Genomic DNA, 144,179 nt, shown 5'->3' on the forward strand with positions numbered 1-144,179 from the left:
CAGTGGACACTTAGGTTGTTTGCATGTCTTGGTGACTGTAAATGATGCTGCTATGAATGTGGGTGTACAGGTAGTTTTTTGAGTTAGTGTTTTTTGTTTCCTTTGGACAAATAGAAGTGGAATTGTTGGATCATATGGTAGTTCTATTTTTAATTTTTTGAGATTCTCCATGCTGTTTTACACAGTGGCTGTACCAGTTTACAATCCCACCCACAGTGCACAAGTGTTTCCTTTTCTCCACATCCTCGCCAGCATTTATTTTCTCTTGTCTTTTTGATGTTGGCCATTCTATCAAGCGTGGGGTAATAGATGATGTAAAATCTTATCTCCCGTTTGGACAAGGGTCCTCTTTGGTGGAGCACTTCTTCTGCCTGCCTCTCTAGTTCACCTGTCATTCTCTTTTATTGAAGTATAGAACCACAGAATGTCAGAACTGGAAGGGGACACTGAGGCCCCACAGTTGGAGTGACTTGTCCAAGGCTACATGGCAAGGATAAGAGCCAAGGCCAGGGCACTTTAGGACAGTGTCTTCCCACTTGACGCTCTCTCTCTGCTCCCTCTTTGCATCACCTTCAACCAGCTGTCACCCTAATGGGAGACATTGGAAGGAAAAGTGTCAGAGAGTGAAAGGAAATCCATGGGCCATGGGGTCCATCAAGTGTGTATGTAAGTGTGTGTGTGTGTGTGTGTGTGTTTTGTGTGTTTGCCTCCTTTCTACACTATATACAGCCCTCTGTGTGGCTACACTGGGCTCCTGGAAATGAGCAGAGAAGTCTCTGATCTTGTCAGGATCTGTGAGGAGAGAAGTCATCACTCCTGGCTCTTCCCAAGTCACTCACCTTCTAGAAGATGCCCAAAGCCCACCCAACCTGGGCTATGGCATACTTTACCACACCAGGGTCAGAGGTGAGCCCTGAACGGAGAACCGAACAGCCTTGAAATGTCACTGTTACCCAGAACCCAGATCCCTAAACATCATTCAAATTGATGAACATATGTCCCATCTCACTCCGTCACCTTGGCAAACAGCAACCCAAAGACAGCCTCTGACCTCTGTCCTGCTCTGGCCACCGTGGCCCAGACACAGAACAAAGAATAGCTCAAAGGGATGTCAAGTTCTAGCATCCTCCAGTATCAAATTTAAACAACTGCATTACCATCAATAGATGTGGTTTTATTGTAATTGCTTGGAATTTGAATAGCATGCTATAACCAGCCCCATAAATTGGACTTCTTTAGATTTATTCAGCTATTTACTGAATGGTGGGTAATAAACATTCAGGATTAACAGCTCTGCAACTGCTCCAAGACAGTTACATAGAGAGTTGCTAAAATCCCGTGAAATAATTATGAATGAGTTAGCATGCTGACAAACCATAATTGTCAAAAGTTTCAGTGCAGACTTGGGGGCCTTATTTAACAGTTTGTTCTTGTTTGCGGCTTTGAAGTTCCTCTTCCTCTCTCCCGACATCCCCTTTCTTTCCTCTCTTTTTCTACTTTCTTCCCGTTCTCTCTGTCTTATTCTCCTCTCCCACCGTTCTTCTTCCTTTCTTTCACTTATAATATATGGGAGAAGTAGCATGGTGTGAAGAAAAGAGCAGAGATGTGGAATCGGTGACATCTGAGCTCAAGACAGGGATCTGCCACCTGCTACCTCTGGGACCCTGGGCAAGTCTCTCTTAGGCTTTATCTCCTCATCCATCCGTAGGGAGGCACACGCAGAGCATCCAGGATATAACAGGCTTTTGATGACTTTTGGCTTCCTTCTCCTCCCCTGCCCCTCCTGCTTAGTTCATCCTGAGACTGACTGGTTCTCCTGCAGTCCCATTCTCTCTGTGTCTCTTTCCCATAGCTCCTCTTATGTCACAGCTCAGCTGGGCTGTCAAGGCCCTGGTCCACCATTTGGCCCACTGCCTTTCAGCTTTGTCACCAACTTTATCACTTTATCTAGGACCTAGCATTATCTGGATTTTAATTCAAATCAGATGAAAATAAACTTTTTGAAGTCATGGTAAAATATACATCACATGAAATTTACCACTTTAACTTTTTTTAAGTGTACAATTCAGTGATGTTAAGTACATTCACATGTACCATCATGTCCCATGGTACATCATGGGACCATCACCACCATCCAACTCCAGAACTCTTTGAATCTTGCAAAACTGAAACTCTGTGCCCATTAAACAGTGACTCCCCATTGCCCTCTCCCCTCTTCCCCGTTAATCACCATTCTAATTTCTGTCTCTGTGAATTTGACTAATCCAGTTTCCTCATATCAGTGGAAACATACAGTATTTGTCCTTCTGTGACTGGTTTATTTCACCTAGCATAATGTCTTCAAGGTTCATTCATGTTGTAACATGTGGCAGATTTCCTTCCTTTTAAGGCCGAATAGTATTCAGTGTATGTTTACACTACATTCTGTTTATCCATTCATCCATCAATAGATACTTGGGTTGCTTCCACTTTTGACTATTGTCAAATAATGCTATGAATATGGGGGTGATAACATCTGTTTGAGTCCTTGCTTTCAATTCTTTTGGGCATGCACCTAGAATTAAATTACTGAATCATATGGTAATTTTATATTTAAGTTTTTGAGGAAGTACCATGCTGTTTTTCATAGTGGCAAAAATAGTTTTAATATATTTTCCTTCATTTTAAGGATAATATACATGCTTTATGAACAATTTGGAAAATATGGAAATGACTGTAAAAGAAAAGAAAATTTACTCATAATACCATCATTCAGAGATAAACTTTGCTAACATTTTGAAATGTTTCTGTCCAATCTTTGTTCTCTGTAACTTTACCCTTATGGGCTTCAGATGATTTTATTTGTGTTTTTCAAGCAGAATTATTTAGATAGTACTATCTATACAATTATGATTTTTTTCTTTTATTCCATATTATATTGTGAGCATTTCCAAGTGTTGATAAATGTGTGTGTATGTGCGTGAATGGCTATACAGTATCACACTGCATAAATGTTTCATTATTTATAGGACATAGCTAAATGAGATCAATAAAAGTATCTATTAAAATTATTCTTGTATAAAATTCTTTTCCTTTTTATTCCAGCTTTATTGAGATATAATTGATACATAAAATTGTGTAAATTTAAGATGTACATGTTGATATGATACACTTACATATTGTGAAATGGTTACCACTGTAGTGTTAACTAATACTTCCATCAACTCACATAATTATCATTTATTTTTGTGATGAGAATATTTAAGATCTACTCTCTTAGCATCTTTCAAGTATATAATATAATGTTGTTAATTATAATCACTGTATTGTATATTAGATCCCCCAAACTTATTCAACTTGTAACTGAAAGTTTGTATACTTTGCCCAACATTTCCCTGTTTCTTCCAGCCCCCAGCCCCTGGTAATCGCCATTATACCCTCTGCTACTGTGAACTTGTCTATTTTAGATTCCAAACATAAGTGATATCATACAGTATTTGTCTCTCTCTAACTTATTTTACTTTGCATAATGCCCTCAAGGTCCATCCATGTTGTCACAATGGCAGAATTTCCTTCTTTATCATTGCTGAATAATATTCCACTGTGGAGTGTGTGTGTGTGTGTGTGTGTGTGTGTGTGTGTGTGTGTGTATGGCAACTTGCATTGCTTACACTCTTTGACTACTGAATATATATCTCTCACATCTTCTTTATCCATTCATCCCTTAATGGACATTTAAGTTGTTTCCACATCTTGGCTATTGTGAATAAACCTGCAATGAGCATAGAAATGCAGATATCTCTTCAAGATCCCAATTTCATTTCTTTGGATACATACCCAGAGGTAGGATTCCTGGATCATACGGTAGTTCTGTTTTCAATTTTGGGGAGAACCTCCATACTGTCTTCCATAGTGGCTGTACCAATTTACATTCCCACCAACGTGCACAAGTGTTTCTTTCTCTACACAAACTCACCAACACTTGCCTCTAGTCTTTTTCTTTTTGCAGTATGTGGGCCTCTCACTGTTGTGGCCTCTCCTGTTGCGGAGCACAGGCTCCGGACGCGCAGGCTCAGCGGCCATGGCTCACAGGCCCAGCCGCTCCGCGACATGTGGGATCTTCCCGGACCGGGGCACAAACCCGTGTCCCCTGCATCGGCAGGCGGACTCTAAACCACTGCACCACCAGGGAAGCCCTGCCTCTAGTCTTCTTGATGATAGCCATTCTAACAGATGTGAAGTGATATCTCATTGTGGTTTTGAATTCCATTTCCCCAATGACTAGTGATGTCAATAATCTTTTCATATATCTGTGGGCCATTTGGATGTCTTCTTTGGAAAAATGTCTATTCAGTTCCTCTGCTCATTTTGTTTATTTTTATTCTCTATTTTTATTTTTGGCTGCGTTGGGCCTTCGTTGCTGTGCACGGGCTTTCTCTAGTTGCAGCGAGTGGGGGCAACTCTTCGTTGTGGTGCATGGGCTTCTCATTGCAGTGGCTTCTCTTGTTGCGGAGCATGGGCTCTAGGCACATGGACTTCAGTAGTTGTGGCACGTGGACTCAGTAGTTGTGGCTCACGGGCTCTAGAGTGCAAGCTCAGTAGCTGTGGTGCACGGGCTTAGTTGCTCTGCAGCACGTGGGCTCTTCCCAGCCCAGGGCTCAAACCGGTGCCCCTGCATTGGCAGGCAGATTCTTAACCACTGCACCACCAGGAAAACCTGTCTGCTCATTTTTTAACTGGATTGTTTGGGGGGGGTTGCTATTGGTTTGTATGAATCCTTTATATAGTAACCGTTTATCAGATACATGGTTTGCAAATATTTTTCCTATTTCATAGGTTGCCCTTTCATTTCATTGACTGTTTATTTTGCTGTATAGAAGCTTTTTGTTGCTTGTGCTTTTGGTACTGTATACAAAAAATTATTGGCAGCTCCAATGTCAAAGGAACTTTCCCCATGTTTTCTTTTAGGAGTTTTATGGTATTAGTTCTTACATTTAAGTCTTTAATCCACTTCGAGTTCATTTTTGTAAATGGTGTAAGACAGGGATCCAATTTCATTCTCCTGCATGTAGTTATCCAGTTTTCCCAGCACCGTTTATTGAAGAGACTATCTTTTCCCCATTAAGTATTCTTGGCTCCCTTATCTAGTATTAGTTGACCATATTTGTATGGGTTTATTTCTGGGCTCTCTATTTTGTTCCATTGGTCAATGTGTCTATTATGTCAGTTCCATACTGTTTTGAATACTATATCTTTGTAGTATAATTTGAAATCAATAAGTGTGATACCTTCAGATTTGTTCTTCTTTTTCAGGATTCCTTTCACTATGAGGGGTCTTTGTGGTTCCACACAAATTTGGGGGTTATTTTATATTGATATGAAAAATGCCATTGGAATTTTCATAGAGATTGCATTGAATATATAGGTGGCTTTGGTTTTTGGTTTTGATGAATCATCATTTTGATGATTTTGTATTTAAGTAGTTAATTTAAGTAATTATACTTTAAGTGACCATATGAACATTTAACTGTGAGTTACGTGATTTCCCCTTTGTATATTTTTTATTCCTTTATCAAAAATTAATTTACCATATAACATGGGTTTATTTCTGGGCCCTCTTTACTGTTCCACTGATCTATATGTCTATATTTTTGCCATTACCATATTGTTTTGATTACTATACATTTGTCCTGTAGTTTGAAATCAGGACTATGATTCCTCCAATTTTATTCTTTCTCAAGATTGTCTTTTGTGGTTCCATACAAATTTTAGGATCTTTTTTCTATTTCAATGAAAAATATAATTAGAATTTTGATAGCGATTGCACTGAATCTGTAAATAACTTTGGGTAATATGGGCATTTTAGCATGGAACACCTTTCCATTTACTTGTGTCTTTCTCAATGTATTTTACCAATGTCTTTTAGTTTTCATATGGCCTTTCACCTTCTTAAATTTATTCCTAAGTATTTATTCCTTTTGGTACTTTTACAATCCTATGTAAATGGGATTGCTTTCTTAATTTCTTTTTCTAATACTTCATTGTTAGTGTATAGAAATGCAACTGATTTTTGTATATTGATTTTGTATCCTGTAGCTTTACTGAAATCATTTATTAGTGCTAACAGTTTTTTGGTGGGGCCTTTAAGATTTTCTACATATAATATCATGTCATCTGCAAAAAGAGTCAGTTTTACTCCTTCCTTTCCAATTTGGATGCCATTTATTTACTTTTCTTGCCTAATTGCTTGGGCTAGGACTTCCAGTACTATGTTGATTAAAAGTAGCAAGAGTGGGCATCCCTGTCTTTTTCCTGATCTTTGAGGAAAAGATTTAAGCTTTTTACCATTAAGTTTGATGTAAGTTTTCAGCTTGTCATATATGGCATTTGTTATACTGAAGGACATTTCCCCCGTTGCCAGGTTTTTGAGAGATATTTTTCTTTTTTAATTTTATTTAATTTATTTTTTTATACAGCAGGTTCTTATTAGTCATCAATTTTATATACATCAGTGTATACATGTCAATCCCAATCTCCCAATTCATCCACTCCCACCACCCCATGGCTTTCCCCTCTTGGTGTCTGTACGTTTGTTCTCTACATCTGTGTCTCAATTTCTGCCCTGCAAACCAGTTCATCTGTACCATTTTTCTAGATTCCACATATATACGTTAATATACGATATTTGTTTTTCTCTTTCTGACTTACTTCACTCTATATAACATCTCTAGAACCATCCAAATCTCAACAAATGACCCAAATTCGTTCCTTTTTATGGCTGAGTAATATTCCATTGTATATATGTACCATATCTTCTTTATCCATTCATCTGGCATTTAGGTTGCTTCCATGACCTGGCCATTGTAAATAGTGCTGCAATGAACATTGGGGTGCATGTGTCTTTTTGAATTATGGTTTTCTCTGCGTATATGCCCAGTACTGGGATTGCTGGGTCATGTGGTAGTTCTATTTTTAGTTTTTTAAGGAACCTCCATACTGTTTTCCATAGTGGCTGTATCAATTTACATTCCCACCAAAATTGCAAGAGGGTTCTCTTTTTTCCACAGCCTCTCCAACATTTGTTGTTTGTAGATTTTCTGAGGGATGCCCATTCTAAATGGTGTGAGGTGATACCTCACTGTAGTTTTGATTTGCATTTCTCTAATAATTAATGATGTTGAACAGCTTTTTATGTGCTTCTTGGCCATCTGTATGTCTTCTTTGGAGAAATGTCTATTTAGGTCTTCTGCCCATTTTTGGACTGGGTTGTTTGTTTTTTTAATATTGAGCTGCATGAGCTGTTTATATGTTTTGGAGATTAAGCCTTTTTCTGTTGAATCATTTGCAAATATTTTCTCCCATTCTGAGGGTTGTCTTTTCGTCTTGTTTATGGTTTCCTTTGCTGTGCAAAAACTTTGAAGTTTCATTAGGTCCCATTTGTTTATTTTTGTGTTTTTTTCCATTACTCTAGGAGGTGGATCAAAAAAGATCTTGCTGTGATTTATGTCAAAGAGTTTCTTCCTATGTTTTCCTCTAAGAGTTTTATAGTGTCCGGTCTTACGTTTAGCTCTCTAATCCATTTTGAGTTTATTTTTGTGTATGGTGTTAGGGAGTGTTCTAATTTCATTCTTTTACATATAGCTGTCCAGTTTTCCCAGCACCACTTATTGAAGAGACTGTCTTTTCTCCATTGTATATCCTTGCCTCCTCTGTCATAGATTAGTTGACCATAGGTGCGTGGGTTTATCTCTGGGAGTTCTATCTTGTTTCATTGATCTATGTTTCTGTTTTTGTGCCAGTCTCGTATTGTCTTGATTACTGTAGCTTTGTAGTGTAGTCTGAAGTCAGGGAGTCTGATTCTTCCAGCTCCCGTTTTTTCCATCAAGACTGCTTTGGCTATTTGGGGTCTTTTGTGTCTCCATAAAAATTTTAAGATTTTTTATTCTAGTTCCGTAAAAAATGCCATTGGTAATTTGATAGGGATTGCATTAAAGCTGTAGATTGCTTTGGGTAGTATAGTCATTTTCACAATATTGATTCTTCCAATCCAAGAACATGGTATATCTCTCCATCTGTTGGTTTCATCTTTAATTTCTTTCATCAGTGTCTTACAGTTTTCTGCATACAGGTCTTTTGCCTCCCTAGGTAGGTTTATTCCTAGGTATTTCATTCTTTTTGTTGCAATGGTAAATGGGAGTGTTTCCTTAACTTCTCTTTCAGATTTTTCATCATTAGTGTATAGGAATGCAAGAGATTTGTGTGCATTAATTTTGTATCCTGCAACTTTACCAAATTCATTGATTAGCTCTGTGGTTTTCTGGTGGCATCTTTAGGAATCTCTAAGTATACTATCATGTCATCTGCAAACAGTGACAGTTTTACTTCTTCTTTTCCAATTTGTATTCCTTTTATTTCTTTTTCTTCTCTGATTGCCATGGCTAGGCCTTCCAAAACTATGTTGAATAATAGTGGTGAGAGTGGACATCCTTGTCTTGTTCCTGATCTTAGAGGAAATGCTTTCAGTTTTTCACCATTGAGAATGATATTTCCTGTGGGTGTGTCATATATGGCCTTTATTATGTTGCAGTAGGTTCCCTCTGTGCCCACTTTCTGGAGAGTTTTTCATAAATGGGTGTTGAATTTTGTTAAAAACTTTTTTGTGCCTATTGAGATGATCATATGGGTTTTTTTTGTTTTTTGTTTTGTTTTGTTTTGTATTGTTTTGTTTGCGGTACGCGGGCCTCTCACTGTTGTGGCCTCTTCTGTTGCGGAACACAGGATCCGGACGCGCAGGCTCAGCAGCCATGGCTCACGGGCCCAGCCGCTCCACGGCATGTGGGATCTTCCCGACCGGGGCACGAACCCGTGTCCCCTGCATCGGAAGGCAGACTCTCAACCACTGCACCACCAGGGAAGCCCGATCATATGGTTTTTATTCTTCAATTTGTTAATATGGTGTATCACATTGATTGATTTGCATATATTGAAGAATCGTTGCATCCCTGGGATAAATCCCACTTGATCATAGTGTATGACCCTTTTAATGTGTTGTTGGATTCTGTTTGCTATATTTTGTTAAGGATTTTTGCATCTATATTCATTAGTGATATTGGTCTGTAATCTTCTTTTCTTGTAGTATCTTTGTCTGGTTTTGGTATCAGGGTAATGGTGGCATCATAGAATGAGTTTGGGAGTGTTCCTTCCTCCACAATTTTTTGGAAGAGTTTGAAAAGGATGGGTGATAGCTCTTCTTTAAATATTTGATACAATTCACCTCTAAAGCCATCTGGTCTTGGACTTTTGTTTGTTGGAAGATTTTTAATCACAGTTTCAATTTCATTACTTGTGTTTGGTCTGTTCATATTTTCTGTTTCTTCCTGGTTCAGTCTTGGAAGGTTATACCTTTCTAAGAATTTGTCCATTTCTTCCAGGTTGTCCATTTTATTGGAATAGAGTTGCTTGTAGTAATCTCTTAGGATGCTTTGTATTTCTGCAGTGTCTGTTGTAACTTCTCCTTTTCATTTGTAATTTTATTGATTTGAGTCCTCTCCCTCTTTTTCTTGATGAGTCTGGCTAATGGTTTATCAATTTTGTTTATCTTCTCAAAGAACCAGCTTTTAGTTTTATTGATCTATGCTACTGTTTTCTTTGTTTCTATTTCATTTATTTCTGCTCTGATCTTTATTTCTTTCCTTCTGCTAACTTTGGGTTTTGTTTGTTCTTCTTTCTCTAGTTCCTTTAGGTGTAAAGTTAGATTGTTTATTTGAGATTTTTCTTGTTTCTTGAGGTATGCTTGTATAGCTCTAAACTTCCCTCTTAGAACTGCTTTTGCTGCATCCCATAGGTTTTGGATCGTCATGTTTTCATTGTCATGTGACTCTAGGTATTTTTTGATTTCCTCTTTAATTTCTTCAGTGATCTCTTGGTTATTTAGTAACATATTGTTTAGCCTCCATGTGTTTGTGATTTTTACGGGGTTTTTTTCCCTGTAATTCATTTCTAATCTCATAGCATTGTGGTCAGAAAAGATGCTTAATATGATTTCAATTTTCTTAAATTTACTGAGACTTGATTTGTGACCCATGATGTGATCTATCCTGGAAAATGTTCCATGTGCACTTGAGAAGGAAGTTTAATCTGCTGTTTTTGGATGGAATGTCCTATAAATAGGAATTAAATCTAACTGGTCTGTTGTGTCATTTAAAGCTTCTGTTTCCTTATTTATCTTCATTTTTGATGATCTGTCCATTGGTGTAAGTGAGGTGTTAAAGTCCCCCACTATTATTATGTTACTGTCGATTTCCTCTTTTATAGCTGTTAGCAGTTGCCTTATATATTGAGGTGCTCCTATGTTGAGTGCATATATATTTATAATTGTTATATCTTCTTCTTGGACTGATCCCTTGATCATTATGTAGTGTCCTTCCTTTTCTCTTGTAACATTCTTTATTTTAATGTCTATTTTATCTGATACGAGTATTGCTGCTCCAGCTTTCTTTTGATTTCTATTTGCTTGGAATATCTTTTTCCATCCCCTCTCTTTCAGTCTGTTTGTGTCCCTAGGTCTGAAGTGGGTCTCTTGTAGACAGCATATATGTGGGTCTAGTTTTTGTATCCATTCAGCCAGCCTGTATCTTTTGGTTGGAATATTTAATCAATTCACTTTTGAGGTAATTATCGATATGTATGTTCCTATGACCATTTTCTTAATTGCTTTGGGTTTGTTTTTGTAGGTCCTTTTCTTCTCTTGTGTTTCCCACTTAGAGAAGTTCCTTTAGCATTTGTTGTAGACCTGGTTTGGTGGCGCTGAACTCTCTTAGCTTTTGCTTGTCTGTAAAGCTTTTGATTTCTCCATCAAATCTGAATGAGATTCTTGCCGGCTAGAGTAATCTTGGTTGTAGGTTCTTCCCTTTCATTACTTTAAGTATATCATGCCACTCCCTTCTAGCTTGTAGAGTTTCTGCTGAGAAATCAGCTGTTAACCTTATGGGAGTTCCCTTTATGTTATTTGTTGTTTTTCCCTCACTGCTTTCAATAATTTTTCTTTATCTTTAATTTTTGCCAATGTGATTACTATGTGTCTCGGCGTGTTTCTCCTTGGGTTTATCCTGTATGGGACTCTCTGTGCTTCCTGAACTTGGGTGGCTATTTCCTTTCCCATGTTAGGGAAGTTTTCGACTATAATCTCTTTAAGTAGTTTCTCTGGTCCTTTCCCTCTCTCTTCTCCTTCTGGGACCCTGATAATGCGAATGTGGTTGCGTGTAATGTTGTCCCAGAGGTCTCTTAGGCTGTCTTCATTTCTTTTCATTCTTTTTTCTTTATTCTGTTCTGCAGCATTGAATCCCACCATTCTGTCTTCCAGGTCACTTATCAGTTCTTCTGACTCAGTTATCCTGCTATTGATTCCTTCTAGTGTAGTTTTCTTTTCGGTTATTGTATTGTTCAGCTCTGTTTGTTTGGTCTTTAATTCATCTAGGTCTTTGTTAAATGTTTCTTGCATCTTCTCGATCTTTGCTTCCATTCTTTTTCCAAGGTCCTGCACATCTTCACTATCATTATTCTGAATTCTTTTTCTGGAAGGTTGCCTATCTCCACTTCATTTAGTTGTTTTTCTGGGGTTTTATCTTGTTCTTTCATCTGATACATAGCCCTCTGCCTTTTCATCTTGTCTTTCTGTGAATGTGGTTTTTGTTCCACAGGCTGCTGGATTGTAATTCTTCTTGCTTTGCTGTCTGCCCTCTGGTCCTTGAGAGATTTTTTATCATGAAAGTATGTTGAATTGTGTCAACTGCTTTTTCTGTTTCTGTTGAGATGATCACATGATTCTTCTCCTTCATTTTGTTAACATGATGTATCACATTGATTGATTTGTGAATGTTGAACCATCATTCTTTTCCTGGAATAAATCCCACTTGATCATGTTGTATAATCCTTTTCATGTGTTTGGTTTGCTAACATTTTGTTGAGGATTTTTGCATTTTTGTTCATCAGGAACATTGGCCTATAATTTTCTTTTCTTGTAGTTTACTTGTCTGGCTGTTGTACTGGGGTAATGCTGGCCTTGTAAAATGAGTTTGGAAATGTTCCTTTCTCTTCTGTTTTTTGAAAGATTGTGAGAACAGTTGGTACTCTTTAAATGTTTGGTAGAATTCACCAGTGAAGCCATCTGGTCCTAGACTTTTGTTTGTTGGGATGTTTTGATTACTGTTTCAATCTCCTTGCTAGTAATTGATCTGTTGTTCAGATTTTCTGTTTATTCATGATTAAATCTTAGCAGGTTGTATGTTTTTGGGAATTATCCATTTCTCCTAGGCTTTCCAATTTATTGGCATATTGTTATTCATAGTACTCTCTTATCATCCTTTGTATTTCTGTGGTATCAATTGTAATGTCTTCTCTTCCATTTAAAAGTTTATTCAGTTGAATCTTCTCTTTTTTTCTTGTTATGTGTACATAAAGTTTTGTCAATTTTATTTATCTTTTCAAAACAACAGATCTTGTTTTCATTAATGTTTTCTATTGTCTTTTTACTGTCTATCTGATTTATTTCCACTCTGGTCTTTTTTATTTCCTTCCTTCTCCTAACTTTAGGCTTACTTTGTTCTTCCTTTTCTAGTTCCTTGAGGTATAAACTTAGCTTACATATTTGAGATCTTTTTTTTCTTTCTTAATGTAGGTATTTATCACTGTATACTTTCCTTTTAGAACTGCTCTTGCTGCATATCACTACTTTTGGTATGTTGTGTTTGCATTTTAATTTGTCTTACAGTATTTTTTCATTTTTTTCAGTTTTATTGAGAAATAATTGATATACATCACTGTATAAGTTTAAGACATACAGCATAATGGTTTGATTTACATATATCATGAAATGATTATCACACATCAAGATTTTTTATTTCTCTTTTGTTTTCATCTTTGATGCATTTGTTGTTCAGGAGCATGTTGTTTAATCTCCACATATTTGTGAATTTTTCAGTTTTGTTCTTGTAATTGATTTCTCATTTTATACCATCATGGTCAGAAAAGATGCTTTATATGATTTCAATCTTCTTAAATTTATTAAGCCTTGTTTTGTGGCCTAATACGTGATCTATCCTGGAGAATGTTCCTTGTGTGCCTGAGAAGAATGTGCATTCTGTTGCTGTTGGATGGGATGTCCTGTAAATATTTATTAGGTTCGTCTGATCTAACATGTTGTTTAAGTCCTATATTTCCTTATTAATTTTCTGTCTAGGTGGTCTACTCATTGACGAAATTGAGGTATTGAAGTTTCCTACTATTATTTTATTTCTGTCTATTTCTCTCTTTAAATCTTTTAATATTTCTTTTATATATGTATGTAAGTACTCCTCTGTTGGATGCATAAACATTTACTAATGTTATAACTTCTTGGTGAATTAACCCCTTTATTATTATATGATGGACTTCTTTATTTCTCGTTACTGTCCTTGGCTTAAAGTCTGTTTTGTCTAATATAAGTGTAGCTACTTCTGCTGTCTTTTGGTTTCCATTTGCATGGAATATCTTTTTCACTTTCATTCCATTGTGTCCTTTAAGCTAAAGTGAGTCTCTTGTAAGCAAAATATATTTGGGTCTTATTATTTTCTCCTTTTGGCCACTCTATGTTTTGATTGGAGAATTTAGTCTATTTACATTTAAAATAGTTATTGATAGGTATTGACTTACTATTGCCATTTTGTTAATTGCTTTTTGGTGTTCTGTAATTCTTTTGTTCCTTTTTTCCTCCTTTCTTTCTCTTATTTTGTGAATTGATGATTTTCTGTTGTAGTATGCTTTGATTCCTCTCTACTTTTTGTGTATCCTACATGAGTTTTTGCTTTGTGGTTACAATGAGTCTTACATAAAACATCTTGTATTTATAACAGTCTATTTTAAGCTGATAATAACTTAACTCCTAACACATATAAAAGCTCTACATTTTTAACCCTCCCCCATTCTATGTTTTTGATGTCACAACTTACATCTTATCTTGTGTATTCATTAACAAATTATTGTAGTAATAGTTATATTAACACTTTTGCATTTTAGTCTTCATACTAGAGTTATAAGTGATTAACCCACCACCATTACAACATTAGAGTATTCTAAATTTAACTATATATTTTCTTTTACCCCAGTGAGTTTTATACTTTCATCTGTTTTCATGTTACTAACTAGTGCCCTTTTATTTCAGCTTGAAAAACTCCCTTTAACATTTCTTGTAAGAGTGGTCTGGTGGTGATCGACAGCCTCAGCTTTTTTTGGTCTGGAAAATTCTTATCTTGCCTTCAATTCTGAAGGACAACTTTGCCGGGTAGAATATTCTTGGTTAGCAGGATTTGTTTGTTCTATCAGCACTTTGAATATATCAAACCATTACCTTCTGTCCTACAAAGTTTCTGCTAAAAAATCTGCTGTTAGTTTTATGGTGATAATGTAACTTGGTGCGGGTCTCTTTGGGTTCATCATTTTTCATACTTTATGGTATTCCTGGGTCTTGATGTCTCTTTCTTTCCCCAGATTAAGGAAGTTTTCAGTCACTGTTTCTTTAAATAAGCTTTCTGCCCCTTTCTCTCTCTCTTCTCCTTCTGGGACCTCTATAATATGTAAATTGTATGCAGGCTGATAAGAAGTTAGATCCTCAGGCAGCAGCTGGGAAAGTATGTACTTAAGCCCCTTCCAGGGATAAACTGGAAGATAGGTAGTTTTGTCTGCTCCCTCTGGACTGAGCCCATGTGTATAGCTGTGGTGCAGGTGTTCCTGCACCCATTAAGAACTGCTTCTTTGATTGCTACAGCCCTATGGGACTCATGAATGGAAGTCTCTTTGGCTGTTGGGGTCATGGGATCCAGGAACCCATCCCTGTGTGGCAGCTGCAAAAAAGTAGAGCATGGAGGTGTGTGTAAGCTCTTCTCAGGTAGATACTGGCAGTTTGGATCAGAGTATAGGAAGATAGCAGTGGCGGTGTCCGCCAGTTTCCCTGGTCCTTAGGGAGGATGCAAGCCAGCCCCTAGATATATGATAAATTAGAAGGCTGACACTTTGGCAGCAGCTCTTCAAGTATGAGATGAAGTCTTTTCAGGAGAAGACTGGGAGATGAGCATTTTGTCTGTCCCCTCTGTGTTGAGTCAGTTAAAAACTCCTTCTTTGATTTGTATAGTCCTGTGGAATTCATAAATGGAAGCCCCATTGGCAATGAGACCCAGGCAACTGGGGGACATGTACCTTGGGCAACAGCTACAAAAGCTTTGGTGCAGATGTGTGCCCAAACTTCTTTCTGGGAGAAACAGGTGACTTGGAGCAAGTTATAAGGAGACAATGGGGGAGGTGTCTGCCAGCTATCCAGGCCCTGGGGAAGATCATAGCAGCTCCTGGATGTGTTCTAAATTAGAAACCTGACCCTCAGGCAGCAGCTTTGAAAGTTTTCAGATGAACCGCTTTCAAGGAGAGACTGGGACATGGCCGGTTTTCTCTGCTCCCTCTGTACTGATCCTAGAGAGTGCCTGTATGCCCATTAACAGCTGCTCCTTTGTTATAGTCTTGTGAGTCTCCTGGATACAAGCCTCCTTGGCTTTCAGAGTCAGATGTTTTGGGGGTCTGTTGCTCAGGTGGCAGTTTTAAAAGTTGGAGCGGTAAAATGTGGGGTCCCAACCCTTCACACCTCACAGAAAAGCTGGGAGTTAGGAGTTCCCTCCCAGTTGTATGATGTTACGCCAGGCATGGGGTTTATGACGAGCGTGTGTCTCAGCCTTTCCTATCCATTTCTATGTGAGTATTATGTCAATCACCTTATGTGTAGAAGTTGCTCAGCTAGTTTCTGAATTTCTTTCGGAGGTCATTGTTCTGTGTGTAGCTGTACATTCACTGTGTAGGTAGGAGGAGGGGAGTCCAAGAACTTCTATGTTACCATCTTGGTTGACCTCCCAGTGTTCATGATTTTAGACAAGGCCCTTTATTCCTGCTGCATTTAGACCCTGTTTGATTCAAACAAATCAACTTTCTACCTACCATCCATGGGCTTCCCTCTTTTCTAGAAAGTCCTCCCCTTTTCTTCCCTGTTGAACCATGTGACTCTTCTCCTGAAGTCACTGCTCACATGTTTTGCCTCCTCCTGGAAGCTTTCCCTGACTGATCCCACTTGACATGATCCACCTAAATACTTTCTGATCCAGTTAGCATTTAAATACACACACAAACACTGAGAGCCAATGATAAACAGAGAGAAATAAATTTCCAGATATATTTTACAAATAATACCGAGTCTACCTTCCTGAATTACAAACTCTCTTCAAATTAGTGTTCTCCAAAACAAAGTGATCTTTGATTGCCCATGTAAGGGATTATATGTGTGGACAACCCGAAACACATGGAATCATCACAAAAGCAGATAGTCTGACGTTTAGAAGGAGATTGCCTGCATGTCAACCAGTGCTATATCTTACTGTCTGCATATCATTCTCCCAAGGAACCAACTAGATTAAAAACACATTTTAAAACAAGTTTCAGAAATGAACTATTGCCCATAGGGAAATCTGCCTACTACTATATCCCTATCATAACAGGCAGGATTCCAAGTCATATCCAAATTCAACCTAGCAAAATCTTACTTAATCTTTTCAAATAAAATAAAATACCAAGGTAAAATAAAATAAAATAAGCTTCCTTCAGAAGGGTTTAGATCACAGCTCTTTAAAAAATCCTTGATATGAAATCTTCTAGAAGGTACAGTCTCACATAAAAATTTGAAACTAAGACAAATTCCCTTGGTCCCATATCACAGCCAATTGTATCTCAGGTTCAGCCAGGAACCTGAGATCAAACTGTTGGCAGGTCCCGCTGTGATCAATATGGTTATCTGAGGAGTGAACATTTATCTAAATAGTGAACCAGACTCAAAGTATATACACACCTCTATTAATACATAAGAATTTCTCAGGAACAGGGTGTGTCTGCTTTATTTTTATATTTATTTTTTTCTTAAGATTTTTTTTAATGTGGACCACTTTTAAAGTATTAAATTTGTTACAATATTGCTTCTGTTTTATGTTTGGTTTTTTGGCCCTGAGGCATGTGGGATCTTAATTCCCCGACCAGAGATTAAACACATACCCCTACATTGGAAGGCTAAGTCTCAACCACTGGACCACCAGTGAAGTCCCTAGGGTGTGTCTGCTTTCAAATCTTAAACTGTTTTCTTAGTAAGAATAGTCTTGTGATAGACTTTTCCCCTTAGACAGTGAATTTCTTAAGAATGGGTATATTATCTCTTTGTAATTCTTTGATAATTATTTGAAGAAACAGTACCACTGATTCTTTTAAGAAAAATATACTTTCAAAATGGCTAATCTCTTTCATCTCCCATTTTCTAGGCCAGGGTTCTTTCAGAGTTTTGCATTGCCTTATACACAGTTGCATCCTCAGGCAGTTACACCTTCAAGTTCCAAGTTTCTTTTAATTATTAGAGATAAATCTTTCACCATAATGATGGTATGGCATTTTTCCAGCCAAATCAGTGTACTTGACAAGGTGTCGACAGATTAGAATTTCACGCCACATTCCTAGAAACAGAGATATCTGAGAAAAAGGTAATTTCTAATCCAGGGGCCCCTCACTGCTTTGTGAGCTCCAATGCAACGTACAAGGTGAAGAAAGAAAGGAGAGAAAGCACTCTTGGTCTGACCCCCTTGTTTCCAAGACTGGTCCTGGCCAGACAGCATCTCTGACAGCCATGCGTCCCTACACCTCCCTTCTTACTGAAAAAAAAAAAGAATTCAGGGGCTTCCCTGGTGGCGCAGTGGTTGAGAGTCCGCTTGCTGATTCAGGGTACACGGGTTCGTGCTCCAGTCCGGGAAGATCCCACATGCCGCGGAGCGGCTGGGCCCGTGAACCATGGCCGCTGAGCCTGCGCGTCCGGAGCCTGTGCTCCGCAACGGGAGAGGCCACAACAGTGAGAGGCCCGCGTACCGCAAAAAAAAAAAAAAGAATTCAGGTGCTGAACTGAAAGGATTCAAGGAAAACTTTGATTAACAATGGGAAAGGAACGATATTTCTTGCATTTTATTCATCACCTGCCTCTTTTTTTTTAATAGATCTTTATTGGAGTATAATTGCTTCACCATACTGTGTTAGTTTCTGTTGTACACCAAAGTGAATATGTCCCCATATCCCCTCCCTCTTGAGCCTCCCTCCCATCCTCCCTATCCCACCCCTCTAGGTCATCGCAAAGCACCGAGCTGATCTCCCTGTGCTATGCGGCTGCTTCCCACTAGCTATCTATTTTACATTTGGTAGTGTATATATGTCCATGCTACTCTCGCTTCACCCCAGCTTCCCCCTCCCACCCCGTGTCCTCAAGTCCATTCTCTATGTCTACATCTTTATTCCTGCCGTTCAACTAGATTCATCAGTACCATTTTTTTTTTTTAGATTCCATATATATGCATTAGCATACGGTATTTGTTTTTCTCCTTCTGACTTACTTCACTCTGTATGACAGACTCTAGGTCCATCCACCTCACTACAAATAACTCAATTTCGTTTCTTTTTATGGCTGAGTAATATTCCATTGTATATATGTGCCACATCTTCTTTATCCATTCATCTGTTGATGGACACTTAGGTTGCTTCCATGTCCTGGCTATTGTAAATAGTGCTGCAATGGACATTGTGGTACATGTCTCTTTTTGAATTATGGTTTTCTCAGGGTATATGCCCCATAGTGGGATTGTTGGGTCATATGGTAGTTCTATTTTTAGTTTTTTAAGGAAACTCTATACTGTTTTCCATAGTGGTTGTATCAATTTACATTCCCAGCAACAGTGCAGGAGGGTTCCCTTTTCACCACACCCTTTCCAGCATTTATTTTTTATAGATTTTTGGATAATGGCCATTCTGACTGGCGTGAGGTGATACCTCATTGTAGTTTTGATTTGCATTTGTCCAATAATTAGTGATGTTGAGCATCTTTTCATGTGCCTCTTGGCCATCTGTATGTCTTCCTTGGTGAAATGTCTATTTAGGTCTTCCATCCATGTTTTAATTGGATTGTTTTTTTGATATTGAGCTGCGTGAGCTGTTTGTATAGTTTGGAGGTTAATCCTTTGTCTGTTGTTTCATTTGCAAAGATTTTCTCCCATTCTGAGGGTTGTCTTTTTGTCTTGTTTATGGTTTCCTTTGCTGTGCAAAAGCTTCTAAGTTTAATTAAGTCCCATTTGTTTATTTATTTTTTTATTTCCATTACTCTCGGAGGTGGGTCAAAAAGGATCTTGCTGTGGTTTATGTCAAAGTGTGTTAAGCCCGTCTCCAGGCTTTCATGCTCGTCATTGGGTCAAGCCAATATAGCTTGATTCCTTAGTTAACGGCACTTGGGAGCTTATCGGGTCTGTGACTGATGCTTCCCTTTGAAATTGAAGAAGGAACAGAAGCAAGTCCAAATATTTTATTTCATGACCCAGACCTGAGCTCTCCTGTTCTGATCCAGAGTCAGGCACCTTCTGTGGAGCCAGGGCAATCTCTTGATGGACGTGTTGTGTGTGGCTGTACCAAACCACAGACAGTATTTAGTTTCTTAGGTCCTTGAGCGATCAGCGGAGTTTCCAACTTTGCAGCAAATAATCTAGCTTGTCTGTGAGTTTCCAGTCTCACTGTTAACGGTCATGAGGTACAGGGTTGGCATAGATGACTGAATTCATAGATTTTCCTCTTCTATCCAATAGGGCTAATGTTGTAAGTCCTTCTTCCGCCAAACCTTCTGTATTAATTTGCCAGGATTTGCTGTAATAAAAGTATCACAAACTGAGTGGCTTAAACATCAGAAATATATTTCCTCACTGTTCTGAAGACTAGAAGTCAGAGATCAAGGTGTGAACAGGGCCGTGTTCCCTCTGAAGGTACTCAGGAAGATCTATTCCAGGCCTCTTTCTTTGAGATAAAATTGATATATAATATTATATTAGTTTTGCAGGGGTACAACATAATGATTCAATATTCATATATATTGCAAAATAATCACCACAGTAAGTCCAGTTAACATCCATCACCGCACATATTTACAATTTTTTTCCTTATGATGAGACCTTTTCAGATCTACTCTCTCAGCAACTTTCAAATATACAATGCAGTATTACTAACTATTGTCACCATGCTGTACCTTATATCCCCAGGGCTTTTTTTTTTAATTAAACAAAAGATTCTTTAAATTCTACAGTGCTTTATGAGTTTCAAAAGTTTCACAAACATGATTTCATATAATCCCATTATAACCCTTTCTTTTAATCCCCTACCCCTGTATTTCCCCTCCCCGTTCTCTCTCCCCACTGGTAACCATTAGTTTGTTCTCTATATCTGTGAGTCTGCTTCTTGTTATACAGTATTCACTAGTTTGTCATATTTTTTAGATTCCACATGTAAGTGATATCATATGGTACTTGTCTTTCTCTGTCTGACTTATTTCACTTAGCATAATGCCCTCCAATTCCATACATGTTGCTGCAAATGCAAAACTTCGTTCTTTTTTTATGGCTGAGTAGTATTCCATTGTGTGTGTGTGTGTGTGTGTGTGTGTACATATATATCATATTTTCTTTATCCATTTATCTGTTGATAGACGCTGAGGTTGCTTCCATACCTTGGCAATTGTAAATAACACTGCTATGAACATTGGGGTGCATGTATCTTTTTGAATTAGTGTTTTTGTTTTTTTAGGACATATGCCCAGTAGTGGAATTGTTGGGTCCTATGGTAGTTCTATTTTAGTTTTTTGAGAAATATCCACACTGTTTTCCACAGTGGCTGCTCCAATTTATCATTACATTTCACCAGCAGTGTAGGAAGTTTCCCTTTTCTCCACATTCTTGCCAACATTTATTATTTGTGTTCTTTTTGATGATAGACATTCTGACAGGTGTGAGGCAATATCTCATTGTGGGTTTGATTTGCATTTCCCTGATGATGAGCCATGTTGAGCATCTTTTCATGTGCCTGTTGGCCATCTGCATTTCCTCTTTGGAGAAGAATTCAGGCCTGAGTCATAAAATAAAATCAGGTTTGGACTTACTTCTGTTCCTTCTTGAATTTTAAAGGCAGGTGTCATTCACAGACCCCAAGAAGCTCCCAAGTGCTTAACTAAGGAATCAAGCTCAACTGGCTTGCCCCAAAGGTCCCACGGCAAGGCTTATAAGAACTGGATGAGCAGTGGACTATCAGAGACTAACTAACCCATGTCCCCTGCATCGGCAGGCGGACTCTCAACCACTGCGCCACCAGGGACGCCCGGAGTGTATGTTTTGAAGACAGATGGGACTTACCAGGATCCATCAAAGCTTGCTCCCACCAAATGCTCCCTCCAAATGCCCTTCAGTTCTACTTACAGCGTCCAATTCCCTCAGACATCTGGTATACCAGCCTTCTCACACTTCCACCTCGGCCCTAATACCTGAGCTGCAGTCTCCCTCTCTATCCCACAAAGAGAGCTGCTCATGCAGAACTACAAATGTTGTCCTTGGTGACAAAATTATCCTGTGAGGGCTGGGAAACCCACCCCACACAGCAGGCAGCCTGCAGCTAAGCATGAGGTACCCCAAAAACATTCAGCAGCCAAACTCCAAGCACGTATTACCACAAGTTTCTGCCTTGCTAACATCTCCTCATACAGACATCTGAGCCTGTGAAAGTAAGATGGACATCCAGCTTTGCACGCCCCTTGCAGGCCCGTTGTCACCCGTGGGGGAAACCAGTGGGAAACGTCGGCATGTGCGTTCCCCTGGTGGGAGTGCATTTTCAGTTTTCTTTCCCTACCCCCTGCTTGTTGTGGAAAAGATTAAAACTATAGAAACATGTAAAGACGGCATGAAAGCAATCAGCCACGATCTTGCCGTACAGAGGCAGTTATGTGACATCTTGGCATTCTTGCTACCAGAATTTTCCTGAACCATTGTTTAACATAGTTGAAATCTTATTGAATATATTATTTTGAGCCTCACTTTTTTTTTCCATTTGATAGTCTCATAGCATTTTGCTAAGGCTGGTTGCTAATCAACTTCATAATGAATATTATCTGGGAGACTGGCAACCCATTGATGAAGCAGAAATCCAGTTTGAGTCAATTCTTCGGCTCCACTGGTGGTTGTCCTCCACACTGACTTTGGGATTTCTTCAGGTCCGGGAGGGTTGGGGGGTCTTCTTTACTATTCTAACTCTCTTCGCAAATTGTAAGCCCCCTCTTGCCAGGCCACCGGTTAAAGGAAAATTAGTCAACGTACTGCTTGGTACTCCAGTGAGATAAGTGGGGATCTGAGAATCAAGGAGGTCTAGGACCAAACATGGGGCAACAGTCCCTCCAGGGACATTACCAGTGTTCTCTCAGCATCTCAGCCACCAGGACTGGCAGCATGAACTGGAGACAAGTGGCTCCTAAGTCTTGTCCTAAATGTCCTGTGGGGTCAGAGATGGGGAGAGAGAGCCCAGGTGGGCAAGGCTCAGTTCACACATACTCCATTGCCCCAGATACTTGCCCACCTATTACACTTCTTTCTTGCTTGCTTGCTTTCTAAATTTTTATTGGCGTATAGTTGATTTACAATGTTATATTAGTTTCAGGTGTACAGCAAAGTGAACCAGTTATACATATACATATATCCTCTCTTTTTTAGATTCTTTTCCCACATAGGTCCTTATAGAGTATTGAGTAGAGTTCCCTGTGCTATATTGTAGGTCCTTATTAGTTATCAGTTTTATAAATAGTAGTTTATATATGTCAATCCCAGTCTCCCAATTTATCCTTCCCCCACCACCCATTACATTTAATCTCAGAGACTCCACAAGGTACTCATTCATCAGCCCCACTTTAAAGACAAATGAATGCAGACCTAGAGATTTTAGGTGTTGCCCGAGATAAGAAAGGGGCCATGCTGAGATTCCAATCCAAATTCAAAGTTTTTATACCACACTCAAGTTGCCTCTCAAGGTCACTGAGAAGCCTCCCTTCCTTGAGGAAACTAACTAGTAATCTCTTATATTGGCAGCCTTCTCTCAAAAAATAAAGACCCTGGGTATGGTTGGTATAGTGGATGATGTGGTGTGGCAGGTAGACCCTGGTTCAGGACTGAGACATTTGGTCCTGAATGTCATTCCCCTCCTTCTGGGCATGTTAACAATTGATGGTTCTCAACTGAGTCCCTCTCCAGACATTTCCCTGAATTGCCCTTGACTGAAGAGAATCACCTCATCCGAGGTCATGCCTCCCCAAAGGCAGCCTGCATCCCATTACTGGTCCACCTGGGGGATTTAAAGGACTTGCCCTCTTGCCAGTAAAGTAGGATAATTCTGAAGGGCCATCCAGAGTCTAGACCTGCCAGTGGGGTCAGCTGAGACCTTTGCTGCAATGGCCTCTATCCATTTACTTCTATCCATAACCTCCCTCTATCCGTACTTCTTCCTTCATTCCCTTACCTGGCAAGCAGTGATCCCAGCAACAGTCCCCAGTGATCCCAGCAACAGTCCCCAGTAAACCTTGTGTACATAAATCTCTTAGAGTCTGTTTCTCTGGAACTTGCCCTGAGACCGTTAAACCATTAGTCACTGATACACTGTGAACGAAGGGGATATCGAAATGCACATCTACCCTCTAGGACTCCTGAAGCCTGGCTACTCCCCCAGCACCGGGAAGAGAGGAGTGTGCTTAGGGGATGCACAGGGGCTCTGAGAAAGGGCAGGCCTGGATGGGGTGGCAGAACAGGGGCCTTTAGGCAGCCAGAGGGTGTGGTCTGAGCGCTGAACTGTTAGAAGTGCCCCAACCCACAAGGGAGACAGAAGAGAAGGGACCCAGGAGGTAAGAAAGAGACTAAACCCGTGGTTCTCAATCCTGGCTGCATACTAGACTCACCTGAGGATCTTTTCAAATATATCATTGCCAGGAGCACCCTTACTCAAGACTGTGACTTGACTGATCGGGGTAGGGCCCAGGCTTAAGCATTTTTTCAATCTTCCCAGGTGATTCTAATGCATGGGCAGGATGGAGGATCATTTGGCTAACAGAGGTGGGCAGGCAGGGAAGGCTAATGACGTCCCCTAAAATCTACTCTGCAAGTTTACTTTGCCCCCTGCTCAACGAACCCCGACTCACCACTTCCTGGGCCCCAGGCTGAGCTCACAGAGGGGAGCCCCACCTCCTGACCCTGTGACGGCTGGAAGGCCCCTCTGACAGCACCAATGTCTCAGCAGGGCCCATGCGTGCATGGGATGAGGGGGTTGCTTTTTCTAAGCAGGGGACCAGCTCCAGCCAGGCTACTACAGGGATTTACTCTCAATGCCCGATCCTAATCCAAACCCTGAGATGCTCGTCAAACCTGTGGCTTCTCTGGCCCTACCCCAAACCACTAAATAGGAATCTCTGGAGTGAGGCCTGGAAACCCACATTTTAAACACACCCCACCCCCTCCAGCGAATCTCGTGCAACTGAGGTTGAGAACTGCTCCTGAGAGCTCACTTTCAGGGAACTTTCTCTTATGCACCAGTTTGCTGATATGAAAGCTTTGCTTTCTCTGCAGCAAAGGAGTGCTGGCCTGCTGCTGGTTTTCTAACGCACACTGGAGTAGGCAGTCAGGTTCCTGGAGGACAAGATCGGCCTGCCAGTGACGATCTGAGCAGAGCCTGAGAATCCTCTTCAGCAAATTCTTTCTAGTTTTTTTTTATCCTTTTAGCGACTATGGTAAACATGGCTTGTGAGTTGTCCCAAATATTTTTTTTTGGCATTCTGCAACTGAATCGACAGTTCTGCATAATAAACGGTTAACATGATGAGCAAACGAGAAATGAATAAAGCTTGATTGTCCGGAGGCAGATTCGCCACTGAGCACCCTGTACTTCTCTGCAGGCTCGGCCGCTGTCTAATGAGTGCCCTCAAGATTAAGTGTGGCCCTGAGGTGGATAAAAATAGATACTCATAGGCTTGTACGCACCACACCCCCCAGCAGCATCTTCTCATCAAAGAGGCACAACTGGGCTTCCCTGGTGGCGCAGTGGTTGAGAGTCCGCCTGCCAGTGCAGGGGACACGCGTTCGTGCACCGGTCCGGGAGGATCCCACGTGCCACGGAGCGGCTGGGCCCGTGAACCATGGCCGCTGAGCCTGCGCGTCCGGAGCCTGTGCTCCGCAACGGGAGAGGCCCCAACAGTGAGCGGCCCGCGTACCACAAAAAAAAAAAAAGAGGCACAACTATTTCTTTGACCTCCCATCTTGGCTTTCGGGAGTCAAAACTGGTATATCTGAGCTTGACTGAAGTCCAATCCTTATGAGGCACTTCTGTGTACTCCTTACACACGGTTCCGGGCAGTTTAACGTCCTCATTTAGTTACTTTGTGAGGGTGCCACATCCATAATAATGAAATTATTTTGATTATCTTTCATAGAGAGTGTGTCAGTGGACAGTTTGCAGCCCCAGAAGGAGCACAATGCAGATTTTCTGCTGGCCCAGACCCAGGGTTTCCCCTTTCTTTTTTCTCCAAGGCTCCCCCTTGCTCTCTCTTCTTTTCTCATGGGAATTCATTTATCTGCTCTGTCGTAGTTCCTTTTGTCACCCCAAGACTGGCTTAGATGGAGACAGCCTCTTCATCCCTTTCTTTCTGTCTCCACAATGAGCATAGGCATCCTTTTTAATTAGCTTTCTTGTCCATTACATTGGGAGACAGATGGGGAAGCCTAGAAATCCATAGGCAGAAGCTGCACTGGCTTAACCAGGCTCTGCAGGATCGTTTTCTTAGAGGTTCCCTGATGCTCTCTGCCATCAGGACTGAGACCCTCTTTCCAGGCAAATGACTCAAAATTAAGCAAGCCCGCCGCAGCCCCACGTGAGTTTGGGTTGACGCTGCCACCAGGTTCGTAGGATTCCCAGTCCCTGAAAGAACCTGCTTGTCATCCTTTGTCCTGGGCACACTGCCTCTTCCTCCCTGAGGTCTGCTCACCTCCAAGGTCAGTCACGGACCTTTCTGGGCAAGTGCAGTGTTTCCCAATGCCCTTCGTCTCAAGCCACTCTGCACCAACTTTGAACCCTTCTTATCTGTACTCGTTCCTACTCCACCCCATTTGTCACCTTTCAGGAAGAAGGGAGAGTTTTCCACAGTCCCCTGGGGTAGCTCAGGAATGAAAGCAGGGAGTAAGCTGACTCTAATCCTCCCGAATCCACCCACGTGTGTTGGTTGACCTAGGCCTTCTTGCCTCCAGTTTCTGAGGACTTCTTTACTGGGGATGTAACCCAAGAAGGAAGCAGCAATAACAGTCCTCTATCCTGTCCCCTCACCCATAGCGTAGTCTCAGGACAGTTCTGGTCCATGTGTCCTCCTCAGGCTGCAATGACAGTGACCACCCTTAGACTGTGTTTTTCTGGAACTGGGCGTCCAACAACGGAGCTTACCCTGAGGGATGCTGGAACGTTGAGAGGGCCGGAGCAGCGCCCAGGGACCCTGCCCCGACACAGACACACGTCTCTCGGGGTGCTGGCTTCCTGCTCCTTCCACACAAGCAAGATGTGGGTTTCCCCAGTTTTCCTTCACCATGGCCACCACATCAGAAGGCAGGGAAAAGGGTCCATCTCCTTTCAGCCCCCTCATTACGAAGGTTTCCACTTTGGTAGCAGAGCTCCTTTCTACTTAGCCCGATGCCTCTGTCTTTCTCAGGTCAGCAACATGTGGCAACACCAGAAACAAACACATCATGCCGGTCTCTGTGGGTTTCTTCAGGCCATACTTATGTGGATTTACTTGGTTTGGGTTTGTTTATTTTTCGTTTGTTTGTTTTTAAATTTTTATTGGAATATAGTTGATTTACAATGTTAGTTTCTGCAGTGCAGCAAAGTGAATCAATTATACATATATCCACTCTTCTTTAGATTCTTTTCCTGTATAGGCCATTACAGAGTACTGAGTAGAGTTCCCTGTGCTATACAGTAGGCCCTTATTAGTTATCAGTGTTATATATAGTAGTGTGTATATGTCAATCCCAATCGTCTGATTTATCCCTCCCCTACCCTTACCCCTGGTAACCGTAAGTTTGTTTTCTACATCAGTGACTCGACTTCTGTTTCGTAAATAAGTTTGTTTGTACCCTTTTTTTAGATTTTATATATAAGGGGATATCGTATGATATTTGTCTCTCTGTCTGACTTCACACAGTATGACAATCTCTAGGTCCATCCATGTTGCTGCAAATGGCATTATTTCATTCTTTTTTATGGCTGTAAAAAAGCCATATGTTGTATATATGTACCACATCTTCTTTATCCGTTCCTCTGTTGATGGACAATTAGGTTAGATTTACTTGTTACTGAAACAGAATTTTAAGAAGTGAATGAAGACAAGTTTCATTTCCCTTTCCAGACTTTCTCTCCAACAGTGTAAGGCTCTACTTCCCTAGCCTGAGACATCACCTTTATCCTTCCCAAAAGAGTCCATGGTTTCCACCTTAGAAGTCCCAGCCTCTCTGACGTAGTTCTCCTAAACTCCACCAGCCAAGTACTGTCTGGCTTTACTAAATAATAGCCGCCCTTTGTTGCATCATTACTATGTGTCAGACTTAATAGTAAGCAATTCACCTGCCTTTGCTTTTTTTTTTATTATTCTCATAATGGCTGATGAGTTAGATTCAGTTATCATCGCTATTTTGGAGTTAAGGAAACAGGCTTAGCGTTAAGTTGCTTGTCCAAAATTCCACGATAAGTAAGTGGTAGCGCCGGGACATTTTGGTTTGAAAACTTGAGTGTTTCTAATGCTTCTCTTGAAGATACTGTTAGATTTGTCACCTACTGCTCTGAGTCTAAGAACATGACTTGCCTAATTCATCCAGAATGCAGCCCACAGCACAGCACCGAAGCGGCGTGAGCCTGCACTTCACACTGCTTGGCACTAAAAAAAATCATCTCACTTTGTTGACGACTTTTTCCACCCAGAAAGGAATGTAAAAACACGTGAAATCTGTTAGATGAGACATTTGATTACATGGCAAATACTCTATACACCTGTTTGTCTCCTTTGTCATATTTTGCAGGGACATTTGATTTAATCCCCTAAATCAACAATGAATGTTTTCTTTTTTTTTTCCTTTTTTTGGTTTTTTCCTTTTGGTTTTCTTTCTCAGCTTTATTGGGGAATAATGGACAAAACACTGAATCTGTTTTCTTAAAAATGAGGAAGAGGATGGAGCTTATCAAAATGCACTGCGGGGGGCTGGGGATAGTTTGCCTTGGGGCTATCCTGGAGGATAGTGATGGGAAGGGGGGTCCCAAGTGGGCTTTGGGGTACTGGTAATGTTGTCTCTTTATCTGGGTGCTGGTGATTTGGGTCTCACTTCATGCAAATTCCTCAAGCTGTCCACTTGGCATTTGTACTTTCTCACTGTGCTCACCCTTGCCTGGACTACATCACCAACCCCTTCTCTTGGCAGGCTCCCCACTCTCCATCACTCCCCTGACTCATGGGTAGAGATGAGGTTTCCCTCTTTTAGGCTGTGAATGAAAAATGTTGCCTGCCATATCAGCAGACAACGGATGTTGCAATCATCAGCTCCTAAAGCAGCCCCCGCTGGTGAGCCCTGAGGGAACTCAGGATGGAGACAAACAGCGCTGCCCACTGCCAAGCCCTCAGGCACTGTAGCACGCCCACCCCCCAGGGGACTCAGGATGGGAAAGCACAGGATACTGGCTGTAGATAGCTAAGGTGCATATCAAAGGAATGATTTCAGTGAGTCCAGGCTCTTGCATCTTCCCATACACAGAAAAGTGCTAAATTCCTTAACTTGAGATGTCTGCTTTTCTTTAATTAACAGTAACCTTTTGATGTTCCAACTACCTGGTGTTTGTTGCAAAAACTCCTGTGTATCGTGGCTCCTCCGTTAGCTCTTCAGAGCCCTTCCTCAGAGCTATGTGAGAGGCTGCCTCCTGGGCTTGAAGTCCTAATAATTCTCAGCTTTTAGGTTGCGCATTTTTTTTCAGTCAACACCTGTTGCGTAGGGTGAGCCATGCTATTGGGAGTCTGGAGTCAGGAAGCGCCTGCTTTACCCACCTCATCCCTTTCTCCTTGATCCGTTAAGCAGGGACGATGCGGAGACCTTCCCCGGGGCTCTCCATGGCCAAGGGTTCATGGGGTCTGCCATTTATATTTGTGGAAAGATCGTCCTGCAGAAAGCCCAGGTGGTGTGATTTACGTTGAGCATCTGCTCTTGACGTGCAACACCTGGCGAAGGCACTTCCGGTGTGGGAATGAGGCGCCAAGGAAGGACACTTCCCTGTCTCAGCACTTCCTCTGGAGGAGAAGTTGCTGAAGTAAAAAACAAAGCGGACGACCACAACTCAGGCAGCCGAGAAGTCGAAAGCTCGGGGCTCCAGGAAGTGAGGTGGAATCAGGTGGAGAGAGGCTTAGGGTGGAGCATCTTTGGGGAAGTTTTGCAATTAAATCCAATATCCTCTCTCCGGGAGGGAGGCACCAGGCACCAGCCTGGAGTCATTGTTTAACTATGGTGGGGAGGTAACTGCTGTGCCTGTATGAGGAAGAGCCTGAGGGGACGAAGCAAGCAGACGCCGTGGGGCTCTCAGCCTGCCTTTTCTCCAGAGGGACTGCCGCTGTCCTCCACCACCAGTCTCCTATGCCACTGTCCATCCCGCCGCAGAGCTGCTGCTGCTCCCCACAGGAATCCTGCTGACTAGGCTCCATCAAACCACCTGCCTCTGAAACAGGTAGGATGTGAGTGGTGGCCTCCCAGGGCTTCGGACCAAGACAGTGCTCCAAACTTTAGTGAGCACATAAATGTTTCAGGGACAGTCTTAATTCTGTAGATCTAAATCTCCACCCCCAGAGATATGGATTCAGTAGCTCTGAAAAGTGGGTGTTTCTGATTGCAAAGGGCCCAAGTACAAGTTTTAAAAAAAACTAGGGCAAAGGGTGGGTTGACTCCCTAAGAGAAGATAACCTAAACTTTGCACACTTCATACAGTGAGAGGATCTCTTAGTCACTGCGTCACCTTGGCCTTCTGCTCATTTAGTTACAACCTGGAGGGCTACATTGTCATAAGGGATACCCTGATGGCAGGAACCATGTCTTTGTTCACCATTGTATAGTTTCTGACACATAGTCGGTGTTTAATGTTTGCTGGAGGAACGGGGCCCAGGGCTTGCCTTTTGTTTCCTAATGATCTAGATTAATAATTATACCAAGTTGAAAAACCTGTGTTAATCCCCAAAGGCTGGTCAACACCACTGCAGAGATTCAGGTGGTTCCTACACCCCTAGAGCTGCTTCCTGGTCAATGTGCCTCCATGGCTACAAATGTTGTGGAATCTGAGATGTGATTCTGTACTTGGGGAGACAGAGCCACAGCTATTTTGTTTGAACCCAAGCTGACCAGATTAGAATGAGTGCAGACATTTTTCCTCTGCAGTTACAGTTAAGTTATGACCTGCCAACTACCCTGTTTGTCCTGGGACAGAAACAGAACTTTGATGACCCCCAGATGGCATTACCTGAATATTCAGTCAGCAATTCTCTTGAATTGGCCCACTTGTACCCAACGGGACCTAATTTTTGTTCTTGTGGGTGATAGCTGCAGGAGGACTCTAGTTAGTACATTGGTTGTTGAGAATATAAGAATCTACCAATTGTGTGATAAGCAAGAGTTATATGTAACATAAACTTATTATTCCCAATTTGTAGATGGAATAAGAAAGGTACCTGGTGAGCCACTTGCTACTAAGCAAGATGCAAATGACTAAGAGTTATATTATTCCTGGCAAGCTGTTTGTTTCTAGAAACTTGTCCATTTCTTCTAGGTTGTCCACTTTGATGGCATATAGAACAGTATTTCATAGTTCATAGTATTTTCTTATGACTTCTTGTATTTCTCCAGTATCAGTTATTAATTCTCCTCTTTCATTTCTTATTTTGTTTATTTGGGTCCTGTCTTTTCTAATTAGTGAGCCTGGCTAAAGGTTTATCAATTTTGTTTATCTTTTTAAAAAACCCAGCTCTTGGTTTCATTGATCTTTTCTATTGTCTTTTTGATCTGTTTTATTTATTTCCTCTCTGATCTTTATTATTTCCTTCCTTCTGCTGACTTTGGGCTTTGTTCTTTCTCTAATTCTTTTAGATGGTAAGTTATCAATAGGTTGTTTGCGATATTCTTGTTTCTTGAGAAAGGCCTGTATCGCTATGAACCTCGCTCTTAGAACTGCTTTTGCTGCATCCCATAGATTTTTGGAGTGTCGTGCTTCCATTTTCCTTTGGTCTTGACATATTTTCTGATTTCCTCTTTGATTTCTTGACTGGTAGTATTTAGTGAGTGATTTCACTGGAAAGAATGCCTTAGAAGAAAAGGTGCTGGTGAGAAATATACAAATTAATGATCCACCTACTGACCCTGAGGGCTTACTCTATGTCTAGCACTGCACTGGATGCTACCATGTGCGCTGTCTGATACTATCATCTGGGCATGTTACATAACCTCTCTGAGTCCCAGTTTCCTCATCACTAGAATGTAACAATAAATTAGATTCAATGAGATAATATATGTAAAGTACTTAGCAGTGCCTGGCACATGGTAGGTGTTCAAAACATTTTAGTAGTTACTATTGACATTATTTGAGCCTGGCTTCTCTACAAAACAAAGCTTGAGGCAAAGCTTAAGTGCTAATGCCTCCCTGGGAGTTGCAGTACCAGGGCAGTGAGAGTGAGGGAAATGAGAAATGGGGAGAGAAGGATGGGAAGCAATATAAGATGATGTGTCACCCACCTCTCTTCACATAGAGATATAGCCAGCTACTTGGCTAAAGCAGGACACCTGTGGACTAGCTTTGCAGAAATGCTGTGTCTTGGAAGAGTCCACACGAGAGAGGCTGGAGAGGAAATTTACATGTGGGCTCCCTCCTGTCTCCCATCTCTCATTGCTCAAAGTTTGCCCCGTGGGGAATTCGTGCTTCTGAACCTCTGGCTTGTGCCATGTGGCCCCTCGGCAGCCACTGGGAAATCCAGATCCTTCTCCTTGTGGCTCGGCACCTCATCTGAGTCCAGAAGTGGTGAGAAGAGCCACTTCTTTTCCTGGGGTCAAAGAAAACCCCCCAAAGAGGGGTAAGAGACCCAGAGACAGGTGAGACCAAGAGGACCTGAGACAGCACATGAGATTAGTCCGATACGGATCAAATTATCATTGTTATTTGCAGGACACTGTGCAAGGCACTAATGTTTCCTGATCTTAGGGAATCACCTCTCCCTTTCTCCCATGAGACAACCATGAAAGCGTCCTCAGGTCTATCCCATCTCTCCTCAGTGTTTGGAAGAGGTCAGCCTGAGTACCTCCTCCACTTTCCCAAACCTTTATAAGGCAGAGCATCCTTTGATAGTAAGAAAGGCTACAGCTGTGCAAAAGAGCAGAGCAGAATCGAGAGCAGAATGTTGATTTTTTTTTTTTCTGCTACCTTTGGGGACTCTATCTCTTGGACAAGCAGGATACATGGAACACTACTTCTAGGAACTGTTGCTCGGAGCTCCTTGATATAAAGTTTCTGTGATCAAACATGGGGGTGAATGTTGCCTCCTACCTTCCCCTCTTTGGAGAGTCATGGCTCAGATATACATAAAAGGCTCTGAGAAGGCAAAAAAAGAAACTGGTTGAACCGAATGCATCAGCAATTCCCATACTCAACACCGGTCGGGAGCACTGCTTGGGACCCTAGTGACCCTGGGTTCGATCTCTCTCTGTCTCTATCCCTGAATTCTCAGAAAGCTCTTCTCTACCATGCGTGCCCACTAGTCTGCAAAGCTGGTTCTCCCAATAAAAAAGCAGGAAATCTCGGCCAAACACAATTTCCTCATCTTAATTATTAAGGTAGTTGAATAAGGTGATCCCTAAGGAGCCTTCCAAACCATTGTAATCTGTGAGGATCATGTTGAAAGGCAGCTGAAGGTCATCTCCTCCAGCTCCTGAGCTGCCTCAGAGATGACCTATTCAGCTAATAAACAAATGCAAATTTTGAAGCGATGATGTGGAAGTGAAGACTTGCCCCACTGCCGCCCCCTCTGGTAGAGTTTTTCTAAGATGAGAGAAGTACTGTGTACTAAGGGTAATGACCCTGCTGATGGACTGCCTCTGAGTCCCTGGGCTGGTAGAGAGCTGCAGCAGTGGGGTTAACGTTCTCACTGTGCCACATCGGCCACAAGGGACCTTTAAAACTGCAAGTGGCCAAGAACTTTGACTTCTCTCTGGAAGAGTGGTCCCTTGGGCAGTACTCTGCCCTCTGATCACTGGCTAGGTCCGCCCTGCCATGCCTGTGGATCCAGCCTGACCAAGAATTCCCACACAGCTCAGAGAATTGAGCCAGACGCCATCACAGCCTGGGGACTAGAGACCCTGGGGGCTTGTCTCCATCCGGACAGACCGCACATCTGCCCTCTGGAGGTACAGCGACGACTCACATCTGGATCCAATTGGTTCTCAAGTGCCTGAGGTAGGAGAGGTCACAGGACTCGTTCCCTGGGTCTCTTAGCCAAACGTCCTGTTTTCTCCCCAGTCTAATCCTTAACGAGAAGAGGCTGCCAACCAGCTGAGCTACATCATAACGCTCCATGTCTGAAATGTTCGGCTTCTCTTCAGGAACCAAAGTGAAGAAACGTTCACATGGCGTTGCTGGGGGGAGAACTTCAGGCCAGAGGCGTTCAGGATGGGCCAGCTGCTAGGACGCGGGCACATGCCTCGGAGTCTGTCCCGATCCAGACGCCGTCTCCCTCTGATGCTGTTTGAGGACCCTGGCTACCTCCTCAACTGGGTCACTTCCTCCAGATGGGCACAGGACTCACCTGCCCCCCTCACCTGTTCTGGCCCGCAGCCCAGGCAGCAGAAGGGAGGCCGAGGTTTCCTGTGGCAGCGTCTGCATTCCGTCTTCCGCTGGAGGGATGGAGGCGTGGTCCCTCTCCCACCTGGCCTGTCCTTCCCACCACCTCCCCTCTGGCCCCGCCTGCAAGCAGCGGCTCCTAGACCATTTCTGCTCCTCTCTCTTCCTACTGTCTCTGCTTCTTAAGAATGAAGAAAAGAGCATGGGAGTCCTGAGAGGCTTAAAACCCCCCTCAACCTGCTTTTCAAAACTGCTTCACTCACCCGCTTATACACATGTTTATACGCATGCTCACACACAGGATCGTGTTCTAAGTTCATTCTCTTCTGTGATGCTCTTCAACATAATTAATTCAGAAAGCTTTTTTTTTTTAATTTTTAAAATATTTATTTATTTATTTGGCTGCCTTGGGTCTTCGTTGCTGTGCACAGGCTTTCTCTAGCTGCGGCGAGCGGGGGCTGCTCTTCGTTGCGGTGCGCGGGCTTCTCATTGCGGTGGCTTCACTTGCTGCGGAGCACGGGCTCTAGGCGCGCGGGCTCAGTAGTTGTGGCTCTAGAGCGCAGGCTCAGTAGTTATGGCGCACGGGCTTCGTTGCTCCGTGGCATGTGGGATCTTCTCGGACCAGGGCTCGAACCCGTGTCCCCTGCATTGGCAGGCGGATTCTTAACCACTGCACCACCAGGGAAGTCCCTCAGAAAACTCTTATTTTCAAAAAGACTTCTCCCCTCTTGCTGACCCGTGCCCTGTCCCCAACCCCACAAGCATGACTCCATCCACTTGGATGGAAGCCTGCTTTCAGAAAAGTCTCAGACCAAGTAGCTTGGCCTGGGCCTTTGGGGACATACCATCATCTTATGTCCCTGAGCTGGTCAGAAAAGCGAGTCTCTCCCTTACAGTGCTTGGGTGCTGGTGCGAGTGTACCTCTCTCCCCACCCGCATCCTCACACCACAGTGAGGACTGGACACTGGCAGAGCCAGAAGCAGGCTCCAGTCCAAGGCTCTGCACACTCACCTCTGTGGCCTCCACAGGCCTGAGATTGCCCAGAGGTGGCCCGGTACAGACCGGGATGCCCGAGGTAACCTGGCCAGAGGTCCAACTGCTGGTGTCCGTCTTTTTCTCTCCCCTGGGTGATCCCCTGGATCTCCACATGTGGCTCTGTCACAGCAGGAGGGAACTTCGGAGAGCTCCACCAGGGGGTCTCAGCCGTTGCACAGCTGTTTTCCAGGTGTGCCTCAGGTGCTCACGTCTGAGGGGTGAGAAGGCCTGGAGATGTTTGCATGTGATTTCAGCGCAGTCGCATGCTGGCATTGCACACGGGTGCACATGGTTGCTTTCTATTAGTGGACTTGTCCTTCTCCATATCTTGGGCCTCTTGTTCCTCCCACTCTCTTCATCACCGTCTCCGTCTCCGCTGGCTGGCTGGCTCTGTCTTTGTCTCTCTGCCCCCATCTCTCTGGGTCTTTGTCCCTGTCTCTCTGTTTTATCCATTTTCTTTCTCTTTGTCTCATTCCATTGAAAGCCTAAGAAGATAGGCCAAGAGGAAATCGTTTAAGAATACACTGATTGTCTAAATGCGGTATCGCCTTCCAAAGAAATTAGTTAAAAGGCCCTCAACTCAGTGGGCGCAGTGCTTGCCCAGGCCTCTCTGGTTCCTGCCGCTGGGAAGTGAGCCGTCTGGAGCGATCTGGGGAGGATGGCTTGGAAATAGTAGCTCTTAAGACCAGATTATCATTTGATACATGACAGGCCCCAACTTCCTAAATCCCCCTACTTTGCTTAAGAGGGAGCTTGAATTAGCTAAATGGGAAGTATATCCTCTCTTTATAGATGGGGGGAAAAATATGCCCAGAAATCCAAGATCATACCGAATATTACACGGTGTTTCTGGGACACATGTAATTATAGAACCCAGAAAGAACGCTCTGCCTTGTCCTCAGAATACATTGACTGTCTACTCAGGAACTCTCTAGGCCTCTTCTGTAATTGAATGACACATACCAAAGCACTTTGGGGTTGGTAAGGAGCATCATTTCATGCCAAGACGTTTTGATTTTTCGTGTTTGCACATGGCGAACCTAACTGAAAGGAATACTATATTTCTGCTTCACTGCCTGCTCAACAATATCACGTAGGGTGCGTAAGACCTCACGTTCTCAGTTCCAGAAACACAGAGCATTACAGCTGAAAAGCACTTGGAAGAGTAAATCCAACTTGCTCAGTGTTCCAAACGGGGAACCTGAGGCCCAAGGAGAGGCGCAGCTCACAAATTTAGTGGAGCAGAGCAGACTCCTTTCTGCCAGGCAGGCGTTCTCTTTGTTACTCCACAGGGTGCCTGGGAGGGACCCATCAGCTGAGATCTCTGAGCTCCCTTAGGCCGTGAGTCCCCAAAGAGGCTGGGTGCACATGGCCAGGCCAGCAGAGAGAGCAGTGTAGGGTTGCATCATCTGTGGCCCATGCAAAGCGGTTTCTGCTTTTTGCCTCTCTCTTTCCAGGCTGTTCATCTCCTTGGCAGTCGGCCCGGCCCTGAACCCAGAGTCACTGGCAGGCCATGGATAGTTCTGTTCTGAGCACTCACTTCTCTGGCGCCTGTTCCCCATCGGGGGCGCTGCGGCACTCTGTATCTGAAGCCACGTGAGAGACTTCTCTCATTACTCCCTTTCCTGTGGCCCTTGGATCAGAGATCCTCTCAGACCCCTCTCAGCCCTAATGAAACAGAAGGTAAGGTGCCCCTTGGCAGAGATAGGACAAGCTTTGCGTCCAGGCCAGGGCATCAGCCTTGAAGCTGGGGGCTGGACAGCTGTCCACGCCAAGCACTGTCCAAACGCCTCTTGTTTGATCTTAAGCCTCAGTTTCCCCTTCTGCAAAGAGAGCCCTGGGTAGGCTTCCTCTGAGGACTGCCTTTTGGGGGGCCACAAACCTCACTCGTGGCTTTCAGGCCACCAAGGCAGGGAACCTCACTGAGATGATTCTGAAGTGGGAGAGTAACCCAGGGAAAGCACTGGTCTAGGTGTTAAGTTCCATTTTAAAACCTAAAGTGTGTGTTCATTCTCACCTTTACACCACCGCATACCAGCTCTCCTTGAGAAATAGTCATGTGAACTCCCAACTCAGTAGATTTGCACATGCACAAAATTCCCTCTCTCCCTCCCTCTCCCCTCTCTTTGTCTCTCCTTACCTTCCCTCCCTCTCCCTCTCTCTCTCCGCCCCCAAAGCCCTGAGGTGTGCGAGGTATCACACAGCTGAGAGTGGTTTGCACGGGGCTTTTTTCCTCCAGAGAGAAGTTAAGTGCCTTATTTTCTCCACTCGGGTGGCTAAATTATTCTCAATGCGTTAAACAGTGTAATTAAACACATACGCCTGAAATGCGCCGGTCCCCTCCCCCCACCCTTCCTCGCTCCTTGTCGGCAGAGAGCACATTAGCCCCAGCCTTCAAGCTCTGTTAGTTTTAATTTGAGTTGTGGAATTAGTAATGGGTTTTGCTGGAACACTGTTGTGGGAAATAGATCACTCCTCGTGCAGGGTGTGGGCACCATTTCAAACGAGTATTTGTTAAGGGGAAAACTGTCCCTTGTCGTGTTCTGCTACATTACATCAGATTTATTTCCATTGTTCTGGAAAACACCAGCCAGGAGAGTGCGGTGTGCATCACTCCCTGGCAGGGAACAGTTGAACGCTGCTTCCTGTTTCTTAGCGGATTGAAAACAAAATGCAAAGAGAATCCCTCTTTTTGGCTGGGATGTTCTAAGCTCAGCCTGGAGGCCGGGTCACCAGGGCAAGCCTTGCATCTGTCACTGTGAGGTCTGTCCTATCGTGTCACTGACAGAAAGCAACTGGGTGGTTTGGTGGCAAAAATATCATGTTGAAGAAAAGCAGTTGAGTGCAGAGAACCCCAGCAGGTCAAAGTGAAAGGATCTAACTCAGGGATACTTCTGCACCCCCCCTTTAATAATCATCCAACCTCAGCTTGACTATCTCCACTGAAGGGTGCTCAGGGCCCTCCTGGTTCTGTGGTCATTGCTGCCATTAGCAGCTCTTACTCTCGGCTCTGTCCAATAAGGTGGCCGCTAGCCATGTATGGGTATTTAAATTTAAATGTAAATTAATTAAAATTAAATAAAACTTAAAATTCAGTTCCTTAGTTGCATTTACCGTATTTTAAGTGGCTACTCTATTGGACTCAACTTTGGGGACCTGAGGAGACCTACTGTTGGAAGTCCAGGAGTAACTGGCCAGTGCCTGGAGTGCCCCACCTGTCACAGGGACAGGGCAGTGGGCACCTGGGGAGATGCTGACAGGGTGATGGTCACGAGACCTACCTACCTAGACTTCGTTATGTTCCATGCCAAGCTCTTTACAAGAAGCTTCTCCTTTAATACCCACCTAGTGCTAAAAGGCTGGTTTTATTACCACCACCTCCATTGCATTTTATACGTAAGAAAAGGAGGCTCAGGGCTTCCCTGGTGGCGGAGTGGTTGAGAGTCCGCCTGCCGATGCAGGGGACACGGGTTCGTGCCCTGGTCCAGGAAGATCCCACGGAGCCGTGGAGCGGCTGGGCCCGTGAGCCATGGCCACTGAGCCTGCGCGTCCGGAGCCTGTGCTCCGCAACGGGAGAGGCCACGGCAGTGAGAGGCCCGTGTACCGCAAAAAAAAAAAAAAGAAAGAAAAGAAAAGGAAAGAAAAGGAGGCTCAGAGATATTAAGGGCTTGGCATTGCTCAGTCAGTCAGTCACTAAGCCACATCTGGATTTGAACAAAAGTTCCAGCCTGATTCCACATGCTCTTGACCACCTTTCCAGGATGTCTTTTTTTTTTTAAGAGACAAGGCAAAGCCCAGTTTTCCGAAAGGCAGTATTACCTTGGGGGTTAGAGAAACAGCAAGGAGGAGCCCAACTGTGGGACCAGAGGTGCTTAAATCCATGCTGTCTCAGACGGGGATTATTGTAGCGGGCTGGGGATCAGGACTACGGGACTGGCTCTGACAGTCATCGTAAGTCTTTCAGTCTGTCTTTCTCCCTATAAACGTTTCTAGATTTCCAATTTCCCAGGAAGTAATCTCTAGGTTCCTTGCATGCTTAGCTGATGGCATGTTTGTGCCAATTAGAAAAAGTCATCACGTTTTCCCGGTGGCTGTAACCGTGTGTCAGTAAACCATCCTTGCAAGCAGCCCTATGCTACTCTAATACCGTCTCTGGGCACCACTGAGGTTGTTGATGTACCTCTTGAAATGTGGCCCCTAGAACTGAACAGGGTGGGTTAAACGTCCGTGTGGTGTCAAGAGCAGCTTTGTACAGGGGGCTGGAGCTATCCTGTCTAGAGCAGCCCCTTACTACTGTGATAGCAGTTCAGATTGTGTCAAGTCTTTCACCACATTGCCTCATTTAAAACAGGAAGTCAAGTAAGCCACACAAAATATTTCTGAAATGAAATTTAGCCAAGGCAGAACCCACTCACTATTCACTTGCACAGTTAACTTTTAAATGTGAAGACAGATTTGCAGTTCCTTTGGTTAAATTCCATCTTGCTGGTTTTGAGGTCCTTTAGAATTTGGATTTTGCCATCTGCATGGTTAATTGTTCTTGTTTTCTTTCTATCATTAAAAATGATGGGGCTTCCCTGGTGGCGCAGTGGTTGAGAGTCCGCCTGCCGATGCAGTGGACGCGGGTTCACGCCCCGGTCCGGGAAGATCCCACATGCTGCGGAGTGGCTGGGCCCGTGAGCCGTGGCCGCTGAGCCTGCGCGTCCGGAGCCTTTGCTCCGCAACAGGAGAGGCCACAACAGTGAGAGGCCCGCGTACTGGAAAAAAAAAAAAATGATGAAAGCGTTGAAAAGTAACTTCATTTTCATTTCAACATCTTCATCCAGGACCAAGATTAAAAATGTTAGTGCAAAGGACAGAGTTCTGTGGCTATTACAGTATGATGATTCCAAGGTAATCCAGAATCATTCATCTATGATCTCTGGTTCAAACTGTGAATTATATTTACTATATTTTACTTTACTCTGCTACTCTACACTGTACTTATGTAAAATACCGTAGGATATAACCTACCCAGTCTAGTGGTCTTGTTTGGTTTTACCATCTTATATGTAAGGAATAAAGGGTGATTTTATCAAACACTTTTTAAAAATCAAGATATTTTATCTATCTGTATTTATGTAAATCAATACATATGACCATATATATGGCATTCTCCTGTTCATCTGGAGTTGGAACTCTATTTTTAGAATCAGGAAAAAAAAGAGCAGGAAAGTTAAGTAACTGATTTTGGTAAGGCTATATTTGCTTCTAGAAATACACACATCATTTCCTAAGTACTCAGTGTTTCTTTGCAAGTCCATTTCAGAATTTTGCTATGAATATTATACTTCTTAAAAATATTATTATAGAGCTATAAAAAATTTTAACCAATGCTTTGGGGGAATGAATGTGTAAATTACAAATAAGCCTTCTGTTTATAAAAAGAGAATCACAAAGTTTCTTACATTAAGTTCCCATAAAAATTAACATTTGGCTCAATTTATAAAAATGAAACTTCTAAGAAAAGATTCATAGCACATTTATATTTGTATAAAGTGAAGAATATCTGTTCATCCAAAGACATTGTAAAGGAAGTAAAAAGATAAGCCACAGACTGGGAGAAGCTGCTTAGGACACATACGACCAACAAAATATGAATATCCAGAGTAAATAAAGAATTCCTACAAGTCCATAAGGAAAAGATAACATAGACAAATGGCCATAAGATATGAATATTCATTTCATACAAGGGGGAATGTGAATGAAGACTATACATATTGAAAGATGCTCAGTCTTACCAGTAATTTCAAGGAGACATAAATGAAGACTGCAAGGAGTTACCACTTTACACCCACCAGATGCATACAAATAAGAATCCTGCCAATACCAAATGTTAGCGAGGAGATAGAGCAGTGGGAACTCTTTTACATTGCTGGCGAGATTATAAATTGATACAATCTTGGAAAATACTGTGGCATATTTAGTGAAGCCCTGTTCCACTTCTTAAGTCGTCAGTGAAATGGAAATTAACACCACAATGAGATACCACCACACAGGCAGTAAAAAAAACTACAATTAAAAATACTGACTACAGGCTTCCCTGGTGGCGCAGTGGTTGAGAGTCCGCCTGCCGATGCAGGGGACACGGGTTCGTGCCCCGGTCCGGGAAGATCCCACATGCCGCGGAGCGGCTGGGCCCGTGAGCCATGGCCGCTGAGCCTGCGCGTCCGGAGCCTGTGCTCCACAACGGGAGAGGCCACGGCAGTGAGAGGCCCGCGTACCGCAAAAAAAAAAAAAAAAAAAAAAAAAAGTGGAACCTTTTTTCATGTTGGTTATTGCCTATTTTTATATATTTCTTGGTAAAATGCTCAAATCTTTTGACCATTTTGAATCAGTGGTCTTCCTCTTATTATTGATTTATAGGAGTTCTTTATATATTCTGGATACAAGTCCTTTGCCTAATTCATGTGCTACGTATGAATATTTTCTCCTGGTCCATGGTTTGCTTTTTTGTTAATGGTGTCTTTCACACTTTTCATGAAGTTTAATTTATCCATTTTTTTTCTTTTAAGGCTCATTTTTGTGTTCTATCAAAGACACATTTACCTACCCCAAGATCTCAAATATTTTCTATGTTTTCTTCTAAAAGTGCTATAATTTTAAGTTTTATCTTTAGGTTTGTGATCATTTTGACTGGATTTTTGTGTATGGTATGGAGTAAGCGTTCGTGTTTATCTTTTTTCCACATGGATGTCCTGTTGCTCCAGCATCAGTTTTTGAAAGACCTTTCTGTCCCCATTGAATTGCCTTGGAACCTTGTCAAAAATTAACTTACCATATATGTTTGGGTCTATTTCTGGATTCTCTACTCTGCTCCATTGATCTATTCATCCATCTTTTTGCCAATACTATAGCTTTATAACAGGTATTGAAGTCAGGTTGGCTAAGTCCTCCAATTTTTTCTTTTTCTAAAATTCTTTGCTTATTCTAGGTCTTTTGAATTTAGATTTAAATTTTAGAAACAGCTTGTCAATTTCTAAAAGACGAGAATGCTAGAATTTTGGTTGGGATTGTATTGAATCCATAGATTAATTTGGAGAGAATTGCAATACTGAGCAATGAACTTGATCTCTCTCTCCATTTATTTCGGTCTTTCATTTCTCACAGCAATGTTTTGTAGTTTTTGATATAGAGACCTTGGATGTCTTTAGTTAGATTTTGCCGCAAGCATTTTTAATAGAATGCTACTGTTTTCCTATTGTTTGCTGCTTGTATCTTGTGACCTTGCTACATTCAATTATTAATTCTAGTAGTTCATTTCTACAATCCAAATACCAAATAGGGACCATTGTTTTCTTCTTTCACATCTTTTTACTCTTTATTTTCTTATTGAACTGGCAAGGACCTCTAGTACAATGTGAAATAGAAGTGGGGGCAGCAGGCATTCTTGCCTTAATTATGATCATAAGCGGAAAAAATATATATTCTTCCATCATTAAATATGATTTTAGCTGTAGATTTTTCATAGATGTCCTTCATCAGTTTGAGAATATTACCTACTCTTTCAGGTAACTCTCCTCCGAAAGTTTCTATCGTAAGTATGTGTTGAATTTTGTCAAATAATCCTAATTCAATTATTGGTTTTCTTTTTAGCCTTTTAATATGGCTAATTACACTGATTTTTTTTTTTGTAGGATTAAACCAAACTTACATTCCTGAAATAAAACCAGCTTAGTCTTGACGTATTATCCTTGTTTTTTTTCTTTTTTACATTTGGTTTCCTAAAATTTTGTTAAGGACCTTTGCCATCTCTGCTCACATGGGACTCTGATTCATAATTATCTTGGGGGGCAGTGTGGGGGTGGATTCCTTTATAAGGCTTCGTTGTTAGTGTTATGCTGACCTGATAAAATACCTCTAATTTCTGAAGAAGTGCGTGTAAGATTAGTGCTATTTTTCCATTGAAGGTATAATAGAATTCACTAGTAAAACCACCTGAGTCTGGGGGTTTCTTTTTGGAAAGCTTTGTGTTTTTTTTTTTTTTAGATTTTTTTTGGCTGCGTTGGGTCTTCATTGTTGCGTGCGGGCTTTCTCTAGTTGTGGCAAGTGGGGGCCACTCTTCGTTTTGGTGCGCGGACTTCTCATTGCAGTGGCTTCTCTTGTTGCGGAGCACAGGCTCTAGGTGTGCGGGCTTCAGTAGTTGTGGCACATGGACTCAGTAGTTGTGGCTCACGGGGTCTAGAGCACAGGCTCAGTAGTTGTGGTGCATGGGCTTAGTTGCTCCACGGCATGTGAGATCTTCCCGGACCAGGGCCTGAACCTGTGTCCCCTGCATTGGCAGGCAGATTCTTAACCACTGTGCCACCAGGGAAGTCCCTGGAAAGCTTTTAATAACAAATTCAATTTCTTGATCAAATATAGGGTTATTCAGATTCTTCTCGGGTCAACTTTGGTAAGTTTATATTTTTCAAGAAATTTATCCATGTCATATAACTTACAAAATTTGTTGGCATTAACTTGTTCATAGTAGTCTCTTATTAGATCTCTAATGTTTATAAAATATGTGGTGATAACTCTTTTATCAGTGATGATATTGGTGATTTGTGTTCTCACTCTTTTCTCCTTGCCTAGTTTGACTCTGGGTTTGTCAATTTTGTTGATCTTTTCAAAGAAAGAGTTTTTGCTTTGTTAATTTTCTCTACTGTTTTTCTCCTTTATTAATTTCTGCTCTTTATTTACTTCTGCTTGTTTCAGGTTTTCTTATTTCCCTTATGATATCACCTTTGACGCATGATTATTTAGAAGTGTGTTTAATTCTGGATACTGGGGGTTTTCTTAAATATTGTTATTGATTTCTAATTTTATTTCTATTGCGGTTAGAGCATACCCTATGTGATTCAATCCTTGGAAATAATATTGTTTTATGGCCCAGCATATTGCCTATTTTGATGAATGTGTATCATACATCTGAAAAGAAAGTATACACTGCAGTTTATAGATGTAGTGTAGTATCAATATATGTGTCAATTAGATTGAGGTGATGGGTAGTGTTATTCAGATATTCTATGTTCTCACTAACTTTTTTTTGTCTAGTTTGTCTATTAATTAATGAAAAATGCATGCTGAAATCTCTCAGTACAATTGTGGGATTGTTCCTTTCTTCCTTTAATTCTCTTAAGTTTTGGTTCATATATTTTCAGGTTCTATTATTAGGTGCCTACACATTTATGATTTTATTTCTTCCTGATGTATTTTTACCAGTATTAAATGCCCCACTTTATCCCTGGTAACACTCTTTGTTATGAAGTCTGACTAATCAATCTACTAACGTTCATCCCAACCTTCTTATGCTTACTGTTTGTATGGTATATTTCTTTTTTTTTTTTTTTGCAGTATGCGGGCCTCTCACTGCTGTGGCCTCTCCCGTTGCGGAGCACAGGCTCTGGACGCGCAGGCTCAGCGGCCATGGCTCACGGGCCCAGCCGCTCCGCCGCATGTGGGATTTTCCCAGACCGGGGCACGAACCCGTGTCCCCTGCATTGGCAGGCGGACTCTCAACCACTGCACCACCAGGGAAGCCCTGGTATATTTCTTTTTATCTATTTGTTTTCAAATTATTTGTGCCTTTGTATTTTTTTAAAACAGCTGTTTATTTTATTTTATTTTATTTTTAAAATTTTCTTCGCTGCACCGTGCAGCATGTAGGATCTTAGTTCCCTGATCAGGGATAGAAACTGCACACCTTGCATTGGAAACACGAAGTCTTAACCGCTGGACTGCCAGGGAGGCCCCTATGCCTTTGTATTTAAAGCATGTCTTTCATAGGCAGCATATAGTTGAGTCTTGCTTTTTTATCAGTTTTGTCAATCTCTGCCTTTTATTGGAATTAAATTAACATTTAACTGTTAATATGCTTGGATTTAGGTCCATTTTGTTTGTTTTATCCACTATTCCGCCTTAATTGATTTCTGTTGATTATTTGAATATGTGTTCGTATTCCATTTTAACTTACCTATTTTGTTAGTGGTTGTCTAGGAATTATAATGCACATACCTCACCTTTCACATTCTATTGTACCACTTCATTGTAAAATACAGAAAATTTGCAACCATATAGGTCCCTTTAATTCCCTCCTACTCTTCCTTACATTACAGTTGTCATATGAATTATATCTGCATACATTTGAAACCTCTGCTGACAATGTTATAATTTTTGCTTTAAACACATGTGTGTATTTTAAAGAATTTAAGAGGAAAGATAGTCTTATGTGTTTATTCAGGTATTTACTATATGCCATTTCCAAAAATTCAGTTTTCCATTTCATTGCCCTTCAAATTAAAGAACTTCCACATAGGAAGAACACTATGACATAAATCACAGCAAGATGCTTTGGAAACCATAAACAAGACAAAGGACAGCGAAGGAAACCATAAACAAGACAAAAAAACAACCCTCAGAATGGGAGAAAATAATTGCAAATGAAGCAATGGACAAGGATTAATCTCCAAAATATACAAGCACCTCATGCAGCTCAATATCAGTAAAACAAACAACCCAATCCAAAAATGGGCAGAAGACCTAAATAGACATTTCTCCTAAGAAGACATACAGATTGCCAACAAATACATGAAAGGATGCTCAACATTACTAATCATTAGAGAAATGCAAATCAAAACTACAATGAGGTATCAACTCACACCGGTCAGAATGGCCATCATCAAAAAATCTACAAACAATAAATGCTGGAGAGGGTGTGGAGAAAAGGGAACCCTCTTACACTGTTGGTGGGAATGTAAATTGATACAGCCACTGTGGAGAACAGTATGGAAGTTCCTTAAAAAGCTACAAATAGAACTACCATATGACCCAGCAATCCCACTACTGGGCATATACCCTGAGAAAACCATAATTCAAAAAGAGTCATGTACCAAAATGTTCATTGCAGCTCTATTTACAATAGCCCGGAGATGGAAACAACCTAAGTGTCCATCATCGGATGAATGGATAAAGAAGATGTGGCACATATATACAATGGAATATTACTCAGCCATAAAAAGAGACGAAATTGAGCTATTTGTAATGAGGTGGATAGACCTCGAGTCTGTCATACAGAGTGAAGTAAGTCAGAAAGAGAGAGACAAATACCGTATGCTAACACATATATATGGAATTTAAAAAAAAAATGTCATGAAAAACCTAGGGGTGAAACAGGAATAAAGACACAGACTTACTAGAGAATGGACTTGAGGTTATGGGGAGGGGGAAGGGTAAACGGTGACAAAGCGATAAAGAGGCATGGACATATATACACTACCAAACGTAAGGTAAATAGCTAGTGGGAAGCAGCCGCATAGCACAGGGAGATCAGCTCGGTTCTTTGTGACCGCCTGGAGGGGTGGGATAGGGAGGGTGGGAGGGAGGGAGACGCAAGCGGGAAGAGATATGGGAATATATGTATGTATATAACTGATTCATTTTGTTGTGAAGCTGAAGCTAACATACCATTGTAAAGTAATTATACTCCAATAAAGATGTTAAAAAAAAAAAAAAAAAAGAACTACCATATGACCCAGCAATCCCACTACTGGGCATATACCCTGAGAAAACCATAACTCAAAAAGAGTCATGTACCACAATATTCATTGCAACACTATTTACAATAGCCAGGACATGGAAGCAGCCTAAGTGTCCATCGATGGATGAATGGATGAAGAAGATGTGACACAATCTTCTTTATATATATCTTCTTTATATATATGTATACAATATATGCAATGAAATATTACTCAGCCATAAAAAGAAATGAAATTGAGTTATTTGTAATGAGGTGGATGGACCTAGAGTCTGTCATACAGAGTGAAGTAAGTCAGAAGAGAAAAACAAATACCGTATGCTAATGCATATATATGGAATTTAAAAAAAAATGGTACTGATGAACCTAGTTGAATGGCAGGAATAAAGATGTAGACATAGAGAATGGACTTGAGGACATGGGGTGGGAGGGGGAAGCTGGGAGGAAGTGAGAGAGTAGCATTGACGTATATACACTACCAAATGTATAGCTAGGTAGTGGGAAGATAGCTAGTAGGAAGCAACTGCATAACACAGGGGGATCAGCTCGGTGCTTTGTGACCACCTAGAGAGGTGGGATAGGGAGGGTGGGAGGGAGATGCAAGAGGGAGGGGATATAGGGATATATGTATACATATAGCTGGTTCACTTTGTTAATACAGCAGAAACTAACACAACATTGTAACGGAATTAAACTCCAATAAACATGAAAAAAAGAAAACAAAAAACAGTAAATTGAAAAGATAGCTACACCCATAGCAGCATTATTTACCATTGCTAAGACATGAAAGCAACCTAAGTGTTCATGGATAGATGAATGGATAAAGAAAATGTGGTACATATCTACAATGAAATATCTTGCAGCCATAAAAAAGAAGGAAACCCTGCCATTTGTGACAATAGGGATGAATCTTGAGGGCATTGTGCTAAGTGAAATAAGTCAGACAGAGAAATAATCTCACTTATATGTGGAAGCTAAAAATAAATAAAACCAAACTCATAGAAAAAAGATCAGATTTGTGGTTACCTGAGGCAGGGGATGGGATTGGGGGAACTGGATAAAGGTGGTAAAAAGGTATACACTTACAGTTATAAAATAAGTAAGTATTGGGGATGTAATATAAAACATGATGACTGTAGTTAACATTGCTGTGTGGTATACTTGATAGTTGCTAAGAGAGCAAATAGTAAAAGTTCTTACAAGGAAAAAACATTTTTTATAACTATATGAGGTGATGAGTGTTAACCAAACCTCTTGTGGTAATCATTTTGCAGTATATGTGTGTCAAGTCATTATGCTGTACCACTTGAACTTATACAGTGCTGTTTGTTAATTATATCTCAGTAAAACTGAAAAAAATAAAATAATTTTCCACTACATTAAAAAAAAATTAAAGAACTTCCTTTATCATTTCTTCTGAGGCATGTCTCTACATGATTTCTCTTAGTTTTTGTTTATCTGAAATGTCTTTATTTTACCTTTATTCTTGAAATCTTCACTGGATATAGAATTCCAGGTTGACATCTCTTTCTTTCAGTGCTTTAAAGTTATTCCACTGTTTTCTGTCCTCCATGGCTTCTGATGACAAATTTGTCATCATTGTCACCACTGTTGCCTCTATTTAATGTGTTATTTTTCTCTACTTTCTTTCAAGATTTTTTCTTTATCTTTAGTTTTCAACAGCTTGATTATGATGTGTTTAGTTATGGTTTTCTTACTTTGCTTGCTTCTTGAATTCATAAATTTATCATCAAATTTGGGGAGTTTGGGGCCATTATTTCTTCAAATGCTTTTTCTGCCCTAGTATCTTGATCCTTTCCTTCTGGACCTTCAATTACACATAAGTCAGACCTTTTGATATCACATCACGTGTCACCCTGTGGTTCTATTCTTTACTTTCTTTCTTTTTTTTTTTTTTTTTTTTTGTGTGGTACGAGGGCCTCTCACTGCCGTGGCCTCTCCCATTGTGGAGCACAGGCTCCGGATGCACAGGCTCAGCGGCCACGGCTCACGGGCCTAGCCTCTCCGCAGCATGTGGGATCTTCCCAGGCTGGGGCATGAACCCGTGTCCCCTGCATCGACAGGCGGACTCTCAACCACTGCGCCACCAGGGAAGCCCCCTGTGTAATTTTTAAAAGCTGAAAAACAAGCAAAATTAAAACAAGGCAATGTAGAGATGCATAAATATGTGATAAAGCTATTTTTTCAATAAAAGCAAGAGAGTGATAAACACAACATTCTGATGTTGGCCTCCTCTGGGGGAGGTGAGGGAGTGGCATCAGGGAGGAAATCATAGGTACCTTCATAAGTATTGGTAAGTTCATAACCTTGGTGGTAGGCTCATGGGTGTTCATGAGATTATGATATTTTATAACCTATATAGCTTACATATTCTCTTATATGTATCTAAAGTGACCTAATTTAAAAATTAAAGAATGTGTTGGTTTGTATGGTTTAAAGAGTTTGGTTACCTATTGTTAAACCATCCTTAGGAAGATTTCTATTAACTGAGAGACCCACTGGGGGAAAAAAATCCTGTTCTTAAATATGTCTGAAGCTCACTTGTCTTGAGAGGATGATGACTACTCTTCAAAAAAAAAAAAAAAAAAAAAGCATTAGGAAAATTCACAGGAAATTGTCTTGGTATATATTAAAGTTATTTCTAAGAGCATTTATACACACACCCATACATGTTTATCTTCTCCATTTCCAAAGATAACCCAGTCTGTGAACTTCCATGTAGAACACCAACACAATTCGGGGAGGGGGGCGCGTCTTGTCTGTGGGGTAAGTGCCCTTAATCCTGTGTCCAGGCAGAAGTAGTTGGATCATCCAGCTGTGTATTCTTACAACTATCCATCTCTGAGTGGGAGCAATACAAGAAAGGTTAGAACAAGATTATTGGAGTCAGAGAAATAAATAATATCTTTGTATAATGCTTCATGATTTAAATCCCTTCCCACATATTTTTCATTTTATTCAACAAAGTATCATTATACCCATTTGACAGAAGAGGAAACTGAAGTTCTAAGTGCTTAGAAAACTTCCTCAGGCTCATATGGCTAATAAGGGGCAGAATAAGGACTTGAGCTGGGATCTTCTGCAGTCATTTAACTTTGGGGCTTTTTTTTCTTCTGAAGTCTTTTAACTTTTGTACATCTTCTCCACACATTAATAAGAACTTGCCAATAAAAAGACTTGCTGGTTATATATGTCTGAAACACTGAAAGCAAACTTAAATTAGTTTCTTTATTGAAGGACTTCTTGGAGTCTTTCGTGAATCTTCATAAAGTCTATTCAATATGAAATATTTTCCAAAACAGTTTGACCTCATAATTTGTTATTCATGGAGACTTCTCCACGGAACATGCTTGAGAATAGTTGACATGTGACATTCATTCCACCAACACTCATAAGATTTTTATAGAATACCTACTGCATGCCAGGCCTGGCACGAGGTGTTGGCAGACCAAAGATACCAAGATCTAAGTATTGGTAGGCCCCCAGGTCCTCTTTGATCCACACACTCCCTGAAATATGCAGCTGGGGTCACGAGAGTTGTTTGTACAGCCCGGGGTTAGTCACTGCTGTGGACTGATTGTGTTTCCCCAAAATTAGGGTTTGAAGCCCTAACCCTCCATGTGACTGTATCTGGAAAAAGGGCGTTTATGCAGGTAACTAAGGTTAAACGAGGTCATAAGGCTAGGGCCCTACTCCAGTAGGCCTGTGGCCTTATACGAAGAGAAAATGAGAGAGAGAGAAGTCTCCCTCTCTCTCTGCCACTCTCTGCCATGTGAGGACACAGCAAGAAGGCTGCTGCCTGTAAGCCAGGAAGGGAGTCTTCACCAGAACTGGACCATGCTGACTTCCAGATCTTAGACTTCTCGCCTCCAGAAATGTGATGAAGAAAATGTCTGTTGTTTAAGCCCCCCAGTCAGTGACATTTTGTTGCATCCAGAGCAGACTAACACAGTTGCCCATATCAATAGAGGACAGAGGGAAGGACTGAATCAAACTCATTTTATAGGCACTGATGGGAGCAGAAGAACAGGCTTGAACCACCAACTATATACCTCTTACCTGCTTCTCATCCTAGTTCTGAGGCTTGATTCACTAGCTCACACAGTTCTCACCTTAAGAACTTTAACAGTTAGTGTCCAAAATATACAAACTGTGCATACAACTCAATATCAAAAAAAAAAAAACCAAGAAATGGGCAGAAGACTTAAGTAGACATTTCTCCAAAGCAGACATACAGATGGCCAACAGGCACATGAAAGGTATTCAATACCACTAATTATCAGAGAAAGGCAAATCAAAACCACAATGAGGTACCACCTCACACTGGTCATAATGGCTATCATCAAAAAGTCTACAAATAATAAATGCTAGAGAGGGTGTGGAGAAAAGGGAACCTTTGTACACTGTTGGTGGGAATGTAAATTGGTGCAGCCACTATGGAAAACAATATGGAGGTTCTTTAAAAAACTAAAAATAAAGCTACCGTATGATCTGGCAATCTTACTCCTGTGCAGATATCTGGAAAAGATGAAAATTCTAATTCAAAAAGATATAGGTACCCCACTGTTATAGCACTGCTGTTTATATTAGCCAAGAAATGGAAGCAACCCAAGTGCCCATCAACAGATGGTTCAAGAAGATATATACATATACAATGGAATATTGCTCAGCCATAAAAAAGGGTGAAATATTGCCATTTGCAGCGATATGGATGGACCTAGAGAATATCATCCTAAGTGGAGTAAGTCAGAAAGAGAAAGACAAATGTTAAGTGATAAGATATCACTTATACATAGAATCTACAAATTAATACAAATGAATCTATATATAAAACAGAAACAGACTCACAGACATGGAAAACAAGCTGGTTACCAAAGCGGAAAGGGAGGGGGGGGATAAATTTAGGAGTATGAGATTAACAGATACAAACTATAATATGTAAAATAGATAAGCAACAAGGATTTACTGTAGAGCACAGGGAACTGTATTCAATGTCTTATAATAACCTATAATGGGAAAGAATCTAATATATATATAAATATATATAACTGAATCACTTTGCTGTGCACCTGAATCTAGCACAATATTGTAAATAAACTATATTTCAATTTAAAAAAAATAACTTGATATCAACTCTTTTTGCCATTTTTCTAGCTCCTGTGCCATTTTTCTCACTAGACCCAAGAGATACCCCAGCAGCAAGACTGGTTTTTATCCTGAATATCAGGTAGACCTTCTATCTTTCTTTCTTTATCAAGAGAGCAGAGTCTTCTCCTGCCTTTGTGTTTTTTTTTTTTTTTTTTGCAAAGTGAGGCAAGTAGGACATAGAAGAAAAGAAATAAACCAAAGAGCCCTCCCCAAAGTGACAGGTGGGAAAATTGTTTGGCCTTTTCTGCTGCACACACAAGCAAGATGTCAAATTCTGTAAACCCTTCCTGCCTGAGAAAGTGAGTCTACAGGCTGTTCCCTGGGAAAGCCATTAGCAATTTGGAGAGCAAGAAGGTGAGCCCAGTAGGTGTGAGGTCTGTGCAGGTGGAGGCTGCCTTTCCAGCCTGTCTTCTGTTTTCCACATCAAGATTCTCCTTCTTCGCAAAGCGGCAGACCACCTCCTCCAGCAGCGGACACCCAGACCTGCCGCCTGTCCCCCAGAGCCTTCTCCTTCCTTTCTGGGCTCTCAGAGCAGTAGCTGAGCTGAGGGCACAGATCTGATGTCCCACCCCTGGCCCTCACCCCTGCAGGCCCCTCTGAGCCTGGCCTGTCATTCATAAGAGCAGGTCCTCCTCTTAGAGGGTGTGGGGCTTCTGCACCATCCTTTCATGGCCAAAATGATAAGAATGTTAATTATACTAATAACCACTGTCGACTGACTGCTTTCTGCTTACCAGTCACAGTGCTAAGTATTCGACAAGCATGGTTTTGTCTGAGTCTTCCAACAACTCTATAACATGCATTTTAATGGCATCTCCATTTCACAAAGGAGGGAAGTGAGTCTTAGAAGGGGGATTCCTAAAGTCAGCTGGTGCACTGCCCAGTGGTGGGCAGTGAGGGCCCTGCAGATGAGCCTGGGAACTGATCCCCAATTATAAGGCCCTTTTGCAAGATTCTGATAGAGAAGTCAAGCCAAACTGTTCAGACTCATTTTTACCTGCAGTTAGGAGCTGCTTAATAACAGTCTCATGATTGTAGGTGGGTGGCTTGGCAGTGTTGTATTGACTCCACTATCCCTAAGGATGTGTACAGATGGTGGATCCATGGTTTTCACAACTCTCCCTTATCAGGTGTCATTGCTGTTGTCTTCAATTGGCAGCCAACTTCTGTTAACATTTTCTTGTTCTTGAGCGATACCTTACTGTTATTTCAGCTTTATCACTATTTATGTAGTTTGTTGTAGGTTCTCCTCTTAACCCTACAGGGAGTGGTGAGGTACACTGACGTATTTTCACCTGTTATTTTCCAAGAGCCAGATTGAAGAAATGTATATATCATACTGGGCTAAACCAAAGGAAATTGCTCATATTCAATCACTTTTACCTTAGATTAAACCATATGATACTGACTATATTCAACCATTTTTGACCTATAGAAATGGCAGTTTCATATGGTCCAACCTAATAGTTCAAATATAAATTATTCTTATCTCTTTTGCTAGATAATTGTATGCATCATTCCCTCCAAATATGTGTGTACAGTGATACTTATTGGTGCTATTTTGCCGATGAATTTGTGTTATCTAAATAATTTGCAACATACTACTATTATATGTTAACCGTAAGAAAATTATGTTATTTTTTTAAGTTTGCATATTTTTTCTGTGATCCAAGATCCTGATTGTAAGCTCATATTCTTTCTTTATGAGTTGTTCTTTCATGTTCCTCTCCAGTTCTTTATCATTACCTGATTCCTTTTTCGCTGTGAAGTGGTTGTGGATAGGACATACGAACCTTCCGGTCTTTTGTGTCACCTTTATAGACCCTGGTCAAAGAAGATTGAAAAGCACAACTTTATGGGCTAAAGAGGTTTTTCAAGTCCCACAGCTAGTAAGTGTGGATTAGGATTCAGATCCAAGCCAGCTTGCCTTGCAGATGGAGGATGTGATGCATGTTTTGGTAAATGGCATCAATTACACCCCAGTGGCTTCCTGGACAAGAAAACCCAGGCTACCTTGACTGCTCTTTAGAGAAATTAGGACGCCAACATTTACTGAGTGGCTGCTGTTTGCCAGTCACTCTGTTCAGTCTGTTAGGTCCAATGTCATTTAATACAGCAATAAACCCTCTGAGATTGGTATCATTAATCCATACAGGTGGAGAGATAGGTTCACGGGCTTGAATACTAACGTACTATTGCAGAACCGGTAGGTAGGTGGTGAGAGCAGAGAGCAAACTTCAAAGCTCATTTGATTGTTCACTGCACTGCCTCTTCTTCCTCCCCCACATCCTCAGCCTCCCGCCCCTATATTCATCATCGGATCCTATGGGTTCGACCTAAAAAATGACTCTGGAATCTGTCTCTCCACCATCTTCACTACCACTGCTCTACCACTGTCTCTCCCGTGGACAAATACGCAGCAGCCTCCGAGCCTCTGCCCCGTCTCAGACCCTCCCCATCCTGCTGTATGGCCTCCAACTTGCTCCACGATCCCATACACAGATCGCAGCCTCCAAGCCTCTGCCCCGTCTCAGACCCTTCCCATCCCGCTGTATGGCCTCCAACTTGCTCCACGATCCCATACACAGATCTGACCATAAGCCACCTCTCCAGTGGCCCTGCAGTGCTTGCAGGGCATAACACGAAAGCAGTCCAGTTTTCCAACCTACCTTCCTGGCCTTGTCTGCCAAAACTCTCTACTCCCAACCCTCACTCCACTGCCTCTCCAGCCCCTCCCACCCCCTCTAACACCCATGACTTCTCCAATCCAGTTCCTGGTCCTCCATGCAGTTGCTACTCAGGGCACCTGAAGGGACTTTTTTTTTTTTTTTTTCTTAACCTACCTGCCAGTTCTCCACCTGGCAAATTCTTCTTCCCTCAAGGCCAATTCCAACGTCAGTGCTTGTGGGAGAACCACCCCAGACTCTCCTTGGCAGTTCCTAGCTTCTCCTCTTTATATCCATCCACAGGACTCTGTACACATTTTTAATTAGACAGTTTCTGTTGAATGAGAGCTTGTTGTTGAAATGTCTAATCTATTTTTCCCACTTGATAATGAGCCCCCAGGGGATAAAGATCGTGTCATATTTATCTTTGGATTGCCGGCATTCAGAAAAGTGCTTGGTGTAAAGTCAGCACTCAATAAATGTTCATTCATGTATGAATAGTCTCTCACGCACGGAAGAGCATCCTGAGAAGCTGTTCAGTACAGCAGCCTGAAAACTGAACTAGAAGGAAGGATGCTGGGATTGTAGTCCGGGCTCACCTACCAACTGGCTGTGTCACCAGGGATAGCACTGATCTGGGTCTCAGTCTCCTCACTTGTAAAAGTGGGGGACATCTGAGTGCCTTTCAAGGGTTCACATCTAATGACGCAAAGGACTTGACGGCTTACCCCTAAAAATATCTTTTTTCTCACTGAAAGGGAAAGACCTTATACCTCTTCCAAGAAGAGTCATGGCGCACAACCAGGAGCTTCTAGCCAAGACCCCCATCATCAAGTTCAGGCAACAGGACTTTTACTCCTTGCGGGATTATTGCCTAAACAGAGGGCTGCTGTGTGAGGATGAGACATTCCCTGCTGAGACTTATTCCATAGGTCTACAGCTGCTCAAGGGAAAAAACCTCTCCAGCCTAAGCTGGATGCGGCCAAAGGTAAGTGAACCTCCTCTCTAGGGACGCGCCCAGCTCCTGGACCCTCTGACATACTGCCTCCCATGGTGCCTCCCCCTGAAATGAGGGGCCTGAGACCTGGTTTTCAGGGCTGGCCCAACTCAAACTGGAAGGAGACTGAAGTTCATCTGGTCCCTCAGCTACAGAGTTGTATCCACAGTGGGATGGAATGACCCTGTACCAGGAAGCAGGACCCCAGTTCTAAGACAGCATGTCACTAGATTACATGCCTCAGGATTCCCACATAAAAAATGGGAACGCATGGGTAGGAGGACTGTAGTAGCAGCTGTGGGGTCTCTTCAGTCTCCGTAAATGAGCGCCTCTGTCAGTCTTCATCATTCTTTAATCTGTCAGGTATCACTGTCTTTATCTTTTTTCTCTCCTTATTAGAATTTACTCAAAGGGAAGATAACATGTCAGTCACTTATATAATAGGATGAATTTCAGCAGTTGCCTTGCCTCTGTCGTGTATATTTGTATTTTCAATCTTGTAAAGGCTGATCACCTATGAAAGAGTTGTGAACATCAGCTGTAGAATTAGGGAGGTATTTCATGGCAATGTTCAAACCCCCCGACTCCCCCACCCCAGTAGACGACCACTAACTCCACCTTGAAGCCCGGTGAGCCCTGTTGGTTTTTTCTAGAACTATCTCAGTTTCAAGGCATGAAGCTCCAAGGGAAATTTCTCAGCCCACTGGACATTCTCATAATATCATTTTCATGGACGCAAAGGACCTGGCTAAGGGCCACTTTGAGGGCCCTGATGCTCAAACCTCCTGTTCATGCTTCCAAAAGCAGCCAGCAGAACCTAGAATAAGAGGAGAGAATCTAATGTCTAGTAAGCTGATGATTATGATTTCAGCAAGCATTACTGAATGCGACTGAAATGCCAAGCACTCTGTGCAACACACTCAATAAAGCCAGGTTAGGTTATACAGAATAGGTATTTTCTGATGACAGAGAACAAGACGGAAACTCTAGAGGTAACAACTCCTGTCCTAACTCAGGACCAATTTGTAGCTTTGGGGAAGGGGAGGGTGAGTGGGGATCAGGTGGGGCTTAGGATGCTACTTCGTTAAGATGGGGGTGCTTCAAGCTTCTAGAATCCATCTTACCATCCAGAGACAGTAAGTCCCCAACAATGACTCCCTACTTGTGGACTTCACTTCTAAGGAGAGCTGAGCAGAGAACTCTGTTTAGAGCTTGGAAGGATTATATTTTTCTCCCTTTGTTATTTTCAGATGAGGTTCTTTTAGAATGTTTTTTTTTTTCACAAGGTACTGAGCAATAGATGTGAGACCATATTTATAGTGTTAAAGAATTTATAACATTTTTATTTAGAAAGGGTTGAGAGTTTTTTATTATCTAATTCCAGCAACATCTCAAACTGTGATGTCTTTTGAGGTCCAGGAGAAACTGAGGCAAACAGAAATGAAATGACTCACACAGAATCATTCCAGGAACCCAAAACAGAGGCAGCCAGGGGCCAGATACTTTTTACTCCCGTTCTTCTTTTACCCATCCAAAGGCTCTACCAGGGGGTCATTTTTCATTCCAACATTTCTTGTATAATGTATATGTGGATATGTCATATCTCTTTGTATCCCTTATCACAACTGTCAGCACTTACGCTTGTATAGTATTTTCCAGAGCTTTCCATGTGTCTTCTCTTACTTTGTCTCATGTTCTTTCCCAGTTTTATGAGAGAATAGGTTCAGACAGGTGATGTGACTTGCACAATGTGACACAGTTAGTGAGGGAAAGAGCCAGGATTTAAACTAAAGTTTCTGACTCCACATATGGTACTATTCCTCACATAGGATTGTGTGCCCCACAGGATTCTGTTAGGATTTGGGTGAATGAATAAGTGAGCGAATGAATGATTATGTCCACAGGCACCTGAAATGGGTTTCAAGCTCTACATGTATAATAGAGAATTCTTGAGTTGACCTGTTTTCCAAGGAAGATGGTGGAGGAGAAAGCTGATGTACTCACCCCTTAAACATGGTGACGTCCTCAACTGCCACAGCTCACAGCTGCGACTGAAAAGAGCCTTGAAGGAGAAGCTCCAGCCAGCATGGAGCAATCCTACCTGTAATGGCCAACACTTAGATCGTGCTGACCACATGGCAGGCCTGGCTTTAGGTGCTTTGACTCACTGAATCCTCATAATAACTCTATGAGGAGGTACAATTATTAGCCCCATTTTACAGTTGAGAAACAGAAACAGAGAATTAAGTGACCGGCCTAAAGTGTTAGAGCTGGGATTTGAGCCCTGGAGTCTGGCTCTGAGACATATTCCTAACACCACAACTGTATCGCCTCCTGTAAGCCTTCATCATAAGCTCGTGATGTATTTTAGGCTCCTGTTTGCTGCTCATAATACCTTGTGCACCGATAGAATCTCCTACTTTGTCTGGGTAACAGAATCAATCCCTGTCTATCTTCTGCCCTTCTTTCCATTTTTATAGGTGAAAAGAATGAGGATAAAAATGGTACCAGTACCTAACAAGATTATTTTAAGGAATGAATGAAGACAATACTTAGAACATTGTCTAGCACATTGTAAGCACTTACTAAACACTAGCTATTGTTACTATGACTAATTTGGGAGGGACGGCATAGAGTAGCAGCCACAGGGACCATCCTCTGGGATTTCTTGGGCTTTCACTGTCCAGTCATCTCAGCTTCAGTCTTCAGCCATTTTCAGCAAACACTTTTAAGGAGAAATGTGGGTCAGAGGAAACCATTTGGGGAAGCCAGGGTAGCCTGGCAGGGAGCATGCGTAGTGCCTTTCTTCTCACATTTTCTTGCCTATCACTATTAGAAGGTTGCCTCCCAATCTAAAGCTTGCTCAGTGCCTAACCAGAGGCCTGACTGGCATCCCCTAAACTTCAGTTATATAATGGCTGAGGTGGCAGCAAGGCTCCTTAGGCCATGTCTGCATTCTAGGCTTTTCTAGGTAATGGGAAAGCTTCATACTCTAGGCGACTGTTAAACCATCATGGGTATCATTCTACCTCGCGTACTCATCTAGGCTAGGTAGGTTCAACTACAGTGCAAGAGTCAGGGGCATGAAACTAGGCTCAGCTTTCTACGCCTCATGAAGAAGAAAAGTTGCTTCGCATCCCATAGTTCATGTTCTCTCTCTCTCTCTCCTTTCGCCTACCTCTTCCTTCTTCTTGTCTTCCCTCTCTCTAACAAGTAACCCTAATCCATTTTGCTGCTGTAGAAGCTCCTTCTGTTGCCTCCTTCAGCTTTTCTGGGTTTGAGGAATTGGTAACCCACTCCCCACACCCTCCCCTCCCCCCACCAGCAGGCAGTCAGGTTCTGTAAATGCCTGTGACTGTGCCTGGAGCAAATGGCACTGAAAGGATCCAACTCCTCATCCTCCTCAATGTTTCCTGCAACACCAGCCTCAGCAGGAGACAACGCTGAGAATTACACCTGTACCTGGAGACTCTGCATGATATTTCCCCGAACTGAATTTGGCACTTAGGGTCACTTTCTTCTAAACATTTTATTTCATGAATAATAACAAATTCCATTTATCAAGCATGTACCTATGCTGGGTATTAATCTAAGCACTTTACATACAACATTTCATTTAATTACCATAACAGGCCTATGAGATAGATAATATTATCCTCGTTCAGTAGATCAGCACTGTCCAATAGAACTTTCTGCAATGATGGAAATGTCCTTTCTGCCAATACAGTAGCCACTAGTGACACGTTGGTATTGAGCAATTGAAATGGGCTAGTGTGACTGAGGTATTGCAGATTTGATTTAATTTAATTTAATTTTATTTTATTTAATTTTATTTAAATGTAAGTCGCCAATATGGCTTGTGGCTACCATATTGGAAGACACAGAATTGTAGACGTAGATCTTCACAGCAGAGTTGCCACTGCGTCAGACGGAGGAATTGAAATTTCATCTTTGTCCCCATTCTTTAGTGAAAAACATGTTCATTTCTCAACTGAAGAATGGGCTGGGGGCCCAAAACATGTTCAGGACTCAGCACCCAGCCCCACTGTGGATTTTGGCCTGTGGCCATCCCAGAATGAAGTGTTGCCTACCCAGACACCAACGTTCATCTGCCAAGTAGCCAGAGCAGAGTTTCCGAAAGGATCATTTGCTATAAATGATTCACCTTGGTTTCAGCATGAGTTATTCCGGAAAGGAAGGGGTTAACAAAGTGGCGCTCTGAATGTAGGCTGTGAAGGCAACAGGTAGCAGAAGGCGACAGAAGGAGAGCACGCCAACAGCCAATTGCCACGGAGCCAAAGAACTCTGATTCCAGTAAAGCAAAGTTCTCTAGCAAAAATAGAAAAGGGAGTGACGCTGCCACCTGGCGCAGCCTGAATTGTGGCCACCGGCTGAAAGGGCCTGTGTCTGAAGACCAACACGCTAAACCGGGTGTTTCCTCATCCAAGAGCAGCACACCATCTCGGGGAGGGCATGAGGAGCCTTTGACAAGAACACAGGAATCGCTGTCCAAAACATAGGAAGTGATGCTGTGTTGGAAGGGACACCTCCAGAGACAACTGCAGGGGAGTGCCTCGTTTGGTACCACTTCAGGTATGGGTTATGGGTGTGGATGCAGAGGGGAAGAGGGAGGAGGAGAGGGGAGAGGTCGAGATCTCCTACAGGACACAACCAACAGGAGCTATATAGATATATCCTATTGATTTATTTATTATGAGGAATTGGCACACATAATTATGGAGGCTGAGGCGTCCCAAGATCTGCTATGTGCAAGCTGGAGACCCAGGGAAGCAGATGGTGTAGTTTAGTCCATGTGGGAAGACCTGAGGACCAGGGGGGCTATGATGTAATTCCCAGTCCCAGGACAGGAGAAGACCAATGTCCCAGCTCAGCAGTCAGGCTGAGAAGGGGTGAATTCTCCCTTCCTCTGCGTTTTGTTCTGTTCAAGCCCTCAATACATTGGATGATGTCCATCCATATTGGGGAAGGCAATCTTGTTTACTGAGTCCACTGATTCAAATGCTAACGCTCCTTAGAAATAGTGTGTAGCCAAAAATCTGGGTACCCCATGAGCCAGTCAAATTGGCACAGAAAATGAACTATCACAGCTTCCTTCTGTACAAATGATGTTGCAGAAACCTCAAAGGGCCAATCCACCTCACAGAGTCAGAAAACACTGAAGACCCTGCCTGCCAGTGTGGTCCATGGGGAAGGCATTATGGGAGCGGAGTGCCTGGTGCACAGCCTGATTCCTGTGGGACCTAGGATAAATCACTCAACCTCTCTGAACCTGCTCCTTGCCCTGGCTGGGCCTCAGAATCACCTGAGGAGCTGTGTGGATCCTGAACTCTACCTCCATCTGACCTACTAAATCCAGGTCGTGGGGGCGGCCTCCAGCAGTCTCCATGTCTGCGAAGCTCCTGCGTGATTCTGAATCACACTCGGGGTACAGACTGCCCATCACCAGTCTTACCACATTCTCTAACTGCCCTGGTGTGCCCAGCCCACCTAGTGACAGGGGACCTGCCCAGAGCCAGGGGATTTTTATCTACCAACCATCTTGATCTATTTTCTCTGTGGGCCTGGTCTCAGAAAGTCGGCCCGGCAGACTGAAATGCTTCTGGGTATAATTTCTGTCTCCTCCTACCTTTGCTCTTTTTGGATCACCCAGGACCCCTCTAAAGCCCAGAGTGAGGAAGGAACAGGCAGCTCAGGACAGGAGATAAAAAATGCTAGTTTAGTACCTAACTTTTATGCACACAATTCTAGTGTTTGCCCATAAATTTCATGTTGACAATTGATTTTTGATTTGAAATAATTATCCTTTAATTTTCATAAAGTATCTTTCTATTCCTAATTAACTAAAATTTTGGGTTTTTTCATTTTCGATTTTGTTATTTTGGTAAATCAGAGAAAGTTGTGCATTTATCAAATGCCTTCAAGGCATTTATTGGAAAGATAGCAATTGTTTCTCCTTTGGCCCATGTAAATGGTATTTTATACCATTAGATATCCTGATAGGAAACCATCCTGGCATCCTGCATTTCTATGGCAAGCCCTACTTAATGGTAGTGGGTTAGTTGTATAATTTATTGTTGATTCATTTGCCGGGTATTTATTTCAGTATATTTCCGTAAATGAAGTCTGTGATGTGATGTGTGTGTGTGTGTGTGTGTGTGTGTGTGTCTGTGTGTGTGTGTGTGTGTGTTTCTCTCTCTCAGGTTGGGCATCCAGGCTGTGCTGACTTCTTAAAATAACCGGTTGCAGGATTCTTTCTTTTTTAAAACACAAACTGTAAGCGACACAGGAATTATTTTCTAAAAGTTTGAGAGAATTCAGTAAGAAAATTTTGAGCTTAGAAGCCTTGACAGAGATAATAGGGAGATATTCTTTGATCATTTAAAAATACTGTTTCAAGGTTATTGATTTTCAGGTTATTTACCAACTTGGATCATTTTGGCCATGTTAATTCTTGTCAGAAAATCATCAGTATGCTTAAACTGATTAGTATAGAATTTTACATCATGTTTTTATACTGCTAAAACCTCCTTTCTATTTCTAATTTTATTTGGGTTTCTCTAGCATATTAGCCAAAGGTTGGGTCTAAGTAAACCTTCTCCCCAAATACAATGTATTCAATATTTGCGTTACTGATCTTGCTGTGTTTCTATTTTGTAATTCACCAGTTGTTCTGTTTATCATTTCTTTCCACCTATGTTTGTGAGGCTCTTTTGGTCTTTCTAATATCTAAGAGTTGACTGTGTAATCCACGTTTTTATTCTCTCTCGGTTTTTTTTTTTTAACATCTTTATTGGGGTATAATTGCTTTACAATGGTGTGTTAGTTTCTGCTTTATAACAAAGTGAATCAGTTATACATATACATATGTTCCCATATCTCTTCCCTCTTGCGTCTCCCTCCCTCCCTCCCACCCCTCCAGGCGGTCACAAAGCACCGAGCTGATATCCCTGTGCTATGCAGCTGCTTCCCACTAGCTATCTACCTTACGTTTGGTAGTGTATATATGTCCATGCCACTCTCTCGCTTTGTCACAGCTTACCCTTCCCCCTCCCCATATCCTCAAGTCTGTTCTCCAGTAGGTCTGTGTCTTTATTTCTGTCTTACCCCTAGGTTCTTCATGACATTTTTTTTTCTTAAATTCCATATATATGTGTTAGCATATGGTATTTGTCTTTCTGACTTACTTCACTCTGTATGACAGACTCTAGGTCTATCCACCTCATTACAAATAGCTCAATTTTGTTTCTTTTTATGGCTGAGTAATATTCCATAGTATATACGTGCCACATCTTTATCCATTCATCCGATGATGGGCACTTAGGTTGTTTCCATCTCTGGGCTATTGTAAATAGAGCTGCAGTGAACATTTTGGTACATGACTCTTTTTGAATTATGGTTTTCTCAGGGTATATGCCCACTAGTGGGGTTGCTGGGTCATACGGTAGTTCTATTTGTAGTTTTTTAAGGAACCTCCATACTGTTCTCCATAGTGGCTGAACCAATTCACATTCCCACCACCAGTGCAAGAGGGTTCCCTTTTCTCCACACCCTCTCCAGCATTTATTGTTTCTAGATTTTTTGATGATGGCCATTCTGACTGGTGTGAGATGATATCTCATTGTAGTTTTGATTTGCATTTCTCTAATGATTAATGATGTTGAGCATTCTTTCATGTGTTTGTTGGCAGTCTGTATATCTTCTTTGGAGAAACGTCTATTTAGGTCTTCTGCCCATTTCTGGATTGAGTTGTTTGTTTTTTTGTTATTGAGCTGCATGAGCTGCTTGTAAGTTTTGGAGATTAATCCTTTGTCAGTTGCTTCATTTGCAAATATTTTCTCCCATTCTGAGGGTTGTCTTTTGGTCTTGTTTATGGTTTCCTTTGCTGTGCAAAAGCTTTCAAGTTTCATTAGGTCCCATTTGTTTATTTTTGTTTTTATTTCCATTTCTCTAGGAGGTGGGTCAAAAGGATCTTGCTGTGATTTATGTCATAGATTGTTCTGCCTATGTTTTCCTCTAAGAGTTTGATAGTTTCTGGCCTTACATTTAGGTCTTTAATCCATTTTGAGCTTATTTTTGTGTATGGTGTTAGGGAGTGTTTTAATCTCTTACTTTTACATGTACCAGTCCAGTTCTCCCAGCACCACTTATTGAAGAGGCTGTCCTTTCTCCACTGTACATTCCTGCCTCCTTCATCAAAGATAAGGTGACCATATGTGAATGGGTTTATCTCTGGGCTTTCTATCCTGTTCCATTGATCTATATTTCTGTTTTTGTGCCAGTGCCATACTGTCTTGATTACTGTAGCTTTGTAGTATAGTCTGAAGTCCGGGAGCCCGATTCCTCCAGCTCCGTTTTTCGTTCTCAAGATTGCTTTGGCTATTCGGGGTCTTCTGTGTTTCCATACAAATTGCGAAATATTTTGTTCTAGTTCTGTGAAAAATGCCAGTGGTAGTTTGATAGGGATTGCATTGAATCTATAGATTGCTTTGGGTACTAGAGTCATTTTCACAATGTTGATTCTTCCAATCCAAGAACATGGTATATCTCTCCATCTATTTGTATCATCTTTAATTTCTTTCATCAGTGTCTTATAATTTTCTGCATACAGGTCTTTTGTCTCCTTAGGTAGGTTTATTCCTAGATAGTTTATTCTTTTTGTTGCAGTGGTAAATGGGAGTGTTTTCTTGATTTCACTTTCAGATTTTTCATCCTTAGTGTATAGGAATGCCAGAGATTTCCGTGCATTAATTTTGTATCCTGCTACTTTACCAAATTCATTGATTAGCTCTCGTAGTTTTCTGGTAGCATCTTTAGGATTCTCTATGTATAGTATCATGTCATCTGCAAACAGTGACAGCTTTACTTCTTCTTTTACAATTTGGGTTCCTTTTATTTCCTTTTCTTCTCTGATTGCTGTGGCTAAAACTTCCAAAACTATGTTGAATAAGAGTGGTGAGAGTGGGCAACCTTGTCTTGTTTCTGATCTTAGTGGAAATGCTTTCAGTTTTTCACCATTGAGGACGATGTTGGCTGTGGGTTTGTCATATATGGCCTTTATTATGTTGAGGAAAGTTCCCTCTGTGCCTACTTTCTGGAGGATTTTTATCATAAATGGGTGTTGAATTTTGTCGAAAGCTTTCTCTGCATCTATTGAGATGATCATATGGTTTTTCTCCTTCAATTTGTTAATATGGTGTATCACATTGATTGATTTGCGTATATTGAAGAATCCTTGCATTCCTGGAATAAACCCCACTTGATCATGGTGTATGATCCTTTTAATGTGCTGTTGGATTCTGTTTGCTAGTATTTTGTTGAGGATTTTTGCATCTATGTTCATCAGTGATATTGGCCTGTAGTTTTCTTTCTTTGTGACATCCTTGTCGGGTTTTGGTATCAAGGTGATGGTGGCCTCATAGAAGGAATTTGGGAGTGTTCCTCCCTCTGCTATAGTTTGGAAGAGTTTGAGAAGGATAGGTGTTAGCTCTTCTCTAAATGTTTGACAGAATTTGCCTGTGAAGCCGTCTGGTCCTGGGCTTTTGTTTGTTGGAAGATTTTTAATCACAGTTTCAATTTCATTGCTTGTGATTGGTCTGTTCATATTTTCTATTTCTTCCTGATTCAGTCTTGGCAGGTTGTGCATTTCTAAGAATTTGTCCGTTTCTTCCAGGTTGTCCATTTTATTGGCATAGAGTTGCTTGTAGTAATCTCTCATGATCTTTTGTATTTCTGTAGTGTCAGTTGTTACTTCTCCTTTTTCATTTCTAATTCTATTGATTTGAGTCTTCTCCCTTTTTTTCTTGATGTGTATGGCTAATGGTTTATCTATTTTGTTTATCTACTCAAAGAACCACCTTTTAGTTTTATTGATCTTTGCTATTGTTTCCTTCATTTCTTTTTCATTTATTTCTGATCTGATTTTAATGATTTCTTTCCTTCAGCTAACTTTGGGGTTTTTTTGTTCTTCTTTCTCTAATTGCTTTAGGTGCAAGGTTAGGTTGTTTATTCGAGTTGTTTCCTGCTTCTTAAGGTAGGCTTGTATTGCTATAAACTTCCCTCTTAGAACTGCTTTTGCTGCATCCCATAGGTTTTGGGTTGTTGTGTCTCCATTGTCATTTGTTTCTAGGTATTTTTTTATTTCCTCTTTGATTTCTTCATTGATCACTTTGTTATTAAGTAGTGTATTGTTTAGCCTCCATGTGTTTGTATTTTTTACAGATCTTTTTCTGTAATTGATATCTAGTCACATGGCATTGTGGTTGGAAAAGATACTTGATACAATTTCAGTTTTGTTAAATTTACCAAGGCTTGATTTGTGACCCAAGATATGATCTGTCCTAGAGAATGTTCCATGAGCACTTGAGAAAAATGTGTATTCTGTTGTTTTTGGATGGAGTGTCCTATAAATATCAACTAAGTCCATCTTGTTTAATGTATCATTTAAAGCTTGTGTTTCCTTATTCATTTTCATTTTGGATGATCTGTCCATTGGTGAAAGTGGGGTGTTAAAGTCCCCTACTATGAATGTGTTACTGTTGATTTCCCCTTTTATGGCTGTTAGTATTTGCCTTATGTATTGAGGTGCTCCTATGTTGGGTGCATAAATATTTACAATTGTTATATCTTCTTCTTGGATCAATCCCTTGATCATTATGTAGTGTCCTTCTTTGTCTCTTCTAATAGTCCTTATTTTAATGTCTATTTTTTCTGATATGAGAATTGCTACTCCAGCTTTCTTTTGGTTTCCATTTGCATGGAATATCTTTTTCCATCCCCTTACTTTCAGTCTGTATGTGTCTCTAGGTCTGAAGTTGGTCTCTTGTAGACAGCATATGTATGGGTCTTGTTTTTGTATCCATTCAGCTGTCTCTCGTTTTATAAGGAATGCATTTGAGATGCTGGGTTTATCCATGAGTGTGGTCTTCTTAATTTTGCAAATATTACAGAAACAGGGGATCAATATTTATTGAACAGGTCCCTTGTCTGATGCTACACTGAGTATCTCACATCCTTCCTCCTTTGTAAAATGCAGACTCCTGCTTTGCAAGTCTGTCGGGAGACCACCGTGAATGAAGCATCTAGTCCGCGGTGAGGGTTTGGTAACAGCAGCCAGGGCACCAGTGGCTTTCTCATTTGACTCCCACTTTACATATGAAGAAACTGAGGTTCAGCAAAGTAAAGAAAGTTGCTCAAGGTCACCCAGGGAACAATGCAGGCAGGATTCCACACCATGCTCGGTTCAATCACTCTCAGCACACCTACCCCTCCTCTGTCCATCATGGGGGTAAACCAGGAGTAAATGACGAAGAAGCTGCAGCTGTGCTGGGTCTAGAAAGCTGAGCCACACTGTCTTTTTTACCCCATCCAAAAACCTGATGGCCTCCACCCTCTTTTTTAATCCCTGAGTGGAGGATCTCCAGCTAGCCTCCACTGAGACCTTGAGTTCCCTTTTCCAGTAGAAGGTGAGGGGACAGCTAAAGCCACTGAAGTGCCCCAAGTTGCTTTGACACTGGGAGAGTTGCTCCCTCCAGGGCCCTGTGGAGAGCTGCCCTTCCTGCTGGTGTTGGGAGAGACCCCAGGTTCTGAGCAGCCAAGGGTAGGGCATAGGGTCAGCTGGATGCCTCCATCGCAAGGGCCTGAGCCTGAGCGCCCTGCCCTGGCCATCAGAGAGGGCTGGTTATGTGCAGAGAAGATGGTGGGAGGAGGCCTGGTGAGGTGGGCTGGCTGACTTGTTTGCAGACACGCACACCTTTGTTTTCCCCTTGGCTGCTCCACCAGGAAACTGGCCGGCAGTATACGAAGGGCTGACAGGTCTCACAAGATACAGGACTCCACACGTTCATGGCTGTTGAGTAGATGAATCTACTTTGCCACCCTGCTCTCTGGGGACTTATTTGTCAATGTGAAAAGAAATGATACAGGAACAGTTACCAAATTATACAACTCCACACAATGGAAATCCAGGAAGAGATGCACAGAGAGGAAGCTCAGGACAGTCCTGTGGGCTCCTGGTAGCAGGAGAACCTAGAGGCTGCTTGGGGTCTTCCAGAATCCGTCTGTGTGTTAGCCAGGGAGTGGGCAAAGGGCTGAATAATGCACATCCTCTGTCCTGTACAGCACATGGCTGGACTTGAACCTGGAGCTCAGAATGTCTACACTGACTTCTGAGAGATGACGTTTCACAAGGAAAGCGTGGTTATGCTTATAAAAGTTTCCTCTAGTAAATGCATCCTCTTCTTTTTTGGTTGTTTATAAACTCCTAATGAAACAGTGCTGTTGGTACCAGGATGGCTGATCATTTGATGTAAGGATCCTGAGTCCTTATCTCTTGGCACAGATTGCTTATGCATTTATTGCCTATTTGGTCAGTTACATATACACCCTTTTGACATCTGCCTTGCTGTTAGCAATAAAACCTGACGAATGAGGGCAGCTTTCCTACCTCATATTTTAAACACCTGTTTAAAGAAGTAACCTCTACCCCTCAAAGACAAAGAGAGTGATGTCTTGGGTAGCACACTGGGAGACAGAGGAATGAAAGATGCTCATGGCTTTTCTCCCTCTTTTCTAAGGATTTATTGAAGGGTAAATCAGAGCCTCACTTCATCCTGGAAGGTGTGAGCAGTTTCGACATCCAACAGGGGGAGGCAGGTAAGAACTCAACCTCTTCCTTCCCAGCCCTGGATTGACGCAGGCTGCCCAAAGTCAGCCTCAGAGTAGGGGGGGTCAAGAGCAGTGCCCACCCAGACCCCCAGAATGCTGCCCCATCTTCTGAGGAGGCAAGGCTGGCACCCTCGGTGTTGCTGTGGACGGACTGTTCACACCCAGACCCTCAGCCTGGAAGTCGGCTCAGTAGCGGGTGTGCAGAGCCCTTTGGGGAGAGCGATTATCAAAGAAAAGGAGCAAATAGACACAGAGTTTAATCTGAGCACTGAGTAGAGAGAAGCATCAGGGAAGCAAACGTTAATTGAACTTCTGCAAGGCTGTGCTAGATACTTTGTATGTGCTATTTCGGTAAAACCATTACTCCCATCACCACCTCTACCCCCATCACTCCCATCACCACCACCCCCCCATCACTCCCATCACCACCTCCACCCCCATCACTCCCATCCCCACCACCTCCACCTCATCACTACTCCACCCCATCACCACCCCCACCCCATCACTCCCATCACCACCCCATCACCACCTCTACCCCCATCACTCCCATCACCACCACCACCCCATCACCACCTCTACCCCCATCACCCCTTTCACCACTACCACTATCTCCATAACCACTACCATCACCTTCTCTATTTTGCTTGGAACTGAACCCAATGAATCTTTCTTCTGGTTCTCCTCTCTCAGACAGAAAAAAATGCATTATTCAGAAGGAGGTATGCTGACTCTGTGCAGTACATGGGATGGGGCTTCCAGTTGTGTCCAGGCAGCTCTCATGGCTTATGTCCCCTCCCAGGAGATTGCTGGTTCCTGGCAGCACTGGGCTCCTTGACACAGAACCCACAGCATCTGCAGAAGATCCTAATGGACCAAAACTTTTCATACCAATATACAGGGATTTTCCATTTTCCGGTAAGTGTGCTGCTGGGATGCTCCTTAAATGGGATTCTCTGTGAGCACAGGAAGGCGACCGTCGTGAAAGTTCTGTTGGTCTGGCAGCCCGAGATGTGGAAAAGACACTTATGTGTTGTTACTCTGTGTTGGCTCATGATCTGACGACACATAGGGAGGATGAGAGTTAAAATGTTTTCATGTAAATATAAAGAATGGCAGAAACAATCAGCAAAAGAGAAGAGTCATTCATCAAGAACCCTGTACGTCATTGAGATTTTGTCTGTCTATTCCTGTGCCGTATCTGGTTATTTTGCTTACAGTAGTTTTAGAATGAGCTGTAATATCTGGTGGCATAGGTCCTCCTTCATTATTCATTATGCTTGCCCCAAAAATATTTTATCTTGGTGATTCTTGCACATTTATTCTTCTATGAGAATTTTTAAATCATGTGTCTATTTTAAAAAGAAAAGCTGGGCTTCCCTGGTGGCGCAGTGATTGGGAGTCCGCCTGCCGATGCAGGGGACACGGGTTCGTGCCCCAGTCTGAGAGGATCCCACATGCCGCGGAGCGGCTGGGCCCGTGAGCCATGGCCGCTGAGCCTGAGCGTCCGGAGCCTGTGCTCCGCAACGGGAGAGGCCACAACGGTGAGAGGCCCCCGTATCAAAAAAAAAAAGAAAAGAAAAGAAAAGAAAAGCCACTGTGATGCAGAATAGAGCAGCATTAAATTTATGTATTAATTTGGAAAAATCAAACTTTTATTACTGTAGTTATTCCTTTCCAAAAAGACAGTATATCTTTCCATTTATTTGGAACTAGTTTTATGCCCTTCAGTAAAATGTTATAGTTATGTTTTGATATTCATGCTATACCCATCTTGGTAAATGTATTCTCAGATAATTTACAAGTTTGTAGCTAATATGAATGATTTTTCTAACTAGACGTTGCTAAAAAGAGGAAAGCTGTTCCTTGTTTTATATTAAGTTGTATCTAACCGCCTTACCAAATTCTTTTATTAGTTCTAATTTTTTTCTTTAGTAGTGTCTGGATTTTTTTTTAGTTATCTAATATTATCCACAAAGATAATTTTGTCTCTTCTTTTAATATTTATAGAGCTTATTTTGCTCTTTTGCCTTGTTGCATTAATTAGAAGGTTGCAATTTTGAATAAGAGTGACAAGAGCAAAATCCTGCTGTCTCTTGGTTTTAGTGACTTACTTTCCTGGTTTGTCATTCTTTTAATCCACTGTTAGATTAAATTTGCTAAAAATTTTATTCGAATTTTTACATCTGTATCACATGTGGAATTGGCTTCCCATTGTTTGTTGTTTTTACTGTGGAGTTATGCTTGCGTTTTAATATGAACCTATTGAGATTTACTTTGATCTGAAATAATTTGTATAATGGCTGTTAATCATTGATTATCTGTTCTTTAAAAGTAAAATAGGCAATAGTTAAATCGTCTGGACCTATCTCCTTTTTATTTATTTATTTATTTTTGTGGTACGCGGGCCTCCCACCGCTGTGGCCTCTCCCGTTGCAGAGCACAGGCTCCGGACACACAGGCCTAGCGGCCGTGGCTCACGGGCCCAGCCGCTCCGTGGCACGCGGCATCCTCCCAGACCGGGACACGAACCCGTGTCCCCCGCATCGGAAGGCGGACACCCAACCACTGCGCCACCAGGGAAGCCCTTCTATCTCCTTTTTAAATATGATTTCTTAAACTCTTCTGATGTGTTCAATAGCTGTTGATCTGCTTGGGCCTCTTATTTCTTCTAGAGTTAATTCTTGAAATTTATATTTTGCCAAGAGAACCAACTGTTTCTTCTGTAGTTCCAAATTTATTGCACCAAAGTTGCTTATATAATTCTCTGAAAATTTATTTTATTTCTTCTAATTTGTGATTAAGTCAACTTTATTAATCCCTAAACTATATTTTTATTTTTCCTTTTTTTCTTAATCCAGCTCTTCTTAATCCAACCAATCTACTGTATTAGTTTTTGAATGACTCAACTTTCAATTTTCATTGTTCTTTCTATTCTTTTTCTTTTAGGGTTTTGATTTCCATATAATTAATTTCAATTTATTTTTATTAATTCCCATTTACTTTCTCCTGGTCAATTTTATTGGTTTTTTGTTTTCTGAAACTATACACTTAATATTCTTTCTTTTTTTATTCATGATAAAAGATTTAAGACTAAAATTTTCCTTCTCAGATCTTTTCTGTATCCATCAATTTTAATATCAAATGTCTTTTATTAATTTTAAGTTAATATGTTTTTAGCTTTTTTATGATGTTTTTAGTTTTGATTTAGTTTTATAGGGGATCATCTCTTGGTTGTAGAATTTTAGACTTATTAGATGATGATCAGAGTATTCTGATCATCATAAACTCTCACATTTGGGGAAATTATTAAAGTTTTATTCATGGCCAGGTCCACAACAGTTTTTATAGATGCTTCATGGACATATGAGAAGAGTATATATTATCCATGATAATATATCCATGATATATGGAATCAAGCTCCCTGATTTGCAGATTGTGTAATCTGCAATTATCTCTTCTATCTTGGCTTATTTTTTGTCTATTTGATTTGTCATATTCTAAAAGAAGTGAGTTAAAGTTCTTCCCCAAAGTTATAGTTTGGAGGGTTCCTCATGTTCTGGCTTTATACTTTTCCTTCTATATTCTTTGGTGCCCAAATATTTATGTTCTTGCTCTCAGGTTGTTGCAATAAAGCTTACACAATATCCCTCTTTGCTGTATTTAATGCTTCTGAACTTGAATTCCTCTTTATCCGATATTCACTTTGCTACTCCAGCTTCCTGTTACTTACATTTCCCTATTATATCCTTTCACTATCAATTTCATTTTCACTATGTTACCAGTATATTTCTTGTCCAAAGCATATTCAGAACTCATTACTCACCATTGTTTCTTTCAGCCTTCATTTCGTCTTAAGATTTTTGTTCCAATTTCATCCACATTTGGTAGGAGTAGTTCCTTGAATAGTTTTCTCAGATTACATGAGTATTTTTCATTTGCTCTTACTTAAGAACAATATTTTGGTTGGGTTTAGGATTTTTGGATTACATTCCTTTTCCTCAAGAATCTGTAAACATTTCTCCATTGTCTTGTACCTTCCCCAATGTTGCAGAAGAAAAATCCAATGCTAATCTATTCTCTTGACCTTGTATGCAACATATTCTCTCAAATTGCAAGTTTATATGAGGTGATCTCTCTCCTTGGTTCAGAAATTTCTCTAGAAATGTCCAGATGCGTGAATTCCAGGCAAGATTAATCTCGCCTGGAATTCAGTGAGCACTTTCGTTCTGAAGACCTGCCTCCTTTTTCTGCTCAGCTGTTTCCCTCCATTTTTTTCTGGGTGTCCTCCTTTATCCTGTTCTCTCTTCCTGAAGTCCAATTATTTGCATGCTAGGTCTTCTAACAAGCTCCCAGATGATGCTGATGTTGCTGGTCCAAGGGTCATACTGAGGAGTTAGCCAGAGGGTGCAGTGTTTAGCTGTGTCTGGGCTCACCTCAGGGGTGCAAGTGTTGGTGGGGTGACAAACTGAGGACAAACTGAGGCCCAGGCTGGACATGCTTTGCCCTTCTGGGTGGTGAAGATAGTCCCACAGTTCCCCAGAAATAGCTACAAGTGCTGACCTCTGTACATCTCATCATTCTGAGCTTGGGCACTCTTCTCTGGAAAGGGCCCAGTGCCTGGGCAACTTGGATGCTTTGCCCAAAACACTTCTGGTTTCCCTCAGACACTTGGGTACTGGCTCAATGGCACCAGCCAGCTTCTTGAAGGGCGCAGACATTATCCAGGCGCCAGCCCTCCTCACCCAGAGCAGTGAACCAGGAAACACAGATCGGTGACCTCATTCTTGACCACCAGTCAGGCCATTTTCATCCTTTTTGGGAACGATGATCTTATCTGAGGTTCCCTTTGTAGAGGGAGAACAAGTCTGGTCAGCATTACTGGTGTGGGAAGATGTGAGTGAGGGTAGAACCAACAAGAGGATCTCGTTCAAGCCAGGACTCACTCATTCTTTATGGCCTACTGTGTGCCAGGCACTAACCTAAGTGCTGAACGAAAAGCCTGTCGAGAAACAGTTTCAAACCTGTGATCTCACCTTCACACACTCATCTGATCCCATCACAGTAGGAGGTAGCTCTTACTCTTACCACCATTTGACAGATGAGGAAACTGAATCACAGAGAATTAAGTGTCTTATCCAATATCTATTGCTCGGGACAAAAAAACAAAACCAGGACTGGAGCACGGTTCCACTGACTGGATACCACCTACTACACTTTGCTATCCAATTAAACCCCACATCCAGATGGGTCTGTCCTTCTAGTATCCTCCTTCAAGGAGCTAGCGTTAGCTTCCCTGATGCTTCGGACAGGTTTCACGATCTCACTGTAATAGCATCCCTGTTGGCTCCCAGCCTCACCCTCCTGTGCATCTTACTGCAGTCGGGAAGCAGATCCACAGCTGGGGCAACACCAGCTCCAGTGCACTGTCATTAAAGACTGCGAGGACATCTTCTTTGTCTTGTCTCCACTGACATCTCTGTCTTGGTCTCCCTCCCTGCTTCGAAAGTGCATCCTCATCTGTATGCAAAAGCCCAACATCTGGGACATCCGGCTGTGGGCAAGTCTCCCTGTCACCACCGAGCAGATGATGGATTGCATCCACCCAGCTTTACTCCAAGCCCGACTATCGGAGGCTTGCCTGAATCTTGTCAAGACTCAGGCCTGAAGCCAGAAACCCTGTTGCTGATCCAGAGACCAGCAAACCAACTCCAAAAAGCTGGCTTTGTTATGAATTATCCTCATTTGGCAATGCCCCCGGGTGAACCATTAAGAGTTGAATGCTGAAGATTAAACCACTCTGTTTTGGAGAGGAGCATCTGGTTCATTTGCACGCTTAGCAGCAACAGTGCCAGCCCGCTTCATGGCGGCTGCTCTGCTGGCAGAGACAGCTGGACGTGAGGAGAGGAGGGCCAGGGTGAGGCTGTAACTGCTCAGTCCCGAGCAACCTCACCGTTCGGCCCCTAGGCTTCCGCCCCCATTGTCGCCGCCGCATCTGGGATGCCTTCCCTGCGCCTCGCCACCTGCTGGAATCCTGCCTCCTCTCTCAAGCCTTCAGCTCCCTAAAGGCTCTCCTTCCCCATCACAACACTCTATATCTCCCATTCTCCTTTGCTACTCAGCATCTGCTCCCCCTACTGCCATTTTGTAGACGAGATGTACCCGGAGAGTCTTCAGTGCACCTGAATCTCACAAAGGACTTGCCAAAGTGAGGCAGGAGTCAGCCACAAAGTCCAGCTGGAGCCCAAGACTCCTTCCTCCCTGCTGTATTTTCCTTGATTAACTTGATCTGTGACTCACCTGTCAGTGGAGGTGACAGTCCGGTCCCCCGTGCGCCAACCTGGGCTGGGATTTTGGTCTGGATAGACTTCCTTGTTGCACTGTGGTGGTTAAGTGGCAAAGGTGGTTATCTTTTGGCCTGGGTCGGGGGGCCAGCACCTCCCTCCTGCCCCAACTCTACTAAGGCGTATATTCCTCTCTCTCTCCTCCAGTTCTGGCAGTGTGGCCAGTGGGTGGAAGTGGTGATTGACGAGCGCCTACCTGTCCTGAACAGTGAGCACTTCGTTAATCCTCGCAACAAACAAGAGTAAGGATGGGCCCGTCCCTCTGCCCAGGGCCTGGATGCTGGCCCTGCCTGCCCAGCCACTTGCCCCGGCTGACGCTCCCCAGCAGCCGGCGCTAAGACTTTTGGCGGCTCTGCTCAATGCAAGCGATGCCCCTGGGAGCCTCAGAGCCTTTGCCCCCTCGCTGGGCATCCTCTATAAATAATCACTGTGCGCAAGGCTCAGCTGGAGCCAGAGGAGGGCCCCAGAGACACATGGCGGGGGGTGGGCAGGGCAGAGCTGGACAGAGATAGGCACTGACAACGGTATTATTGTAAGGGCTGGTGTACGGGCCCCAATAAAATGTAGTATCATGTTCAAAGTCTGCTGAGAGGGGCAGAGGATAGAGACAGCAGTTCTGACTCACAGAGACTCAGCTGGGACTGCACAGAGGAGGTGGCGTTGAGCGAGGCCTCGAAGGATGGGTAGGATTTCAGAAAAGAGAGAGGAGATATGAGGGGGGTGGTGATTTGAGCAGTGACCCGGGCGGGGGACACTTGGGGACCTGGTGTGGCTGCCGTGAGATTGCATTTATGACTGGGGGGCAGGGCGGGAGCTGTTTATTATTATATGGTCCAAACACCGTGAGTCAGGGGCTACCTTCTGGTGTTAACAAGCTCGAGGACTTATAAACTCCCCAAGTCACCTGTTTCACTTAGACAATTTGGGTTGCTTTTATTCAACAGCTGTGTATGGTGTATTTAATCATAATCCAGGCACTGTGCTGGGCACTGGGAGAGACGCTCACGCTGGCTCAGGCGGGGTGTGCAAGAGTACGTGTGTGTGTGAGAGGTCGCTGTCATCAAGACCCACACAAGTGAGGGACACATCAGAGCTGGAAGCCAATGCTAGGAGACAAAAGGTCGGGCCCACACATTTCAGGAGAAAAATGAATAGTGGGGAGTGTCCTGGAATCAGGTTCGCCAAAGATCTTCCTAACCAATGCCTCATAATGACAAATGGGGAAGCCAAGGCTCGAGAGTGTCCTGGAATCAGGTTCCCCAAAGATCTTCCTAACCAATGCCTCATAATGACAAATGGGGAAGCCAAGGCTCTGAAGAGTGATGTGATGGCAGGTGTAAGCGATTAACCTGAGTCTACTGAGGTTTTTGGTCGTCTGATCAAGTGACGTCATTTGGCAAGACCGAAGACCCCGCCCCATCCAGTCCCGGGCCCTGAGGAGTGGTTACGACCCCACAGACTACCCCAGTCCTTGTCCTTCTGGAAGCACATCTCAGGGGCTCTTTTCATGCATTCTTTCTTTTGAGCCCAGCTTGTGCAAAACTAGAGCTGTTGCTCATTTCCAGCGTCAGGAAGAGCTGGTCGTTAGCATTTGAGAAGGAAGCCCAGAAAACAGGCGAGGTGGATGAAGCCATCCATATGTTTGGGGAGGTTAATTCACTTCTAAGCTACTTATGCAAACACTGCCATTATCTTTCCGGGGTGGATTCAGTGCTCACCACTCCAGGGCCTCTTTTTTTTTTTCCTTATTGAAAGGGGGGAGCATGGCAGTTCACTTGGAGAATTAGAAAGCTCGCAGATGAAATGATGACTTTGACCTGATTTTTGTTAACAGCTGACCTAAAGCAATCATTCAGCTTGAAAAGAAATGGGAAACTGGACCCAGAATTCACATTCCACTGCCTGAAGAAATCTAGTGCAGGAGAAAATGTTTCAAACTCCAAAGCAATTTAAAAGCTTTCCCCTCCATCCAAAGAAGGGGGTTATAGAATGCAGGAGGAAATCAAATAGAATTACAGCACATCAGAGCTAGACGGAGCCTCTGTCAGCATCAAACCCTACCTTCTTTGAAAGATGAGGAAACTGAGGCTTGGGGTGGGGAGGGGCAGTGAAATGACTTGCCCAAGGTCACACCGTGTTTGAGGCCAAGCTGGGATCAGGTCTGTCCTCCCCTGTCACGTGCTTTTCCATCATTTCTTGATACTGTCAGTCCTAGAGGAAAATGATTTGTCTTTTTGCGTCTTTGGAACTCAGTGTCTGGCACAGAGGGACCACAGCGCAAGCATAGAGAACCCACCTGTCCAGGTGGAGATGGTCCTCTTTCCCTCCAAGGGTGTAGGCAATACCGAGTGAACATGTGGATCCCAAACTTTCAACCATTCTTGCAGCTGGGGAGTCAGAAATGAATTGGTCAAGTGAGTCAGATGTGGAGGGAAAAAAAATCTTTGTTTGCAGGGTTCTTTTCCCCAGAGGTCATAAAATAGGAGAGTGGGAGACAAGGTCTGGTAAGCTGCCTAGCATCCTTTCTGGAATCTCTGTGGCTCAGAATTATAGCCTTTCAGCATCCTTTTTGGATCCCGATTTGACATCTGAATCCTTCCCCCTCTCACGTCCCTGCCAGGCATGAAGACGTTTCCCCAGCATGAGGCGGAAGCCGAGGGGTGAGAAGAAGGCTCTCTCAGAATTCCTGGGTTCAGGTGACACGCGTAGTGACAGGTGTGGCAAACACAGTGCTCTCCCTCTTTCCCTCCGCTTCTATTTCCTGGCAGCAAAGGGAGCTAAGAAGAGTTGACTTGTCCCTGAAGCATGAGCAGGCTCTGTGAGCGCGTGTTTGTAAAGCAGAGCGGGAGAGCTCGTTGTCGAAACGCCCAGCTGCTGCTGGGACAGGCTTCGTGGGCATTGTGGAGACACAGCGAGAGAAGGCTGTGGAAGACACCCAGAGGGGGCCACTGGCCATGGGTCCCTCCCCTTGCATTGGGTGTCTCTGTGGTGACTGCAGAGAGTGGGAGGTGCATGACATCAGACGAGGCCCGTAGACCCTGAGGCAGTGGCCCTGGAGTGACGGGGCACAGCCAGCAGCCGCTTTCCTGGTGTGACTCCAGTGAAGCTCTATTGGAAGCCAGAAGGGGGTGTGGCAACACGGGAGGTCATGCTGGCGGGCTCTGGAATGGGTTCCAAACCCTAGTCTTGGTGATCTTCCAGCACCCTCAGCAAAGCCCTCTTAATCTAGGACCCAGAGCCAGAAAACGTGGAAAATCAAGTGAGACAGACGCTGAGACCTACCTAGGCATGATCGAAGCTTTGCAGTTGACTAAAAACACTGCAGAGATAAGAGTCTAATACCAGACAACCCTGGTCAGAGAGAGGGAGAGACAGAAAGATAAGACTTAGAACCAGTTTAATAACGAGTTGAGATCCATCTGCCACCTGGTTCCCGTAGAATGGCCCTTGGGTTCTGTGGCCTTTGCTTTCATTAACACGAGACTCTCTAAGCCGTCCATGGTGTTTGTGCCTGGGACGGTGTCCTGCAGAGAGCGGCTGCTTGATCTGTATTTGCTGAAGTGAGTTTACGTGAATTCTGGGGGACCCCAGGAGGAGAGAACTGCAGAGGTGGAAGTATGGTGAGAGAGGGGTGTCTGAGGGGCCCCAGAGCTGATCCAGGTGAAGGGCTGAGGACCGAGAGGGGTCTTGTCCGAGGCCTCGGGCCCAGTAGAGGCAGCAGCAGGGTGGACCCACGCCTGACCCCACGTGGTTTTGCGTCACCAGAAAGCAAGCAACAGCTGGAGCTTTTCTGTGGCTACCAACCTGTATGGGGCTTGGCCTCTGCTTCCCCGTCAGGGACAGGAAAGCTTAGGTCCCGGCCGGAGGCCTGAGTGACCAGGCAGTGTGGGAACATGCCCACTGGACAGCTTTGACACCAAGAGGCAGGGTCTCATGCCTGGCCTGACTCAGCTCCATGCTGTTGTGGGTTTGCCCTGCCTATATTTTAGGAGCCCATGGGAACCTTTCCAGTTCACCCCATCGACAGGAACTTGAGTTCTCAACACAAATCTGACCTCATGTGGCCCCTGCTTCAGTGGTTCTCCTTGTGAGTGATCAATCCGCCCTCTCTCCCGGGAATACCAGTCAGTCCATCATCACCCCCACTCCACCACGCTCTTCCGGCTCCGGAGCCTACCTGATTTGATTCTTCCTCTCCAGAATGTCCATCCCACTGTCCGGACCTGGATAAAACTCAGTTCAGGGTTGTGACCCCTCTCAGAAGCCTTCCCGGGACCCCCAGTTACTTCCTCTCTGTTCCAAGGTGATCCACGCGCTCTCACAGCAAATAGACACCCAAGGAAGGCAAAGCAACCCGACGTGTCCGTCTAAGGGGAGAGCATGTGGGTGGTGAGTGCTGCTGTGGAGGGGTGGACGAGTTTGGCGGTAGAAGCAGGTGAGCATGGACTTGCTGTCCTGATCGTGCTCACAGCAAGCACACCTCCACAATCCAGACCCTCTCCACGTGCTGTGCGTGCTTCACCTGGCAGCACGACCACAAGAGCCCATTCCCCGGAGGAGAAAAGGGGGCCTTGAAAAGCTCAGCCTCCCGCCCGAGAGGAGAGCTCACGAGAGGGGAGGCCAGCAGTTGGGCTGAGCAGATTGGCTCTTGAATCTGGAGACTGTCTAGTAGGTGACTGGGGGAGAATTGGGAGGAGGACAAGATAGGGCAATAAGACAGGGCATTTCTCAGGGTGTGGGTCCAGAAGCAGAAACCCCATGGGAGGGTGGGAAGAGGCATTTTTAAAATATTTATTATTTTTAAAATTTATTTGGCGGAGCCGGATCTTAGCTGTGGCACTCAGGATCTTTAGTTGCCACATGCGGAATCTTCATTGCGGCACACGGGATCTCTTAGTTGCGGCATATGGGATCTTTAGTTGTGGCATGCGGGGTCTTACTTGGAGCATGCGGGATCTAGTTCCCTGACCAGGGATCGAAGCCGGGCCCCCTGCATTGGGAGCATGGAGTCTTAACCACTGGACCACCAAGGAAGTCTCGGAAGAGGCATTTTGGAGAACAGGTCTAGAGTTCTAGGTGGTTTGCTTTGGGGATGTGTTATGTAAGCCTCACCCTCACCTGTGTTACCTTCAGTGACATCACCTCACTGGTGATTCTGGGGGGAGTGGGTTAGTTCTGAGGATGGGAATGGGGATTCTGGGTCAAGCTTCACACAGAGTAAGAACAGAGGCTGCCTATGGCCACAGCGAGCATCACAATTGTTGACTGTGGGCTCTTGGAGGGCAGGAACAGGGTCTCATCCATCTTTGAACGCTCAGTGCCTAGCAAGGTACCCTGCACACAACCAGTACTTACCACTGTTGTTAAACAGGAAACAGTGGATCCTTTTTTTTTTTTTAACATCTTTATTGGAGTATAATTGCTTTACAATGGTGTGTTAGTTTCTGCTTCATAACAAAGTGAATCAGTTATACATATACATATGTTCCCATATCTCTTCCCTCTTGCGTCCTCCACCCTCCCATCCTCCCTATCCCACCCCTCTAGGTGGTCACGAACCACCTAGCTGATCTCCCTGTGCTATGCGGCTGCTTCCCACTAGCTATCTATTTTATGTTTGGTAGTGTATATATGTCCATGCCACTCTCTCACTTTGTCCCAGCTTACCCTTCCCCCTCCCCGTATCCTCAAGTCCATTCTCTAGTAGGTCTGTGTCTTTATTCCCATCTTGCCTCTAGGTTCTTCATGACCATTTTTTTTTTTTTTTAGATTCCATATATATGTGTTAGCCTACGGTATTTGTTTTTCTCTTTCTGACTTACTTTACTCTGTATGACAGACTCTAGGTCCATGCACCTCACTACAGATAACTCAATTTCATTTCTTTTTATGGCTGAGTCATATTCCATTGTATCTATGTGCCACATCTTCTTTATCCATTCATCTGTCGATGGACACTTAGGTTGCTTCCATGTCCTGGCTATTGTAAATAGAGCTGCAGTGAACATTGGGGTGCATGACTCTTTTTGAATTACGGTTTTCTCAGGGTATATGCCCAGTAGTGGGATTGCTGGGTCGTATGGTAGTTCTATTTTTAGTTTTTTAAGGAACCTCCATACTGAAACAGTGGATCCTTATCATAATAATAGCCAGTGTTTATTAAAGGCTTCCCTTGTGCCAGGCACTATGCTAAGCCCAGCCCCAGGAGGTTAAGTAACTTGTCTAGGTGAAGCAGCTAAGTATCTGGTGAGACTGGGGTCCAACCCTGGCCTGTGGCTCCAGCGCCTGTACAATGCTGCCACCTGGGGGGCTCCCCAGGCCCAGGAGACCAGCAGAAGGAAGCGATAACGGTGGCGCATCGCTAGATTCTTTATCCAGGAGAACAGAAGGTGGGCAGGTTGCCGTAGCCCGGGGGTGGTTGGGAAGTCCATTTCCTGGGAAATATGCAGCGGTCCGGGTACAACCTCCTTTTCTGGGGCACCCAAGGCGCCACAGGGGTTGATCTGCCTTTATCCCTCCCAGGTTTCATGGGTCCTATGTCAACCTGCACCATGGCTACCTCCCTGATGGTGGACCTCACGGGAGGGGTGGTCACCAGCATCAGCCTGCATTCCTCCTCGTCTGACCTGATGACAGTGGTGAAGATGGTAGCCGAGGCAGGCTCCCTGATGACCTGCAGCACCCTGGCCGGGGTGAGTAGACCAGGAATCTCGCTGCACTGGTTCGAGCCTTTCCTCGCCCAGGAGTGTTCAGCCACTGGCCCATTCAGGGGAATGGCCAAGTGACCATCACGGAGCACTGATGCTGTGCTTTACTGACACCACTTCATTTAATCCTCACGATAGCCCTCCATCTGAAATAGGGATCGCAGAATTCACTTACGGAAGAAATGGGCTCAGAGAGACTAAGTAAACTGCTTACCGCCACACAGCCAGTGAGTGGCTGAGCAGGGGTTCAGATGCTGTCGTCTGATACTGAAGCCTTTGCCTAGTGCTTCCCTGTGACCGGAAGCAGTGGGGTCCAGAGTGAACCCAGAAGATTCTCACTGGCTTTAAAGGCAGCAGCCCAAAGGCAGAGTACCCCATTCTGAAAAGCCTGAATGACCCTCCAAATTATTTGAGTCTGTTCTGAGACAGCCAACACCGTATCCCTGAGGACAATTCCTTCACTCTTTAACCATGTGGGCTTTGAGTCACACACCCCTAGTCTGAAATGCCACATGAAACCAGAATGCACTTTAAACCCCAATTCCTCATAGCTTGGAGGTGGTAGATCTTCCCAACTCCCACAAAATGCCCAGAAGTTATGTCTTGTGTTGTGTCTCATTGATAGCAAGTAATTGGAGAAGCCAGCAGCCCACGTCCTCAGGACTTGGTGGCCTTCTGTCTTTCATGGGGTGGTCTCCTGAGGTGTGAAATGCTGGGGCCACAAGCACCCCACAGCCTTCAAACTCTGCCTCTCTAGGAAAGAAATCCAGGAACACGTGCTGTTCCAACGTGAGTCAGGGATGCTTTTCATCTGGCCACAGCCCAGCTGCTGACTGAATGGTGCTTTTCTATCTTTTTGAAGAATGTGTGAATGTTTAACGCTTGGTCTGCTTTTCTCCTTTGAAGCCGACAACTGAGTCCACGAGGATGGCAAACGGGCTGGTGAGTCGGCATGCCTACACAGGGACTGGCGCTGAGCAGGTAAGGCTCTCCATGAACACGGTGCCCCAGGGTTCTTGCTCCCCTACACAGGAGTCAGAATCACTTGCCTCGGTGAGCCCAAGAAGCTGAAACAAGTAGTGATCACCCTTGCCTCCACCATGTCCAGGCCCATCATGGACAACCTCATTCCCTCTCTTCATCCAGTAGTTCCGGTGCCCAGTATCCTCATCCCCCAGGGACCCACCAGAAATCTTACTATCCTTGAATGGCCTCAGACAGGCAGAGTGTCTAACTAGGCTGGGGGATTAGCCCAAAAAGAAAGCAGAATTAACTACCCAATTGACTTTGGAGAAAATTTTGCCCCAAAAGGGTTTTATTTGTTACATACCAACTGAACTGCGCTGACAAAGACACTCGAAAATGCAGGGGGCTCAAACAAGATCAAGTTCACTTCTCAACTAGGCAGGTGATTCCAGAGCTGGTAGCTGGTTCTGCCATCTGCAACATGGGGCTTCTATCTGTGAGCCCAGGGCAGCTGCCTCAGGTCCCCTCATTTCCCAGCCGGGGGAGGAGAAAGAGGCCAGGGACACTTATACATCCCTAAGGAAGGCACGTATCAGTAAAGGCACACACCATTTTCTCTCAGATCCAATGAGTCTGGACCTAGTCATGTGCCACCCTGAGGCCCAACATTGTCTGGGAAACATACCATCTCGCTGGGCTGCCCTGTGCCCAGCTAGAACTTTATTCCCATGAATAAGGGGAGGATGGCTACTGGGGACCAGTCTTTCCCCGTGATGCAGCAACCAGCTTTGGGTGGACGAAAATGCATATCATCGGTGTGTGCAGTAGCGTTTGGTCTGGAAAACACTACTGAAGTCCAGCCTCCTCGATTTGTAAATGCGAAGCCGACACCCGAGAGGGGAAGGCCAGGGTGATACAGCTGCTTGAAATGGCTGGGCCCAGACACCACGACTCCTGAGTTCCCATCTATGCTTATCACACAGCCGTGCAGGGACAGCACTTCCTGGCCTTGTGATGATTTCCCACAAATGTTCCCCCATCTCTGTAGTTCTCACAACTCCTGAGGTCTGATCATGTCTTCTAGGTCATAAGAGACAGTGTCGCAAACCCCAGGGTCCATTTTTCACAGGTAGTTATGGGCCGAGGAACGCAGAGTATCAGCTTCTATTTATGGCCTATTTCTCATATCTGTCTTCCCTCTCTGCGTGTCAATCTGTCTCTCCTGTCCATTGACCTAAGGCCAGTTACTCCATTGTTTTGTGTTTGGGTGAATGTTCCAATCTGCAAAACAGAGGCAAGGTGGGAGGGAGACACAAGAGGGAGGAGATATGGGGATATATGTATATGTATAGCTGATTCACTTTGTTATAAAGCCGAAACTAACACACCATTGTAAAGCAATTATACTCCGATAAAGATGTTAAAAAACAAAACAAAACAAAGCAAACAAACAAAAAAACCAGAGGCAATATTTTCTCTGTCGCCTTCCTCCCTAAGGAAATCAGTACCAACATGCCTCCTCTGCACAGCAGCTGGAGGGGAGCAGGCCCCTAATAAATGCCTGCTGGATCAGTGGGTGAGTGTGCTCGCATGAGTGAATGCATGCATTTGTCTTTGGCCTATGAGGATGCCATCACGGATTCTCCATCACAGAATATGTGAGGAGCTCAAATGACATTTCCCACAAGCAAGGAAGAGGCCCTGGTAAACGGAAGCCATGAGAGATCCCAGTCCCAGTGGCCCCAGATGCCCTTCCTCTGGGATCTCCCTTGCCCTTCTCTGAATTCTCAGTGGAGACAGACAATACCATCATCACATCTGGCCACGGATGGACATCCTGCTCCCCGTAGCTCCCCGTCCCGGATGTGGACAAGTCTAGGTTAGGGAGAGAAAGTCAGCTTTCTCGTGTCCCAGCCTTGACCCAGGCGGTGCTGCCTGGATTACTGTGTTGACAAGACTTGGGCTCTGCTTCCGGACCTGGAAAAAGAGAGCTGTGGTCAATGAGTGATATCGGTGCTGGGCATGGAAGGAAGGAGCCATGGTACCTGCGTGATGTGCTGGCCATTCCTGGCAAGGCCCTTTTCATACATTGAGACAGCCTTTCTTTCTCCTCTGAATGCAGGGGAGAAGGGACTTGTGTATCCAGAGGTCCAGATGGCCATGGAATGTGAGTCCCGCAGAGGCTGGCCACGGGGATGGCAGTGACTGCCGGCTCATAGAGCAGCCAAGTGAACACCTAGGGCCAAGGTCATGGAGGTGAACTGGGGAGTGGAAGTGCGGGCTTGGCTGGGGTTTGGGCTCGAGATGATTCTGCTCACAGCCCGGATGCTTGCTCCCCCACAGCACACGCTTTGAGTTGTTCTTATAACACACAGCAGTCTGAACAGGACACTCCTGTGACAGTAGGTGATGAAGACCGTGTGTCCTGCGTCCACTCCCGCCATTCTTGCCACTCTGCGGCTGCTGACACTTCCCAGCCTGTGCTCAAAGGAGCACCAGCCTGGTGCGATGCTCTGTGAAAGCAGTATTCGGATGTCCACATGTTAAAGGCTCTGAGAAGGCCTGTATTAACAATGTAAGTACAGCTTGGTTTTAGTCTGCCATTAGCCATGAAACCATTTTTTTTCTAGTAGTAACAATGAACTGCCTCTGGAACTTGCATTCAAGAGAATACTTTCAAGGAATTATTATCCTCGGACAGATACCCTGGATCACCTCTTCCCAGTGGCACCCTTTCTGAGAGATCTGACCAGGGTCAGGGTACAGTCAGCAGCCAGGAGAGTGAAGCAAGAAAGCCGCCCATTCTCAGATGCAGCTGTGACCTTAGCCTCGAAGGTTACGCCTGAGGCACTTGGCCAAGGCCCATGTGATCACCAACAGAGCACTGTCAGAAAAGAAGTGACACGGTCAGACAAGCGCCCAAGAACTTGATTAAAGGTTCTTCCTGCAGAAAGAGGAGGTTATAACTCTGACCGCAAGTGCTAAGATTAAACCAGCCCATAAATGCAGTGAGCTTTTTAATCTGCTCATCCACCCTCTGGGTGAGACACAGACAGGAAGATAAATGAAATTGGCATTTTTTACTATGCACCTAGCTGGGTCAGTGACTCCCCGGGGCCAGGGGGTACGTGTTTCTCTGCATGCCTCATTTAGCCCTGCTCTCAGCCCCTTCCAGGCACTGGCCACTCTTCTCCCCTGTGCCTGTCTGAGCCCCTGACTGTCCCTTAGGCACTGAGGTTGGCTCATTAAGCTATTTGGGCCACCAGGCGCCCGTTTCTCACGTCCCTGTTCCATGGGCTCCGTCACATGCTGGCAGTTAAGAATACACTGTGTGCAAAGCCTGGGGTGCCTGGTGGGGGGCAGAGAGGGGCATCCCCATCCCATGCGGCATTAAAAGAGTACCTTCCACTGCAGTGTCAGCTAGACAGAAGTAGACAAGAAAAGAACCATACCCAAGCTGGGTTCTTGGGCCCTTGTCTGACCACATTGCTCCTTCTGCCCTACTGGTAATCACGTGCTGGCCCAGGGTTTACGTGCAAGGTCAGGGTCTCGTCCACATGTGAGAATGAGCCGGGCCCTGGAGCAGCTGTATCCTTTATCCACTCCCAATTCCAAAATTAAGAGCCTGGGCTTCGGAGACTGACAGTGGCTGGGATCAGAGTTCCTCCTCTGCCACTTACTCTGTGGCCTTGGGAAAGTTGCTTAACCTCTCTGATGCTCAGTCTCCTCTGCAAGACGAAGATTATATGAATATCTGCCTCAGAGGATGGTAGGCCGTAGTGCACGTCACACACTCAGCCAGGCCTGTCTCCAAGCCCTGCCTCCACACACGGGTTTCTTTTCCACGTGGGAATATTCCACTCGGGACTTTCTCCTGTGACCTGGAATCAGTGAACAAGTCCGCCCCTTCCTCACCTCTCCAGGCCTCTGTCTCCTCAGACAACATTAGCACAGATCAATACTGCCGCCACAACTCAATCATGCTTTAATTCCTCTCACCAGGCGGAGGCCTCCTGGATCCAGGAACATAAGTTCAAAGGGTTGTGATAGTTTTGTTGTAACTTTTCAACAAACGGTCCTGCCCTCTGGCCTCAGTGGTCTGAAGGAACAAGTGTGCCGGCCGCTGTATCTGGGACAGATGATGATGCGATCCCCTGGGGAAGGAAGGAACGTTCAGGCCACGGGGATGCCCTGCTCGCTGACAGAGGCAGGCTGCCGGGGGGGTCGGGTGCAGCCCCGGGGCCGCAGGCTAGGAGGGCTCCACTCCCAGGCCTCAAAGGTCCTGGTCGTGCTCAAATCAGCCTCCTACTGGCCTTGCTCAGGACAGTGCTGTGGAGACCCCAGCACAGCTCCCAAGGGGCCGCCAGCAAGGAAACAGCTATTTGAGTGGAATAGAGATGCCGGCTGTGACAGGGCATGGAGGAGGCTGGAGACCCATAAGGATCTCCCCTCTGCAGCCCATGGCACCATCCGTGCTATTTATCTGCTGCTGTCTCAGCTGGCGCAGGTTTTAGGATGCAGTCGTACAGACTGAGGACGCTGCGCCTGCCCTTCAAGGTGCTGCACAGAAAGAAGGACCGTTTTCTCCTCGGTCTCATTCCAACTCCACACAGGCAGAGACACTGATTTTTTTTCTTTCCATTTTTTTTTCCTGCTGCAGCCAAATGAGGTCAGAAGTTAAATTAGTCCTTGGAGGTGAAAAGCAGCTGCATTCATATCCCTTCTGCTGACTCTTGCTGGAGACCACTGACAGTTTTCCTTTTCTGTTCTTTGCAGATTCAGTACAGGAGCGGCTGGGAATATCTTATCCGCCTGTGGAACCCCTGGGGCGAGAGCGAATGGAGAGGGCGCTGGAGTGACAGGTACGGCTTTTGGAAACCTCTCTCTCTCCTTCATGGAGACCCGGTGTTTGGAGAGCATTCTGACCCATGAGGGCAGCAGGTAGATCTCACTGCAGGTCTGTCCAGCTCACACCTGTGTGTGACTTTCAGTTGAACTCGCACTCCCGTGCTGCCATTCACCAAGCATCACTTAAACACCTGCTGTGTACTGCGGACTAAGTACACTGTGCTGGGTGGGTGCTGTGGGATGCATACAGATGACAAGAGACAGTGTCTGTCCTCCAGAAGGAAGCAGTCTTGAGCGATGAACCCATATACCTAGAATAAGTACGAAATTAAAAGAGGGTAGGGTAGGGCAGGAGTCAAGTTCTACTTGGCAGACACAGATGGAGAGAAGGAGTCTCCTTCCATAAAAGGATCCCATGGGATTCTGGTCCAGATGATGCCATGTCATCAGGCTGGAAAAGACTTCATTCTAGGGGGAGCTGGGGAGCTGAGGCAAAGATCTGGCTGATTGCTTGACTCAGTCGACCTGCGTTGTCCATCCTGCCCTATTGGTCCAGACTCCCACGAGCAGCCAGTGCCTTGCTGGTGGTAGGAGTGAACAAAGCTACGTGGGTCTCAGGTGCCTCTGCTGGCCGTGTCCCAGGCAGTTGCTCGCTGACCCAGCTGACCTATGGGGCCCCTGCTGTGTGGTCTGTAGTTCCCAGAGAGCTGGGCTGGTGTTTCCCAGCTGCCAGGAGGATGGATCCCTGGTCCCCACCCCTTTGCTGACTAAGAACGAGGTGACAGGTCTGAGAGGGATGGCAGGCCAGCCACAGGGGACTGGCTCCTCTCAGCAGCCAGCAAGGCCCAGCCTGCCCGCAGGTCTCTGAGGACCTGTGTTAGACCCACGGAAAGAGTCGAGACACGTTGGCCAGCCGTGGCAGCTTAGCACGAGGGAGAACATGACCTGAAAGGAAATACATGGCGTTCAAGCAGGTGAAAATCAATACACGGAGAAGTGTGTTCTGGAGGCAAGTGCAGAGTTCTCCCATCCCCGCCTGAGCCTGAGGCCCCAGGCTGGGCGGTGCCCGCCAGCCAGCCGAGGCGCCTGCACAGGTGGGGCTGGAGGGTAGGAATGTGAGGGAGAGGGAGAGACATGAATTCTTAGCATAAACCTGGGTGTGACCTCCCTCAGATGCCCCCTGGAGAACAGGGCAGCCGAATCCCCTCCTCCCGCGCAGAAGGGGAATGAAATTGCAAAACCACGAACCGCTGGACGATATTTTTACTCCCCGCCGCACTCCCTCCTTTTATGTTGCCTCTGTCCTTTCTTCCTCCCTGGGGATATCCATGGCCCTTTCCAGCCCTTCCCAGTCATCACCCCAAGCTGCCCAATATGGCGTGGGGTGGGATCCGATTAACCTGAATCCCTGATTCGGGGTTGGCTGTTGCAGTAGGAGTGGAGGAAGGGCAGATGTCAGAGGCACAGTCCCCTTGAGTAGGAGAGGCAAGAAATTCACGTGAGCTGACGTTCTGCCCACGTCCCCCGGGCTAAAGATCAAATGACCAGTGAAGGCAATAAGGGACCCCAGGGGTCAGGGAAGAGAAGCTTCCCATGGGCGGGCCTGTTCAGGGAAAGCTTCTTGAATGGGGTTGAACTGGAGTTCAACCAAAGAAAAAGTATGACTCACTTTGGAAGCCGTCCCTAGGTAGGCGGGAAGTGTCGGCTGCTGCGCTGAGCCAGGAACATCTGTAGTGTGTTCAGGGCCAAGAAGCTGGCCTGAGGGGGAGGAACCTAGGGGAGACGTGTCGGGGGCTGGAACCAGAGAGCCTGGTGCCAGCTGAGAGGTTTGGATTTGTACCTACAGGCATGGGGGTTCACAAAGGCCTTTGAGCAGGGAGGAGAGGTGTGCAGAGCAGGGACGGGGGATGGACCCTGCCACACCTACTCTGGAAGATCACGTACCCCGGCTGAGGGCTGAGGTTCCCCTTCCCCACGGGCTGGAAGGAAGCGATATGGCCGCATCATCGCTGTCTCCGTGCACTGGCCGATTTCTTCCCTACGTTTTTTAAAATTATTTATTTATTTATTTTTGGCTGCGTTGGGTCTTCGTTGCTGCGCGCAGGCCTTCTCTAGTTGCGGTGAGCGGGGGCTCCTGTTCATTGCGGTGCGTGGGCTTCTCACTGCGGTGGCTTCTCTTGTGGAGCGTGGGCTCTAGGCACGGGGGCTTCAGCAGTTGTGGCTCACAGGCTCTAGAGCGCAGGCTCAGTAGTTGTGGTACACGGGCTTCATTGCTCCACGGCATGTGGGATCTTCCCGGACCAGGGCTCGAACTGTTTCCCCTGCACTGGCAGGAGGATTCTTAACCACTGCACCACCAGGGAAGCCCCTTCCCTACGTTTTAAGGAGTGGAGACGGATGGGGAGGGCGGGTGGTCTAATCTCAACCATAATGGAAATTTCAATCACACACACTTAAAGACAAACTTGCATGAATCAATAGTGTATTGATTTACACTACATTTATTTTCCCTTACACACTGCAGAAAATGCAATTATCACTTAATTATAAAATTACCCTTTTACAATAACACATCTGACTGGCTCGGCCTGCAGCCAGAAGCCTGAGTGGTCCCTGCGTTGCTCTCCCGGCACAGAGGTGACCCAGGCCCTCCATGCAAGTCAGTCCCAGAGAAGGGTCTCATCACACTTTTGTGCCTTGGGGGCCGTCGCCCATGGGTGTGCCTCCACTTTCAGGAGGGGGCTGGGAAGTGACAGATGCTCCTTCTGCCTGTGAGGCCTCCCTCCTTCACCACAGATTCTAGGACTAGCTTCTGGAACACATTATCCCAATGAAGTAGACAGCTTTAACTATTAATAATTAATTAATTATTAATTATTAATTAATTAAGCCAGCAAAAACTTATGGCATCCTACTATGTGCCAAGGCATTGTGTTAAAGCCCTGTGACGGATAATATAATGGTGAGCAAGGTCACTGATCTCATGACACTTGGAGTCTAATGGGGGACAGCAAGAAATAAATAAGCGCTAGTAACACAGGGTGCTAAGTGCTGAGATGGGAGTGGTACAGTGTGCCGTGCGGGCTCCAAGGAAGGGCACCCCAGGGGGGACAGGGAATGTTTCCCAGCAGAAGTGCCTTTTAGGAGGAAAGATGAGTAAAAGTTATTGGGTTATAGGACTGAAAGGAGGAAGTGTATTCCAGGCAGAGGGAGCATCATGGTGAAGGCCAAGGCGGGTCTGGGTTGGGTGCTGCCACTGCCACCAGACAGACAGGTATTTCTAAGGAAATGAAAACGTTCATTATTGCTGGAGTGTACAGTTCAGGGGCGGGGGGACAGGGAGCTGCTCGGGTAAACCTGGAGAGGTAGGCAGAGGCCAAGTTCTCTTTCAGAGTTTGAAGTTCATCCTGAGAGTAAAAGGGCAGCACTGATGTGTTTGAAGCAGGGAAATGCCCTAACCAGACTTCTGTTTTAGAAAGATTGTTTTGATTGTAGGTGTAGAGTATGAACAGGAAAGCGGGCCGGACTGAGTTCCGGGAGACTGGTGAGCAGTCCAAGAGGGAGATGAGGGTTCTTGAACTTGAAAACAGCAATAAGGATGGAAATAATTCGATGGCTTTGAGAGGGGTTTAGGAGGTAGAATCAATAAATCATTAATATTTGGTGATGGCTTGGACGTGGAGGGTATGAGAGAGAATAACCCTTCATGTTCTCACTTGGGCAATAGAAGGAGGCAGAGGATGAGTACATTTTGGGATACGTTGATTTCAAGGTCACGGTGGGGCTCTGGTGGAGACAAGGAACGGACCATAGCATGTATTCATCTGAAGCTCAGGAAAGAGGATGGGGCTGGGGGACAGCTTGGAAGCCATCAGCATAGAATCACCAGGTAGAGCGACACGGTCCACTCACACCCAGAAACTATTGGAGGCCTGTGCAAAGGGCCCCTGTCGGGCCATGTGTGGTTGAGATGAAACATCCTAGGAAGTCTCATCCTATGGTCTGTCTCTCCATGCCCAGGTCTCTGGAGTGGCAGGAAACCCACGACCGACGGAAAAGCCAGTTGTATGAAAATAAGGATGATGGCGAGTTTTGGTACTTACACTTCTTTCAAAATTAGATTTTAAATCTTTAACTATTGCCCAAACCCTCAATCCCCACCCTTTTCCCTAAACTTTTGTGAGAATAAAGATTCGCTTTTCAGAGATCTGGGTAGAAGGAGGCTATTTTCTCCACCAAGACACCAAAGCTTTGAAAAGGAAATTGTGTGTTCTCTCTTTGCACGAAAGGTATTTCCTCTCTGAAATGTTAGAACTCGCAGGAAATGTTAATGGTAGAAGGGAATATTGGCACCAAAGCTTTGAAACCACCAGTTTCCTGGAAACCAGGATGCATGGTTATCATGCCTGTAACTTCTTTTGCCATCTTTTTTGGAGCCCTGGAGTGCCACAGTCTTTCCTGGCATGAATCGCAAGAGAGGAACATGGGGGTTAATCTCCCAGCCCTGACTCTAGTCAGGTGTTATCACCCAGCAGCTATGTAGGACTAGATGTTTTACAACACATCCCCAGCCCTATGCTCACATCTTAAAGAATAAGATGGACATTTCTCTGAAGGGTTATCTGGTTTATTCAATGACATACTTAAATAAAATTTAGCATGTGTGAAAAAGAGACTGGGTCTAAGTAATTAAGAATCAGAGGGACAAATATAAATTAGGAGGAAGAATATTTCCAGTATCGCAACTTTAATCACAGGTATGATTTTAGGTGTTGAATCCATTGTATTCTGATAAGACCCCAACCGTGCATTTGGCAAAGGGCCCTAGGGAAAGGTGATTTTCTTAGCAGTGTGTAGGACCCAGGACAGAAAGAGACTGGCAGTCGTCTTGCTGGCCGTGAGAGGGACCTGAAGAACTCATAATTTGACTCTGTCCTTGTCCTTCCAACCACTGGAGACATCAGAAGTGTATCTGACCACGAAGGAACCAGAATGGGGCTCTGGCCTTTGGGTTGGACAGTGGTAAATCAACGGATACTATAGTTGACAGGCAGAGGTACAGTGAAGTTATGGGACAAACCCGTAGTCATTAAGTGATGTGTCTCTCTTTGTAACAGGATGTCATGTCAAGATTTCCGAGATAACTTCTGCCTATTTATATGTAAGCAAGTTCCAATCAGCCTGGACCATGGAAACGCACTCCATGAAAGATGGTCCCAACTGATGTTTAAGAACCACTTAATTCCAGGAAATGTGGAAGGTAGTTATGACCTTGGTAATTATTCTGCCAGAGGGGAAGCTGCTAGCCTTTGCCCTATCCCAGCTTCAGCTCTCAGTGGCTCTCGATTCTAGACCATCAGCCTGAAGAAGAGGACTTTGTCAGCCCAAAGGGACAGCTATACTTCTCCAGGGGAATGATTGCTGGTGGGGGTGGGCCGGAGAATCTCCAGTGTGAATCCCCTGCTCTCTTGCTTTCCCACTGTCCTTCTACTAAGCTCCATCCACCTCCCAAGAGTAGAATGGGCCCACTGCTCTTCAGTAATTATCCAGGGGCTTCCCTGGTGGCGCAGTGGTTGAGAGTCCACCTGCCGATGCAGGGGACGCGGGTTCGTGCCCCGGTCCAGGAAGATCCCACATGCCGCAGAGCGGCTGGGCCCGTGAGCCATGGCCGCTGAGCCTGCGCGTCCGGAGCCTGTGCTCCGCAACGGGAGAGGCCACAACAGTGAGAGGCCCGTGTACCGCAAAAAAAACAAAAAAACAAACAAACAAAAAAAAAATTATCCAGGACATTGGGGGAGCTATGAAAAGAACACTGGGCAAAAGTCAGGGCCTGGGTTAAACCATTGTTTTTGCCACATTTTGGCTTTGTGACTCTGGTCTCTCTGTCCTCAGTCTCCCCAACTGTACATAGTGGAACTTAGTCATCTCCATCTTCCCCTTGAAGCCACAGAGCACCATCCAGGCCTCAGGGAGCACATTCCTGCCCATGTTGGTTGATGTATCCTGCAGCACCATACTGAGATCCCAGAGGTGGGCACCTCAGAATCTGTCTATGGGCTCCCGGGAGATGAATCTCATTGATGTGATTTTAAGAGAGTGAGTGACATACTCTCACTGCACCTCCGGCTCCCCGTCTGTGACATGGTTGAGTGAAATATCACCCTCTGAAGATGAACCTGAGTGTGCTCACACATCCTGCATAGGAAAAGCTATACAAACAACATAGTTGTGCGTGTGTGTTTGTGTGTGTGGGTGTGTTTGCACCTTGACACGTGCATTCCCTCACCTCGGCACCAGCCTGTCGAGAATGTATGCTTGAATGACCCCACGCCTGCAGGCTCTTCACTCTGCTGGTCAGAGAACCTAGTCACCAGGAGACCATGGACAGATTCTAAGAAACCACCGAGTTGCTCGGGCAGCAAGTTTACTGATTCATCTTCCTGAGCTGCACCGGTCTGACTGTGGGCCAGCACCCCCAGATATTAGTGCAGATCGATGAACTGACCAAAATTATACCTTGTGCCATCTGTAGTAATTCCTTACAAGGGAGAGAGGGAAGGGAGGCAGCCGGCGAGCACCTGCTCTGTGCTGCTAAGTGCACTTGAGTGTGTCATCGTTTGATCCTCACAAAAAGCCGATGACTGAGATGGCCTCTATGTCTCCCTATTCCCCTTTCAGAGCTTCCCAATCGTACCCCAACCTTCTGATGTCTATTAATTCATTTCTAGCTTGCCTCATCTTCATTTATTTTTCATACATTATCTCTCATGCATTTGGTTGTGTTGATTTGGTTTGGTTTTTTTGGCTGCGTCAGGTGTTTCGTTGCAGCACGCAGGCCCTTTGTTGCAGTGTGCAGGCTCCTCTCTAGCTGTGGTGCACAGTCTCAGTAGTTGTGGCATGCGGGCTCTCTAGTTGTGGTGTGTGGGCTCGGTAGTTGTGGCACGCGGGCTCAGTAGTTGGGGCGCGTGGGCTTAGCAGTTATGGCTCGCGGGCTTAGTTGCCCGGCGACATGTGGGATCTTAGTTCCCCGACCAGGGATTGAACTTGCCTCCCCTGCATTGGAAGGCGGATTTTTAACCACTGGACCACCAGGGAAGTCCCGATCTCTCATGCATTTGAATCTAATGGTTTTCATGTTAGTTGTCTCCCTCTGGCTTTGGTGAGGACTCTTGGGTAGCAGAGTTCTATGAATTGCCATCTCTCTGCCTCTCTTCCTCTGTCTCCATTGATGCTTGGGGGATTGACACCATTTCATGGCTCCATGGTTGTCACCAGTGCATACTTGAGGCCTCTGGAATTCCACTTATTATTATAAAAATAGCCCTCAACTTTACAGTGTAAGAAACATTTTCACCAAGTAGGAACTGTACTTTCCCTCCTTATTTTTAAGAGGAGGAAACTGAGGCTCACAAAATAAAGAAGCTTGTGTCACAACTAGTAACTGTGGGGAATGGGACCCAGGCCTTGGTCTATTAGCCCAAATCCAGAGATTCCATCTCAACCATCACAACACTGAACTGCCTCTCTGAAGTGGTCACAGTCCCATCCTGCAATGCCAGAGCTGAGCTGAAGTCCACTCACTGCCCTTTTTCATGCAGGACCCCGGAGGGACATGCAGTACATCTTCTCTGTGCCAGAAAGCATGGAAAACAACAATGTCATCGTGTCCTTCAGTTTTGTCATGCCACAAAATTTAAAGGCAACAGACAGGACATGTCCACTGAAATCCGAGGTGTTCAAGGTAAGGCAGCATGCTTCCGGGCTTTGCCCTTCGAGGACATTTCTGTACACCTTGGAGAAAGCAACCAGCTAGGCTGGGAGATTTCACCCAGCTGCAGACTCAGAACTAAAACCCAAAGCGTGATAGAGTTCAGTTGGTGCAACTCTGTAAATCTGCAGGAGAACCTGAGACAAAGGAGGTTACAGTGGGCACAGCTCCTGCCCTTGCCACTTGTCAGCACTTCCTGCTGCAGGCTCTGATGCTTGTTCCTTAAAAAGTAGTCTGGTCCGAGACCAGCTGTTGCAACAGTGCAGATTCCTGGGGTCACCCCCAAACATTCTGAGTCCCGATCTCCATGGTCGGAGCCTGAAAATCTGTATTGTAATGAGCTCCCCAGGGACTGCTTATACACAGAAATGTCTGAGAATCATTGGCTAAACTCTGGGAGGAGTTTAAGGGAAAAAACAATCCTGGGTATACAGCCGGGAGGTACGCTTTTCTCTTATGCTTACACCAAAATCGGTCAAAGCTCCGTGGTTGGCTTACGAGCATCTGCTCGGCCACTCATCCAAGGCCAGGTCTTCCTCTCCACCTAGCCTCCCCTCCCCTCTGATGGCTCTTCAGCCAGCCCTTCAGCTCCTAAGGGGCCATCCCGCCACACAACCCCCAACACACACTCACCTGCACACACACTAACTGTGAGTAGGTGATCAGGGAATTCCTTTTTTTTTTTTCTTTTTTAATACCATGCAAAAGAAAGGAGTTACAAAAGAAAATCTGATACCTGTGCTCCCTCCTCCTTTCCCAAATAGTTTAATGCATCCCACAGATAAAGTGCAGGGTTCTCAAATCATACACCCCACAGCCTCTCTGCACGAACATGGATAACTAAGATCGTGCAACCATCAAATGCTGGGATCCCCTGTCCCCATATTACAGGTGAAGAAACTGAGGCCCAGTGACGTGAAGTGACACAGAGTTAATGGCAGAGCTGGGGACCGGGTGCCAGATGTCCCTCGAGCCTTCAGTCAAACACACCCATCACTTGTGTGGCTGGAGCTCTGACAGCATCTCTACGAAGGATCCCAGGAATGTTCACTGAGACTAAGGCAACATTCACAACTAGGGCCTTAGCCCCGTCATGGACAGGCAGGGCTCCTCGGTCCTGAAACAGTCCTGTGCGCTGGCTGTGGTTCACTCTAATACGAAGGCCTCACTGATAGAGAACTTCAGAGTTCCAAACATGTTCACATTCACTGTCTCAAAAACCCCAGTACTCCTGCTTTTATAGATGTGGAAACCAAAAGTCAGCGTGAATGACCTGCCCAAGGTGCAGCTGGCTGGTGACAGGGGAGTGCCCAATACCAGAACTTGTGGTTCCAGGACCAGGGCTCTCAGCAGGACATAGGCACTTGCCTTTCTGGTGGTGCTCACAGCTCAAACAAAAATATGTTTCTGGCTCTAGAAGGAGGAGAACCCTTTGGGTCCTGCTCTCTCTGAGCACATTTCCACATCCTAGTTGCATGAAATCAATGGAAAAGAAATTGATGGGGTTTAGCACCATACTTTCGAGGTTCTGCAAACCAGCTGAGACTATCAAAGAACATCTCCTAAGGATGCAGTAGTGGACAGTTGTCATTTTCATCACCACTAGGCACATGAACACCCTTTCCATGTGGGGGGGAACCTTGGTGAAAGGCAAGGCCTGGTCTCCCACTGCAGCAGTCAAAGAGGCCAAATATTCCCTCTCCCCAGCCATTGGATGCAAAGGGTAGACTTGTGGCCCAGGCTTGTCCAATTGGATGTTCTTGGTTACTCTAGCCCTTGAGTCTTGAGGAAGTAACTAAAGGAGCTAGGACCAGCTGAGGGATTCTTTGCAGCAGATCTTTGGTGCAGCAATGCAGGGAGATCCTGTGATGGTGTCCAGCTGTGTAGCCACCTCTTCTCATTCCTGCCCACCTTCTGAGTTGCATTCTCTCGATTTCCCATTGACTCTGATTTATCTTTCCCATAAATGACCTCCTGTTCACCCCACCCTGGATTAGTTTCCATTGTTTTCTGCCAAGGATCCCAACGGATTCAGGTACCTTCTAAGAGGATCCTCATCCTCAGAGTCCCCTAATCTCACCTCTGAGAAGAACAAAATGAGAGGAGTTGGGAAGGGCTAGGAAGGGACTGAGACATCTGGTCTACCGGCAGGGATTGAACAATTCAATTCAAGTCCTGAACCAGACAGGACTCCTAAGAATATCTCAGCCAGCTCTTCCCTTTCCTAATGAGAGACAGAAGTCCAGAGAGGGTATGAGGTCTGCCCCCCATGCACAAAAACTGGGGGTGCTGTTCATATTTTCATCTGATTCTCGTGCCCCAGAGCCGAGCAACATGGCAGCCTTGTGTTCTCAGCTGCCCATTTTGCTGAAGGGGCGTGCAGACCTGGGACCTCCTTAGGCTCCCTGGAGATCCCTCTGGATCTTGCAGGATCCTGATCGAGTTAAACACCAAAGAACAGTCCAGACCTTGACAACTCAAGAGGCACTTGGGTTCCTTTGACGGTTCTGCTGAGAAACAGGCTATGTTTGTGCCAACAGCTAGTCTGTCTGAGACTCCAGGGCTCTACTGGTGTTCGTGGGTACAGCGCTGCCCACATGACAGCTGCATACATTTCTGCAACCTTGGCATGGGCCTGTGGCTCTCCAACTGCTATGGGAGCACTGCTCTGCCTTGCATCAAACCAAACACAGGTGGTGTACAAATAGGCAGGGAGAAGACAGGACAGAGAAAAAGAGCAAGGATGGATAAGCTCCATCCTCCCCCAGGCTGGAACTTTCCACCTCCCTTCCAGCTCATTCCTGATCTCCAGATAAGTCTGCCCAGGTAAATCAAATGGCCTGTACGCCTAAGCGGAGCCCAGGATCAGCAGTAGGATAGAACTGAAACCCATGCCAACTGTGGAAGACAGTGCATGGAGGTGGTGGGTATTAATTACAAAGGAAGCAACACAGCTTGCTCTATTCTCACCTCTGCTACTGAGACTGCAAAGCCTCAGTTTCGGAGCCTAGCATATGCTTAGGATTTCTGTGACAACTCAACACATTACATGCAAATACTTTGCAAACCATGAAGTGGCTTAAAAATGGGACTGCATCTTCAGTGCCTCCTTATGCAACATGAACAGACTGAAACATAGATATTTCCACATTCAGACCCACACATACATCCCTACAAACACTGAGGTACAGCGATTGGGAGGAGGGGAATGCTAGAACAAATTCCCACCATGCTTTACAGTGGTCTGATGGAATAACAGTTTCCTTCTCCTTGGAGCTCCAACTCTGGGGAATTTACATTTGATCCAGGTTCTGTCTTACCGCCAGTTCCCATCACTGTCTCTTTTCCTTCCAATTTTATCATCACTGCTGTGAAGAGTAACCAAGCTGAGATGAGAAAGGGAGAGTCTCCTTTTCTCAGACACCTTCCTCCCACTTCAATTTCCTTTCCCCTTCATGCTCCCTACAGCAGTTGGGTTTCCTTTGTCACAGCTCTGCACAGAGAATGAGTGATGGTCCCTGTTCACTCCCAGGTGTTCCAGGGAACAGGCTGAAAGTGCAACAAAAAGGAACGCAGGGCCCCGAGCCAGCCTTCTCAGATCTGCTCGCCTTTGGGTTTTAGTTTGGGTTCCTGAACCTGCCTTTCTTCTCTTCCCTCAGATCGACTATCAGGTATGGCCACCGCCCCTGCTGCCGTCTGTCCATATTGTTACGCCTCTTCCAACACCCTTGACCTCAACGTGTCTCTTGCTGTTCTGTGGCTGCCAATTCAGCCTTGCTATGTCCTGTAATAGATACAAGCTTAGAACTTCCAAACAGGTCAACAATGCAGGGAATATTTCAGCTGTCCTTGTCTAAAGCTGGATCCCTTAAGCTGTTCTCTGGTTTGACGTTGCAGAGGGAGTGCAACCATGAAACCATCCTCAAGCATTTGGCCCGATAGATAAGATTGACGCTGCCTGTTCCTTTTAAGATGAGAGACAGGCTCATGGGTCCCTGGTGGGGCCGGGGGTAGATCTTTAGCCTCCTGTATTCTTTGTCAGCCCCCAATCCCACCACAACCAGGATGCATGCAATGCAAATGCAAGTTCAAGGCACATCCTCCAACTCTTCTTACAGCCACATCACCGCCACCACCCTCCCTCCCCACCCTCCCGACCACCCACTACCACCTGCCCCTCCCCACCCCCACCCAGTAAATATTCTGGTTTGGCGTGGGTGAAAGGTGACCAAAATATGGGTAAGGATGGAGAAGGAAAGATGGAGTTTGGGAAGCCTAACCTCAGAGGCACTCAAACCCCTTTAGACGTGAACTCTGTAATGCGGCTGTTGCCCAAGGGGAGGTACATGTGCCAGGACGAGGATGGAAGGGAAGAGGGCGGGAGCAGGATGTAGCCACAGCCAACGGGTGGTGACTGCAGCCTGCTGGCAGGTCCAGGGAAGCTCCTCCGGCCCTTCCGGACGTCCCCCAACAGGGAGACAGAGGCTGGGACAGCTGGTCCTTGAGCAGGGGATACACAGAACCCCAGGCAGGAAGCAGACAGCAAGGATGTCTGCCTGTCACAGCGGCAGCCCAGCCACAGAGCTGGGTTTAGGATCCAACTCTGGTTCTCAGCACAACAGTCATGGAATGAGAACTTCTGGAAGGGCTTCAAGGGAAGCAGTCAGGTGCAAGGAACGAGTCAGGGTTCTAGTTCCCAGACCTGGAGAACGAGGTGAGGACTTGATCGAATGAAAGGTATGAGCCGCATCCCTAGAAATAGAGGGTCGGGTCTTGTGATTGTAGGAGGCTCAAAGCCCACACCCGTCTGTACACAGTGCCTCCCCATGTGCACACGTGTGCGCGCGCGCGCACACACACACACACACACACACACACACACACACACACAACAGTGCTGACTCTGGAGAAGAACTGATCTCATCGTTTCTTTTGCTAGAAAGGCCCAAGCAAGTCAGGCTCCAGAGACACTGGGGCTGCTGATAATGTCAGCAGCATCAGTTTGGAGGCTCTGCCCAGCGCCCCGATGCACGCAGCAACAGTAGCCCCAGCTGCAGCCCAGCCTGGTTCCCACCCCTTGAAAAGACCCTCTCCCCGTCTCCTCGTTTCCCCCCGAGGCAGAGCTCACAAGCAGTCATTTCATGCTGCGTGACCGTTCTAAATGGAATCCCCATCTCAGTTGTGTTGGGGAAAATGTATTTAGTAAGGGGTTTTTATCGTGTAATATGTATGTGACGTCCAGTAATAGGAACTACATGATATTTATTGTTTTATCTCTAAGAAAATATTGAAATAAAAGGAGAATGATGAGGGCCTATTATTCTCCAGTGAGAAGGCATTTCAGGGCTTTACTGGAAGGAAGGAATGGAGGGAGCGAAAGGACTCCAGCCCCGCAGTGCTGCAGGGGTCCAAGGAGTGCTTTGCAAAAGGGTCCAGAGAGAAAGGACTCCAAATTCCAATACTGAATTATGTTTTGAATTACTGAATTAATTCAGTATTGGAACAGTCTCACTAGTTTTCATGATTTGTCTTTGTATATAAGCAGGGAGATAAACCCAGAAGCCCAGGATGCTGTAAGATTTAATGAGGTAAAACCATGTATCATATTCCCCTCATTCATTGTAGTGTTAGCATCTATATTAAATAACAGTCTGAACTCTATTGCATTTCGAGACTTTGGGTAAACAGTGTCTCCCTTTTCAGGGCCTGTAGTGCTGTTCTGATGGATGGAGAGAGGTCTGGGAGGTAGGGGTCTCTCCTGGTAGCTGTGGCCCATGCACAGAGGGGGTTTCTCACCATCATCACATCTCTTCCAGTTCCAGCATTTCCGAGAGAGATTGCCGTCCACCTTTTTTTCCAAATTCAGAACTGCTGAGAAGGGCATCGTTTCTGAAACCACATGCAACCTTACAGAGTGTTTCAGCCTGAGCCCTGGGACCTATGTGGTGGTCGCCTCCGCAGGCAGAGAAGCAGTTGAGTTCTTGCTCCGAATCTTCCTAAAGATGCCAGACAGTGACAGGTACAGAACTTCTGGGATTCTAAACGTTTTATTCTACTTAATTTTATAAAAACACATTGCACCATTCTGTGCGGCAACGCACTCAGCTAGCAGGGGACACAGCACGGCCCCCGCTCTCAAGAAGCTCAGCACAGAGTGGAGGCGACAGAGTCTGTGAACCAATACGTAGACCACAAACAGGATGGGGCCATTGCCTGACGGAAGTGCAGGGTCGTGTGGGAGGACAGAGTGGAGGATTCCCTTCTGGCAAGAGGGACAGAGGAAGGCTTCTTGGGGGACATGGAATGTGAGCTAGTCCTTGATGGAAAACCTAACAGTGTTTCCCAGGGGAAGGCAGTGCAGGTGGAGGAAAAAGACATGAGCAGAAGCAGGGAAGTGGGTGAGCATGGGGCTCGTTGAAGAATGAGCGATGTTGTCCATACACACAGGAAGGTGGTACGTGGCAGGCATGGCAATTGTCTGAAATGCGGACAGAATGTGGGGCACATCAGGGAGACAGTGAGAGATGGGTCTGAGTGACAGAGTCTGATGGTGGAGGGTCTTCACTGCAGTGAAGACCCTGCTGGGCACCTCATGCCTCTTGGCCCTGAGGCAGGCATCACTACAATCATGGCAGTCTTTACCGTTGAGCATGGACGAGGCCTTCTCAGTCCAGAATGCCAGATGGTCACTGTGCCACCATTCAGAGTTGGAACCTAAGACAAATCTTATTTGCCATCCTGGCAATGGGGGTTACGATACACATATATCTGGTTGTGAAAGGAACAGTTTACAAAATGATTTGAAGACTGGGGAGGGCCACCCGAAAGACTGGACATGAGGTCAAGATGCTCGTCTGTCTGCTGACTGCCATGGCTGCCCACTTCACATCTTGCTGTGCTGAGGGCTCTCCACGTGTGTCCTTGGCATAGATGCCCAATGCCTGCAGGGGTGCCTGCCACATGTAAGCGTGAGCGTCCTTTGAATAGTGAGCTGGTCATCCTTGTCACACTGTCCCCCTGATTTTCTAGGAACCTGGACGATAATCCCAACCTCAGACCACTGCAGGTAAGCGTGCGGCAAGGCTTGGTTGGCAGACTTCACTGGGTCCCGTCCCCTCCCCAAGAGTTTCTATCTCCTTCCTTCTTGCCTCGCCACTGACCAATGAAAGCACAGATACCACAATGCGCTGGTGATGGCTCAAAGGGGCAGGGATGAGGTGAGAAGACCAGGCCTTGAAGGCCAGGCTGGACCCAACCATCTTCCTTCCACAAATTTCCATTTTCCCATTCCCCAAAAAGGTTTGATCCAATTGCTGGATGAAGCCTCTGTCTCAGATCCAGGTGGAAGGTTTTGGGGCCCTCACCTCCTTCCCCAGAAATCTGATGTTGGCTCTTCTTTAGATCCAGGCAAGTCATCCAGAAATGGCTCCCAACGAAGCACTTTCTACAGATACGCTCAGCAGGTACAGTACTTAGCGTGACGGCGAGGGGCCCTACATAGGACAGGTGATGGAGGAGCCGGAGGGAAGGAAACCTCTCCCAGGTCCTTATCAGGATAGAGGAGGAAGATGACTTGATGGGTGGTCGTGTCAGCCTCTCTCCCTGGATGTCCAGAACTGATCTGGAGAGACGGGGCACCCCACCTGGGGGACATCTGGGGTGAAGTGTAGTTTGGAAAGGAAGGGCCTGATTATAGGGGAGTGAGCTTTTAAAATCTTTAAACAAGCAATTGGCAATACCCCTTGAAATCTTTCCTCCTCTCGTTCTGCCACCTCCCACCAACGTTGGCATCCTTCTCAGGAGCTGGCCAGCTTCAGAAAGCACGAACAGCCTTCTTCCCGCCAAGCCACCTACATGCACAGGGGATTTTCTTAATGGTTTAATAAGCCGTTATAAAGAACTCCTTGACTTGTCAGGAAAAACCCAGCTGCCAGGGGCTCCGCACGATGGGCCTTTTACCATTAGTCATCATGTCGGTGTGGGAAGCGGAAAGTCATATAGATGATCGAGTGTACCATGCCGACCTCGGGCAGACAGGGGCCAAGGACAGGAAGCTGCCAGACATTCAGAAAGCTAACAGGGCATTGGTAACCAGGAGGCAGCCAAAGGGAAGTTATTCAGGTAGCTTGGGCCCAGAGATATAAATAAGGAGAGATGAAGAATGTGGCTGGCATGAGGGTACGTGTAATAGGGAACAGCTCAGTATGAACCTCCTTGAAATCGACACTAGCCCAGGATTCAGGCCCACATCTGGGCTGACTCAGAAAGCACTTCACTTGATGCAAAACAGGATCTGCTATGGTGAATGTCCCCAGTCTGTGAGCTTCTGAAGGCAGGGATGACAACGTATGCATTCCTTGTCCCCAGTAACTATCACTGTCCTTGGCACAGAGAAGGTGTTCAATCAATCTGCACTGAATTAAGACAGATTCACTTCCCCAGAGCAGATGCTCTAGCTAAGGTTACTTCCCCTAGGTGATCAGCAGGACCCGGTTAGGATACGTGAGACCAAGCTTCCTTCTGGGGCAGGTGGCAAAGTCCTCAACGTGGTCCATGAACCTGCACCTCTGAAATAAAAAATATAATTTGTCATATGATAAATGGTACAGATTCCCTAATCAGGACTTTTCCAAACAACAACCAAATGTCTTCTCATAGAGGGTAACTGGCAGCCCACATGAGGCCTTCGTAGGAATTAGAATAGAAGAGAGATGGAGCTTTGCGCCAAGGTGCGTGGCTTGAGAGTAGAACCCAGACTGGACTCCAACTTCTTTTCTCCCCTTGGTGGAGACCCTTGAGCAGGGCCAACCTGGCATCACTCTGCACAACCTGCAAACTGTCCTCAGAGGTTGTGTCCTCAAAAGAAAGTTGAGAGCAAAATATTCGTCCATGTACTCACTCTGTCCTGTCTCCCAATCTCTTGTACGCCTTTATCAGCCATAGTAGTGGTGGTGGTACCACAACCCAAGGTCCGCCTGTGGGAAAAGGAAGGACACACTCAGCCTTTGGGACAGGCCACATCCATCATCTATCATTTATTCAATCAGCAAACATGTACAGATACCCTAGGATGTTCCAAGGAAAGCAAAGCATCAGTCCTTAGGCATCTTCCATTGAGGTGTAGAGGCCGACGTGCGATTCTTTGGGCGTTTTGTTCGGGCAACTTTATCTCCATTCCTAGCCCCATCTCTTCCAACATTCTGGTGTTTACTGGGTGCAGGGACCAGGTCAGGGGCTGTCGAGCGCGGGGGATGTGATCCATGCCCCACAGCTGCTCACGTTCTCACGTGACTCCTCACCATGGTAACTGCTCTTCATAGTGAGATGCCGCGATTCTTTCGAGGAAGAAACTCAGTTGATGGCGGGCACACAACACCGACTTCCCTGACGTGACCGACCAGGGAGACGTTGGAGGGATGACCTAAGGGCCGATTTCAGATGCTGGCAGGATGTGTTGCACTGGTGACATCACTGGGGCTCATTTTTCCGGCTAAAGGACTCCAGTAAGGACAAACTGTAGGGCTGCTTTTGCCGTGTGTTCTGGGTGGTGAGGCCACCCTGGGGACTGCTTATCTGCTGTCTGTGTGGTACTGGTTCTCAGAAGACCCCAAGGAGGAACCTCCTTCCTCCTGACCTAGTGCCCCTCTACAAAGCCACCTGCTGGGAGCCGTCACTCCAACTCCTTCTCCCGCGGGACAGCTTCCCCAGGGTGGTGATGTCCCATCATGCCCTCGGCTTTTTACCAGGCTGAGTGAAGGAAACAGCTGCATGGAGAAGAGCTCTGCTTCTCTGTCAAATCGTCACAGAATCTGCTGCCCATAAAACTGTTGGGGTCAGTGTCCCGAACAGAAAAGTGAAGGCAGTTAACACCTTCAGAAGTTCAGGCCAGGAAAGTTTCTCTCCCCTCAACCTCAGCTGCTTCCCATTTTTTATCCGAGGAAAACCATGATGTCTCCCTTTCTGCTTCTGTGGCTGGGAAGACTAATGCTAAGTTATGTGCTCAATTAGAGCAACTTGTCCTAGCCTGGATTCCTGGTGTTTTTATCTCCCCTCACCACACACACACACACACACACACACACACACTCACTCTCTCTCACTCTCACTCTCTCTCTCTCTCTCTCTCACAGTAGTCATGTTTTCTCTCACTTCCTTTCTGGAAGCAGATGGGGGAACACACCTGTAGAGCTGAATTGATTCATTCAACAATACTTCTCCTGAGGGGCTCCCAAGTGCCAGGTATGATGAGGGGGAAGCAAACACAGCTTTCAGCCCAGTAATGAATAAAGAGAGAAATGCAAGGTGACCCACACCAGGTATCAAATGTCAGGAGTAATCAGCACTACAGATGTTCAGGGAGGGAGTTATCACCAGGGCCTGGAGCAATCAGGAAGTGCTTCATGGGAATCCCCTGGAGGTCCAGTGGTTAGGACTCCATGCTTTCACTGCCGAGGGCGCGGGTTCAATCCCTGATCAGGGAACTAAGATCCCGCAAGTCATGCTGTGCAGCCAAAAAAAAAGAAGGAAGGAGGGAGGGAGGGAAGGAGGGAGGGGGGGAGGGAAGGAAGGGAGGAAAGGGAGGGACGGAGGGAGGGAGGGAGGGAGAGAAGGAAGGAGGGAGGGAAGGAAGGAGGGAGGGAGGGAAGGGAGGGAGGGAGGAAAGGGAGGGAGGGAGGAGGGAGGGAGGGAAGGAAGGAAGGAGGGAGGGAGGGGGGAGGGAGGAAAGGGAGGGAGGGAGGAGGGAGGGAAAGAAGGAAGGGGGGAGGGAGGGGGAGGGAGGGGGAAGGAGGGGGAGGGAGGGAGGGGGAAGGAGGGGGAGGGAGGGGGAAGGAGGGGGAGGGAGGGGGGAGGGAGGGGGAGGGAGGGAGGGGGGAGGGAGGGAGGAAAGGGAGGGAGGGAGGGAGGGAGAGAAGGGAGGGAGGGGAGGGAGAGAAGGGAGGGAGGGGAGGGAGAGAAGGGAGGGAGGGGAGGGAGGGAAGGGAGGGAGGGAAGGAGGGAGGAGGGAGGGAAGGAGGGAGGAGGGAGGGAAGGAGGGAGGAGGGAGGGAAGGAGGGAAGGAGGGGGGAGGGAGGGGGGAGGAAAGGGAGGGAGGGAGGAGGGAGGGAGGAAAGGGAGGGAGGGAGGGAGAGAAGGGAGGGAGGGGAGGGAAGCGAGGGAGGGAGGGAAGGGAGGGAGGAAGGAAGGAAGGAGGGAGGGAGGGAAGGAAGGAGGGAGGGAGGGAAGGAGGGAGGAGGGAGGGAAGGAGGGAAGGAGGGAGGGGGAGGGAGGGGGAGGGAGGGGGGAGGAAAGGGAGGGAGGGAGGAGGGAGGGAGGGAGGGAGGAAAGGGAGGGAGGGAGGGAGAGGAGGGAGGGAGGGGAGGGAAGGGAGGGAGGGAGGAAGGAGGGAGGGAAGGAAGGAGGGAGGGAGGGAAGGAAGGAGGGAGGGAGGGAAGGAAGGAGGGAGGGAAGGAAGGAAGGAGGGAGGGAGGGAGGGAAGGAAGGAGGGAGGGAGGGAGGGAAGGAAGGGAGGAAGGAGGGAGGGAGGGAAGGAAGGGAGGAAGGAGGGAGGGAGGGAAGGAAGGAGGGAGGGAGGGAGGAAGGAGGGAGGGAGGGAGGGAGGAAGAAAGGAGGGAGGGAGGGAAGGAAGGAGGGAGGGAGGGAAGGAGGGAGGGAGAGAAGGAAGGAGGGAGGGAGGGAAGGAAGGAGGGAGGGAGGGAGGGAGGGAGGAAAGGGAGGGAGGGAGGGAGGGAGGGCTTCATGACAAAGGTGAGATGGGAACTAAGTGCTCAGAAATCCCAGTGCTTTCACAGTCAGGCTGGTGCGCCCCTCCGCTCCTGGGCACCGATGTGATTCCTGCATCCCTTCCTCGTTTGGATCAGGGGCTGGACGTTGATCCAGGACTTTGCGCCAAGGTGCATGGCTCGAGAGTAGAACCCAGACTGGACTCCAACTTCATTTCTCCCCTTGGTGGAGACCCTCCGAACCCAGGTTCAGAGCCTTCTCAACCAGGAATTCCTAAAAGGTAAGGAAGAACCTCCTGGCCCCAACCCCATCCCCATGGCCACGCCAGTCCTGTGCCCCCTCCCTGACGTTTCAGTTCTTCCTGTTCTCCTGCTCAGGACCTCAGCGGACACATCCTCTTTGGATGAGTGCCGGAGCGTTGCGGCTCTGACGGATGTATCCTTTGCAGTCATCCCCCTCCCGCAGCTATAAGAGCCTGTCTGCTCCTTGGGCTTCCCCAGGGGTCTATTTAGGACACTGGGGAACACTTTTCTCACCCTCATTATTTTCCTTCTTGGTTCTGAGGGCTCGCCAAAGAGCCTGGGCTCCTGGGAATTCTGCACCAACTTGCCCTCCAGAACCGCCACAGCAACAATAACAAAACTTATCACCTATCAGGCGTCTACTGCGTGCCAAGAACTGTACTGATATATATCTTTTCCCTCGTAATTCTTGCAATAACCCCTGTGATATAAGAAGTATTGTCCCATGATCCAATGGAAGAAACAAGGGTTCAGCCCAGATCCCGCAGCTAGTCAGAATTTGTGTCTGGATTTGAAGTTGGAGTTTTCAGCCTCCAAAGTCTATGTTCTAACATTATCCTTCACTGCCTCCTTGTAGCACCAGTGGGAACTATCTTCCTTACACCCCTCTCCTTACCACTGCAGGAGTCCTCACTGTTTAAGTTCCTTGCTCAGCAAGCCCCCAGTTCAATAAAGATAACAGCCACCAGCCTTGCAGAAAACTCTTCGGTCTGCGCGGCACTTACACCCCATTGTTACTATCGTGCTGCACTTGCAGATGAGACTGGGCTGGGACAGTGCAGTGACCTGCCCACGTTCCGTGGCCGCAAGTGGCGGGGCTGGGACCCCACCCCGGGTCTCCTGCCTCCCGTCCTGACTTCCGCTCTCCCCTGAGCCGTTTCTCCCCTGCCCGCCCCACCTCCCCTCTGGCTCCTCGTGGGCGTATCCCCCAGCCGCTGCCTTGCAGCTCCTCCCTCGGGTGTGCACGGTCTCCCTGGGGTGACACGGACCCCCCCCTCTTTCACTCTTAACAAGGCTTGACTGGGGATGTGAAGCCAGCCATTGTCAAACAAGAGGCCTTCCTGATGAAATCATCAGTCAGGCCCTGTCTCTGCTGGCTGCGGCTTGGAATCACCCAGAGACACTGCTCATCCCTGAGGGTGAGTCCAATGGCCCTCGGCAACCCCACATCCTGGGGCAGGCAACCCTAGGGGAGGTCATGCCTGCAGGACCCCTGCAAAGCAGACAGGTCTTTTCTACCCTTCCTCTTGCTCACCCACCAGCTCCCCTCTAGTTCCTCAGAGATCCATTCTTTTCATTAGTTTTCATTAAACCCATCGTATGGAGTGACCAGGGCTGACTTGAATGCACAGAACGCGGTCCATCCACTGGCGCACACTTGGCGGGTGCACTCACCTCTCATGCTGCCTCCGGAGTTGCAAGGCGCTCTCCTCCCCCCAGCTGCTCCCCGCTCCCCCCTGCCAGGGCCCCCACCCCAACTGGTGAAGGCTGTGTTTGGGGCTCGCTCTCTTCCCCTGGGCGCACGTGATGTTGGCTCTCCTTTCTCAGGGCCGCCTTCTCCTTCCAATTGATTGTTTTCCCTGTGAAATAAATCTAAGCCAGGTCCCTTTCAGATACAGCAAGAGCCAGCTGGTGTAGGGCCACATCCAGGTGACGCTGGACTGACTGTGTTACTAGTTGGTGGGTGGGGCTGCTCTCTCTGCTCACTGCATGAAGGACTGCTTGACTCTTAACTCCCCACCAGCTGAAGGTGAACGGGCGGCTTGACCAAGAGGAGTTTTCAAGGCTGTGGAGCCGTCTTGTCCACTGCCAGGTACCTGCGTGTTCCCTTTTGACTAACACTCTTATTCTGTCTGGTTTAGCATATGTTTACAGGGTAGCCCGATCCTACACCAGGGTTGAGGGCTATGAAAGGAGAGGAGACTCACCCCCACCCTCAAGGAGGGCCCCTGTTTTGCTTGGGGGTCTGTACATGCACCACTAGAAGGTACAAGGCAATGCGCGGTCGGGTGGCAGGCTGAGGACCGCTCTAGGAGGCTGGAGGAGAAACGGGTCACAGTGACTGTAGCTGAAACTGCCAGCTAGCACTGCTCTCCTCATTGCTCCCTGGGCCCAGGCAGCATCCCCTAGGCCACCAGTTCACCTCACCCCCTTCGCCTCCGTCTGCCAGGACGTACATCAGAATCACAGCTGTGGTCTGTGGCCTCAGTGTGGCCTCACCGTTGTTCTCAGGACAAAGTTGAAACTCCTCAGCTGTACATAGGATCCTCCGAGTTGGGGCCCACTTTGGGGTCCAGGAGAAGCCCTTTCCCTCATCCCACTGACTCCATCGGACCCCAGCCCTGAGACTCCTTGTCCTCCCGTCCCTGCACTCAGAGCCTGCCTGATGCCCACCCAGCCTGCGGGTCCAGCCCCAAAACCCCTTCCCTGAGGGGCCTCCGCTGGGGGCCTTGCCCGCCCCCCTAAGACCCAGCGAGTCCCCCTTCAGCTCCTAACACTCGAACCCACAACAATAAAATAAAAACACTTTCAATTTACATATTATTTATTTATATCACCGAATCCCTGATTGGGGTCATTTAGTTTCTCACCAGGCACTGCAATGGCCGACAGTCCTCCCATTAGATTGCAGGGTCCTCCTGGGCAGGGATCCCTCATATTCGTCCTTTTCCCCAGGGCCTTCCACGGTGTCCAGCACACAGAAGGCACTCAAGAGTGCTGAACAAATGACCGAATGAACGCGTGACTGAATGAACGAGTCCGTACCTGATTGAGAACACGCTAAGCCTCTGAACTCACAAAAGCCAACTAAGGCCAGAGAAAAGTTGTCAAGCCGCTCTTTCCCAGTAACCGGCTCCCACGAGCTGCCTCAGCTGCACACCTGCTTGGGGGTATTTTGCTTTAAAGCAGCTCCTGGGCAGCAGCTGAGCATAGGCCAACGTTAGGAGTCCCGGGTTCAGTCCTGCGGTGCCTGCCTGCTCCGTTCAAGGCAAGTTACTCACCCACCTGTGTCCTCACCTGGGAAGCAGGAGGAGCCTGAGGGTTCGAGTGAGAATTAGGGGGAGGGAGAAAAGTCTGGGGCAAACAGAGAGCCGCCCTTTACAAAATCGGGGCGTTCGGGTGACTCCACACCACGGCCGTGCCTGGTCCCAGGCGCAGTTCTCACGTACCTTCAGTGCTGCCTACGTAGCACTCACTATCGTGCAAGGCGCGCTCCTAAATGCTTTATAAAGATGTGCTCGTTTACTCCTTGCAACGAACCTGTGAGGTAGGTACTGTAATTGGCCCTGGGCTACAGAGGGGGAAACTGAGGCCTAGAAAGGTTAGGTCACTTGACCCAGGTTACACAGCTGGTAATAGTCAAGCTGGGATTTATACTCAGCGGTTTGGTTGTAACGTCTGTGCTATTAACCCCACCCTAGGCAACCTCTAGAGAGCTCTCTACCTCCCTGGAAAGCAGGAAGCCTCCCGGGCGGCAGGAGCCCAGTCTAGGGGGTGAGGAAGAGGAAGGAGAGCAGGTCGTGGGAGCGGGGTGGGGGGGGAAGGTGCGGGCCTGGGAGAGGGACCCGCTGCCCCGCGGTTGAGGGCCAGGCAGTCAGCTTTATCAAGCAGAGCCCATTCCCCAACCCCGGCCTCAGCTATGCACCCTGCCGACCTCTGAGCTGGGCCCACTCGTGTTTTAGTGAAGCAGCCTCCAGGGCTGGGAACGAGATTTATCGGGACCTCCCTCTACCCAGGTACCCAGGACATCCTCTCCCAGGTGGACACTGGGACTCACACGGCCTTCTTGCTTTTTCTCCCATATCAGAGTGTTTCCCAAAACTCCCGGAAGAACTCTGGAGTTTTCCGAAGCTCGGATTTGTGGAAGGCCATAAAGGACACAGGTAAAGCCGGCGACCCTTTGAGCCATGATGACTGGTGTGTGTGTGTGTGTGTGTGTGTGTGTGTGTGTGTGTGTGTGTGTGTGTGTGTGTGTGTGTGTGTGTGTGTGTGTGTGTGTGTGTGTGTGTGTGTGTGTGTGTGTGTTGCCCTCGCCCCCAGCATGCTGTAGAAAAGGGCTGGTAGGTGCCGGGCATGGCGGGGAGAGAGCAGAGCACAGTGTTTGTGCCCTCCCCTGCTTTACACTGGGTCTGTGAGCCTCCTGCCTCCAGACGCAGACTCCACCCTCCCCCACCTGAGTTCTCGCCTGCCAGTTAATTCTCCTGATTGCCTTCTCTCCCCAGCACAGCTCTAATTGTGTAGAAATGACCCCGCATGGTTGGTCCCCTACCAGAAATCTAGCTTGCCCTGAAGATGCTTCCATCTCGGCATCCGGGCCGTCAGGGTTAAATACCCAGAGGTGGGCTGATGCGCTCTCTTTACAGAGGGTCTGGGGCTAAGTGAAATCAAGTGGCCTCTGTCTGCTTCAAGGAGGCAAGAGCTTTCAGTCCTGGGAGAAGGGTAATAACAGCGCAGGGCGCAGATGCTTCATATTTCAGCAACAACGTCACCTCATTTGACTGTCTCAACAGCTCTGGAACTTGGGAAGGACAGGAATCGTTATCCTCACTGTACCCATGGGGGAAATAGCTCACAAAAAGGTGAAGTCAGGAAACTGCCACCTTCCTGAATACAATGTAAAATCAGGCTCCAGCAGGTCCCCTGCTGGAAGGGCAACCTCCACGGGTGTCCCTCCCAGGGGCTCTCAGCCTGTTGAGCGGGTAGAAACCTGAGCTGCTGCCCGCACCCGGCTTCAGCCTCTATCCTGGCCTTACGTTTTCACAGCCGAGGGCTGTGGTTCTCATACTTGAGCCCGAGTCAGGACCCCTGGGGGCTTGTGACAGTGCAGATAGGTGAGCCTCACCACCTGCCCAACGTTTCTGCTTCGGGAGGACTGGGGTGGGGCTCAAGAACTTGTACTTCTGACAAGTTCCCTAGTGAAGCCAAAGCCGCTGGTCTGGGGAATCCCACTCTGAGAACCACTGAATGGCCAGTGAAAGACGAAACCTTTAAAGGAGAACCTCACTCCTGACTCCAGAATAAGAAAAGGGAGAAAGAGAATAGTTGGAATTTGGCTGAAAAGCTGGCAGGGGCCAGTCCCGGTAACTGAAAGGGCAACAGAGCTGATGTGATTTGAGGGGGCAGTTTGAGACCATGCTAGCTGCAGAGGCATGCCCTATCTAAAGGCATTCAGATCCACATTTTATGAGCTCTGCAGGGGAAACCGAATATGTCTGTGGCTGTGTGGGGCCCACAGGCCACCGGGCTTGTCCCCTAGATGGATGGTTTGGTTTACAGTGTTCTGATGGCTCACCGGGGTGCACAGGCCCCCCTGATTTTCAGTCTGCCGTTGTTGGTTCTGTGGTCAGTGTCCCCCTGGAGCTCACTAGACGTGCACGATCACAGGACTCGAAGAGGGCGAGGCAGCTCTCTCCCGTCCACCTGAGCCCACCACCTGAGCTCTCCGCTCTGAGGACAGGACCACCCCAACTCCCGACCTCCTCCCTGCTCACTGGCTCCCCCTGTGTCCCAGACTTCCTTGCAGGGATCTCCGTCACCAATGAGCGGCTGGATCTCATGAGACTCCGCTATAGCGACAGCACAGGCAGGGTCAGCTTCCCCAGCCTGGTCTGCGTCCTGATGTGGCTTGAAGCCATGACAAGTGTCATCCCGGGGCCATCCTGGAGACCTTCACAAAGGACACAGGAGGGGACCAGGAATGCGCTCCAGCCCCAGGCCTGGGCTCGTCCCAAGGGGCAGAGCCAACGTTAGCCTGTGTGATGGTGTAGTTGCCTGGAGTCCCCAACCTCCCTTCTGCACCCTTTTCTCCCCAGGACATTCCCCCACCCCAGATCGCTCATTTCCTCATCACCCTTCTAGCACGCCTCTCAGGAACCAGGTTAAATCGCTGCGGCCCCTCTCCAGATTGTGTTTATGGTTTAAACCTACTCTTTAGTCATGCAACGAAGGGTTTGATCCGTGCTGAAGGATCGCACACACAGCGAGTAGGTGGGAGCAGTAGGTCCCCCCAACCAAGGCCTCAGAAATCCAGCTATGTAGGCCAGAGGTTTTGACAGTTTTTAGCAGCACACCCCTTTGTTTTAAATGACATTTCACGTGAAACCCCAAGCCACAATACAGCTCCAAATGGAGCTGTTGTGGTTGAGGTCAAAGTGGGAACTGTCCTACGCTCACATCCTTGCACCGCCCCTGCCATGTGGCACTAACCCCACAGCTCTGAGGCAGGCAGTTAACAAGGTGAAGAGAGCAGAACGCTGGGAGGGTAAAGGAGAAGCCAGAGGTGCAGTCTTGCTCCAGAGAATTCGCAGCTGGACAAGGGAGGTGCCCCGAGATACCTGCTAAAACAAGGCCCGCATCCCCACAGCCACGTGCGGAGAGTACAAAGTGTAAGGAAGCTGCAAGGGGCAGGGGCGTGTGGGGCAGGGCAGTCAGGGGGCTGTTCTGAGGGCTGAGCCTGAGCCACGGGTGTCGAGTTTGGCTGGAAAGAGAAATGGAGGGGAGGCCGAGCACACTCCAGGGCTGCACACAGAATCACCACGTTGGCTTTCATCGCACGTGGGCCCAGGCCTGTCCTGATTCTTCTCCTCCTCTTTACCCCAGAAGCGTTCCAGAACCTCTCCAAGGACGGAAGAGGACTCTCCCTGACAGAAATGGAGGTGAGGTACCTTCCCGTCACAGAGACAGGGCACAACCCCAGGCCGCCTCCCCTCACCTGATTCCAGGGGGCATTTCTCTCCCTGAGGTTATTGAACAGTCTGTCAGGCCAGCCAAGCTGCCGGCCCCCCGCCTCCAATTACGGCCTTTATATATTGCTGGCTGCCAAGCCTGCTTTAGGATCCTGGCAGACAGATTTTATTTTTTCCAATCGCTTAATAAAGCAGAGGATTGTGTGGGACTCATAAATCCAGGAGGGAACTAAGGAACACCTGTGGAGCTCACTGTTGTTTTTAATTTATTTATTTTATTTATTTATTTTTGGCTGCGTTGGGTCTTCGTTGCGGTGCGTCAGCTTCTCATTGCGGTGGCTTCTCTTGCTGCAGAGCACGGACTGTAGGCGTGCGGGCTCAGTAGTTGTGGCTTGCGGGTTCTAGAGCGCAGGCTCAGTAGTTGTGGCGCACGGGCTTAGTTGCTCCGCAGCATGTGGGATCTTCCTGGATCAGGGCTCGAACCCGTGTCCCCTGCATTGACAAGTGGATTCCTAACCACTGTGCCACCAGGGAAGCCCCATGAGCTCACTGTACATTAAACTTACTCCCAGTGAGTTTTTGAAAGAGCCTCCTGACCCAGCCAGCTGGTTGACCTCAGCTGTCCCTCTCAGTGCCCGGCTATTCAGGGAGCAGCGGAAGTTATGCTGTAATAGAGGGCCGAGACCTCCTGCTTGGGTTGGAATTAGCTGGAAAAGGTTGATGAGACTAGACTGAGATCTTTCAAGGGAAGAGGGTACCATTTGCCCTGCTCTGTGTTAAGCTAACTAGTTTAAAGTTGTGTTGTAACAAGGATGCTTATTTCTCACTGGATGAACCTGGTGATGTACAACTGAAGCCAGGAGGAGAGCTGACCCCAGAGCCCAGATAAGACGACAGAGCTTTAGAATCATTTCCTCCCAGGGGCACAATGCATCTTCCCCTCCAGGAACTGCACACGAGACTCTCTCCCTGGGGGCAGCCTCCCCAGAGATTACAGAGCCCTTCTCTATGTGAGCCTAGGCTCAGCTGCTTGGCCCATGAGTTTCAAGGCCAATGCTGCAGATTTCATCCAAGTCATGTAGAACAGGGGGCATCCGTGAAAGAGTGTGGCCTGGAGGTTATGAGGGAGGGATTTAGAATTCTTTTTAAAATTTCTTTTTATTGAGATATAATTGATATTTAACACTGTGTTCATTTTAGGCGTACAACGTAATGCTTTGATGTATGTATGTATTGTGAAACGATTACCATGATAAGTTTGGTTATCACCTCACATAGTTACAATTTTTTTTCTTGTGATGAGAACTTTCACAATCTACTCTCTTAGCATCTTTCAAATCTACAACACAGTATAGTCACCATGCTGTATGTTAACCACCCCAAAACCTCTGTATCTTATAACTGAAGGTTTGCACCTTTGGACCACCTTCACCCATTTTGACCAACCCCCTTACCTCCCACCAGTGGCAACCACTTTGTTCTCTGTATCTATGAATTCAGTTGTGGTTTTTTTATTAGATTCCACATGTAAGTGAAATCGTACAGTATTTGTCTCTCTCTGACTTATTTCACTTAGCTTAATACCCTCAGGGTTCATCCATGTTGTCACTAATGGCAGGGTTTTCTTCTTTTTTATGGCTGAATAATATTCTGTTGTATGTATATATGTATACCACATTTTCTTTATCCATTCGTCTATTGACGGACATGTATCAGTAGGTTGTTTCTATGTCTTGGCTACTGTAAAGAATGCGGCAATGAACAGGAAGGTGTCTGTATCTTTCCGAGTTAGTGTTTTTATTTTCTTTGGATAAATACCCAGAAGTAGAAATGTTGGATCATATGATAGTTCTATTATTAATTTTTTTTCAATTAAGTGACCATTTATTGAATAACATCTATATGAGAGGCACTGTGCTGGGCTCCAGGGATACAGAGATAAATGAAATTCGTGTGATTTCTGCCCTCAGTTCCTCTCTGTCTAGTGGGAGAGATAGTTCTGTAATAGGAAACTACACTCTAATATACAAGATGCAATGAAAGAGGCTTGGGTGCTCTATGGACACTAAGGGGTGTTCGGATGAGTTCAGCTTTGGATATGGTGATGTGCTTGTGGGACACCCGTATGGAGATCTCCCATAGACAGCTGAACATACAGGTCTTTAGGGAAATCAAACTCGGTCATTGCCCTGGAGGGTCTTGCTATGGAGTGAAAGAGACAGAAATGTAAATACTGAATATAATAGATCAATTGCAATACTCTGTAGTGAAAGCTAACACAGAAGTTCACACAAAGATGATGGTACAGCTAAGTTGGCCTGGAAGTTGTGATGTCTCTCTAGGAGACAGCCTAGGAACTGAGTCTTGAATGATTAGGAGTTGCTGTCCGGTGTTGTGGGCTCTTGATGAGGTCATCATTCACATGGAGTACTTTGGATGGACTGAGCGAGACTTCAAGGCAGAGGGACATCACCAGCTGGGCAGTCAGAGGACAGTGTGCAGGCAGCTGGTCATGGGAGGCCCTCCTCTGAGGGCAAGACCCACAGCTCACAGTCTTCCTTGACACAAGTAAAAGTTGGCATGCTGTGCCCATTCCAGTGGTGGGTGTGTCTGATGGTACTAGGAGTTGGTTCAGTGTCCTCTGGAGAGCAGATACCCAGAGCCTATTACAGATTTTTTAAGGAAACTCCATACAGTTTGCCATAATGGCTGCACCAGTTTACATTCCCACCAACAGTGCACAAAGGTTCCCTTTCTCCACCTCCTCACCAACACTTGTCTTTTTGATGATACTCATTCTACCGGGTGTGAGGTGATACTTCATTGTGGTTTTGATTTGCATTTCCCTGATGATTCGTGATGTTGAGCATCCTTTCATGTGCCTGTTGGCCATCTGTATGTCTTCTTTGGGAAAATGTCTATTCAGATCCTCTGCCCATTTTTAAATCAGATTGGGATTTTTTTCTGTTGAGTCATATGAGTTCTTTATATATTTTGGATATTAACCCCTTATCAGATATCTTTATTTCCTTCGGTGTTTCATTCTTTTCCCAACCTTGCCCTTTGCCCTTACTGTCTGCCCAGCCCTGGGTTAGTTACCTCATTCTTGATCCTTCATGTCTTGGCCCCATTGGGTTTCCATGTTATTTATTCGTGTAAACCACTTCCCCAATCATAACATTCAAAACACTGTTTTGTTGCTGTGGCTCACTCCTTCCTTTTTTTTTGTAGAGCCTTATTGAAATATAATTCACAGAGCATACAGTTTACCCATTTAAGGTATACAGCTCAGTGGTTTTCAGCATAGCCACAGAGCTTGGCGACCATCACTACAATGTAAGTTTAGAACATTTTTCGTCACCACAAAAAGAAACTCCATGCTCATTAGCAGTCAAGTCCTATTTTTGCCTCATCCCTTTAGTCCTGGGTGACCACTAATCTACTTCTGAATCTATAGCTTTGCCTGTTCTGGACATTTTATGTCATTGGAATCATGCAATATGTGGTCTTTTGTGACTGACTTCTTTCACTTAACATAATATTTTCAAGGTTCATCCAGGTGGTAGCGTGTATTAGTACTTCATTCCTTTTTAGTGCCAAATAATATTTTCATCTTGTAGGTATACCATATTTTATTCATCCATTCATCAGTTGACGGGCACTTAGGTAGATTCTACTTTTTGACTATTGTAGATAATCCTGCTATGAATGTTTGTGTAATAGTTTTTGCATGGATGTATGTTTTCATTTCATTTGTATACTTAGAAATGGAATTGCTGGATCATGTGGTGACTTCATGTATAACATTTTGAGCAACTGCCAGACTGTTTTCCAAAGCAGCTACACCACTTTACATTCCTAGCAGCAGTAAATGAGAGTTCCAATTTGTCCACATTATCGGCAACACTTTTTTTATTAAAGTATACTTGATTTACAATACTGTGTTAGTTTCAGGTGTACAGCATAGTGATTCAGTATTTTTGCAAATTATATTCCATTATAGGTTATTACAAGATAATGGGTATAATTCCTTGTACTATACAGTGTATCCTTGTTGCTTATCTATTTTGTATATAGTAGTTTTTACCTGTTAATCCCATACCCCTAATTTGTCCCTCCCCACTTCCTGCTTCCCTTTGGTAACCACAAGTTTGTAACCACAGACTCTATGTCTGTGAGTCTGTTTCTGTTTTGCATATACATACATTTATATTATTTTTTAGATTTCACATATAAGCAATATATAGTGTTTGTCTTTCTCTGTCTGACTTATTTCACTAAGCATAATATTCTCTAGGTCCATCCACATGGCTTCAAATGGCAGAATTTCCTTCTTTTTTATGGCTGAGTAATATTCCATTATATCTATACCACACCTTCTTAAGCCAGTCGTCTGTTGATGGGCACTTAGATTGCTTCCATGTCTCAGCTATTGTAAATAGTGCTGCTATGAACATTGTAGTGCATGAATATTTTTGAGTTAGAGTTTTCATTTTTTCCAGATATATACCCAGGAGTGGAATTTCTAGAGCATATGATAGTTCTATCTTCAGTTTTTTGAAGAACCTCCATACTGTTCTTCATAGTGGCTGTACCAATTTACATTCCCACCAACAGTGGGATTTCTCCACATCCTCTCCAACATTTGTTATTTGTAGACTTTTTCATGATAGCCATTATGACAGGTGTGAGGCGATACCTCATTGTGGTTTTGATTTGCATTTCTCTAATAATTAGCAATGTTGAGTGTCTTTTCATGTGCCTATTTGTCATCTGTATGTCTTGTTTAGAAAAATGTCTATTGAAGTCTTCTGCCTATTTTTTATATTGAGTTGTATGAGCTGTTTGTATATTTTGGATATTAACCGCTTGTCATTTGCATCATTTGCAAATATTTTTTCCATTCCATAGGTTATCTTTTCATTTTCTTTGCTGTGCAAAAGCATTTATTTTTGCTTTTATTTCTTTTACCTTAGGAGACTGATCCAAGAAAATATTCCCTATGATTTATGTCAAAGAGTATTCTGGCTGTGTTCTCTTCTCAGAGTTTTATGTGAGCGAATGTTCTAATCTCATGTTTTACATGTGGCTGTCCAGTTTTCCCAGTGCTAGTTGTTGAAGAGCCTGTCTTTTCTCCATTGTATATTCTTGCCTCCTTTGTCATAGGTTAATTGACCATAGGTATGTGGTTTATTTCTGGGCTCTCTCTTCCGTTCCATTGATCTATGTGTCTGTTTTTGTGCCAATAACATGCTGTTTTGATTATTGTAGCTTTGTAGTACTATCTAAAGTCTGGAAGGGTTATACCTCCAGCTTTATTCTTTTTTCTCAGGATTGCTTTAGCAATTTGGGGTCTTTTGTGGTTCCATATAAATTTTAGGATTATTTGTTCTACTTCTGTAAAAAATGTTCTGGGTAGTTTGATAGGGATTGCATTAAATCTGTAGATTGCTTTGGGTAGTGTGGTCATTTAAATAATATTAATTCTTCTAATACAAGAGCATGGGATATCTTTCCATTTCTTTAAATCATCTTCAATTTCCTTCATCTCACCAACACTTTTCATTGTCTTTTTTATTATAGCCATCCTAGAGGGTATGACGTTATATCTCATTGTGGTTTTGATTTGCAGTTCCCTGATAGCTCATGATGTTGAGTACCTTTTTGTTGTTTATTGGCCATTTGTATATCTTCTTTGGAGAAATATCTGTTCAAATCCTTTGTCTGTTTTTAAAACTGGGTTATTTATCATTTTGCTGCTGAGTTGTAAGGGTTCTTTATATATATATTCTAGTTACCAGTCCCTTATCATCTATATGATTTGCAAAAATTTTCTCCCATTCTGCAGGTTGTCTTTTAAGTTTCTTGATGATATCATTTTCAGAGTTTTTAATTTTGATGGAGTCCAACTTATCTATTTTTTCTTTTGTCACTTACACTTTTGGAATTGTATCTAAGAAATCATTGTCTAACCCAAGATCATGAGTATTTACTCCTATGTTTTTCTCTAAGAGTTTTATAGTTTAGCTCTTACGTTTAGGTCTTTGATCCATTCTGAGGTAATTTTTGTATATGGTGTGATGTAGGGGGTCCAACTTCATTCTTTTCCTGTATATCCAGTTGTCCCAGCACCATTTATTAAAGAGACTATTATTTGCCCCATTTTATTGTTTTGGCACCCTTTCCAAAAACCAGTTTATCATAATGTAAGGATTTATTCCTGAACTTTAAATTCTATCCCATTATCTTAATGTCTGTCCTTTTGACAGTATCACACTCTGTTGATTACTATAGTTTTGTAGTATGTTTTGAAATCAGGAAGTATGAGTCTTCCAACTTGGTTTTCTTTCTCAAGATTGTTTTGGTGACTGAGTTCCTTGCATTTACATATGAATTTTAGGGTCAGCTTGACAAACTCTGCAGAAAATAAAGGCAGCTGGGATTTTTATGGCAATCACATAAATCTGTAGATCAATTTGGGGAGTATTGCCATCTTTACATCATAACATTTTCTGATCCATGAACATGAGATGTCTCTCCATTATTTTTAGATCTCATTTAGTTTCTTTCAACAACATTTTGTGGTTTTCAGTGTAGAAGTCCTGCACTTCCTTTGTTAAATTTACTCCTAAGCATTTTATTCAATTTGATTCTATTATACATAATTTCACTCTTAGCTTATTCATTGCTAATGTATAGAAGTAAAATTGATTTTTGTATGTTCTGCCACCTTTCTGAACTTATTTCTTAGTCCTAATAGTTTTTTAGGGGATTCCTTAGGTTTTATGTATATAAAATCATGTCATCTGCAAATGGAGATAGTTTTATTTTCTCCATTCCAATCTGGATGACTTTTATTTACTTTTCTTGTCTAACTGTCCTGGCTAGAACTTCTAGTACAATGCTGAGTAGAGGTGGAGAAAGCAGACATTCTTGTGTTCCTGATCTTGGGAGAGAACTCCCAAGTCTTTCACCAATAAGTATGATGTTAGCTGTGGGGTTTGTTTTTTGTTTGTTTGTTTTGGCCGCACCACACAGCATGTGGGATCTTAGTTCCCTGACCAGGGATGGAACCTGCACCTCCTGCAGTCGAAGTGCAGAGTCTTAACCACTGGACCGCCAGGGAAGTCCCATTCTGGGGTTTTTGTAGATACCATTTGTCAAGTTGAGGAAGTTCCCCTGTATTTGTAGTTTGCTAAATCAGCACACTTTTAATTACTGTCTTGATGTCTGTATTCCCTGCTACGCTGTAAGCCTAGGTATGTCTTATTTGTTGCTATCTCCTTAGCATGTGGAGAAACCACTCAGTAACGATTTCCAAAATGACTGAAAGAAATTGTCCTTTCAGGTTTGTGTCTTCCTTTGTTTTGTTCTCATCCCAACTTTTGTAAATAGGATGTAAACATTGTAAATATTGTCAATATTGTCTTAAACCCACATCTTCCTGCTATTTCAGCTATTTCTATTTTCTTGCCCATTGGGATTACTGGAGAGCAGATAGTGAACGTTATCTTGTTATAATCTCCAATACATCATGACCTATATTCTTTTATAAAGGCTATTGTCTAACCCATTGATCCTCTCACTCTTTTGAAATCTGCTTTCCTAAGTCTCAGGAACATTTCAACTCTGGCCAACATTCCCTTACTCTGCTATTACAAAGTAAGAGTTACTTTCTTCCAGGATTCCCATCACTCCCAGGTTCACTGTTGGCCAACACTCAATCCAGAGGCGGATTCCCTCACCTTGCTCATTTGGTCCTCCGTGCCAGGAAGCAGTCACGGGAACTAGTGAAGGCCTTGTCAGATGAGCTATGTGAGCTTCTCCCCAGAGACTTGGGGTTGTGAAGCCCCTCTCCAGTCTACCCATTCTGGGCTGCTTCCTACAAACTGTGTACAGGAAGCTTTTACCTGCCCTTGGACTCACCAGGAAAGCTGGGGTGTCCTCCCATTGTGAGAACATTTCTGTTCCTCTCTCTCATCTTCATCCCATCTGCTCTCCTCTAACTTAGTAAACTACGATATTAAAACCGACCAGACAACTCCTCTTCCTCCCCTCTCATCATATGTTTCTTTTGAACAAAGCACACACTTCGGTTGTCACACTGGGGGCCATGTTTATGTTAAAATTATTTAAAAGTATTGAATTCTTACTTTAAAGAAAGCTAATACTCTGTGCTTTGGTGTATGGTCCTTGGACATTTGAGGCTACGTTGATCTTAACTGATTTCAGAGTCTAGAGGTTTCTACACTGCAAGTCACACCCTGCTGAGAGTTTGTCTAGCTGATGTCATCTACATTCACGTTGATCTACTGTCAATATGGCAGTAAAGTGCCTTATTCTAACAAAGTTAGCATTTAGAACAGTTCCCGCTACGCATAAATAAAGTGTCTGGAGGAAGGGGCCACCTCCTCCTACTCTGCATGAGGGTGAAATACGGGCAGCGGTGGCCCTGATCCTGCTGATTTACCAACAGCAGTTTTCAGAAGAGTGGGTCTGCTTCTATCCTAATAAATCCGTCTCTCCAGCCTTCAGACCAAAGAAATTCTTTCTGAGAGCTGAGAGTCTGGATTTGCCTCTGGTGTTAGGAAAACTCCCCACCTCCTTTGGCAAACATACACCTGGTGATTACCAGGCACCTTTCACCCCTAGGGTGTGCAGCTTTCCAGAGCTAGCTTTTAAAGAGAAATGTATCCAACTAGGACAATAACATGAAAACTCCAAGGACATGAACGAAGATGGAGAAAGACTTGGAATCCAGGAAACGGGAGGTCCAGCACTATATCCTTCACTCACTATGGAAGTCCAAAGGCCAGAGCTGCAGAGCTGAACGAGAGAGCCGGAAGCCCAGCAGGGAGCAGGAAAAGCGACCTATGGGAAAAACGGAACCAGTAGTTTTATCTAATCGCTTAATCATGAGAAAAATAGTGTTCCGAAGGATTTTGAATTTCTGCTGGAGGGTTGGAAGAATTATTAGGATAATGACATAGACCAAGCAGATTTTTTTTTAATTAATTTATTTATTTTTGGCTGTGTTGGGTCTTCGTTTCTGTGCGAGGGCTTTCTCCAGTTGCGGCGAGCGGGGGCACTCTTCATCGTGGTGCGCAGGCCTCTCACTGTTGCGGCCTCTCTTGTTGCGGAGCACAGGCTCCAGACTGGCAGGCTCAGTAGCTGTGGCTCACGGGCCCAGTTGCTCCGCGGCATGTGGGATCTTCCCAGACCAGGGCTCGAACCCGTGTCCCCTGCATTGGCAGGCAGATTCTCAACCACTGCGCCACCAGGGAAGCCCCAAGCAGATTTTTTAAATGAGGTAATTGCTAACTCCTGGAAGAACAAAGACTTCTTAGAAGAAAGGAAATATGAACCTAGAGTTTTTCTTCACTCAGCAGAAAAGAATAAAAATTGAGTATTGATTTAACAAAAAAATGTGACATAATAGAGAATGGAGGGAGAGAAGATACAGGCATGAAAGTGGGGTTAGAAGCAACCCAGCCCCATCTTCCATCATGAGGAGTCAGTAGCCATTTAAAATTGGTAAATCAAGGGGTAACCGTATAAACTATTATTGAGAAGTAAAGTTCAGAAGAAAGAGTTCGGAGAGAGGAATTTGGGGTAGGAATGGGGCAGGGGACTGCTGTTTTTTCTTCATGCTTTGTATGAATGTCTTGAATTTTTTAATTATGTACCTTGGGCTGGACCGTTATGAAAAATAAATAAGCAAACTAGCAAATAATCTGAGAGACAAGAGTTTAAGACTCAAGAGAAGAGGAGGGAGACAGAGAAGAACAGTTGAGGTGGCTTCTTTACCAGGTAGGCAGGAAAGATGTTTGATTATAGTTGTAGAAAAAAATGTCTATGCAGAGATATCACTTGAATCCAAGAGACAAGCCCTCGAGAAAAGCCACTATTCCCCAGGGGCCCACAGCCAGCAGACCAGAGCTCAGCTAGACCAGAGGACAGAGTTGTAGTTATTCTAGCTGCCCCTCTTCTCAGCCCTTCCATCCTGTCCAGGGGGTCAGAGGAACTGACTTCGCCTCCACTTTGCTGCAGGCAGTCAGGTGCTAAATGGACCATGGTTTGTGCTCAGACAGGGCAGAGTAGGTGGGTAGGGTGCCTCTGGGGAATTTTGAAGAGTAAAGTAGGGACATTGCCATCCATTGGAGCCATGGGTGTGATGGAGCTGGTCCAGCCTTGCCAGTAGGTGGTACAGGTGCTCCCTCTGTTGTCTGGTGGACCTGAACAGCATCTGTGGGAATGGGGCCTGGCCTCTGTAGTCACTCGAAGGAAAAGCTTCTTTACTCACCCCGGACCTTTTGCATTTGAGCATCTGTGTCTCTCTCTGAGACAAATTCCCGGTGATCACTCAGGAATCTGGCCCTTGTTCCATTGGGCTGTGCTGCCCCCAGAGGTGTGATACAGCAAAGCCTGCGCTGCTTGGAGCACAGTCAAAGCCGCCTTCGAGGATCCTGGGCCAGGTCCTCAGCTGGGTGAAGCTCTGGTTAGCGCACGATCATGGAACAGGTCATCTGAATACTTCAGAACCCCAGCCTGGAATCCCAGGAGAACGAAGCAGAAGAGGATCCCTCGTGGGAGAGCAGGGGAGAAGCTACATCTCGGTTCCCCTCCCATCAACCCAATCATTTCTCAGTCTGCCCACCCACAGGGTGCTGTGCGTGACATCGGAACGGTCCGTTGGGTGTTTGCAGAATGAGTCATACTCTCCGATATCTGAATCCTGTTTCACAGCCAGGTGGCAAAATAAGGGTCTTCAACTCCGTGACAAATCGGATCTTAGTTCCGGATGAAAAATACCTTTGGGGGAGGGGAAATCCAGCCAGCAAGGTGGACGCCTCCCTCACTCCTATGATCCATAAAATGGTCATCAGATAGCTCTAAAAGGTCATGCCCCACCAGAGTATAGAAGAGCTTCCAGAGAGTGGCCAGGCCAGACCCCACTTAGGAGAACTGACATTAGAGAACTCATTCCTAGAAGCATCTCTCCAGTGAGGGAATCCTCGCAGATGCGTGTGTCAAGAGAATAGGAGGGCAAGAAACTGCCAGGGTGTGACCTTTCTGAGAAGAAACCATCAGAAGGTTGATGGCCTGGGCAGGGGTGCGCCACCATGCAAACGCCCATACTCAGGTACTAAGTGAGTGTTTGGAGGTGGATGCGTCCCGGTACGAGGAACAAACACACAGCCAACTAACCTGCCTCTCACAGGAACTGCTGCGGCGTGTTTGCAATCATTTCAGTAGCAGAGCAGGGCCAGACACACAGCATAGCTTGGGCCTCCTGGCCCTGTGCTTGGCTGACCAGGATAGATGGCCATGGTTATCAGCACAGACTTCAGAGGTAGACAGAGCTAATGCCTGAAGACCCCAAGTCCTGGGCTATCAGACTGCCCTCTTAGGTAAGATTTTCTGCATGCAAAACGCTGGTCCTGACTGGTCAACACAGACTCTGCTTTAAAACAACGGACAGCTCAAAAAATTGAATGGGCTGCTTTGGCAGGACTCAGAGATGACCTTCACCTGTACCTCCAGGTAGAAAGTCCAACACACCTGCACACTTTGCTGCTCCAGCCACATGCCTTGAAACCCAAGTCCCCTGACTCAGTGACTGTGCCCTCTGCAGCAGCTGGGCCTAAGTAGCCCCCAAGTGGAGGAACGCAAAGGACAGGCCTGCTTCCCCGGAGCGGGAGGTTACCCTGGTGAGAGTGGACACGTGTGTACACAAACACACACACCGGGGAAACCCAGGCCCAGAGAGCAGCTCTACGTGCAAACCCAGTGGTTTGGGGTGACGTCAGTCTTGCTTCTCCCTAGAACAGAAATAGGTTCCTTGGTTCTTGCCACCTCCAGGCCCAATGGGGACAGAGGCAGGATTACAGTGGAACAGTGCAGCGCATGGCATGCCTGTGCTTTCCCTCTTCCCTCCCCCATCCCCTGTGCTCCATCAAGGGCCCTGACCCACTAGGACAGAATCCAGGAGGACCTCAGATATGGCCAACTCAGTTCAACGAGGGGTTTTCGAACCTCAAAAAATGTTCCACTCACCTATGTTTTAAATTAAGAATGGAGATAATATAACTTATCCAAATCTAATCATTTAAAACTTTCAGTTTCATATAATAGCCAGTTAGGAGGAGGGGCTGGGAATAGGGACAGGGCAGGGAGTGTGGAATAGAAGAAAAGGTTAAGCGGAAGGGAGGAACGGAGAGTATATCAGGCAGCATCAGGCGAGAAAGCAGGAACCACTCAAGGTATATCAAAAAGGACGTATTTAACACAGGGAGTGAGTTGCTCACAAAATTGTTGGGTTTGCTGGAGGAGCGCAGGCCAGACACAATCACCACCAACTCCCAGGTTCACCACTAGCTTTCAGAGAACAAAGAAGCTGCTGCCGCCGCCGCCACCCTCACCAGATACGACAGGGAGCGGCCAGAAATGGTCACAGCTGCCTGCAGGCCTAAGCAGGTGACTTGCAGGACAAAACCTCACATCCGCTGAAGCCCACATGTCTGCCCACCCTGTCAGAGGCAGAATAACAAGGCTCTGCCTCTCTGCTGCCTTTCAGGTCATAAGTGCATCTCACCGGTGGGACTTAAAATATATCTGGGACTCTTCTAGAGGCTTCCAGCCTCTGCCAAATGGAAGAGGGTATAGAAAGGGGGTATAAAGAGTGTCAGGTGCCAACAGACAATAGTCAGCACAGGGGAAAGAGAAAAATGGGGGGAGAGGGAACGACAAGCAGATGGAGATGGAGAGCTGGCAGGGAGGATGATTCAGACAGACAGGGGCAAACAAATGAGGCGTGGCAGGGAGCAATACAGACGAATAAGACAGGAGAGACTGAGGACAAGACAGAAATCAGGAGATTATGTAACAACCTAAATGGGAAAAGAATTTGAAAAAGAATAGGTACATATATGGGCTTCCCTGGTGGCTCAGTGGTTAAGAATCCGCCTGCCAACACAGGGAACAGGGGTTCGATCCCTGGTCCGGGAAGATCCCACATGCCGCAGAGCAACTAAGCCCGCGAGCCGCAACTACTGAGCCTGCGAGCCACAGCTACTGAGCCCGCGTGCCACAACTACTGAAGCCCGTGTGCCTGGAGCCCATGTTTGGTAACAAGAGAAGCCACTGCAATGAGAAGACCACGCACCGCAACGAAGAGTAGCCCCCGCTTGCCACAATTAGAGAAGGCCCATGTGCAGCAACAAAGACCCAATGCAGCCCAAAATAAATAAATAAATTTATTTTTTAAAAAAAGAATTGATACATGCATATGTATAACTGAATCACTTTGCTGCACACCTGAAACTAACACAACATGTTAATCAACTATACTCCAACCTAAAATAAAAAGTTAAAAAAGAAAAAAACAGAAGGAGGAAGACTGGGGTCTATGGACGTCGATCGGGGTGGTGGCCATAGACCCAATCATCTGAAATCTGTTGCCAGTGGAAATGCTGACTTGCCCGACACCAATCAGAGTGGTAGCTCTCAAACTTCATTGTGCATAAAAATTAGGAATAGCTTTTCTAAAAAACTTCAGAAATTCTGATCCGGAAAGTCTGGTGCTAGACCTGGGAATCTGCTTTTTTCTTTTAAAGCTCTCAAGTGGTGGCTGTGGCCCTCAGGTGACTTTTCAGGACTCGCTGCTTTTGCAGCTCCGCTGAAGGGTGGAAATGCTCTGGGCTGCAGCAACCAGGAAGGCTATGAAATGCCCGATGAATTCAAGCTTAAGGTCTGCTCTGGCCAGAGGCCTCCCGCCACCCCTCCCCCACCCCCTCAGCCCCAAGCCTGCTGCCCTGGATGGCTGAGATCCCTCCCCGCCACCTCCCAGCTCACTGCTCCCCTCCTTCCAGCTCCCAGAGAGCTGATGTCCTAGTTGATTTTTACCTCTAAACAAGCTAATTAAGCAGTAATCCTGGAAGAATCCATCACTCTGACAACGTTGTTGATTAACCATCCCCCAGCCAAGCCAAAAGTGCTTAATATCCCAACGGAGTGGTCAGTAATGCGTAGAGCTGCGGCACTGGGCTGCAGCAGAGCGGGTGATGCCTGAGTATCAGCAGTTAGGTGCAGAAAGGGCAGGCGAGCCAACTCTGCAGCCAGGTGGAGGACAGTGGGGAGGAAGGTGGATGGGCTTGAGGCTGCACAGGCTGCGGCATCCCTAGCCAGATTCTAGACCATTCTTTCTGAGACCCCCGAATGCCCCCAGAGGGTTTCTAAGATTGTGAACAACTCTGGACCATGGGAGAAGGACCATGTGAAAGGGGCTCCACACCGAGACATGATTCTCCAACTTCATAGCTGTGGCAACTGTTTAACTGCCGAGTAAGAATAGACACAGACAAAAACAATAGAATGACTGCATTCAGGGATCAATTTCAAGTCCAGACTGATACATCTTTCTTTTTTTCCGCACTTAGACTCTTCTTTTAAACACCCCTCTGTTCCCTTAAAAGATTTACTTTCTTCAGTGCTCAGAAAACAGTCTCTTGGACCGAGCAGGACGTGGTAAAACACTGCCCCCTGATGGTCACAGTTGATGCAGCTTCAAAGCATCCACCTTCCAAAGGTTCCTTCCCACTCAAGTACCCGGTGTGGGCTCGGCAAGGAGCCTCCGGCCAGCCTGGCTGGAGCTTGCCATCTGAGCTGCCATCTCTGCAGCATTGCCCCATCCTCTGTCTGATTTTGAATTCTCATCTCATGTCTTCCCTTTTTTGGCATAAAGAATGGATGACATTGGTAAATACTCTTTTGTGTTTTGTTTTGTTATATTAGAAGATAACAATTTATTGTTCGAACAAGGGAGTGATATGATGAAAGTAGAGTTTATGGTAGATTAATCTAGTAAAATGTGTGGGAAAGATAAGAAGCAAGAGAGTTGATTCAAGGAAGCTAGATAGGAGAACGTGGCAGTTAATATATAAGGGCTTGATTTAGGAGAGAAGACATAAAAATTAAGCATGTAGTCATGAATCGAATAGACCCGTATCCACGGTGCGCTGTTTCCGTCACTAAATCAGGTTTCACTTATTTGACTCTATTAGCTATGTCAGTACTTACCAGAAGACTCTATGTTATCATTTAGAAACTGCATCTCTCTCTCTCCCCACCCCCCCCACCCCCCAACTTCCAGGTAGAATTTGATCTTACTCATGTAAAGCTCGCTCAAATAGGAGTAGTCCTTGTATGGAGAAGAATTCTGAGTTGGTAAATACTCTTGACCAAGGGAAGGAAACTGACCCCCAGCTGTGCCCTTCTGATGGGATCACTGACATGCCATGTCATCTTATGTCTTGAAGAGTTTCCAATTCTGTTCAGGCACAAAGAAAAGAAAAATAGTTGAGAGTAAGTGCCCAATAGTGTTAAGAGAATGAATGGCCGAGCATGTGTAGTGTAGAGACAGGGAGCACGGTGGAGTGGACAGAGCACTGGGCAAGGCCTCTGGGGTCTCAGGTTCAAGTCCTGGTTCTGCCTCCATCCAGCTATGTGTGCTTTGGGAATGGCCTTCTCTTTCTCGGCTTCCCTTAAAATGAAGGGGCTGAAGTTGGAGATCTCTAAGGTCCCTTCCACGGCACACACTTGGGGAGCCAGAGCCTAAGGATTCTAAGCCACGGTCATCATGAAGAGACAGCAATTAGGCAGGAAGAAAGAGCCCCTAACAATGCAGCAGCAAGAGCTCTTACCGGGACCCGCTCTCTAGAGAAATAAACGGTGCTCTTTTCCCTCAGCCTGGGAGGGGCTACTCCTTTTATGATTTTTCAGCGATGGAAATTTCAAAAGCCCCTTCGCTGTATATTACAGCATAAGGAATATGGTCCATAATATTGTAATAACTTTGTGTAGGGACAGATGGTTGCTAGACTTACCGTGGTGATCACTGCATAATGTATGCAAATGTCAAATCATTTTGTAGTTTACCTGAAAATTAACATAGTATTGGACATCAACCATATTTCAATTAAAACATTTTTTTTAAAACCTTATGCATGGAATGAAAAAACAGTGCCCCTTCTCTCACCCAGAGTTGCTCATTAGCTTTGACACTGCCCTGGAAGGGTGGAATCCAGGCCACAGTGCAGCCACGGATGGTGGTGAGACAGTGACACCTCGTGGCTATCTCCACTAATCACAGCCCAGCCCTGCTTCTCGGCACTTGCGAAAGCCCCGTCCTTCCTGGGGCAGCATTAACCCTCAGTGAGTGGGAGTGATGCAGGGCCCTGCGTTGTAATCTCAGTCTTGCCACTGCCTCTCTGTCTGACCGTCCTCAGTTTCTTCAAAAGGGAGTTTTCTCCTTAAGTCTTTCCCTTCCAACTGCCTTGTTCTCTGGACTTCCATGACTTACGGTGTGTAGTCAGGGATCCTAGGTCCATGCAGTGTGCAGGATGTCCCTACTGGGAAGGCATGGCCCCGAGTTCACCACTACGACCCTGGGGTCCCACCCACCCCGTGATCAGGCACGGTCCTGCCACCCACCCACCTCCTTGAGACAGCCAGACCATTGACCACAGATGTTCCATCCAAGGCGTACCTCCGTCCCGGCTGCCAGTTGCTGAGGTGGGAAAAGGTAACAGGACCAGCCAGAAGGAAACCTCATTGAGCCAGCTTTCTATTGGGTGTGGGGAGGACTTCACCTGCTCTTGTCCACTTTGGGTACCAGAATCTTGCCCTATTGGTGGGACCCATAGGGTTCATGTATCCCCAAAGAACAATGTAGATGGGTTCTTTTTGATACACTTTCCTCCCTGTACTGATACCCACACAAGCTGCAAAGAACGAGGGTTGTGTGCTGAAGATTCTGAACCTCCCGCCAGGCACTCATGATGTTTTGGCATGGCTGAAGACACAGAGGCTGAGTTTTGGGGTCTTTCCTGAGTATCACATTATTCTCACCCTAGAAGAACTGGGCTTCCTGCCTCTTGAGCCATGTCCCTTATCACTAGTTTCCGGTCTGTATTTACTCGTCTTTCTCCAAGAGTAATCTCTGAGTGCTGCATGGTGTCCGCAGAAGACCGTGATGCTTTCCAATGTGGCTGTGTTCATGTCACCATCACTCCCTATGGCTTCCCTAGACTGTCCCCAAGAAGTGTACAGTGGTAACACCCAGGAACCCCTTGGAGAGGGAAGTCATTCATTCAGGTTGGGGATGCAATTTCTAGAGTTGCCACAGCTTCTGGTGGTATGTGGCAAATTTTCCCTGGTTATTAAAGAGAGCATGTAAAAATACTTTTTTGGAGATGGAGAGCACATGAACTATCATTTTAAAACACCTACTCTATATTAATCAGGGTCCAGTCAGGAGACAAGAACCATACCAGCTGTTGGAATAGGGAAAATTTAATACAAAGAATGATTAACTAGTGAAGGGTAGTTAACTACTAAAAGGGGCAATAGAGGACTCTAAGGAAGACAGGAATAGGAAATGCTGGAAGGAGCTGCTACCTCCAAGGATAAGGGATTCCCCAGTGATGGAAGGAAGAGCTTGGATGAGATTCAGACCACTTGGGAGAGAGTGTGGCTGCGGCCCACTGGATGGTAGAGGAGTTCCCTGCGGCTCCAGCCAGGAGCTAAAGCACAGGAGGTACCCCTGCTGGGGGCCGGAAAAGCTCCCTGAGAGAGCCCCACGGGGTGAGAGAGCCTAGATGCCGCTGGCAGTCACATTGCAGGAAGAAAAAAGGCACACTGGAGCCAGGAAGGGGAGCTCTTCCTCTGTGCGCCTTGCAGTGTCCCCCTAGCACCCTCTACTGTCTCTCTGGTAAAGGACAAGTGTTGACAAGGTCCAACTGCAGTATTACAAAGCAGGGCAAGGATGGGTGAATTTGGAGTTGAAAGCAACAAATTGATCGCAGAACGCCTACTCCATGGCAGGCCCTGTGCTTGCATTTCCATCAAGAATCTAGTATAATCTCAAGCATAATTCCTTGAAATAGATAATAGAATTCCCATTTTAATATTAAGAGGGTACTGAAAGCTAGAAGTAACCTGAGAAGGACATGCAGCTAACATACGTGGCTGGGCTGGTGTTTTGACTGCTGTGTGTGTGATTCTAGAGTCCAGTCTCCTACCGCAAGCTAACAGTGCCTCTCTCCGTAAAGGGTGAAGGGCAGTGAGATCCTGCTCTCCTCCCTTCAACCCTCCGCCTCCATGAACCCACATAAACCTTCCCAGCATTGCTTCTTGGGCTCTCCTCCTGAGAGAGACCGACAGTGTGGCAGATGCCCTGGGGGTCCTCTAAGGCAGTGATTCCCAAACCAGAATCCCTGGAAGAGCCTGGTGAAAATAGAGGCTCCTGGGCCTTCTCTGTAGGTACCAATTTAATAGATGGGCAGGGGGAGCTGAAATCCGCATTTGACAAACTCCCCAGAAATCCCGGTGCTCCAGGAAAGAAGCATCAACCTGTCCACTGGGCTGCAAGTGGCAAGTGAGAAGCTACCTGGCCTTCGCCGGGGGGAGGGGACTTCACGCTAACAAGCTCCCCTCAGCCCCAGCGCCCCACGGAAAGGTCAGTATTGATACCTGGCTTCTGAAATGAAAATCAAATAGGACACATGGATCTGCTTCACGGGTGATGAAGTTGTAATGGCTCTTACAGAGGCTGAATCGATTCCTATCTGTCAGCTGGAAAATTGGAAGATGGGCTCCAGGACTCCTGGCCCCCTGGCCTGGCAGTCGTTTAGGCATATTTTCTGGACAGGAGGTATTTCTGAGCTAGAGCTTGCCAGGCAATCCCATCCGGCGCAGGAATAAGAGCCACCAGCTTTTGAGCACCTACCACGTGCCAGGAACTCTGCTCCGATCCTTAAACACGCCTGCAAGGGTTAATACCACAACTAGGAGACAGGAAACTGGGGGTCTGCCCAAGGCCACACAGATACAGGGGCGGAGCTGAAATCCAGGCATGTGTGGGTCTTACTCCAAAGCTTACTCCATGGCCTTGGGAGGGGGACCAGCTCCTGGTTCAGACGCCCTGCTGGGGGAGAGGCAGGCTCCAGGAGGCCTGGGGGCCACGTGCTTATGGTCAAGTAGTTAACATCTTCCCTTTGGTGGGGGTTTTAACATCTATAAACCAACTCAGGAAGTGTATATCAGATGCTATTATCTAGGTCCTTCAGAGAGGAGCTAAAGCAGAGGATATAGGCGAGGAGTCTGTCCTGGTGAGGGGTCTGTCCCAGAAAGGCCTCACAGGGTCAGTGACATAAACCCATAGAACTATAACACCAAGAATGAACCCTAACATAAACTGTGGACTCTGGGTGATAACAACATGTCAGTGTAGTTCTTTGATCTTAGCATATGTACCACTCTGGTGGGGGGATGCCTCCCACCAGGGGGCAGGGGTTAGGGGTGGGTGGGCACGGGGTATATGGGAACTCCCTATACTTTCCCCTCAGTCTTTCTGTGGACCTAGCATTGCTCTACAAACTAGTCTATTTAAAAGAGAAAAAAACCTACTGCCTCTTTATTTATTTATTTATTTGGCTGCGCCGGGTCTTCGTTGCGGCATGCGGGATCTTTAGTTGTGGCATGCGGGATCTTTAGTTGCGACATGCGGGATCTTTAGTTGCGGCATGCGGGATCTTTAGTTGTGGCATGCGGGATCTTTAGTTGCGACATGCGGGATCTTTAGTTGCGGCATGCGGGATCTTTAGTTGTGGCATGTGGGATCTTTAATTGCGACATCCGGGATCTTTAGTTGCGACATGCGGGATCTTTAGTTGCGGCATGCGGGATCTTTAGTTGCAGCATGTGGGATCTATTTCCCTGACCAGGGATTGAACCGGGGCCCCTGCATTGGAAGCACGGAGTCTTAGCCACTGGACCACAGGGAAGTCCCCCAAATTACTGCCTCTTAATGTGGTTGTGAGATTGTTAAGTAAGTTATAAAAGGGCCTAGCCCAGGGTTTGGCAGGCATCAGGGTCCCTGGCAGCTGAATGAGCGGAGGTGTCACCCCGTAAGCTCAGTGTAGACCCAGGAGGACCCTGACGGGAAGAAGAGCAGTGCTCCTCTTGGCCACATCGTCCCCCTCAGGGAGCCCTCTGGGGGCATAGGGACAGGTGTAAGAATTAAGGACCAAGACTGAGCCAAGTGTTAATAAATCAGAAGACAGGACAGCAAATATGGCCCAGGGCTGGATATGATAACAGGCCCAGGTCTAGGATTTGTAAGATCAGTCCCTCCCTCTCTCCCTCTCTCCACATAAACCTCATAGAGAACAGAAGGAATCAGAAGAGACTGGTTACTTGGAAAAGGCATAAATCTGGCGGGCCACTCCCCTGCGCTGAAGCCCATACTTGCTCGCCAGTACCCTCACCTGGCACACAGGCCTTCCCTCCACTTCCTCTGCTCTACGGCCACTCTGGGTACCATTCAGTGGAATAGAAAAGAGAACAGGTGGGTGTCCAGAGACCCAAATTTTAGACCCAACTGTGTGGTAGCTGTGTGACCTTGGGAGCACCTCTCCTCCTCTCTGTGCCTCAGTTTCCCCAGACTGGATTCTTTCCTTCCTCCTTTCACTGAATACACTACTGAGTGCCCACTATGAGCATGACAATCTCTAAGGTCCTTCCTGTTGTGATATTATGTCTTATTCAGTGTAGTTCAGATGCACTGGGAGAGAGATAAAACACACACAAAGTGTAAAAATGAAAATGAAGAAGTCTCCTTAATCATGCTTCCCAGAGATGTGCATTTCCTTCCAGGCTCTGCCTTTTGAATCCCCATTTCTGTGCCCACCTTTGTGGAAATGGAACACCTGTTTGCAAAGTGCTTAGATAACTTCAAAGATTGCAGGGCTGTGACTTTGCCCTCAGTCTCTGATCCAGGATAAAAGTGGTTGCCTCCTGACCAAAGAGCTTGATTCCCTTTGAGTCCCCCTCCATGGTCACACCTGTCCTCCCTGTCAATCCCCCTCCCCTATGAGACGATCTAGAGCTTCTCTGGAGAGAAGCACGTGATGCTCAAACAAGCATGAGATCGGCTCTAAACAGGGTTCCAATTCTAGCTGCAACGTTTACTTGCTGTGTGACCTTGGGGAGTTACTTAACATCTCTGAACCTTGTCGTCCTCTATCTGTTTGGTGGAGGAAGTAAATTCCTACCTGAACGGGTGTTGTAAGATTAAGCAGAATGACACAGGTAATGTTTCTGGTCACATAAATAGCAGCACCACTTTATTTAATATGAGCTATTAGGTATCTCGTCCTCACGTGAGAGAATCCATGTAACGCATTAGGACAGTCAGTGCCTTGGTAAGAACTCCACAAGCTATTTCTCTCACCCTCTTCAGTCAGTTTCATTTTCCTCCCTGTGACTGCCAGGTGGCAGCATGGGACCATGGAACAGAGCCCTCTCATGATGTGAGTGCTGTCAGGGACCCTTGAGTGACAATAACCACAGACTGTTTATTGAGCTCTTACCATGCTGGGTGCATGAGGGCGCCTAATAAACACCTTCCTTTGACCCTTGTAAGTTCATATGGGGGGAGGTTCAGTCACCTGCCTCGTGCAGGGGAGGAATGACGGGCTCAGGCAGAGGAGGATCCATAATGGAGCAGAGCCTATGATCAAAAGCTCCCCTGCACGCAGCCCGGGCACCTGCCCGCTGCACTTGGCGGCCTGGTGGGTTGCAGGAGCCTCACCAGGTGGTTGAGGACAGTGGGGCCCGAGGAGGGGAGAAGGGACCGGAAGCCAGGGCCCTGACCCCAAGCAGGTACGCTTTCCTGCAGGGCCCAGTCTCCAGGGAGGATCCCCTCGGCCAAGGCTCTCTGGGGGGTGCTGGGAACCCCAGGAAAGCAAGCATATGATGTCCTCCTGTCTGATCCTGCTCATCCAACAGGACCTCTTCCGGTCCCCAAGGAATCTTCACCTCCAGGAGCCACGGTGATTTGTGGGAAACTTCCTCCAAATCCCCAGCTAATCCTCCTTGGGCTGAACCCTTCAGTGATCGCATTTGCGGCTGGTGGCGTCTAATCCCTCCGGCCCCAAGTATTCCTGGGAATGCACGTGTGCAGACCTGTGGCATGCTGGGGCCTGGTGCCCAGTGGGTCTGAGCTGGGCACACCGGGGACCTCCAGCTCGTCCCTCAGAGTCAACCTCCTTTTCTCCCTCCTGCGAGTCTCACTGGCAGCAGGTCGGGGAGAAGCGTGGGTCTGTGCCTGGCGGTGCCTGGACAGGGCAGCTGGTCGACAGCCGAGAAGCTGGGACCTCCACCCTCTACACCGCATGACTCCCAGAGGGATGCTCTTGTTTGAAGTCAGGGCCTCAGTTTCTTCCTCTCAAAAATGGGGATAAAAATAGTCTTTAGGGATGCTTATGAGGATGTGCGAAGGTAACATATTTAACGAGCCTAAGGCAGAGGCTGGAACCTAACCAGCCATCAGAGCTGGGTAGCTGTGGTTAACCTAGAGTGTCTCCCTGCCATCCCCACCCCTCGGTAACGACCTCAGCCCTCCTCTCCCTCCCACCTCAGGAGGCGCGGACCCCTGCACAGTAGCTCCTCACACAGGCTGCGTGGTGCAATGGCAGGAGAGCCACTGTGGGCTGTGCAGGGTCTGGGGCTGCCAGTAGGGCCACGGTTCTGGTGCTGGGGAGAGGCCGAGGACCTGCAGCTCCGAGAAGGTGTACCCAATGCAGGAGAGATGCCTGGTGTGGCCACCAACAGGTGCGGGGCTCAAGCTCTTGAGAGATGAAGGAGCACAGGGCCAGGGAGGCAGGCAGGCTGGGGTGGGGCAGCCCCGCATCCCTGGCAGGGATGGACCAGCCCAGCTGGACAGACAGGGTGGTCCCAGGCACTGCCCAGGCAGGCAGAGTTTACAGAGAGATGGTACGGGGGCAGCCCCATGAGCCAGGATAAACGACTGGATCTTTGAGGCACAGTATTTTTATAACCCACAAGTCAGCAGGGAGCCCTGCCCCTAAGGAGGGTTGGCTCAAACTCCCTTGTGGAGGTTCAGCTCCCTCCTGGAGATATGAGCCCCCGTCCTGACCCCCTGCCTCTGCACTTTCCACCTCCACTCTGGGCTCACAGCTGTGCCCTTATCTCGCCCCAGGTGTGGGCCTCTTTATGGATTCCTGTTGCCTTTCCCTCTGTCCATGCAATACTGAAAAAAAAAAGTAAAAACTAAACTCCCTCACACTCTTCAGGATAGAGGGCTCCAGACTTTTCCTGGGGTCCTGCCTGTTCAACCCAAAGCACAAAAGCTCGGCCTTGGCCAGAAGCGAGCTGCCTCCTGCCGGGGAGACCCCTGCCCACCCTAGTCCAGCTACTTTTGTGGTGTTAGCTTCCCCTGTGGCCCAGAGGCTGGAGCCGGAGCCGCCATGTGCTGGCAGCCTGTGTGTTAGAACAGAGGCCGTGGCTTGTATTCCGAGGAGTGTGTCTTCCTGAAGGTGTCTGAAATCTAGCTCCTCTCTCAGCCTAGAAGTCCTCACTCCTCTGTTCACTAGAGTTCCTCCAAGGAGCCTGGCATATAAGGAGGCAAGGAATAAAATATGGGCTCTTTATTCCTACAATTAAAATACATGGCATTCCATCAATACTTTGCTAACTTTTAACATAACAGAAACACTTTGCTCATCATCAGACCTCATGCAGGACCCCAGTACATGTAAAATAGTGAAGACAGATGGCTTGGCTGGATCTGGAGGAGACATGAGGGCTCAATCCCACCCCTCCCCCCACCCTCACAGGAGGACAGAAAGGGAAATTAAAATGTCTCTGTCACCAGTGTAAGGTCATCCAGCTTAACTCTTACTAAGACAGATGCAAATTAAAACTGCACTGAGAGTACGACCTATCATATCAGACAGCAGCTCCAGACCTTCTCTGAACCCTAACTTCTCTTCAGGAGCCACACCTAAGCTCTGAGACTGCTAGTCAGCCAGTACCACGCAGAAAGAAGTGATACAGTAAGCACATCCAAAGGCTCTGATATGGTCTCATCCCAGGTACTTTGCACATAGGCAACACCAGTACATCACAAAGTACTCATTCCACTGGAAGGCAGATGATGTCATTGATTTTGCCTCCAGAAAGAGGGCAGACGGCAGAAGCAAGAAGAACTACAATTCTGCAGCCTGTGGAAGGAAAACCACATTCACAGAAAGATAGACACAATGAAAAGGCAGAGGGCTATGTACCAGATGAAGGAACAAGACCAAACCCCAGAAAAACAACTAAATAAAGTGGAGATAGGCAACATTCCATAAAAAAAATTCAGAATAATGATAGTGAAGATGAGCCAGGACCTCGGAAAAAGAATGGCGGCAAAGATTGAGAAGATGCAAGAAAAGTTTAACAAAGACGTAGAAGAATTAAAGAACAAACAAACAGATATGAACAATACAATAACTGAAATGAAAAATACACTAGAAGGAATCGATAGCAGAATAACTGAGGCAGAAGAATGGATAAGTGACCTGGAAGACAGAATGGTGGAATTCACTGCCACGGAACAGAATAAAGAAAAAAGAATGAAAAGAAATGAAGACAGCCTAAGAGACCTCTAGGACAACATTAAACACAACCACATTCGCATTAGAGGGGTCCCAGAAGGAGAAGAAAGAGAGAAAGGGCCTGAGAAAATATTTGAAGAGATTATAGTTGAAAACTTCCCTAACGTGGGAAACGAAATAGCCACCCAAGTCCAGGAAGCACAGAGAGTCCCAGGAAGGATAAACCCAAGGAGAAACATGCCGAGACACATAGTAATCAAATTGACAAAAATTAAAGACAAAGAACAATTATTGAAAGCAACAAGGGAAAAATGACAAATAACATAAAAGGGAACTCCCATAAGGTTAACAGCTGATTTCTCAGCAGAAACTCTACAAGCCAGAAGGGAGTGGCATGATATATTTAAAGTGTTGAAAGGGAAGAACCTACAACCAAGATTACTCTACCCAGCAAGGATCTCATTCAGATTCGATAGAGAAATCAAAAGCTTTACAGGCAAGCAAAAGCTAAGAGAATTCAGCACCACCAAACCAGCTCTACAACAAATGCTAAAGGAACTTCTCTAAGTGGGAAACACAAGAGAAGAAAAGGACCTACAAAAACAAACACACAACAATTAAGAAAATGGTAATAGGATCGTACACATCGATCATTACCTTAAACGTGAATGGATTAAATGCTCCAACCAAAAGACACAGGCTCACTGAATGGATACAAAAACAAGACCCATATATATGCTGTCTACAAGAGACCCACTTCAGACTTAGGGACACAAACAGACTGAAAGTGAGGGGATGGAAAAAGATATTCCATGCAAATGCAAATCAAAAGAAAGCTGGAGTAGCATACTCATGTCAGACAAAATAGACTTTAAAATAAAGAATATTATAAGAGACAAAGAAGGACACTACATAATGATCAAGGGATCAATCCAAGAAGACGATATAGCAATTATAAATATATATGCACCCAAAATAGGAGCACCTCAATACATAAGGCAACTGCTAACAGCTATAAAAGAGGAAATCGACAGTAACACAGTAATTGTGGAGGACTTTAACACCTCACTTATACCAATGGACAGATCATCCAGACAGAAAATTAATAAGGAAACACAAGCTTTAAATGACACAATAGACCAGTTAGATTTAATTGATATTTATAGGACATTCCATTCAAAAACAGCAGATCACACTTTCTTCTCAAGTGCACATGGGACATTCTCCAGGATAGATCACACCTTGGGTCGCAAATCAAGCCTTGGTAAATTTAAGAAAGTTGAAGTCATATCAAGCATCTTTTCTGAACAAAATGCTATGAGATTAGAAATCAATTACAAGGAAAAAGCCGTTAAAAACACAAACACATGGAGGCTAAACAATACGTTACTAAATAACCACGAGATCACTGAAGAAATCAAAGAGGAAATAAAAAAATACCTAGAGACAAATGACAACGAAAACACGAGGATCCAAAACCTATGGAATGCAGCAAAAGCAGTTTTAAGAGGGAAGTTTATAGCAATGCAATCCGATCTCAAGAAACAAGAAATATCTCAAATAAATGATCTAACCTTACACCTAAAGGAACTAGAGAAAGAAGAACAAATAAAATCCAAAGTTAGTAGAAGGAAAGAAATAATAAAGAGCACAGCAGAAATAAATGAAATAGAAACAAAGAAAACAATAGCAAAGATCAATAAAACTGAAAGCTGGTTCTTTGAGAAGATAAACAAAATTGATAAACCTTTAGCCAGACTCATCAAGAAAAAGAGGGAGAGGACTCAAATCAATGAAATTAGAAACGAAGAAGGAGAAGTTACAACAGACACTGCAGAAATACAAAGCATCCTAAGAGACTACTACAAGCAACTCTATGCCAATAAAGTGGACAACCTGGAAGAAATGGACAAATTCTTAGAAAGGTATAACCTTCCAAGACTGAACCAGGAAGAAACAGAAAATATGAACACACCAATCACAAGTAATGAAATTGAAACTGTGATTAAAAACCTTCCAACAAACAAAAGTCCAGGACCAGAGGGCTTCACAGCTGAATTCTATCAAACATTTAGAGAAGAGCTAACACCTATCCTTCTCAAACTCTTATAAAAAACTGCAGAGGAAGGAACATTCCCAAACGCATTCTATGAGGCCACCATCACCCTGATACCAAAACCAGACAAAGATACTACAAAAAAGGAAAATTACAGACCAATATCACTGATGAATATAGATGCAAAAATCCTCAACAAAATACTAGCAAACAGAATCCAACAACACATTTAAAGGATCATACACCATGATCAAGTGGGATTTATCCCAGGGATGCAAGGATTCTTCAATATACTCAAATCAACCAATGTGATACACCATATTAACAAATTGAAGAATGAAAACAATATGATCATCTCAATAGATGGAGAAAAAGCTTTTGACAAAATTCAACACCCATTTATGATAAAAACTCTCCAGAAAGCGGGCAAAGAGGGAACCTACCTCAACATAATAAAGGCCATATATGACAAGCCCACAGCAAACATCATTCTCAATGGTGAAAAACTGAAAGCATTTCCACTAAGAACAGGAACAAGACAAGGATGTCCACTCTCACCTCTATTATTCAACATAGTTTTGGAAGTCCTAGCCATGGCAATCAGAGAAGATAAAGAGATAAAAGGAATACAAATTGGAAAAGAAGAAGTAAAACTGTCACTGTTTGCCGATGACATGATAGTATACATGGAGAATCCTAAAGATGCCAACAGAAAACTACTAGAGCTAATCACTGAATTTGGTAAAGTTGCAGGATACAAAATTAATGCACAGAAATCTCTTGCATTCCTATACACTAACAATGAAAGTTGAGAAAGAGAAATTAAGGAAATACTCCCATTCACCATTTCAACAAAAAGAATAAAATACCTAGGAATAAACCTACCTACTGATGAAAGAAATCAAAGATGATACACACAGTTGGAGAGATATACCATGTTCTTGCATTGGAAGAATCAATATTGTGAAAATGTCTATACTACCCAAAGCAATCTACAGATGCAATGCAATTCCTATCAAATTACCAGTGACATTTTTTCAGAATTAGAACAAAAAATCTTAAAATTTGTATGGAGACACAGAAGACCCTGAATAGCCACAGCAGTCTTGAGGGAAAAAAACGGAGCTGGAGGAATCAGACTCCCTGACTTCAGACTATACTACAAAGCTACAGTAATCAAGACAGTATGGTACTGGTACAAAAACAGAAATATAGATCAATGGAACAGGATAGAAAGCCCAGATATAAACCCACGTACCTGTGGTCAACTAGTCTATGACAAAGGGGTAAGGATATACAATGGAGAAAAGACAGTCTCTTCAATAAGTGGTGCTGAGAAAACTGGACAGCTTCATGTAAAAGAATGAAATTAGAACACTCCCTAACAGCATACACAAAAATAAACTCAGAATGGATTACAGACCTAAATGTAAGACTGGACACTATAAGACTCTTAGAGGAAAACATAGGAAGAACACTCTTTGACATACATCACAGCAAGATCTTTTTTGATCCACCTCCTAGAGTAATGGAAATAAAAACAAAAACAAATAGAACCTAATGAAACTTAAAACTTTTGCAAAGCAAAGGAAGCTACAGACAAGATGAAAAGACAACCCTCAGAATGGGAGAAAATATTTGCAAATGAATCAACAGACAAAGGATTAATCTCCAAAATATATAAACAGCTCATGCAGCTCAATATTAGAAAAACAAACAACCCTTTGCAAAAATGGGCAGAAGAGCTAAATAGACATTTCTCCAAAGAAGACATACAGGTGGCCAAGAAGCACATGAAAAGCTGCTCAAGATCACTAATTATTAGAGAAATGCAAAGCAAAACTACAATGAGGTATCACCTCACACCAGTTAGAATGGGCAGCATCAGAAAATTTACAAACAACAAATGCTGGAGAGGATGTGGAGAAAAGGGAACCCTCTTACACTGTTGGTGGGAATGTAAATTGATACAGCTACTATGGAGAACAGTATGGAGGTTCCTTAAAAAACTAAAAACAGAATTGCTATATGACCCAGCAATCCCACTACTGGACATATACCCGGAGAAAACCATAATTCAAAAAGACACATGCACCCCGATGTTCATTGCAGCACTATTTACAGTAGCGAGGTCATGGAAGCAACCTAAATGCCCATTGACAGACAAATGGACAAAGAAGATGTGGTACATATATACAATGGAATATTACTCAGCCGTAAAAAGGAATGAAATTGGGACATTTGTAGAGACGTGGATGGATCTAGAGACTGTCATACGGAATGAAGTAAGTCAGAAAGAGAAAATCAAGTATCATATATTAACGAATATATGTGGAACCTAGAAAAATGGTACAGATGAAATGGTTTGCAGGGCAGAACAGAAACACAGGTGTAAAGAACAAACATGGACACCAAGTGGGGAAGTGGTGGTGGTGGTGGTGGGGTGAATTGGGAGACTGAGATTGACATGTATACACTAATACGTATAAACAGATAACTAATAAGAACCTGCTGTATAAAAAAAAGTAAAAATTTAAAAATTAAAAAATAAAACTGCACTAAGATACTATTTTTGCTTGATCATATTGGCAAGATCCAAAAGGATGGGAAGGCTCTCTGTTTTGGCAAAGGTGTAAGAAACAGCCACTCTTATGCATTGCAGATAAGAAGCTTCATGTGATGTAAACTTGGCAATATCTATAATATAAATACACATATCCTGAGACCCAGAAATTCCATGAGCAGGAATTTATGCTACAGCTCATTTCTGCCAAGAAGGTAAATGACCTTACAACACTGTTTGCAAACGATGGAAAAGGCAGTAAATAACTAAGTGTCCGTCAATGGGGAATGGCTAAAGAAATGGTAGCCCATACAGTGGGGTCCTCCGTAGCCACTAAAATGAGAAAAGAGCAGAAAAAGATCTCCAAAACATACGTTGCTAGGTGAAATAACAAGGCAGTAGCACCGTGTGTAGAGTATGCTACCATCTGTATAAAAATCAGTGGGGAAAGAATAGAGGTATTTTCTTATAGTTGCGTAAAATAGTTCTGAAAGGGTAACAAGAAACCTGTAACACCGGCTTCCTGTAGAGAGAACTAGGTGGTGGGGGAATAGGAATAGGAGGGAGATTTTTATGTATAGCCTTTTCAATTTTGAACCATGTGATAGTATATCCTATCCAACACTTAAATTTAAAAAGATATATGTATGAACAAAAAGAAAACTAGTCACATGAGACAGAAATGAAGACCTTTGTTAGTCTCCTGCTTTAACTATGCATAGAGGGATTTGTACTCTCTAAGAATCCAAAGTCAAGATACAAATTCTATTTTTAAAGATTTTCTAACATTGCTCAATAAAGTAAGCCTCTAGACTTTTAAATTTTTATTTATTTATTTATTTATTTTTTGTCTGCGTTGGGTCTTTGTTGCTGTGCACGGGCTTTCTCTAGCTGCCGCGAGTGGGGGCTACTCTTCGTTGCGTTGCACGGGCTTCTCATTGCGGTGGCTTCTCTTGTTGCGGAGCACGGGCTGTAGGCGCGCGGGCTTCAGTAGTTGTGGCACGTGGGCTCAGTAGTTGTGACTCATGGGCTCTAGAGCGCAGGCTCCGTAGTTGTGGCGCGTGGGCTTAGTTGCTCCGTGGCATGTGGGATCTTCCCGGACCAGGGCTCGAACCTGTGTCCCCTGCATCGGCAGGCGGATTCTTAACCACTGCTCCACCAGGGAAGTCCCAGCTTTTAGACTTTTAAATGCAAAAGGCTGTTGGAGTTTTGGCTCCCACTTAGGGTGTAGAACTCTGCAAAAAGCATTGCTCTCACCCTTACCCCCCAAAATGCCAAATCATTTACAAAAGGACCCCTTTTCCTGAACTCACCAGAGAACTGAGAGGGAAGGCAAAAAACTAAGCTGAAATCTAAGGCATAATAGATACCTCCAAGGAGAGATGGATCACAGGTCCTTGCTTACCTGTTATAGATGTTGGATGCTGTACAAGAAGGAAAGAAGAATCCAACCAAACTTCTTAATGAACTACTAATGGCCACATGTGGGGCCTGTGGGAGTGTATAGCCCCCTTGGGAGCTGCAGACTTCAGGGAAATCCACACCCGCCTGCAGGCTCTTCTCCATGGAACACACTGGATGCTCACAAGAAAGAGGGGGGGAGGTTAAGAGACCTGGGAAGACCTCTCTCTTGGTTCAGGTCTGGGGAGGGGGAACAGTGCTTCTAGAAAAGCATGAAGTTCCACCCAGATCCTTCTCCCCGTATCCCTTATGGAAAAAATATATAACCATTGGGGAAAGGGCAGCCAACCATGTTGTCCTTAGGGCACAGGATCCATGGCAGCTGGGAGAAGAGTAAAACCCTCTAC

General features: G+C 45.4%; 1 protein-coding gene across 1 annotated transcript; it reads left to right on the plus strand.

Annotated features, from left to right (window-relative positions):
- Positions 1 to 55,058: 55,058 nt before the first annotated feature.
- Positions 55,059 to 113,318, plus strand: CAPN13 (calpain 13). The gene is given in 24 exon segments (XM_060168965.1): positions 55,059 to 55,256; positions 67,859 to 67,937; positions 68,749 to 68,864; positions 74,438 to 74,532; positions 78,726 to 78,764; positions 80,813 to 80,857; positions 80,859 to 80,982; positions 81,904 to 81,978; positions 86,740 to 86,825; positions 90,832 to 90,906; positions 91,929 to 92,071; positions 94,410 to 94,552; positions 98,239 to 98,250; positions 100,396 to 100,598; positions 101,609 to 101,645; positions 101,981 to 102,042; positions 103,900 to 103,968; positions 104,076 to 104,082; positions 106,438 to 106,580; positions 106,678 to 106,735; positions 108,347 to 108,415; positions 110,411 to 110,486; positions 112,115 to 112,243; positions 113,203 to 113,318. Coding segments are annotated over 24 exon segments (2,199 nt in total).
- The last annotated feature ends 30,861 nt before the right edge of the window (positions 113,319 to 144,179 follow it).

This window comes from Lagenorhynchus albirostris, chromosome 13 (assembly GCF_949774975.1).
Source record: "Lagenorhynchus albirostris chromosome 13, mLagAlb1.1, whole genome shotgun sequence".
NCBI lineage: Eukaryota > Metazoa > Chordata > Mammalia > Artiodactyla > Delphinidae > Lagenorhynchus > Lagenorhynchus albirostris.